Source organism: Ochotona curzoniae, unplaced genomic scaffold (genome assembly GCF_017591425.1).
Source record: "Ochotona curzoniae isolate NIBS_2020 unplaced genomic scaffold, NIBS_Ocur_1.0 contig_3190, whole genome shotgun sequence".
NCBI lineage: Eukaryota > Metazoa > Chordata > Mammalia > Lagomorpha > Ochotonidae > Ochotona > Ochotona curzoniae.
Genome location: NW_024465751.1, coordinates 10443395 through 10587573, shown reverse-complemented (window position 1 = coordinate 10587573; position 144179 = coordinate 10443395).

The window sequence follows — 144179 nt, the reverse complement described above, 5'->3', positions numbered from 1 at the left end:
GAAGGAAAGGTGTGTGCTGAGTTAATGTATCTGAGACACAGTTAACTTTCACGCACTTTTCCACACTCTGCTCTTCTGTAAGTGCCCGTTGTGAAAAGAAAACCTGAGAAACCAAAGAAGACATGAAGTACGAGCCCATCTGCCATCTCGTTTATGCCGCTGACCCTGTGCATACATTTTGTTTGTAATTTTGAGGGCTTTGTAAATCTAAGGATTTCACAAGAAATGAAAAATCGAATCGAAAATCCAGGCCAGCTGCATGGGACGAATACTGCTGTCTCTTGGCCCAAAGAATTGCAAGCACGCTGTCAAGGATCTTTGGCCCAGTTCTGTCAACTCAGAGAACACGACTATCATAGACAAAAAGTGCATCATCATGTATTTTTCCTAACTACCCAAATATACTCCGTATTACCTTATGGCTACAGGATCCTTGGTGCTCTACTGCACTGCTGATTTTATTGTTACCAGATACTTGGCCATGTGCCTTGGGTTATTCAGGTTCACTGGCCCAACAAACAAAACAAAATTGAAATCATATTGAATACATACGTTTGATGAAATAATGATATGTAAGAAAAAGACGAAAGACAGCACCAAGGTGGGGGCAGGGGAATGGAACTGCTGTCTTGTGAGGTAGAAACACAGATGCCCAGAAACATTAAAAACGTTTTTTTAAAAAAAGATTTAGAATTTTTAAGAAAGATTTAGAATGTGGCTTAATTACAAAGCTATCAGAACCAACTTAACTGATAACATGCTTTACAAAATTGTATTTAAGGGGCTATGAAAAAGGACTGACAAGATAAGCAATGATAGAAACTTTCCCCTGATATCCAAACCTCATTGCAGTGGTATTTATCAAAGCTCATTTGCATGAAGTTGGATTTTCAATAATTTTCATATTTGTGCTAGGTTAACTCTGGCAGATATATTTTAGTGAATTCTTGTATTTAGTCCATCACGCTGAGCAAGTTTTTGGGTCATCCTCCACTACTTTCCCAGGTCATAATCATGGAGCTGGATGGGAAGCAGGGCAGCTGGATGAGAACTGGGGCCCATAGGGGATGCCGGTGTTCAAGGCTAGGACTTTAGCCACTAGGCTACCATGCTGGGTCCAAATTTTTTATTCTTTTAAATGTTTTTAAATGCTTATAAATAAGGCGAGGTCTAATCTGAGGTGTACATTCCATATTTCCTGTTTTCTAGCTCATTCTACAAAAGTTGAATTCATTCTATGACAATTTATTGTGCTTCTATTATATTTGATGTTGAATGAAAGTTGCTAAGAGTACAAGGGTAAATAAACTCTTCATTGGTATCCATAGAATTTGTATCCATTTATCTTTTATGTTTTGTCTTTCCTCTGTGTCACAGATTTTTCATGAACATCTTGTTACAAATCTCTTGCTTCACATAATACTCCTCTTACTATAAATACATTTGATATTTTGCACTTGTTGGATCCCTCTGCATGTGAGGCATCAATCTACGAAAGAAAGGATTATGAAGACAAGGAGGATGCCATTCTTCCCTTTAAAACAAGAAGAAATCATGCAAGCTTATATGAGTTATGATAGTGATACAAACAGCACGCCTAGCTTCAATGCTTCATCACTTTATATAAGGAATTCTGGAATGATCACAGCAATTTCATTGTACCTTAGTTTCTCACCTTCAGGATGTAATAATTATCTGCTCATTGGCTAGCCATTGGGTTGGTTTTATTGTATCCACCTTTGGCCTTAATTTGTTGCAGTTTGGTGTAAGGAGCATCATGTCGCAATGAGAACTTGTCCTTCCAGAGATACAACTGTAGGAGATAATAAGAATTGCTGAAGCCCAAGAGTTTGACAGTGCTCACCACACGCATCAAAGATGTGACAATCTTTTCCACTCTGCTCTGGCCTAGTTGCAACTAGAGAACAATGATGTTCTAAACATTTTTCATTTTAAGAGACTAAAACAGAGCTGAAGCTTCTTCATAGATTATTGGGTTATTAGCTAACTAATCATATGGGTGTGGTATGAGTCCCATTGCTAGAAGTGAGCAAAAATGAAGCTGGAAGATGGAACCTATTAGTTGGATAAGTTGAATATAGTGGAGTAATTATGACTACCTTCAGATACCTAAAGCTTTACTCTATCAGATATGAGACTCTTTATTCATCCATGGAAAGGACCTGCAGATGGAAGTTAGAAAGAGATACATGAGTTCAGCACAAACTCAGAGTTGGAGTATCTTAAAGGGGACTAGACAGTCTCAAAAGAGGATGACACTTCCAGAAGCATTCAAACAGACAAGAGTGTCTCTGTAGCGACTACATACTTTTTATTGTTTCCTTCATGGATAATTTCATTTCTGGTCAGAGAATCAAATGCTGAGAGGGGAAGCAAATCTTCCCTCATCTACATCCAGCAACTTAAGAGATAAAAGGAACAAGGGGCTGTCACGGTGGTAGAGCAAGCTAATCCTCCACCCCGTGCACCGGCATCCTGTAAAAGTGCTGGTTCGTGTTCTAGCTCCTTCCAAACTATGCCTCTCCTTATGGCCCGGGTAGGTGACAGAAGATGGCTCAAGGCCTTGGGACCCTGCAACCACATGGGAGACAAGGAAGAAGCTCCTGGAACCAAGTTTTGTATTAGCTCAGTTCTGACTGTTGTGACCATTTGGGGAGTAAACAAGCAGATAGAACTTCTCTTTCTATCTCTCCTTTTATCTCTGTAAAAATGTACCTTTCAAATAAATACATGCTTTTTAAAGAACAGTTAAAATAAACGAAAAATAAAAGGTGAAAATTTTATAAATCACATTCTTTTTTTGAATTTTAAGAAAAGTATGGTTCCTTTTTTAAAAAATGACAAAAATACTGTACAACACTGGAAATAAAGTAACTTCTGGTATAAACCTGTCTACTTTATGCCTCAGTGCCCTCTGCACCTAACTCCCATTCCCATGTAAAGTGTGGGCTCTGCTGTATATCTAGAATATTAAATTTTGAGTACTACAAATTTATTGAATATAGCATTGCAGTAGCAGAGCATTTAGAATCTTTCAATCCTGGCACAGAGTCAATGTTTTCTATTGGTTAAAGAACTTGTGTCCTGGATTGACCTATAATATGAATGAAATACATAACAATTATTGTTAGGTAGTACTGTTTTGACTGCATTTATCTATCATTTTTAATATCTTCTAGAATGTTTTCTTTCAGTTAAAAAAATGGGACCTTGCACTCTCCTTGCTTGTAGTATGTCATTCACTTATAGCTTTCTGGGCTGCAGGGAAACATTCCGGAATTCTTCTTTAAGCAACAGAGTGAATTGTGTGTCCATATCTCCAACTCAGAGGTTAGCTCCTACCTGACAAGGTGACTGTAAATGAAGATGGGACTTTAAGGATATCATAATAGACAAGTTCATGAGGATGGGAGTTTCTGGAAGAGGTTGGTGCCTTAAGGAAGAGGTGCCAGAGAACCAGAGAACTTGCTTCCTCTTTTTTTTCTGCCGTACGAGGACCACAGCAAGAAGACAGTTGTCTACAAGCCAAGAAGTGGATCCTAGCTTGAATTGAATCTGCCAGCACCATGAGCTTGTTAACATTCAGAATGGTGGGAAATAAAATTTAAGCTGCCCCATCTGTGGCATTTTGTTATGACAGCCCAAACCAACTAGCATCCTACTTGCTGGTTACCAAGTAATTCAGTTAGGCTCATGAGTTTATTTTCCAATGCATCAATATTTAATGTTTTTTTTTTTTTATCAGCCATAATCTAGGCTCGCCTACACTTGATCAGTCAGAACCCACACTAGTTGAAATAAACCACAGAAATTTCCAGCCTAAGGAAAACCCAGTTTCATCAATTCAGTTACAATTATTTATGGTTATTTGCTTAACCATAAATAATTGTATCTCACTGATCACAGACATGGATTCCAAAGTATCTAATGCTGATTCTAATCACTTTCACTGAAGTATTAAGTGAAATGAAAGTCTATAAGCAAGGTTACATACACTTATTAGCACTGAATATTTATTGACATTTATCATGCTATATGCATTACAAGGAACCAGAATCTCTACAAGGCTTATACATTTATAAGGTCAAATTTTACTTATTTTTGCATGTTTTTGTAAATTCAAGCTCCGTAATTTCAGAGCTAATAGACTTTGTGTGATTCATTGAAATCACCTGCCTTTTAGTTTTCTTATTATTTGAAAGGAAAAGTGTTGGAAAGGAAGGGGGATGGGAGGAAGACAGGAAGAAGGAGGGAACAATAGAGCGGTCATCTTCTTCAAATCGTGTACACAAATCACAGTGAACGTGCTAAAAACTAAAAACTTTAAAAAGAAGAAAAAACATTTAACGAGTGTTGGGAACCTGCGTTGTGAACCACTGCCTGCATCTCTGGCATCCCATATTTGAGTGCCAATTTGAGTCTTCTCTACTCCACATACAATCTAATTTCTCCCCATTACAACAGGGAAGAGAGCAGATTTTGCCCCCTGGTACCCTTGTCAAAGACTTGGATGGACTTCCTCTCTCCCATCTTCAGGCTGGGCCTGATGAGGAGTGAACCAGTGTGTGGAAGAACCTCTCTGTGTGTGTTTAAAATAACTATTTTTTTTTTTACAAAAGTAAAAAGTTGGTATTGGACTAGAACAGAAATCTTTAAAGTTTCCACGAAATTGTGGTACAAATGTCAATTTATTACAGATGGCCATTTAAACCGGAATAACTGGACATATATTCAATTTAAGAATCATTTAAAGTCATAGCGCTAAGATTCCCTTTCACTCATGTTTTAGCAGTTTCATTTAATTGGGATAAAGTAGGAATGACACCTTCCTAAAAACATGTGACCCTAGAGGGGACATTAATTCAAGCAATGCATGTGAGCATATCTTGGAATTAAGCAGACATTGTGCTGTGGAAGTTTAAAGGAAGGTTATTACAGGCCATTGACATGGAAAAAGTTGTTTCAGGGGCAGCATTGAAGCAGAAAACCAGCTCAAGCAGACCACACAAACTTCAAAAATAGTATTTTCTGTCACCAGAAAGAAGTGAAAGCTATAGGCCTTATTCCCCCAAGTGCTCTGCGATGCACAAGCTGCAGCACGGATATGTTCTGCAGATCATATGGTTTGATTCTCTAGTGCAAAGTTGTAACACACTTTTCTGCCAGTCTTGAAAAACGTTTATTTTGATAAGTCAAAATACTTTTAAGTATCTGAGAATCATATCCATCTCATTTAACCACCCAAGGACTCTAAGAAAATACCCTGCCAGTGTCTCATTGTAGAGCATGAATTGCTTTGATTCACATATCTGTTCTTTATTGTGGTGATGGGCTAGATGACTGGAAATGAAACTAATAGCATCAAATGTTCTTTCCCAAAGCACTAAAAACAGAGACTCAATAAATTGAAACCATGTTGAGTGTAGGGTCATGCTGAATTAGAATGAGGAAGCCTTGGAGGATGGGCATGAACCCTCTACACTGAGCAACTCAGAAATTAAATGGCCATATACAAGCAAATCCACATCATCACCAGCATGTGGTTAAGTTGTGTTTGGAAGACTTTACTAGCTAGCAAGACAAAGAAACCTAAAGACGATGTGGTATACTTTGAGCATGTACAAATCAAGGCCGTGTTGACATTGCCAACATGTCAAAATGTGGCATGAGCTTGGATTCCCAACTATTAGTTATGCATTATTAGCAAATCAGCTTACATTTTGTTCTTAATTAAAATTAGTTCAGTAATTGTCAATTGGGAAAGATTACCATAAGAATTAACTGAAATATTAATGTATTAGAACCTTTGATTCAGTATAGATCACATTTTGGTAAGTCAGTTGGTTCAATTCAGTAGAGATAATTCAAGCTAGGAGTTTATATATTTTTTTAAATCGGTCAAACATATGGTGGTTTGGTGTTACTCAGACATACTGGATTGACTCTTACTTTCAACCAGATGTAAAATCTTTTAGTATCCATCCAGATGTCTAATTCTGTGCAGACACACTGGGACTCTAAACTAAGGAGAGCCAGCTCCATATTTTCCAAATAGACATGCATGCAAACACAAGAATCACAAACTGAACTGAAAACATTTTAGAAGTTCCTTCTCTCTTTCTGTATAAATTGTATTAAGTATTCCAGGAAATTTGATTTATGGAGGGGATGAAGGGCATTAAATTCATTTTTAGAAAGTCAGCATGGTGTAATACAAGCAATGACACAGAGTGAATTACCCACAGCAAGCCAAGGTGGAATTAGTAATGCTTTGTGTATATTATGGACTAGAGATTTGAAAGAAAAAGCAATATAAGCAAACATTTTCTCAGCTATTAAAATAAGTGTTCACAAAAACTAACTAAATAATAATATGATAAATATATTTGTGTTGTTACATTTGACTGGAACTGAAGGCTACTGTTTTCACTAGGATTTGATCTCTCTCTCTCTCTTTTTTTTCTTTTCCTTTTTTTTTTTTGTTGTTGTTTTTTGGCTTTGAGAAAACGGCAACCAGAAATTATTCTGATTCAACCTTCAGTGACTTAAATATGTCAGCAGAAAAAAGACAGATGCCATATCTTAGCACTTTCAACAAAATTCCTGGAATCCAGCCCAATTATCCATGCATAGTCATACCCCCATTCCTCTAGAAGATGAGGTTCTCCACTTGATCTTATTCACACTAGGTGAAAAAATTCTGGATGGAAGTACATTATACCCACTTGTACCAAAGGAAAGCTGCGTCAGGAAAGAAGATTTTATAAAGAAAGTGGTAATCAAAGCCAAAAAATACATGGCATAGCAGGCAAAACCCCAGCTGTGATGCTGGCATCCTATTTGACTCAGCTGGTGCAGTTCTGCTTCAACTTCCTGCCAATATCCTAGGAAGGCAGCAGAGGATAATTCAAGAGCTTCGGCCGCTGCACTTACCTGGAATACCTGGAAGAAGCTTCTGGCTTTTGGCTTCAGCCCAGCCCTTCTCTGGTTTTTGCAGCCACTGGGGAATAAGCCAGAGGAGGTCTCGGTATGTCTCTCTCTCTTTTTTTAACTGGCAATCTTTCAAATAAATAAATATTTTTAAAATGGGAAAGTAATAAGCATGGTGTTGTTACCATAAAGTCTCTCACATTTTAAAAAGGAGTTCTTAATCATGCATGCAGAAAATTTCCAAGAGGCAGCCCAAAGATTTTCCTTAAAACACCAACATCCACCTTGATTAGAAATGTTTACACATGCATATCACCTGCAAATTCATTGAGGAAATTGGTATTTCTGGAGATGATTTTGCAACCAGATAGAGTTTGCTCTCCTTCCTTTGGGTCAGGGAATAGACAGGATTAATCCCCTCAACAAAGAGTGAAGGAGAGTTGAGTTGATCCACTTGTAGACAGAGCAACATGTTAGAGCATCTTCCACTTTCACAGAGTGCCTGATATTTTCTTTTCACCACTAAAGATTAGATTCATTACGTGCATCACCTTTAGTTTCGATTCTTTTACTCACAGTCCTCTGTTAATATTATCTCTTCGTCTCACTTCCGGTGTTGTGGACAAGAAACTGGGTCGTAACCTAAAGTGGCTTTAGTGTGGCTTTACCTGTCATTGAACTTATGTAGGTTCACGACAGGATGAGGCTACATGACATGACACAGGTTAAGTCAGGAAGCAAAGTAATCATTGCATTGTTTTGTTAGAATAGGATAACACTGTATCATCGTAAGTTATGCAAATTGAGTTTGCTGTATTTTCCTACTGACTTTAAAAGATGAGGAAATTAAGGCTTTCAAAAATGAGTCATTTAAGGCTGCATGTTGATTCTGGGCTTGGCCCAGGCCAAGGTTAAGCTTTCTGATTCCATTTTATCGTGCTGGAATGTTCAGACTCCTCTGTTTAAACCGAAGTGACATTTTTGGCTATTTTCTCATTACATATTGAACATCCATATTATTAAAACAAGTAGATGGACTGACAAAGAGAAATTAGGCCATTATAATATCCAATGACTAACCACTAAAATAGATTCAAGAAAAACAATGTAAAATACCCAGGAATATATAATTTGGACCAAAACATACAGACATATTTTGGGCACATCTCAGAGAACCAAATGGGCAGATCACCCAAATCATGCTTGTTCAGCCTCCAGACACTTAGAAAAGAAGGCCCTCACCCTAAGCACAAACTAGTTCCTTTTCTTTGTTTCAAACTCTCTGCCTCCTGGGTAGCCTGCATCAGAGCAACTTCAGAGGTAAAGTGAGCCTTACACATTACGTCTTGTAAAAAACTTAGTCAATGGTAATTTGGAAACTTCTTGGAGACTTCAACAATGATAGATAATATGTACTCTTCACATTGATTTGTGCCGGTTTCAAAAAGTATAGAAAATATTGCATAAGTTTGTTTCTTTGTTTCCCAAGGTTGAAGTTTCCACTTTAGTAACCTCTAGTAAATATGTGATAGAACAAAAATGCCCACCTGAACTTTTTGAGCCATTTAGGGTCTATCAACTTTTAAAATGTTTGTTTCTCCAACTTTCATCTTTATTTTTCTTTTTGAGATAGCATGTTGTTAGTTTACATTGCAGTTAAAAGCTTAATGCTTCATTAAACAGTTCAACAAATAGGAAGTAAGATTATAGTTCATCAGGAATTAAAGTCAAAACTAAAAGTAATATTTAAATGAAAAGATGTTTATTTTACTTATGTAACATTGAAACCATGGTTGTATATCACCCTGTATTTGTAGAAGCACAATATACAATAGCTTAGACATGGAAATAACTCAGATGCCTGTCAAAAGAGGAGTGGATTAAAAAAAAAAAAACTGAAACTCATCTACTCCATGGAATACTACTCATTTAAAAGAATGAGATTCTACCATTTGCAGCCAAATGGTCCCAACTGAAGGCCATTGTGCTCAGTGAAATAAACCAATTCCAAAAGGACAAATATCATATGTTCTCTTTGATATACAGAAACCTTCATGCAAAATACAAGCTATATACACGCACACACACCTTCATGTATATATAGTCATCTAGAGGAACAGTATAAGAAACTATCATATCAATGATGTGAGGATACAATGCAGTACGCATCTCTACTTCCAAATCAAAGATGAACTCCCAATGAAACTGTTAAATGTATCTTGACAATAAGATGCTGGAGTCTCTGCCATTGTCCATACCTGCAATGTCAGGGTATGCTTAAGTAACAGAATCATGTACTTACTATTATTACTGAAGGACTACGCTACTGTAATAAAAGAGAGAAAATGATCTGGAGGAGATGTGGGGAAGGAGGGGAAATCCTAGAGCCTTTGGAACGGCATTATAAAATTAAATGATTATTTAATTTTTAAAAAAAGATAAATGATTTTTGTAAAATAGAAAATGTAAACCAAATTGGTAGTATATCATCTTTAACATCTTGCTTGACAAAGATTTCAAGCAAAGCTTAACAAATCACTGTATTTGCAGGAAAACTGATACACATAGGCACTGATTTTTTGTGTTTGCTTTTTAAAAAAATTTTAGCTCCCATACAACACATGGTATTTGTGTAAGGGTTTTTGATGGGTTTGGAACCAACAGAACAGGAAATAGGCATTAGAAGGGTCTCTTCACAGGTAAAGAGAACAAGTCACAAAGCCTACATGATAATCCTTGAAGGAGGTGCCTGCTCTCTTGATATGCCGAAGCACATTAAAGGAATAGGCCTCAGTAGGCAGGAATCAACACAGGTGCATTTTGACTCAACTGCATGTTTATTGGGAGCTCTGTTGTGAAATATATATATATAACTTCATGTCTCCCATCAAAAGAAAGAACCATGAACATAGTTTGAATAAAACAAGACCCAGGGACAACAGGAGTGGTTGGATTGTTAATGGCACACAGAAAGGCTCACTTATCTTGGCTCAAGAAAATCAGGGAACGTTTCCTTAGGAAACGCGGTATTAACAAGAGTCTGTTGCCTTACTCTCACATTGTTCTTCTGAAAATAATTTAAAGAAAGCCAGACTCAAATCACAGCATCAGGCGAGGGTTTACAGTAGGAAAAGATTTTGGCATTATACATTGTATACCCAGATGCAGGGAAATTGAATTCATAAGACAAAAAAAAAAAAATCAGTGACAATGGCCAAGACAAGCTTAGCCATTTTATGTGGTATCTAAGGTTCCAAGTGTGTTTTCACATCTCCTAGGGGCAATCCAGGCCAACCGTGTGGTACGATTTGTTTGGATTTCTTTAGCATTATTACAAAAAGCTAGTAAAGCTGATGGAGAGAAAACAAATTTTGCTCCCAAGAAGTAGGATTTTAAGGTAATGCACGGTACTTTGAGTGTTTCTAAAATGCAGAATTGTCTATTGCCTTAAGCATATTTTGATTTGCAGCTCCAAAAACTGACCACATTCAACTTTATTTGTTAGTTTGTTAAACTTTTCCAAGTCCATCAGCCAACAGCATCTCAAAATGTTCTTCAAACAACATTTTGTTTAAGTTGCAAGGAAAGGATCATACAAATCTGAGGATTAATTAAAAATAGATATGTGGGGCCCGGCGCGGTGGCTCAAGTGGTTAAGTCCTCACCTTGCACGCCCGGGATCCCATATAGACGCCGGTTCTAATCCCTGCAGCCCCGCTTCCCTTCCAGCTCCCTGCCTGTGGCCTGGGAAAGCAGTTGAGGACAGCCCAAAGGCTTTGGGACCCTGCACCCGCGTGGGAGACCCGGAAGAGGCTCCTGGCTTCGGATCTGCATGGCATCGACCGTTGCGCTCACTTGGGGAGTGAATCATCGGACGGAAGATCTTCCTCTCTGTCTCTCCTCTCTGTATATCCGCCTTTCCAATAAAAAAAATAATAAAAATAAATCTTTAAAAAAAATGAGGATACAGAAAAAGGTTCACGGAAAATAAAACTAAAACTAAAACAAAACAAAACAAAACAAACTAAAACAAATTTTTGGTGTCAGACAGTGTAGCTGGCCAGAAGATGCAAATTAAAATAAGTGGAGAGCCCACTTTGAGACATTTTCTTCCTTCCTTCCTTTCTTTTTTTTTTTTTTAATTTAGGAGGATGACTTTGAGAACAAGCAAAGAAACACCTGCTTGTATTACAACGTGTTATTTGCCTATTGCTGCCAAAATAAATGATGAAATGCTAGCATCCTAAATGGTTTAGTTACTAATACATATTTCTCTTATAGTTCTGAGAATCCCAACTAATGAGTTCTATAGGGCTAAAGTAAAAAAAAGTTCTCTAACATTTTAAAAATGAAACATTTATAAAATCAGGAAATGTGTTTCTTTTGGAAATTCTGATAATAAATTATTTTTTCTCACACAAAGAGACTCTTTACACTCCATTTTTCTCCCTCCCCCATAACTCATCCTCTGCCGCCATTGTGGTACCCTACCTCAGTTGACAGTTTAGAATGTGACAGTATTTAGGCATTCATTATTTTTATCACTACACACTACAGTAACTAACTATGAGAAGAAAATAATTATCAGAATAGGGGGAAGAAAAGCTTTGGACAAAACACCAGCTTTGAAAGCAATAGCTTGAAAGAATCATCTCTTTCTTCCTTTAAAAAAAAAACGAGATGGAAAAGCATAAAAATATAAAACATCTTTCTATCCAATGCAATATGAACATAATACAAAATAAAATGTAGGATTTTCAGCTTCATCCAGAAATTAAGTGAACTTTTGCCAAGCAAGTCAGTGTTTCTAATATCTGGTGTCATCAAGGACGAACAAATCTGGGTCCACTACATGCTGCAACTACCTAACGCACGCATGGAGAAGAGGTCATTCAGCAACATATCATCTGCCAACAAAAAATTACAATTTTAACCTATCTAATATTACACAGTACTTCAAATGCAATTTAGTATCATGAGCTGGGAGGAATTACTGGCAACATCATGTTCTAAATGTGCAAAACAGATGCTTATTTGTGCCAGAGGTCAGCACTGCATTATATTCTGTATGTCACCAGCTGGGATGCTATAAGAGAGAGAAGTGAAATGGAAGAGAAAGAAGTGATTTTTAAAATGTTAACAGAAAAGGAGACACAAACCAAATAAAATGATCTCTGAAAGAAGCCAAAGAAAAACAAGAAAAAAAAAAAGGATAAATTATCATCCATTGTACATAGGGATACACCTTAAACACAAGGGGAAAAAAAGGAAATCATGAACTTATTGAACATCCTACCATGTGTTTGGTACACATAATGGACTATTTAATTTGATTCTTTTGGAAATCATGTAAGGTAAACATACCTATACATATTTTATACATGAATACTGAAAACTGAAGATATTCACACAGCAAACCCAGAGCAAAGAACTCAGTTGAGTCTTGCTCCTCTTTCCTTATTTTTAGTACTTCACAAGGTATTAAATCCTTTGAAAAACATTTTATATTGTACTTCTTTTAAGTTAAAGGTCACAATCAAGACATAGTATATTTTCTGAAGGTAGTTATGCTGATTTTTCAGACTATTTTAGAGGCTGTAACATGTGAGAGAGAAGTGGTGCCAAATATATGCTCAGTTCTTTTGTCTAAACTTTTTCTCAAAAAAACCCAAAAACAAACAAAAACAAAAAACAAGCCAATTCATGGATGAAACAAAACAAATCCCTAGGAATTGGGAGGCACTACTCCAAGAATAACATATCAAATGGTTAATTAGGCACAGCTTCTCTTGGTGACCCACTGTTTAAGTGGGAGCAAAAGCAGACGATTATAGTAATCTGATGATCAAGAGAGATGATTCCTGGGGAAGACAAACTGGAGTTAGAGTGAGAATACAGAACATGGCAGCTCACTCGGGTTCTAGAGAATCAGAAATGGCTTCTTGGAAGTGTCACCAACAGCAAGATCTGGAGGACATTTAGGAATTAGCTCAGTAAAAGTAAAGGTAGGCTAGAAGCTATTATCAATTAATCTTGTATTTACATGTTTCTCATCCAGTGACTGATACAATTAGATTTGAAATGAGTGCTTGATTGATTCGTTTTAAGAAACTAACGGTAAGAAAGTGCTGGGGCATGGTTAGTTATCTTCATTTGTAATATTGCCTCCTCATATCAAAGTCTCAGTTTGTGTCTGGCCTTTGGCCTGGTTGCTTTGGGAACTTGGAAAGCAAATCTACAGATGAAAGAGTTTTCCCTCTACTTCTCTTCCTGTCACTCTGCCTTTCAAACACATACATTAAATCAATATTTACAAAGATAATTTAGATGATGTGAGTTTTGTTGGAGGAGGATATAGGAGTAGCAGCTATAAAGAATGGGAGGTTTGTAATAGGCAATCCGAACTACTTCCCTTAAGTTCTGGACAGCAGAACCAGCGAGTCTTCTATTGAAAACTGTTAGAAAAAAAAATCTTTTAAATATTTTAGTAATATAACACAACTTAGAAGTGTGATGTAATCTAGCCCCTAGGTTCAATAAAGGCACAATTGACTTCTTTACAAATTTCCAGTACATACACAGCACATATTCCAGTGGCTATCTAGTGCTGTGGCTCTATGCAGTGTCATTTAGTAGGATGTACTGCAATTATTGAAATATCCTATAAATCCACACTATTTAATGAGGCATCCATTAGTCACACGTGACTATTGAAGTTTGAAAATTGATATGACTGAGGAGTTATGTTCTAATTTTTATTTAACTTTAAAAATTTTAGGTACAAACATCTTGTTGAGCAATACAATTTGTAGTGTGAAGGAATGATAGGACATTCTATTTCTTATAAAAGACTTCATTAAAACATATGAAAAGGCACAAATAATGCATAGCTTTATTTGCAGCATAGTTCAAGTGAAAGTCAAACAGACTATTCTATTCTCCATTAGGAGAATTTAAAGTATTAGAGTCAAGAACAGAATATCTCTTAAGAGGCTAAATGTATTTGACCATCTTAAAGTTTATGAGATCCTATTCTCTTCCAAGAGACAGCCGTGAGGAGTCATTGCACTCCATAGTAGTTTTGCACACGGTACTTACAAATTTTTGAAAATGTTGCTTGATTATTAACATTTATTTATTGAAAAGCCAGAATTTTGAGAGAGAGGAAGCCAGGAGCCCCACCCTGGTCTTACATGGGGATGGCATCTGCTCTTTTTCCCAGGCCATTAGCGAGGTTGTTAGATCAGAAGCCAAACAGCTGGGACATAGTCAACAGCCATATGACATGGTGGATTAATTTGCTAGGCCACAATCCCAGTTCCAATTTTTTGGAAAATCTTTACACCTCTTTGAGTGGCAGCATCTGTACCAAAACATGGAAATTTTAAAACCCACAGAAAATAGCTTATGCTCTTTAATTAACAAGACTGTGGATTAATTCCCTCAGAATGGAGGCCAGTATTCTTTTCAAAAGTATCTGACTCACCTGGAAAATTAAGGACATGATCTTTAGACCTCACTAAACATGGAGCATCACTTACATGACTTTATGACCAGTGAGGGAAGCACCACTAATAACGCGTTTTAGATGTGAATGGTGAGAGCACTTCAGGAAGGATAAGATAGGTGGTGAATTTCACATCATCTGCAGAGCCAGAATGGAACAATCACTGCATTTATCTGCTACAAAACATGACTGAAGTTAAGCTGCTGCTAATCCTAGGAGCTATTCAGACTTTCCAAGGAGGGGAGGCGGTGGGTGGATAGAGACTCACATAGCTCTTAGGTAAATCTTTGTCATTGTTTACCAGACAAAAAGGAACTCTACAGAAACCAAGCATAAATATGTTCTTAAAACATGTGCAAGAATAAAAGAAAGTTGCATATATTTTATTAATATGATGGGATCTGAGTCGAGTTTTGTGAGAAGGTCAATAAGGCCTTGGTACCTTACAAAAATCATTAAAATATTCTCTCCCTTCTCTCCCATTCCCAGTGAAGAGCATTTTCTCCTCTAATGTGGGTGCTGGTCCATGGACTATATGACATTCCTAGAGTGCACATCCATTGGCATACTGTGGAACCAGCTACAGCCGCCTAATATCAGTTTGTTACTGGATAATGAAGCTTTTTCCTGTTGAATCGTTTGGAACAGATGGAGAGTGTTCCCCGAACTTCTATTTTTAAAGCTCATTTTATAGTCCCATTGCAGAACAGTGAGTGCCCATTATTTTAGAATCAATCTCCCTGAAAGTTGATTGCCCTCTCATATCACCTTTCTGTTGTTGTGCAACAATTGATTGCGTGCATCTTTATCAGTTCACAGCACTGAAGGTGAGCAGTCCGACACGCTTTGCTTCTTTTTCCCAGGTCCTGTAAGGTTGAAGTCAAGGGCTCCACTGATTGCATTCACATCTGGAACGTGGGATTCTCCTCCTTTCCTGTTGCTGGCAGAGTTCAGCTCCTTGCAGCTGTAAGACTGAAGCCTGTTTCCTCACTGGCCAACAACTAGGAGCCTTGACACAATAGTGAGTCAAGTCACTCTCAAGTGTGGAGTCTTTGTGACTTCCTCTTCTTACCCCTAGCCAGAGATTACTCAGGACTTGTGAGGTTGTTTACATCATCACAATAGATTCAACCTGTCTAAAGGTCAAGCGTGCCACATGTTACCACAGCATAACACAACATAACAAATATATAAGGTCATGACAAACACTGGAAGGTATCTCATTACATTTATTAGATCCAGGAGCCTGATTCTTGGGAATCAGTTACAGAATTTTGCCTCTCTTACTCTGCATGATACTCAAAGGATATTTTTACTGAATTTAAATGACATCAACAGCAATTGTTCTTTTATTTAAATTTGCATAACAAATATAATCATGTTTTCTACAACCAGAAAACTGAAGATTGGTGTCTAGGTTCTTTGCTTCTGCTTCGGAATCTACTCTTATCAAAATGTGTTGAATCAGCATGGGGCTAAAACAGGTACTACATTCCCTGGAGACCAGCTTAAGGAAACAACGTCCTCTTGTTCATAAGGAAGTAGCATTCTAGTGCAGAAAATGAGTACAGATGCCATTGGATGAAACAATCATGTGTTAAGTATTATGCTGGAGGATGGTACTAAGCACAACACCCCTTAGCCCAGCTTTGGTGTGTGAGTGATTGGAATTGATGCAAAGAAACAAAATATAACAGACCAAAAAGGGAAGTTAGAGATTGGTTTCAGCTACTTACTAGTTTTATAAACTTGGGTAACTTTCCTAATCTTTTCAAGTCTGAATTTATCAATTCATTTAGTAGAACTGCTGTTGTATACTCTATAGTTTATGGTTTAGCCATAAAACAGTGTATAAAAGCATACATGTACTTCTTAGAATATGCATAAATATAACTAAGTAGCTACTTACTTAGTACCTATATAGATTTTTTTTTTTCAGAGAAAGATTTTACCAGCTTACTGTCTATATTAACTGGAAAAATTCAAATGAGACATGAGCAAAAAGAACTGTATTTTATAGCTCACAACTATTTTGAAGATCTTTCCCTCCAAATGTCTTGCCAACTGTTCCCACAAATTCTACTTGTGGGGTTTGATCAATGTTTGTGAGTGGTATTTTACAGATTAGGACATAGATATGGAACAATGGATATTAGTGTAATTTACCTTTCAGACGCATTCAAATGATGTACTGGAGAATACATGCATATTCTCATCTGCTGAGTCCCTAATGCAATGACTATTACCCTCAAAGAGCAACAGGCCCCTTCACAACACAGATCCTAAAAAGGGTTAGCTCGCATGTTTGTATGTCAAATAACTCTCTGGAATTTACACTTTTTGTTCTCTTAGCTCATTTTTCCCATTTGGTAGATAAAAATCAACATTTAACATTTAATGTCTGAATGATTATTGGAACCTGAATTAGTAAGATGTTCATCAGTGTCCATGTTCTTACAGGTGCTTGTTTCTTGTTTTTCTTAGGATCTTCATGAGCTTGAAGAATTGATTCCTGAGAAGTGAGACTCCACGTTAGACTTAATTATGAGATCTCCTGTGGACTTCTTATGTTTATAAGTAAACATTGGAAAATTGAGATGACTTTTTTTTTTCAGGTCAATCTGCTGATGAAAAAGAGAATGGATTCAACTGGAAGATAAAGTCAGGAGAGTTGGACTGTGTATACAAGTTGCCTAAATTTTGAAAATAGTTGAGGTGTAACTAGTGAGATCACTTGCAGTGGAGTGAGGTATAGCAAATTCAAAATCACTGATCTTGCATTTGAAAAGAATTTGAATCTCTTTGAGGTGTAGGAGTTATGTTGCTGTGAGGACAACCGCATCTGTTGTTGGAGAGCCGGTTTGAATCCTGGCTGCTCCACCTCCAAGGAAAATTTCCACTGATGCGTCATGAAATATAAAGGTTGATGGCCTAAGCAATTAAACCCATAACACCAAAGTGAGAGACCACCATGCTTTTGTTGTTTCAGAAGCTAGGGGAATCAATTGAAATGATCTGTCCCCTGGTGTCAGTCTTTATTTGTCTCTTCCTCTCTCTCTCTCTCTGTTTTCTGGAATTTCAAACAAATAAAATAAATACATTTACAAAAAATTCATCAGGTTTTAATGCTTTCTCTTCCAATTTTTATGAGGCTAAAGAAAACAACGACATCCTAATATTCAGGACATATTGACAGTGACAACAATTTAACTGATCTCTTTGATTCTACTTAATATGCCCAAGCTCCTCCTTCAGAACCTCTCCCTATTCCAGGTCTTGAGCATACTGGTGGTTCCATGGGCTAGCCCTCATTGCTGGCCTTCAATCCATTTCAGTTCTTGATGTTTGCTGTTTCACCCCAGCCAAGGCTTGTCCATACCCAGACACTGCTCACACATGGCTCAGAGATTGAGCTTAGTCCGTCCTACACCTACCCAGGTTCTCCAGAGTGCCAGATGGTGAAGGTGTCTAGCCCAGCTTGGTGTGCCTAGCCGCAGTCCACATTTGTGCCTAGAGAGATTGCAGCCATATCCAGACCAGAACACAGCACCCACTCCAGCCCCTGTACTCTCCTGTGGGAATCCCAACCCAGCAAGAGTGTACTCTCACAGCTCCCCGACCAAGTCTATTCCAAGCCCTAGATTGTGTGCATGCCAGTGGGTGCTCTGACCCAGTTGGTTTAGCCCCTCACCTGTCTCAGCCTTTGCCTTTGATGCTGTGGAATCGTATTCCAGCCTCAGGCAGACCAGTTGGGTTAAGAGCCTAGATCAGAATGGCATGTGCTCCATCCTGATTTCTTTCCTTTTTTTGTGAATTAAAGTTTGCTTGACCCTATCTGGCCTGACCCTTTCCAGTTGCAGCTCGGCCCACCCCACATCCTATTTTCGGATGCACCTTCCGATGGTGCTGCCTTGACCTGCCCAGATTGCCATCAATATCTTTACCCGTAAGTCATGGCAGGTACCATAGTCACTCCTCACTAAGCCCATCACCATCCCAGCTCATGAGCTAACCTGCAGGACTTGTACAGGATTGGACCCACAATTCCCCCACAGAGTTTACCCCTGGACCAAGTTCTCTTGCGTGACGGTTAGTGTCTTGACCCTGCCAAATGTGACCAATCCCACTATTCCACCACCCAGTCAAGTAATGGTACCTATCCCTGCCAGACAGGCCCCCATCCATAGTTTTGGTGTGAACTGGTGTGTGACAGTCAGGATGCTCTATGCTAACAGCCCATCTGAGGATTCCTAATTTGGCTGGTGAATCAGTCTGGCCCAAGTAGATCTTATGGACACTGCCCTCCAAATCATCAGGTCTCAGTCCCCACGCTTGCCCAAAAGTTTCATGATCCTGTTACTGGGAATCACCCAGAATTCATCTCTCACCTACACTAAAGCTAGCCTTATTCATTGATGTCCCTAAGCAGCAATTTCATATCCTAAAAACCCCAGAGCTCGCCGCTGGGCAGCCAGCAGGCAGAGCCTGGCACCACTTGGTGCATTGGCCGGCCAAAGCCAAGGACTCAGTCACTGCCTTTTGGCAGTGGCTTTGACCTGAGTCCCCAGCCTTGGATCTGGCCCAGCAGGGGCACCCCCCACAGCCGCCACACAGTGGGTAGCTGCTAGCTGCTCCCAACCCCAAGGCCCAGACCCCTCCCAGGCTTGTCCTGCTGCAAGGTGTTGGCAGCATGGTGGAGCTAGGAATTTAATCCAGTTCCCAAGGTTCCCTCATGGTGTACTTACCCTGAGGGAAAATTTCTCTTGGCCTTGGAGAAAGCCAAGGACTCAGTCACTGCCTTTTGGCAGTGGCTTTGGCCTGAGTCCCCAGCCTTGGATCCAGCCCTGCAGGGGCACCCCCCACAACCACCACACTGTGGGGAGCTGCAAGCAGCCCCCAACCCCAAGGACCAGACCTCCTTCAGATTTCTTAATCTTTTGAGGATTAGCCAAGCATCCTGTTCTCTTGACTATGCATCTGTTTAGCCTTTTTGAGAGCATTATGTCTCTCAAGTTATTTTGAATTATTTGTTGGAGAATCTCTCAAGAATTTGATTAACTCATTAAGATGCTGTTAACTTTAGAATTCTGTCACAAATACCTTACCCAGATCTTGTGTAGTAAAATGCACACTGAACCAAAATCAAGGCCGAATCCTGAATTAATGCTGGTATCTAAGACAACCAGCCAATCAGTATACTTACTCTAATTAGCTTCTGCATTGCCTAGCTTACTGCTACATTTATAGCTTTCAAACACATGAAATATAGAAAATCTTTAAAAATATTTATATATTCATTTGAGAGGTGGAAAGATGGAGAGCTCTCATTTGCCTGTTCAGTTGCAAATACTCACAATGGCCATAATAAGGGTTGTGATTAAGTTGTGAACTGGGAACCCAGTTCAGATCTCTAACATAGATGACAACAAGACTGTTACACAGGTCTTCAATACTGTGCCCCAGCTCACATCAACAGAAACCTAAGGCTGGGGTTGCAGTCAGGAATCAAGCTTGGGCATTTCCATGCAGGACAGAGCATCTTAACAACTAGGCAAAATACTCGACTCAGAAATGTTTATTTTTATTTTAAGACTACAGAGTATACCCCTTGCCTTGAGGTCTATATTTCTTTATTAAAATGCTTCATATTTGGCAGCAGAATTGTGTGACAACCATCAGTAGCAGCTAAAATAGTCATTATTGATTTATATAAGCTGAAAGCTTTCTTTTTTCAATGTCATAGTTTATAGCCATTTCACTTGTAAGCTACAGAGATATTTAAAAATATAGATCAACATTACCAAGAGTAAAAACATTGAGTTGAAAATATGCATTATTCCTTGAAACAAAATTTTAAAAATTATGTCTTCATCAAAATTTCTTGCTGTTATAATGTTTGGGGCTTTTAACTTTTTTAAAAAATTATTTGTTTATGTTTACTATTCAAAACAGTAATTTAATCTTGAACTTTCAAGGATGTATGGAAGTGTCATTATTGACTTAAAAAAAGATTTACTGATTTTTATTGGACAGTCAGATTTGCAGAGAGGAGAGATAGAGAAAGATTTTTCATCTGCTAGTTCACAATAGCCAGAGCTGAGCCAATGAAAAGCCAGGAGCCAGGAGCTTCTTCCAGGACCCCCATGAAGGTGCAGGATGCCAATGACTTGAGCCAGCCTCTCTGATGCTTTCCCAGGCCACAAGCAGGGAGCTGGAAAGAAAGTAAAGCAGCTGTGACATCAACTGGCACACATATGCCTGCAGTTGCAATGCAAGGATTTATCCACTGAGCCATTGTGCTGGGTACCATTTCTGACTTTTGAAAGGGAATGATCATGGTAGGTAAAGAAATGCTTCATGAGCCCAGCACAATAGCTTAACAGTTAAAGTCCTCCCCTTGTAAGCGCCAGGATCTCATTTGGGCCCTGGTTCTAATCCCAGCAGCCCAGCTTCCCATCCAACTCCATACTTGTGGCCTGGGAAAGCAGTCAGGCATGGACCAAAGCCTTGGGACCTGTACCCATATGGGAGACCCATAAGAGGCTCTGGGCTCCTGGCACTGGATTGGCTCAGCTCCAACAGTTGCAGCCACTTGGGGAGTGATCATCAGATGGAAGATCTTCCTATCTGTCATTATTCCTCTCTATATATCACTTTCCAACAAAAAAAAATCTTTAAATGTGAAAAAAAAGAAATGCTTCATATTTAGGCTGCAAGTGTGTTGTCAAACCAGATTGGAATTAGATCATGAGCTTCAAATATGTGATCAGAAAGAAGTGGGCTTATTTTAAAATATATATATATAAATTTTTTTAATCTGATATACATATATATATATATATATATCTGTGTGAAATAACTACACGAAACTGTTAGGTGAAATTGTAGTTTGTTCCACAGACTTGGAAACTGGAGAATTTTATTTCAAAATGTATTGGTTTATAAAACAAACTACCATGTTTTAAATCATTTATAGAAGCTTGGTTGCACAGTTGTGACTGAAGGCTGTGGAGGAAAGGTTCTCATTTTCTTTTTCTCTTGACTCGGCCTGATTTCCCATTGCTTAATTTTGAAAGTGCCCTATGGACACCAGTCATCATATAGTTATTAAAATCCCATGTAAAATAACCAGAACATTTGTATTTCGTTTCCCTATGGATTATGCAAGAGTTTCAAAAACACATTTGGCAGAGCTTGGTTTGCACTTCCAGAGCTTAGCTTTAAACAAATCAACCACGATAAAACAATGACTTTAACAGGACATGAGGCTTGTACACAGTTGGCTTGGTCAAGCAAGAGATAAGAAACCAGCAGCCCAGGGAGAATGGAGCTTCTTTAACAACAAATAAACAGGATAACTGTCTGGCAAGAGCAAGCTGACAGTGAGCACAACGCTTGTGAAAGCACAGAATGTGAAAGGTGAGCTCTGTGATTACAGTCAGATGGACTGGGGCCGCAGTTTACCAGCCACGGGCTCTCTGTCAAATTATATGTCCCTTGTAAGCTCCACTGTTACCATTTCCAAATATGAAGCAGAAATAATGACTGTCTCCCTTCGGTCACATTCCGTTTATGTTGAATACCTGTGATATGCTACACACGTTTAGTGTTAGGCAAGTTGTAATGATAAAAGCAGAAAAGACTACGTCCTTGTGAAACTTATCTTTTGATGGGGATTAAAAAATAAATAATGTAGTTAAATACATGCATAGAATACTGAAAATTAAAAAAGAACAAGAATAAATATTGTCATAAGAGACAGTCTCTTACGACAGTTCCTTTAAAGTTTGGGAATAGATGTATTCCTTAACTAGTAGGAAAATTCCAGAGAAAGAGTTGCTATGCTGTGATTCTCCAAATTAAGAATGCGGTGCTCTCAGCTGTAGTGTTCCATTTGGATCAATCTGTGATAAGTCGTGATGAGACTGGATTCCAGGTTATCTCCCTAAGAGGAGAGAAAGACGGGGAGCTTTGTGACAAGGAACCAGGTTGGAGTTAGGAGGACCAATACTTGTCATCTATGTCAGGATAGATTCCTTTTCAGAAACATAGAAATAAAAGTTTGAAGTCTTACATTAATAAATTTACCCTGTGGAGATCTCAGCCATGAATACAGGAAAAAGAACGCAAAAACTTAGCAATGCCATTTGGAATGAATGTTATAAGCCGAATGGCGTCACAAGAAGCTCTGTCGATTATTTTTCCAGGTTTCTCCTTCATAAATAAGTTTTTTTTTTAATTCTTCAGAAAAAATAATGCTAAGAAAAGCTGTATTCCAGAAAACACAATTTATTATTATTAAGTTGCATATTATTAATCATTCTATATATAGATATAATCCAATCTTAATTTTTTTTAACTCTCATTTTTGACATACAGGAGAAGCATTGAAAATTTCCCTCAACTTACTATGGGTAACCAATAAATTGGCTATTTTTCTACTGGGTTTTTAAATGAAAACCTGCTATATGTCATCATAGAAAAGAAATAATTCCCATGTGTTATATATTTCTTTATTGGGATTTTTTTTTCAGTATGAGGAACACCTGCTTTTCAATAGACTTCAGTGCCACAGGAAAAGAAAGTGAGTCACTTGATTTCTGTTCTCTCCTGTCCAGACTGGATCTTGGGTGGCTTAGGGAGGAGCTAGCGTGCACTCAGGAGCAAAGAATGTTGCATCAACCACGAGGGCAGTGAGAGGCGATCTGCCACTGGCAGCATTCTCACAGCACCATCCCAGTGAGTGGAAAGGAGGGAAAGAAAAACTTGAGTTTTTCTTAATACCATAACCCTGGCCCCAGGCAGGAAGGCTCTTTCACTTATCTGCCCCAAACCAATCCAAATGTTTTTCTTTCTGATCTGCCTTCACTGTTTCATCAACCTGCCAGCAGGATGATACATTTTTCTCTCTCAAGCATGTAGTTGATGTTGTCCCTCTCCAGCTTAGCCAAACTCACTTTCCCTGTGTAGGCTAAATTTTAGGAGTTTTCTCCATTTGTGTGCAAGCACAATAGAAGCAGAAGCAGAGGCCATATTTAGTTTTGTACCTCTATTTGTTTTCTCACTCTCTGAATCATATACAAAGGAGCATCTGGCTACTGTAACCTAGTATGCACTAAAATCACCTGCCGGGCTGGGATACAGACATGTGGGAATCGTTATCTAGATGGTTGGACTAATATCACTTTCATCTCTCTGCCCATTCTCCCTCTGAGTTTGAAGCTAATCCTCAATTGAGGGGGGCATCATTGTGATGCAGCAGGCTAAGTCATTGCCTGTGACACTAGCATCCCATATGGGTATAGCTTAAAATCCTGGCTGCTCCGTTTTCCACTAAATCCTTCCTCTATTAATGTGCTAGGAAAAAGCACCAGCACACAGTCCAATTGATGGGTTATTTTCCACACACAATGGAAACTAAGATGAAATTCTTGACTTCCGGCTGTCATAACCATTTAGTAAGTTGATGGAAGATTCTGTGGGTGAGTTCATGTGAGTGTGTGCATGTGTGACTCAATAATTTTGCCTTTAAAATAAGTAAAATAGTAAAATAAGTATTTTTTTTAATAGAAGAGAGATACTTCCAAAATGTCACATTTTAGTCCCTGACCTCATCAGTAGCATGCTCCAGTTTGGTCATAAGGATTATATATAAATGAAAGTCTAATTTTTTTAGAGCCAAGTTTTTGAGGTTTTGCCAGTATTTTACTCTCCACAGCAATAACATAATATTGTTTATGCTTAAATTTCACTTGAAATCTTGCCTATAGAGAAGGTGTGGACATTTTAGAATAATGGTTAGGAATCCCATGAGCACAAATTTTCAGTCCTTGCACACAGGAGTTAACTGTTTAAAGAACATGTTAAATATTGTTAGCGTCTAGCAGAAAATGTTTTATAACACTAAATTAATAAATGTTATACCTTTTCATCAGCCATCCTGTGTTAAAATTTTGTAGAGCACTGTGCAAAGTATAGCAGTCAATTTTCTTTTTTTCACTTTTTAAAAGATTAATTAATGTAAAAGTCAGAGTCACAGGATGAAAGGGAAAGACAGAGAGATATCCTATAAATCGTCTTACACTCCTTATGGCCACAGTCATGAGTGCTGAGCTAGGCTGAAGCCAGGAGCCAGCAGCTTCATCTGTGTGCACCGCATAAGTAGCAGGGTTCCAGGCTCTTAGGCTATCTTCTGATCCATTTCTACTTAGCAGATTCTTCTCCTTTCGGCAGGTTTCTAAGCTGTGTCACCCACGGGTCTACTGTTTCATTTTACTTGTTGCAGTTAGTACATGGCTCTTTGTTTGCATTCACTTGTGCCACTCCCTCCAGTGAGTTCCAGGTCTGGGTTCTTATATTAGATTTCCACCATGGTCACTGTAGCCTAGCTACTGATTCACCACTCTCTCCCTCCTGTGACAAGTGCTGAGGTTGCACCATTGTCTGTACAACCTTTCTCCCACCTCTGGCTGGAGCAGGATTAGGGAAACACCAGGTGTCCTATATAGCTAGGTTGTTGTTGGTGGTGATTTTGCTGGAAACTGTTGGCCATTAGGTCTTAGGGGCAACATGACCCTATTTTGACCCATATGATGCTATAGTTGGTTTTATTTTCCTGTGGAACCAATGCAATGCAATTAGCTCACTGAGTTCTTGCCAAGCTCAGTACATGCACAGCTTACTGTTGTCCCTGTAATCTTAAAGCCTTTGCCACACTGTACAAAATGGTGCCAATGTGCTACTACTAGAATTCTTCATCTGCTGGCCATAAGTCTGAGGGTTACCCAGACCTATCTTGTGTGGAACCTGTATGATGCCACGTTGTTGTAGTTCACTGAGCCAGAAATGAATTCACTTCCAGCTCAGTGCATGTGCAGTACTGTACATAGACCTTGCCTCCTTAAACAAAATGGTGCCCGAAATGGCTTTGGGGGGCTGACTGTTCTGTGAAATCCACCCTGTTCCTGCACTGAGACCTGCCACTCTGACTCTGATCCTGGTCAAACCAATTAGACCACCAAGATGGGCAGTTCTTTGTCTGAGTTCACCTCCTGAGCTCCTGGTGAACATCCATTTCCATCTTGTTGCTGGCATAGTTCCTGCTGCTGGTGCAATTCAGATCACCACTCACTGAATGCTGCTGGCCTATCAGTCACTGCAATACCACACAGTTTTGCTTGTTGCTTTCCTGTGTCTTTCAGTCTCTGGGAATCCCTCTGGTATTGTTCTGTCTTCTCCTATTTCTTGGAATATGCCCTTTCTGCTTCACACTGTCTAATACATCTTTGTCTGTTTAAACGTGTCCTTACCCTATTCCAAGATCTTGATTCTCTCCTGATCCATTTCCCAGGCCATTTTCAGGGTATGGGCTCTGAAGTAGAATAGCCAGGATATGAACCATTCACAATATGGGATACAGGTGTCACAGGACGTGACTTTATCTGCCATGCCACAAAACCAGCCCAAGCTTACAGTTTATAGGAAAACAAGTAATTGTAACTAGAAATATGCTTACATCAATTGGCTATAGAGAAACATTTTTATTGGCTTGGCTTAATTTGCAATCAGTGTAATTCACCTTAGCATAGCATCTTTTCCTGCTTCTTCCATGTTTCAGGGACTAAGAACATCCAGCCCACAAGTCAATAAGAACCTCAAAATTATTTACTCTGACCCTGCCAAAGCACCTACCAGAAATACTTGAAATTCAGTAAATCCATATAAGCCTAATTTTAAAGGGATAATTTAGTTTGATTGACAAATGGTGAAATAAATACCCAAATGACCCTTGACAGAAAAGATTTCCCGCCCACAGTATAGTTAGTTGCTGGATTTTTCTATGAGTCAACTTTTGAGTATCTTCTCTACTTATATCGCCTGCTTTTCTACAATCTGTAGCCTGACTTTCGCTACTACTTTTCTCTTGACAACTTAGTATCTAAAGGCTCGACCTATTCCTCAAAATACAGATTCATATATCAAGCTATCAACTCAACATAAACAAAGTAATATGGAACAGAAATCTCAAAATCAGCATGTCATCAATGATCTCTGATCCTCCAGTACCAACCATCACTGTCTTTTTTTCTGTTTGGAAACTTAATGCCACTAGTTGTTCATTCCAATATTAGTTCAATTTTTTGGTGTGTTGGTGTGAAATTCATATCTAATCCATCGGTGTATATTGACAGCACTGCCGTTAGCATATAACCAGAGTCCAACCAATTCTTGTTATTCTTGTGTTACTGCTTTGACTAAAATCACAAGACTCTCCCACCTGGGTGCATCTCCAGTACAATAAAATAATAAAGTTCTTGCAAACATGTTATATTTTGTCATTTATCTGCCCAATATTACTGATGACTCCTTCTCTTAGGGTAGTATTCAAAATCCTTGTAAAAAATCCTACATAGTTTAGTCATGTTTAAGCTCTTTAACTTCATTTTAGGCTTTCAGCTATTTGAAATGTAGGGGTGTGTGTGTGTGTGTGTGTGTGTGTGTGTGTGTGTGTGTGTGTAACAGAGAGAGAGAGAGAGAGAGAGAGAGAGATCTTTCATCTGTGGTTCACCGCCCAAATGGCTGGAATAGTCAGAGGGGCAGTCTGAAGCTCTGAGCCAGGAGCTCCTTCCAGGTCTCACACCTGGGCACAGGAGCATAAGAACTTGAGCCATCTTTTGCTGCTTTCCCAGGCCATAAGCACGGAGCTGGATGGGAAACTGGAAAAGCAATGACATGAACATGGGATATGGCATCTCAACTCCAGATCAAATCAGTCTGAAACTAATTTTTTACTTAAACTGTTGATATATCATAATTTTATATTTCACTATATACTATCTTTGCACTATATGATGGTAACAATTTAAATATTTAATCTCCTCCCTAGATAAGGTTTCCTAGAGTGAAGAAACTGTTAACTAATATATACATTCTTAACATCTAGCATCAATTCTGGAAGGAAGAAGCTATTCAATAATACATCCCTTGACAGAATGATTATATTGTTTCTGAGCAGCTACCATATGACATGCACTGTGTTAATCAATTAAAAATCATGAATAAGGGATTTTTAATGAATTAAAAATCACGAATAGTAAACATCAATATAAATTAAGTGCTTATAAAACACTTAATTTTTCTAAACACTTAACAAATCTGACATTTTAAAACCACATATTAACTACTCATGTTAAATTCAATTATTATAATCATTTTAGAAGTGAGGAAACAGAATAAGGAAGATAATAAATTTGGGCACAAAGTGGCATAAATTGGCACTCTTGTCAACATATGATTCTTTGATTATTAAACAAAAACTTTTGTTCTAGCTTTTCTGACTTACTTTGTAGATAAGTCAAGAGTCAGAGCTGTGGGAGTGTTCAGCCACTAGCTTTCTCAGTGTAGAGGTACATTTGAGGTGTGCCGCCCATAGTGGAAGCTCAGAAGTCTCTAACTGTTATGGTGTTACCTACGTTGTGATCCCCGACCGCATCCCTCTGTGCTTGGTAATGTTCCCATCAGGGCTCAACACCATGCAGCTAACAGAAAGTAACAAGTGCTTCAAATCCCCAAAGGATACAGGAAAGAAAAAAGTTCCAGAAATTATACATTGCCAACTCCCAAATCATTTTGATTTGAAGCTCTCCTATTAGACCAATCCAAAGGTGTGATAGCTATAACAGTAATTTAAAAAAGTAAATTAGAAGCAAATAGAATAACAGAATTCTAACAGAAAATTGCAGATACTAAAACAGAGAGAGGGAAAGACAGAGAGAAATCTTCCATCCATTCTCTCATTCTCCAAACGGCTACAACAGCCACAGCTAAGCTGGCCGAATGCTGGGATCCAGGATCCTGCCCTGGGTGACCCATGTAGGTGCAGGGACCTATGGTCTCGAGTCATCCTCCTTTGCTTTTCCAGGCCATAGGCAGGGAGAAAATTGGAAGTGGAGCAGCTGGGACCTGAGCCAGTGGCCACACGGGATGTGGTGCTGCAGCCAGAGGACCATTTTGCAACTCCGCCATGAACTATGTTATTGCTACAGCCAGAATTTTCATTGTTGACCTTAAGTGAGCAAGTCAATCTCAATAAACACAATTACTGACTGAAAATCAACTGCATTAAAACCAGATTCTTAACTGTCCTTCTGGCATGTTTGAGACAGTTTTGGTTGCCACAAGTAGAGGGGCTGTGCAGCCAGGGACGAGGTCAAGAGTCAAGCACAACATTCGACAGTCCCTCCTACAGAAATTATCTAGGTCGAAGATTGTATGTCAATCACATAAAGGCTAAGAAATCCTGCATTGCTTAAACTATTTATCGGCATTAAGTTTTTTTTTTTTTCTCAAGGAAGTTTTACTTCCACAGATCACAAATATTTGTTGCACATCAGTAATTTCCCAAAGTGGTTAAAGTCTAAAATCTTGACACATCTGATAAAGCTCAGCGTTATCAGCACTGGCCTGCTTCTCTGGTCACATCTGGAGCTGTTCGCCGCTGCATGCACTGTGGCCTGCATGCTCACCTCCCTCCTGCTTCCTAAACACAGCTTATCTCCTTACATGCCATGCCGGCGTTGTGAAGCATCATTTCCCAGAATTCTACACAGATTTCTGCTTGTCTCACCCTCTCAAGTTGCTCATGTCTTTCTCGGAGTTACTTCGTCTGGAATATGTCATCAAACTATCTTTGAATCTCCACCACCCTTCATCTTTATTCCCCAAAAGCATTTCACTTTTTGGTCACTTCGTTTTTGTTCACGAATTCACACCTACTGGCAGTTACAGAGAAAGTTTTCACAAGTCGCCTATCAGGTGAGTAGGTAAGTTGCGGCCCTCTTCAGGTTTTTGATACAAAGCAAATTTAAATGAGAAAAATTACAAGGATTATGAAGATTATGAAGGGTTTTAAATTTTCTTCTTGTGGATGAAACAGCAGCTCTTTTTCACACAGCATCTTACTGGCAGAGGCAGTTTTTCGATCAGAGAGGCAGAAGCTTAAAGGAAACAGGGTCAAGGTTGTGTTTATTCAAGGATTGATGATTGACACAGTGATATTTTCTGTGTGTTTATTTTGTTTTGATTTGATTCAGTTTGTCTCAGGGTACAAGTCTCTCTCTCTCTCTTTCCCTCTCTCTCTGACATAATATGTGAACTACATCCCTAGTCTAGATATAAGGTATTAATTTCTGCTGTATGCAAATTATTATGCCAAAGGCTAGGATATAGTAACATTAGTTAAATTATAATTTTTTCTGAATCACTATGATTCTTCTTGCATAGGAGCAAGCATGGTTGAAGATTAATACAGAGAAAAATTCTTGGTGTGGCTCTCTAAAAAATAACTGAAATATAGTATACCTGGAAAACAAAAAGAATTTTCAACTGAAAATTTTCTATCACCACCACTGTGGTAATCATTTTAACTTGTGGGTGCCAGAAATATCTAATTATTGCTATCACTGTCTGTATGGGCACCAAGAATCAATAATTATCCAGATCAATTTTCTAGAGTTAGTTAAACATACTTGCATTTGAAAGAACATTCATTTTTTTTTTGTTGTTCTAAGATCTAACTCATCTCTGTTCCTGGCCTGCTTTAAGGAAACACATTTAATTATTATTTTTTAAGGCCAAGATTTTATCATCCATAAACCAGTACCATGCCAGGTACTAAGAAGGACTTTTGGTATCAATTCTCACTTTCAATTTATTAATGTAAGTTAAAATTTCTATATAAATATTTTCTCTGCATACAGAAAAAAGTACATATTTTTAAGTTTCAGAGAGGAGATGACATAGGGACTATATATAGAAACAAATGTGATATTTGTATTTAAGACAGGCAAGGAACTCAACAATAAAAATGAAAACTTCAATTAAAATGGCAATAAATTCAGCAGCCATGTATCATAGAGGAAACACATGTGATAAATTAGCATATGAAAAAATATTCAGCATCATTTGCTACTAGTGAATTAAAATTTAAACAGCAAGAGTATGGCAATGCAAGCTTATTGAAACGATCAGAAAACAACACACTGATGATACAAATACCTGGCCATGAGGTGAAGCAACTGGGACCCTCATTCATTGCTAGTTTGAATGAAAAGTGATATGACAACTTTGAAAAACAAATGTTGCAGCTGCTTATTAAACTAAATATAACTTGGGCCCGGCGCGGTGGCGCAAGTGGTTAAGGTCCTCACCTTGCACGCCCGGGATCCCATATGGGCGCCGGTTCTAATCCCGGCAGCCCCGCTTCCCTTCCAGCTCCCTGCCTGTGGCCTGGGAAAGCAGTCGAGGATGGCCCAAAGCTTTGGGACCCTGCACCCGCGTGGGAGACCCGGAAGAGGCTCCTGGCTTCGGATCGGCATAGTATCGGCTGTTGCAGCTCACTTGGGGAGTGAATCATCGGACGGAAGATCTTCCTCTCTGTCTCTCCTCTCTGTATATATCCGCCTTTCCAATAAAAAAAAATAATAAAAAAATAAATCTTTAAACTAAATATAACCTGAACACAAGATGCAGTAACTATGCTCTTTAGTATTTATCCAAGGTGCACAAAAAATGTATACACATAAATACTGGTATAACACCACTTATGCAAGTTTATTCATGATTGCTAAAATGTAGAGGTAATGCAGTTATGCTCCAATGGATGAAAGTATTTTTAAAATGGTGGTATGTTAAGACCATGGAATACCATTCAGAGGTAATCATGAGAAATGAGCTATTAAGTTGTGAGAAGATATGGGGGCGGGAGGCAATTTGAATAAAGATTGCCAAGTAAAATAAGCCATGATGAAAAAGCTGCACAGTGTAGGTTTCAAATCAGAGACATTGTGGAAAAAGCATCTTCATGGAAATTGTAAAATCAGCAAGAGTTGTTAGGAGGGAGAGATGAATAATCAGAGTCCATATGAATGTTTTCATAAATATCAAGCCAATATCCCAAGGTGCCTTCCGTTTTTCCTCCATCCTAATGCCAGCTGCATGGCTTTTGCTAATCGGGACAATGAGCTTTTTCCAGCATTCTGCTAAGTTAGAGGGCTTCTTGGATCATTTCTCCCATTTCATAAGGCTTAGAGTAATGTCCAGTATATAGTAGGAATTCAGTCACAAGTTTTTCATTCATGAACCTTTCGAGTTAATAAGCATTTCTATTTCCTGTATTATTGTCAGCTCTATAAGAAAGATATACGTTTTAGTTATCATTATAACATCAATAATAGGTATAATACTTGCAAATAACGGGTGTTCATTAAATATGTAGAAGAAAAAAATGAACAGTGGCCATGTTTCTAAAATGCTGTTTAAAATACTGCCATATAATCAACCATGAATTAGAAATCAAACTTTTGTGTTGAGGAATAATTATCCTTTTGCTAGCATACTGTCCTGCAATTTGAAAGTTCTGGGTACTATTTGGCTTATCTGAAGAATGAATAGAAACTCAGTTGAGAGCAGCTGTGAAGTTTCTTCAAGATGGACACACGGGAGGCTACTAAGATTTTAACCCCTGAGTGAACACATGATCAGATAGAATGCCATATTGACACTTGTGGATGAAAATAAAAATAAAGTGAAGAATGTCAGAGTACAAGGAACACATCATTTTTTGACAGCTTTGGCTTTTGCAGCCATTTGAGGAATGAGCCAGTGAACCCCTTCCTCTCTGCAATCCTGCCTTTCAGACAAATACATCAATAAGTATTTTTACAAAAGATTTTATTTGTTTATCTGAATGTCTGCATAACAGAGAGAGAGAAGAGACAGAGACATTTTGCCCACTGAAATATTCAAATCTGGGCCAGGCTGAAGCCAGGAGTTTCATTCTGGTCTCCCACATCAGCCCAGGGCCCCAGGCACTTGAGCCATCATGCACTGACTTCCCAGACAGGTTAGAAAGCTGGGCCAGAAGTGGAACAGCAAGGATTGGTGTCCATATGGGACCTGGCATTACAGATAACAACCTAATCTGCTGCTGTGAGCAAAGCAGAGGGCAGTGATTAGCCTGTGCATGGGCTATGCCTGAGGAAATGCAATGCCACGAATCCAGGTCATGGTCACCAAAAGCAGATTGTTTCATTTGCTCCTGAGACGCCAGGTTTCAAACAGTGATGACATCAGCAGTTACTCTCTCAAAAACATTCTATGTATGTCAAGTGGTAAAATTACACTCCTTGTTTTCTCTGAGTTCCGGCTTCTTGATACACGATTTCTTTGACAAAAGTCTCTGGGATCTATGTGATTCTACACATTGGTGAAGTTTCCTGACTCGCTTCTTCAATCCTGTGCCTCGCTTTGTGTCTTCAAACCTTTTGCCAAGAAATGTCCAGACTTTGATGACATGCTGCCTCACAGCATCTGCTCCATTACACCCTTAACACTGAAAATCACTAAGATCTTGCTAATGAAATATCAGAATCTTAGCTCACCTTACTTAAATATTACATCACTTATTTCCTTAATTAACCAAACATGAAGTAGATGCTAAGTCGTCCAAACATCTGGAGTTACACTGAGAATTACAGTAAATACAAGCAAACATTGCATGCATTGTGATCTCAAATGCTTAATTGTGGTATGAAAGAATGGCATACCATTAAAATAAAACATACAGTTTTTATAATAATTTCCCATAAAAACTGGTGAAACATGCATGTTTGTGGTCCTTTGTCACAAAGCGTTTATTTAACTGCATTCAAGTGACATTACTCTCATCTTAACACTTTTGTAAGAATACCTGAGAAGATTGGAGTAGACTGACTCTTACATTAACTCATCCATTCAGCAAAAATTAGCCAGTGTCCATCATGATGAGTCCTGGGGAGTAAAAACACAAATAACGCTGTCCCCCAAAGAATACCTTATTTGAAAGTCACTGAAAATTAAATTGAAGTGCAATGTTTAAATGTTCAATTATACAAATTAATCCACGTGACAAAGAATGTCTATAAGCTCTTGAAGGAGATTAAGTTTAATTGCACTTGGAGAAAGTATCCTGGAGAATGTTAAACTGAAGTTCCATTTGAAAAAAATACAGAGGTTGAAAGCTGCAATGGACATGTACCAAAAGACAGACTGCTAAGAAACATGCTCTGGGAAGCACAAACAATTCCTGGTCCCTGGAGCAAAACAGAAAAAAGGAAATCATGATAAAGATGTTCTCTGTTATTACCGACTTGAGCAGGAAAGCCACTCTCCTTGTGATCCACTAGTTCAAATTTCAAATTTCAAATAGTCTTCCCTCTGTCAGACTAGCCATCTTTGTGATCATGCAGTTCTGATTCAGTTGAAAACAACACAATCATCTCAAAAGTAAAACACAGCACACAACTTGGAAACACTAACATGACCAGGTGAATAGGAAGGAGGTCATAGTGAAATACTGTTTTATGACTATGCCAAGTTTCATCCATCCTCTTTTCCCCTTACAATCTCACACTACAGCATTCTTTCCTAAAGCTTTTCCATCTCTTCTATTTTTTTTTATGTATATGACTCTACACCAAATGTAGATTTCCATCTACCCAAATGTTTGAAAACTTCCTTGAGAGGAGGGATCACTGCCATGGTGTAATGGATAAAGCTGTTGCCTCTACTATTGGCATCCCATATGGGCATGAGTTTGTGACTCAGTTGTTCCACTTCTGACCCAGTTCTCTGCTAATTCCTTGGGAAGGAAATCACTTTCTGGAAAGATTTCTCACTTTTTCAGCTTATCTCTGGCAACTACATTACACACTTGTTACATAAATTGGTACTTAAATAAGATTTGTTTTTATGGAGAAGGAAATACAGAGAGAAAGATCTTCGATCCACTGGTTCACACCCTAAGTGACTGCAAAAGCCAGAGTAGAGCCTATCAAAACCCAAGAGCCAGGAGCTTCTTTTAAGTTTTCCACGTGGGTACAGGGCCCCAAGGCTTTGGGTCATCCTCTTCTGCTTACCCTGTCCATAAGCAGGGAGCTTGTTGGGAAGTGGAATAGCCAGGACATGAACCAGCAACCAAGTGGGATCCCAGCACATGCAAGGTAAGAATTTAGTCACTGAACCATTACACAGAGCCCTAAATTGGTATTTTTACAAGATATTTCATTAGAATATTTTTAGTTCTTTTGATTAGTTGTTATAAAACTACTCTTTCTGGTCTAATTAGCATCATTTAAGAATAAATGGAGATATCTAGAACTCAAATCAATATTGTATAACCACCTAGACTGAACTTTCAAACATATCTTTGATTTTCAGATGCTCAACCATTAGTTTATTCTAGATTAAGATTTTCATTTTCCCTCTTGCCAAAAGCAAAGGAAGAAATAGGCTGGGAATTATTTTATGAGTAAATGTGTTTCAACTACATCCTAACATTTTTCTTTTGCTTTTAATCTGTCCATAAATTGCTTTCTTCTTCTTTCATTAAAACTAGAAAATGTTAACTACACACTTAGACTGTTAACTCTTCCCAGCCTTAGAGACACAAAGTTCAAGACTACACTCCTATTCTCCTTCCACTACATTTGTCATCAACGTTTGTTGACAGATGACAGAGACCTACATATATCTGACTCTTTCAATGAAAGAAGAGCTGTATTAGACATGTTACTATGGATTGAACTGTATCTCTCCAAAAAATATGTTGAAACCCTAACCACAAGTAAGTCAAAAGGCAAACTTATTTGGAAACAGGGTTACTAGAGATGTGAATTGTTAGTTACACTGGAATGGGTTGTTGCCATAATTCAACAAAATCAATTGTTTATGACAAGATAACTAAGTGAAGACAGAGATACTGGGGAGAAAGCCACATGGAAATAGAGGTAGAGACTAGAGTGATACATTTAAAGTCCTTAGAGTGTCAAGGTTTGCTGGCCTTCTCCAGCAGCTTGGAGACAAGCATGGAGCAGATTGTTGGTCAAAGCTCTTCAAAGTATTTAAGCCTCAGAACACCCAGATTTCACTTATCTCACCTTCAGAACTGTGAAACAAGATACGTCTGTGATCTACAACCACCAGATCTGTTGCAATTTGTTCAGGCATTCCTAGAAAATTGATGTATGTGTACAAGGTTCACAGAGGAAGCTGTCATAATTAGCAACACAAGAAATCGGGGATCCCCACTGGGAGCAGGTGACATTTGAATTGGTTACAGAGGGGTGAATAGGCAAAAAGGCATCTCCAGTGGGAAAGAGAGACATATTCACAACAGAGAAAAAACAACATCATCAACAACAAAAAGGTGGAGCAGAGGACAGTATTTAGAAACATTTGTATTTTTTGAGCAATGCTGAGTAACTGTAGAACCACAGCATGGAACTAGAGAGCAGAATGCTGTGGGCAAAGCCTGTTGCAATATATTTTTGCAACAAGCAGGTTTATTTGTTAAAATAAAAATACAAAAAGGAAAGGACAGGAAAGAAAAGGAAAGGACCAGTGTGTGTGTGTGCCTGTGTTTAAATATGTATCTGTCCCCAGATGGTCCTTTCTTTATTTTAATTTATTTTTAATTATGGCAGCTATTCACCAAACATGTTTTTGTTTATCTCAAACCAAGTATACAGTTTCAACATATGGAGCATATTTTGTTCCCCTTCAGTTTATCTTAAGAAATCAGCTTTCCTAACTCTTCTTGGCAGTGGACCTAAATGATTTCTTATTTCTCTTGCTCCTTTCTTCTCTCTCTCTCTTTTTTTTTTTTTTTTTTTGCGCTTTGAGCTGTAATTTTCTACATCTCCTTGACTTCTGCTTCGTTTCCTCTTTTTCTTCCACTCTCTCTTCCTTCCATCTCTTCTTCCTTCCTCCCTTCCTTCCTTCCTCTCCTTCCATCTCTCCTTCCTTCTTCCCCTCCTTCCATCTCTTCTTCCTTCCTCCCTTCCTTCCTTTTCTCCTTCCTTCCTTCCTTCCTTCCTTCCTTCCTTCCTTCCTCCCTTTTCCACATCTAGCCATCTTAAATGCCTTGGAAGATTTCCCATGTCAGCAAGCTGTCTTATTTAGTGGCAGGAATCAATAGTTTTGGAAATTGCAGATTATTTAGTCAGCCTCAAATCCATGCAACTTGGAAGTGTTGTTAACAAATCAGCAATATTATTTGTCCTTTCATTTGTAGTATCATTTATCATAAAGTTTGTTTGCAATTCTGGGTAACAGCTTCTTTTGCATCCTGTATTTCAAACCTCAGAGCATATGACTGTTCTGTTCTTTTCCTGAAAAAGCTTGCTGTAATATTCTTTTTTTTTTTTTGGCACCAACACTATTCAAGAAAAAATTCAAATATTCCTCTTTTTTTAAGCAAAAATCTTGATGCTTCCAAGAAAACTGGCCATTTTTCTTGGATTTTCCCTTTAGAGCTTTGTGTATTCTTCCATTATCATTAGATTGTTATTGGCATATATTTTCTTATCTGTATCTCCAGATAATCTAAGACCACTTTTTCACTATCTCCACACTATTGGGGCCAACTGAGAAGATGGCTCAGTATGAACTCCAGGGGTTCTCACTGAGCTGATTTCAGAGAAAAAAGATTACGTTCTTCCATGAGAAGTGAAAAACTTGTCTTTCACAATTTTGTGGCTCCATCCTACAGCAATTTACAGAATCCTCAATTTGATATCTTTACTACTTTTAGAATCTGCACTTGCGCCAGGAAGACTGTCAGATCCGTAACAAAGGGCATTCCTTTGAACTGCATCTTCATTGCATAAAAACGAGGATATCCAATGGATATCCAGTACCTTGTAGATGTAGTCACTTATCTATGAAATTTCTGCAGTAACACTAGACAAAGTGTCAAAAGCTTGTAACTCTGGCCCTTGACCACACTAGGAGGAGTTCTTTAATAAAGGCAAAAGGGCAGTAAATGATTCATCAAGTCTGCTGGAAACATAAGATTAAGGGATAGGGCATGACATATATGTTATGAAATCAACATGTCTGTTCTGTCCTAAATCAGGGCCTGTGGTTTTGATCTGAAAACCCCCAGAACATCCCTTGACACGTTGTTTGTGAACAGTAAAATGTGAATGAATGAGAGAATGAGTTTATGACCATTGCTTCATCAGATAAATAGCCTAAATACAAATGCACTAGCTGCATAAGTACAATTCTGTAACTCCTGACCCTCGGCCACTGTTATGCTTTTTAAGAGACCACATTATATGAAAGCTTTAGAATTGTGTGCATAACTTATGATCTTAAGGATTGTCATGTTAAATGCTCTATTTAAAGCCTATGAGTTGCTCAAAGGAGACTCACCCTCAGTATTTTAAGTAGTAACAGATAGTATGTGGCTTACTATGACCGTAAGATGCTCCAATAAGAAGGCTTAGAAGTAGCAGAAATAAGGAAAGAGATGCAAAGGTGGAAACTAATTGATTCGTGGGCTCAGGTATGGCGATAGAAGGGAGAATGGACTGAGATGGTGGAGGTGTGTGTGAACAAGGAGAAGCAGCAGTGAAAGGCATCAGGGATGGGTGTCAGCACTGTGCCCTGAACTGCTTTATCATTTATTCTTCCACAGTAAGAGCCCTCTACACCCATAGGCTGCTTTTCATTCTAGGACCATGCTGCAGGACCCTGAGTGAGGCAGGACTTGGGAGCTTGGGAGAAATCCTGTCCTTTTTGTGCACTTTATTTGAAAGGTGGGTTGTGAAGAGACTGTGATTACAAATAAAGAAAGACTCTTCAGGAACTCCCAAACACGACAGAAACGTTTCTTCATTGTTATCTGCAAGTTGTCCTATTTGTTGAAAACATGTTTCTCTAGCAAGGAAATCCCGCCTTGGCGGAGTTAGACCGAGGGCGCAGAGTGCATCAGGAACAGAGTTCTAGAACTCCGCTTGGTGACCTTCATCCCTGCCTATTCAAATATCATTTCTTCCGTTCTCTTTCTCAGAAACCAGGTTTTGTCCAATGGAGAACACAAAATATCAACTTCAGTTAGGAAGTGTTACTCCCATCGCAAAAGGGTACCCTTGCTCACAAGGAATTAATTTTCTTGGTCAGATGGAATTTTCGAGAGAAACATCGTACTGCACTGGATCTTGAGGCTGTGTGTTGGATAAATGACTCATCTGTTGACAAAGGAAGGTCAGTGCCGTCACCTTCCCCGATGCATGCCACCAGGCCTCATGCTGCTGCTCTTTGGTCAGGGATCACATCAGCCAGATGATAACAATCCTTATACGTTAGTTTCATTCATCATTTGAAGCAGAACATGACAGGGATCTCTAAACCACCAAAATAGTGAAATTGAAAGCTTGCTAGCTTTCCCGTGTCTTCTTGGAAACTGTATACAGAAGGCAATTGATTGGAATCTTGAGTGAAAGAAAATAGTTTTGGTGAACAGATTGTTAAGAATGATATACTACTACTATAATTTTAATGATCTGTGACATCTTCAAAATGGACTGTATGTGAGTGACACAGACAGCTCTTCATGTGATTATCGCTTGTGTCTCTTACCTATATTCCTGCTGAACTATGGTCTTGGCATCTGTTGAACTCTGTTTTGTGGAGCATTAAGATTTTAACTGCAATATAAATTGAAAGTATGTCATTTAAGCATAAAAAATACATATAGTTTAGACAGGGCAGGAAATGGGCCCCATGCCTGCCAATTGCTTTAGTGAGATAGTGTGGTATCTCTACAACATCAGCATGAAGAAGGACAGACAGGGTTCCCCTGTGATGAGGGAATTCATTTTGATTTGCTTCAGGACCACTTGACTCAGTGGTCTGTAGGACTCCCTTCTTACCTCTTCCTCTTCCGGGAGCCACAGTTCTCCTCTTCCTCGTGCCACCCGTCCCCTCTCCGAAGACAACCTCATTTTCTTTGGATCTCGCCACTTTAGCCAAGAAACACACTTTGAAAATCCCTGGGACTAAGGCTTAGCCACTGCTGGGTGCCCCATCAGTCTGAGGGTGGTTTCTTCAGCAGCAGGGTCTGGGGAGGCATTGCCCGAAGCACATTTCACTCCAGAGTGAAGTTCATATTGTCTGTAATTGTCTGCAGCTCTGCTTGTTTTCACACAGAAGCCACCATCAACCTCAATTTTAAGCTGTGAAAAGACCTCACACTAAAGCTTTAACAAGAGTTTGGAGGAGATTTCAGCAATACTCCCACAAACCCTCACGTATATAGTGCACTTTTCACTTGCCTCTCTAAAACCACAGAGCAAGAGCATGGGTTAGGACTGGATGGTTGGGGACTCTAGCTGCTCCCAGCCACTGCTTCCCGTGGAATCACTCGGGACCTGAAAAGCTGTTTCCTCTGTGAGCATTTCCCAGCAGAGCCCACTTCTACCTCTAACCAGGTAACTTCACCTTACCTTGAAGGTGTGAGCTCAAAGCACTTATTTCAGACAAGTATATCCTGGCTATTCTCCACCACCCACCTATCCCCATCATTTCTTAATGTATAACCATAGAATCATAGATCTGCTTTCCAGACTCTTTGAAATCAATTTCTAATCAGCCATTTTCACTGAAATAACGTTGGCATTTGTCACTCAATTAGGGAGAAAGTGTTTCTGCATTTGGTTTGCTAATCTATCGATGGCACATATCTAGTATATACCAGCTCGGGATAGTAGAAACAGATGACCAGCACTGCATTCCTTTGTCTGGCTGAGACATTTAAAAGACATAACGACATGCCCAAGATCAGGTTACCAATGAAACAGGTTTTAGATTTTCCCTTGAATTCAAGTTTCAGCATTGTCATCTATCCACTTGTGTAATGTCCTTTGCATCTCTGGTTCTCTTTTGTTCAATTATTATTCTAGAAGGTAGCAAAAATTGTGGATGAAGTTCTTAAGAGGTAACATACTATCCATTTGGAAGATGAGACAGTCATGTTTTTGAACAACATAGAAGTCATTAGTTTCAAAGGCTTGAATCAGAAGTATAATATGAAGCAACAGTGAAGTCATTTATTGCTAAAACCTGTAATCTCTTCTCTTTTAACTCACAGTGGAGTGCTGTAGAGATTGCAAAACAAAATCTTGAAGGCAATAGAAATGGAAATGAAGTTACAATTAAGATGGTTAATGTCTCCTGAAAGATAAATATTTAGTGTGTAATGCATATTGCTTTTCATTTGTTCCAATTAATAGTGACTGGATGATAAGGTCCAACTTAAGAATGTAAATATCCTCGAGGAATGAAATTAAGAATTTCTCCTGGTGAAACTAGAGAATGAAGCTGCAATGTTTTTACTGTAAGACTCACTAAGGGGTGTAGCTAAGGAAATAACCACAGTGTAGTTAAAGACATTGCCAAAGGAAGGCTCATGTTGTTGACGAAAAGAGAGGAAAAGGAAAAACAAATAAAACAAAGAATAAGCATCACATTTCAAGGGAGTTTCAGCTCGGGTTTCTTGACACTTAATCTCGTGTTTGATGCAGTTGATTAACTGAGGCGTTCCATAATATTATTTCCAATCTATAACTTGTTTTTTTTTAAATTTTATTGTTTATAATGATTACATGGTTGATCAGGGTGGGAAGGATCAAGGTATAGGGAAAATTACATGAACTTATTGTTTTTAGATTTGCTATTTTTCTGGAGGAAAAATATTTGCCTTCCTTTCTGGAGGAAGGGAAGAAACAAAGGGGGAAGACACACATGACCTTCCAAACGTTCCAGAACCCAGGGATAAGGAACCGCCACCTCATGTCAACCCAGGGTCTCTGTGAGTGCCTATTCCAAGGGTTCTGCCCAAGTGGTTTGCATAATTCTGAAATGTTGTCAATTTCACTGATTCAAGGATGAAGCCACCCTCCCAATGTCCAATGGCTGACATAGTAGTCTTCAAGTTTCCACTCACTGAGAGTCCATAATATTATATCTAATATATAGGTTTATTTCCTCTGTGTCATATTGCTAAGATATTAAAGTCAGAGCAAGGGTATTAATAAAAATTATTGTACTTATAATAGCAAGGTCATGCAAAAATACTGTACTTACAGGTTTCTATTTCTGGCAAAAACCGAAAAAATGATAATGCAAAATCCATGATTTAATGTATGTATTATCTAATCTATTTGACTTCAAGCCACTTGAACACATTTATACACATTTATATTAGAAGCAGTGGTTACATATATTTAAAACTTCAAATAAAGAGAATTGATTGAAACCACCAGAAAGTGAGATGGTTGTATAAGAACAAGTTAGGGAATTAGAATCAAGAGAAGTTGTTAAATACAAGCTTCCTCTTCAACCTTGACCATTGTTATCTCTGGTTTGCACTTTCTAACCTCAACACCACATACAACTTAAGTGACAGAGAAACCTGGAAATGAACCAGTGCCCACAGGACATGCTGGCTCTTGAAGGTGGAAGATTAGCCTGTTGAGCTGCAGCACTAGCCCTAAGTTTGAGCATTCTTGCTAAGCAGGATTTAGTTTTCTTGGCTAATTATTTCAGTAGCTCACCTCAGCTTTGAACACTATTTCTCCCACAAATGCGGAGCAGGGTTCAGCTGAGCCCTCACAGGGAGACCATTTGGAGCTCAATCATTCTGTCTGTTGGGCTCTCTACCCTGCTATGCTGCTAGGTGCACTTCTGCCACGGCCACAGCTCCTGCTTCATATCAATCTCCACCTGCTGCTACTCCTTAACCTTCCTATTATCCTACAGACAACAATCCAAAAGAGAAGATTTACCACTTATGTCTCCTATTGTTTCTATCACTGTCCTTCAATATGTTAATAAGTCAATAATTGTGGTTTAAAAGATTTGTTTAGACATTTACTTTAAAGGCAGGTAGGGGAGAGAAAGGGAAAAGGGGGTGATTGGTTTCAGCCTCTGGGTTTACTACTCAAATGGTCACTCAGTTTAGGTGAACTGGAACTAGCACAGGCCAAAGCCAGGAGCCTAAAACTCCATCTGGCCTCTCATGTGTACAGCAGAGATTCCAACTCTTGCTATCTCCCACTGCTTTCCAGTGGGCATTGACAGGAAATTGGATCTAAAGCAGAGCTGCCAGACTCAAACATTTGGATGTAGGAGCGAGCTCCCTACAGTATTTTGGTATGAAAAAAAAAAAAATGATGCTGCTTTCACTCCATTTGGGAAGATACAAAAGCACGATGTCTCGTTGTCAGTTCCAGAAATTTCATCTACTGTATTTCAGATTAGATACATCATTCTTGTGAGTCATTCAACCCGTGGATGTTATATAATAACAATAATAAAATAATAATACAACTAATGTACTCTCTAACGAATCAATACATTTCATTCTTTTTCCATTTTTGAAAATTCAATCACAGGAAAATCATTTGGAAACTGAAAATAGATATAATGAAATTGTTTATTTAAAATTAAGTTTTAAGCATGTAATAATTGTTTCCCATGTTTATTTTTCTGAAGGAAAATGGCAGTAGCCTACAGTAGCAAGAAAGTAGCAAACTATATGCTGTGCAGTCTAAAATTGTTTTCCTCTATCATATCTTCCCTTCCCTATAATTTTAATTTTCCAGTGAAAATCATGGACATCCACCTAAAGTTTTTTTCTTACACAAAGAGATATATCAGAAAATGACACTTCATTGCTTAAGCTATCCTAAGTATATTGATCCTTTTTTTTTTTTTATTGTTGCTTACATTGTATTATGTAGTACAGTTTTATAGGCGCTGGGGATCCCCCCCACCCCTCCCATACCCCTCCCCCCATGGTGGATTCCTCCACCTTGTTGCATAACCATAGTTCAAGTTCAGTTGAGATTCATTGCTTGCAAACACATGCCTAGCATGAAGTTCAGCGTCTTATTGTCCAGATAAGTTCAGTGGCCTCTTGGGGAGACCTTCTATGGTCTGAAGATAGGTCTAACAGAGTAAAGATCCGGTCAGTTAAAAGCCCCAACAAGGCCTCAATATCAATATACAACATTATGGAATTAATTGACATAGTATTGGGTAAACAATATGTTAAAAATAATGCAAGTTCCATTCTTCGAAACCTCTGGGTTGAGACAGTATCAATGACAGGTTCAAAAAATAACAAACAACCATACAAAAATTACAGGTTAAATCAAGGCAAACATGTGGTATCTAATCTTTTGGGATTCACTCATTTCCCTTAGCATTATAGTTTCCAGTTGTGCCCATTTAGCCACAAAGAACTGCATTTTGTTTTTTTTAATAGCTGAGTAGTATTCCATGGAGTAGATGAACCAAAGCTTTCTTATCCAATCTTCTGCTGATGGGCATTTCGGTTGCTTCCATGTTTTTGCAATTACTGATTGTGCTGCAATGAACATAGGGATGCATGTTGGTTTGTCGTAAAACAGGTGTTTTGGATATATTCCTAGGAGTGCTATTGCTGGGTCATATGGTATGCAGATTTTGAGTTGTTTGAGTGTTCTCCAGACTGATTTCCATAGAGGCTGTACCAATTTGCAGCTCCACCAGCAGTGGAGTAGGGTTCCCTTTTCCCCGCATCCTCGCCAGCAAGCGTCGTTGGTGTTCTTGTTTATGTGGGCCAATCTTGCTGGTGTTAGGTGGTACCTCATCGATGTTTTAATTTGGATTTCCCTTATTGCTAGGGAGCTGGAACATTTTTTCATATGTTTGTTTGCCATTTGGACTTGTTCCTTTGTGAAATGTTTGCCCATTTCCCGTGCCCATTTCTTGAGTGGCTTGTTCGTTTTGGTTTTTTGGTTGTTTTGAAGTTCTTTGTATATCCTGGAAATTAGCCCCCTATCGCCTATATCGTGTGCAAAGATCTTCTCCCACTCTGTGGGTTGCTTTTTTACTTTGTTGATTGTTTCCCTTGCTGTACAGAAGCTTCTTAGTTTGATGAGGTCCCATTTGTTTATTCTGTTCTCAACTGCTATTGCTTTTGGTGTCCTTCTTAGAAAGTCGGAACCTACTCCTAGGTCTTGCAGGGTATTTCCTACATTTTCCTGCAAGAGTTTGAAGGTTTCTGGATGTAGGTTTAGGTCTTTTATCCATGTAGATTGGATCTTGGTGTATGGTGATAGATGTGGGTCTATCTTTTTGTTTCTACAGGCTATCAGCCAGTTGTCCCAACAACATTTACTAAAGAGGCCTTCCCACTTGCTTGAGTTGTCATTGGTCTTTTTGTCAAAGATTAATTGGCTGTATTTGTGTGGGTTCCCTTTTGGTGCTTCTATTCTATTCCATTGATCTTCCCTTCTGTCTTTGTGCCAGTACCAGGCTGTTTTGATAACCACTGCTCTATAGTATGTCCAGAGGTCCGGGATTGTGATTCCCCCTGCTAACTTCTTATTTTTCAGGATGGTTCTAGCTATTCGTGGTTTTTTGTGTTTCCAGATGAACTCTTGAATCATTGTATCCAGTTCCGTGAAGAATGTTTTGGGCAATTTGATTGGAATTGCATTGAAAATGTATATTGCTTGTGGTAGTATAGACATTTTAATGATATTGATTTTGCCTATCCAGGAGCACGGGATGTTATTCCATCTTTTGAGGTTTTGTTCAATTTCCTTTTTAAATAGTTTGTAGTTTTCTTCGAATAGGTCTCCTACGCTTTTGGTTAAATTTATTCCCAAATACTTCATACTTCTCTCTGCTATTTTGAATGGTATCCTGTTGGTTAGATCTTCTTCCATCTTGGTGTTATTTGCGTACACTATGGCTGTTGATTTTCGTTCGTTAATTTTGTACCCCGCCACTCTGCCAAACTCTCGTATAAGTTCTAGCAGTTTCTGTATTGAGTCTCCTGGTTTTTCTATGTATAGGATTATGTCATCTGCATATAGTGAAAGCTTGACTTCTTCGTTTCCTATACGTATGCCTTTGATTTCTTTTTCTTGTCTTATGGCCTCTGCAAGTACCTCTAGGACTATGTTGAATAGCAGTGGTGATAGCGGGCACCCTTGTCTTGTTCCAGATCGCAGTGGGAAGGGTTCTAGCTTTTCTCCATTCAGTATGATACTGGCATTGGGTTTTTCATAAATTGCTTTGATTATGTTGTGGATTTTCCCATCTATGCCTACTTTGGCTAGAGTTTTTAGCATGAAGAGGTGTTGGATTTTGTCGAAAGCTTTTTCTGCATCTATTGAAACTATTATGTGGTTCTTGTTTTGCAGTTTTTGGATATGGTTTATAACATTTATGGATTTCCGAATGTTGAACCATCCCTGCATTCCAGGGATGAATCCTACTTGATCCGGATGAATGATCTGTCTGATGATTTTTTGAATTCTATTGGCTAGGATTTTGTTGAGAATTTTAGCATCAATGTTCATCAGAGAAATAGGTCTGTAGTTTTCCTTCTCTGATGGTTCTCTGTCCGGTTTTGGGATTAAGGTGATGTTGGCTTCATAGAATGAGTTTGGGAGGGTTGCTTCCTCCTCTATTGTTTTGAAGAGCTTGTAGAGGATTGGGGTTAGTTCTGTTCGGAATGTTTTGTAGAATTCTGTAGTGAAGCCGTCTGGGCCTGGGCTTTTTTTCGTTGGGAGATCTTTGATGACTGTTTCAATCTCTACCTCGGTTATGGGTTTATTTAATTCTGCAGTTGCCTCCGGACTGAGTTTTGGTAAGTGGTGGGAGTCCAAGAACTTTTCTATTTCTTGGTGGTCCTCAAATTTGTGGGAGTACAGTTCTTTGTAGTAATTTCTAATTATTTTCTTAATGATTGCAGTGTCTGTTGTTATGTTGCCTTTTTCATCTTTAATGCTATTGATTCTCACTTTCTCTTGTTTTTTTTTTGGTCAATCGGGCCAGTGGAGTGTCTATTTTGTTTATTTTCTCAAAAAACCAACTTTTTGATTTGTTGATTTTATGTATAGTTTTTTTGATTTCTATTTGGTTTATCTCCTCCCTTGTTTTGATGATTTCTTGTTTCCTATTGTGCGTGGGACTCTTCTGCTGCTGTTTTTCCAGATCCTGGAGGTGTGAGGTTAGTTCCTGTATTTGGCGTCTTTCTTGGGCCTTGACATGTGCTCCGATTGCGATGAATCTACCTCGTAGCACTGCTTTGGCGGTGTCCCACAAGTTTTGGAATGTTGTATCAGAGTTTTCATTGGTTTCCATAAATTTTTTGATCTCATCTTTAATTTCTTCTCTGACCCATTGTTCGTTTAATAGCATATTGTTCAATTTCCAAGAGTGCCTATACTTCCTGGGGAGTTTTGAGTTGTTGATTTCCAGTTTCATCCCATGGTGGTCTGAGAGGGTACATGGTATGATACTAATGTTTTGGAAGTTGTTTAGATTCGCTTTATGTCCTATCATGTGGTCGATTCTGGAGAAGGTGCCATGCACCGCTGAGAAGAATGTATAGTCTGTGGCCTTAGGATAAAAAGTTCTATATATGTCTACTAAGTCCAGTTGTTCTATTGTTTGTGTGAGCTCTGTTGTTTCTTTGTTGAGTTTTTGTTTCGTAGACCGGTCCATTGTTGTTAGAGGTGTGTTGAGATCGCCTACAAGAATTGTGCGGGTGTCTATGTCTTCCCTTAAGTCTGTAAGTAATTGCTTTACGTAAGTAGGTGCATTAAGATTCGGTGCATAAACATTAATGATGGTGATTGCTTCTTGATGGATCATTCCTTTCACCAGTATAAAATGGCCTTCCCTGTCTCTTTTGATGTTAGTTAGAATGAAATCTATCTCGTCTGAAATTAGGATAGCTACCCCAGCTTTTTTTTCTCGTCTATTGGCGTGAAATATCTTTTTCCATCCCTTCACTTTCAGTTTCTTTGCATCCTTTCTGGTTAGATGCGTTTCTTGTAGGCAACAGATGGTTGGGTCTTGTTTGATGATCCATTCTATTAATCTCTGTCGTTTGATTGGTGAATTTAGACCATTTGTGTTGAGAGTTAAAATTGAGAGGTTGCAATTTTGCCCTGCCATGTGATTGTGTTGTGTGTGTGTTGTTGCCTAAGTAATTGTCTTGTTTGTGCGGCCTTTAGTTTGGAGACCTTCTTATTTGCCAACTTTGTTTGTGATTTGCCTCCTTTTTGTCCGGGACTAGCGCATTTCTAAGGAGACTTTGCAGAGCTGGTTTTGTGTAGACATATTCTTCTAGTTTTTCTTTGCTATTGAAGTATCTGATTTCGTTCTCATATACAAATGAGATCTTTGCTGGGTAGATTATTTTTGGTTGACAGTTGTTTTGTTTCAGGACTTGGAAGATCTTTGTCCATTCTCTCCTTGCTTGTAGGGTCTCTTCGGAGAAGTCAGCAGTGATTCTGATGGGTTTTCCCCTGTATGTGATCTTTTCTCTACTTCGTACTTGTCTCAGGATTCCTTCTTTGTCTTCATTGGAGTAGAACTTGAGCACCGTGTGTCTGGGTGAAGATCTCTTTGGATCATGTCTGTTGGGAGTTCTCTGTCCATCCTGTATGCGGGGTGGATTCGTGTTCCAGGTGTTTTGGAAGTTTTCCTGTATAATTTCATCGAGCACTGCTTGCATCCCAGATTCTCTTTCTACTCCCTCGGGGAGGCCGATGATCCGAATATTCAATTTTCTAAGGTAATCCTTCATCTCTTGCATCATTTTATTAGTTTTGCTGAGGTTTGTCTCCAGCTGTTTAATTCGCTGGGCACCTTCATTTTGTGTGTCTTCTGTTTCAGAGATCCTTTCCTCTGCCGCATTTATTCTGTTGATGAGGCTTTCAATCTTATTATCTTGGGCATCCAGTTTGGTTTTGATTTGTTGTATTTCGGTGATTATGCGGTTCTGGAGGTCTTCCAGCTTTGTGTCCACGTCTCTGAGAAATTTTAGCATTATTTTCATCAATTCCTTTGCTGGTAACACTTCCATGTCTTCATCTCGTATCGCCGATATTGATAATGGCTTTTGGCCCTTGTTTGGTGGGGTGCTGGCTCTTTCATCTGGAGCACAACTCTTTCTGGTGGTTTTTCCCATTGCGTTGGTGTATTCTGGTGAGGCAAATGGACCCGTGTGTTGAGGGGCTGTCAGGTGCTTTCCTGTAGAGATTGGAGCCTGCAGGCGTGGTGTTGCCGGGCGTGGTAATTTTCAAGGCACCGTTGGTGCGTTCTCAGGGCCCGGGGCTGTAGAGCACCACCTTGGGGGCCCAGTGGATTCCAGGAACACTCTGGGCACCTCTTCTACAGGTGTGACACCCCAGGGCGTGGAGGGATGGAGGCGCTCTCTGGGTGTGCCCCCTTCACGGGAATCCGCAGGGCGTAGAAGGTTTTATGTGCTTTCTCCCTGCGTTCTCCGTGTCAGGGACTGCAGGGTTTTTCAGAGCCCACCTGGTGCGTCTCCCACACACGGGACTGTGGGTGAGGCACTTTCCAGGCGTGGCTCTTGTGCAGTGAATCCACCACTCGTGGTGTGTGGGTGTTCAGAGCCCCTGCTCCCGTGTGGCTCCCCCACACAGGCCCTTAGCGGAGGAGTGGCCCAGGCGCCCTGTTATAATGACTTCACGGCAGGTTCGCACCGTGTCAGTTTGGTGCAGGAGTTTTCAGAGCTCTCCTGGTGGGTCGCCCACACTCAGAACTGCAGGGTGGGAGGCGAGAAGTGAGCAGTTCACTCTATGGGAGTGGTACCTGCGTGTCAGGGACACACAGCGCTACACTTCCCAAATCTCAGAGCTCTCCTGACACCTGACACCTGCGCTGCGGAGGTGCTGCTGCTGCAGGCGGGGCCGCCAAGCCCGCTCGGTGCGGCGTTCAGAGTCCTCCTGGTGGTTTCGCGCACTCACCAGGCAGGATGTGGGGGACTCCAGACCCTCGCCAGCTGCCTCTGCGCACCGAGACGCACTGGCCCCCGGGGCCCCCTCAGCCACCAACACCACTGTGCGTAGTTCCACACAGACCCAACAGTTTCGGCCGCCTGCTCCGCGTTCTCAGAGGCTGGAACCTCAGCAGGGGGCGAGAAATGCGGAGGCTGCCACGTCAACCCCCAGCTCACCAAACGTCCGGCCGCTGCAGTCTGCCTCCACCGCTGCCGAAGGCCTCCCGCCGGCGACGATCCCCCTGATCTCCCCGCCTCCGAGCTGGCCGCGTCTCCCGTCAGGCCGTTTTCAAAAGTGACTCAGCAGGTCTGGAGTGGGATGTCGGTTTCTCTGCCTTTGCCCTGCTCCGTTCTCGTTGTTCTTCCGAGTTGTGTGGATCTTTTTGGCTCCACACTGTCCCAGGGAACTTCACGGACCTCTCCCTGCAGTTCCCTGCTGTTCCTCTTTGCTGCTTCTGTAGCTTTCTATCCTTCTCTTACTGGACGCTCCCTCATAGCCTTCCTCCTACGTCGGCCATCTTCTTCCTCCAGTAGTATATTGATCCTTAAATTTAAATTCCACAAGACTCATAGAATATCGCCGTATTATTTACCATTTAATTTAAACTCCACATGCTCTTCAAGATCTTCCATGATCAAGCACTTCCTGTCCAACCTCAGATAATCTTGCTTTTCTTGGTAACTTAAGCATAAGATAACTGTCACAGACGCTTTTGCTCAAGTTGTGTCTTCTGCTAGAATGTTTTCCTCATAGTTATTATATAACTGACTGCTCCTCAAATTTTAATTCTCTTGGAACTGTGTGCCAAACCACAGTGATGGTCAGGATTGAAAGATGATCTGTAATGACACATACTCTGTATAATGACCTTCTTTTGAATGTGAACAGGACCTATGCATACGATGGGCTTTTAATGACAGAAATGCCCTACATGTCACAAGGAGGAGTATACAAATACAAGTTAAGTTTCTAATCACTTATCATAGATTAAACCAAGGGGCAAGTATTCTAATTGGCCCTGACCCAGGAGTCAAGCCTTTAAAACTGGAAAACGTCCTTCTGTTTCCATGGAAGAAATAAATGATCATGCATTGTGAGAGAGTCTATAGAGGGACTTGGGGGCCGTTTCAAGGTATTGAGTTGGCTTTTGACCAATAAGCAATATGGAAAACAAGATGTCAGCCTTGTAAGTTGAATTCTACCATGGCTGTGTAGGAACTTGTAGGAAGATCCTGAGCTTGGAGAGAGCTCTTGGATGGTAACGTAGAGTTCCAGTTTGCTGAGACTATGAGCAAACAACCTAACCCAAAGTCCTTTGAAATGATCTGAGTGTATTTTCTTGTGTACTTCTGTATTCAAGCTGAAATATATATATTCCACTAGAAAAGTAATTTAGAAAAGTAATTTAAATGTCATTCTCCAGAGTTGAGTGTGGCCATTCTAACCCTTCTAAAGGTATATTGGAACGAGAACTAAATTTGCTTCCATTATTCTATTTCAAAGAAGAGCTTATAAAATGTTATATTGATATTTTTCAGTAGGACAAGGTATCATTTTCAGCTTTGCTTAACTTACAAAATAATTCAATCTGAGAGACTCAAAATTCTTGAAAAATGAAAGAAAAACCAAGTAAATTTTCAATTTTCATGTCTATCAAAAAAATTACTCTGTTATTTTTCAAACAATACAACTGTTTATGGGAGGCACACAACATTTCAGCACAGACTTATTTTGTATAATGAATATTTTTTCTCAATTTTGGATTTCACCCATTGTAGTTATTGTGACCACATGTGGCAGTAGGGCCAAAGCATTCCTCTCTTGTTTGCTTCAGGCCCAAAGCGCTCCTCAAAAACAGGCTCCCAGCAGTTCCTTCACTACTGTTACATGGAAAAAGCAATCCACAGTTTTCTGTGACAAGAGGGTTAACACCATCATCCGTCTAGGTCGTAGATTCTTCCAGGTAAAAATATGTCGGATACAAATCTCTGTGATCCCTACCATTCATGTTTTGCATTACAGAATTAAGCAATAAAAATGTTATGTTAAATAACCCTTTAAGTGAAAATCTTCTGCTACTTGCACTCTTGTCAACCTCTTAATTTTTGTAGGCTGGTGGCTGTGACTTTGCATATGAAATGTCATCTTTTATTTCTACATCCAAACTGCTTGGAAAGTCCTAAACCCAAATTATTAATAAATTAAAATTAATTATTAATATTAGTTATTGCATTGTTACATTATCATATATAACATATTGTGTATTATTATATTTATATGTTATGTTTATGCATATATTATGATTTATTGATAATAAAATTAATAACCCATCCCATGATTTCAGACATAGCAATCAACATCAGATATCTGGGTTGCATCATTAGTGTTGCCAGCCATATCTGTATGTACCGGCTACATGCCGTACCCAAAATGGCGCCGGCCAGAGAGGCTAGATCTTGGTGCCTGGTGGAAAGTCACGTAGCTTTCACAGTACTGCGCACGTGCCTAGCGCATGCGCAGTGAGCTGCGGCGCGGCAGGCACGTAAACACTGGGACTGACGAATCCAGTCGCCCAGAACCCTGCGTAATCATGACGCCGACCTATCATCGGCAGAGGCGGGGCCAGACAGCACATAAGAGCAGAAGCCTGCTGGGATTCCGCCCCTTTTTCCGCTTCATGTTGTGTGCACAATAAATTTTACCGCAGGAGGCTTCACTCGCGTCTGCGTCTTATTGCTGGGTGGTAAGACACGTGGGCGCGACAACTGGTGCCGGGAACCCGGGACTTGGAGGGGGCCTCCCGTTCAAAACGGGTGGAAGTCAGAACTGCGGCCAAAAGACAGGTAAGGAGCTCTGAGAGGGAGAACTTTCGGGTGACTAGGAGCATAAATCGGAGGTATATGAGCCACAGCTTCTGGTTATAGACATGGGCGCACAAGTCTCTCTGGTGAAATTTTTGCAGATGGTTTATGCCCCCCATAAGGGAGCGGTCAGAGAGAGTGACGAAGCCCTTCAGTCTGCCCAGGATAGTCTCTCAGAAACAGAGCGGGAGAGGAGAACCGGTTTGAAGCAAAAAATAAAGGTGAAACTTAAAGCAGTATCTTCCTCATCAAGTTCGGAGACTTCCGACGCTGAGGAAGGGTATAAGTGGGATAGGCGCTTAGAACGTAAACCTGCAGGAAATAGACAAGGATTAGAAAAGGAGAAGAAAGATAATGACGGTGCTACTGCGCCGGCCACGCGTGGCCCATGGCCTCAGGACTCTGGAGCCATTTCATCAATGGCTCCTCCTCCTGTGACGCCATCTGCCCCGCCCATGAATTATGGCGCCGGCTCTTCCTTCATCGATGCAGCCGTGCGCCGGGAACTTCAAGATATGTTCCCCGTCTTAGAAGAAGAAAGAGAAAGAGTTTACAGACAGGTAGATACAGCATTAGTGCGAGAATTGGCCATGTCTGTAAAGCAATATGGTCTTCACGCCAATTATATTTTGTCCCTGTTAGAACGTATGGGGGGAATGAATATGACTCCCTCTGATTGGCAATTTGTGGTGAAGGCTGTTCTCCCTAATATCGGATCATATCTAAATTGGAAGAGCCTATGGCAAGAGCTTTTGGCTGAGACCGCCCGGGCAAACCAACAGCGCGGCGGTGATGCTTTGACCTGGACTTATAATATGCTTTCCGGACAAGGCCAATACTCTGATGATCAAAATAGCTATCCATGGCCAGTGTATACCCAGATCTCTACTGCAGCTATAAAGGCATGGAAGGCCCTTTCACTTAAAGGGCAAGAGAAACTGGGCATTACACAGGTTAAGCAGGAGCCGGATGAGCCCTTTGCTGATTTTGTGCACGTGCAATGCAGAAAATGAGTGTCAAATTAGTGACTGGCATCCCTTATAATCCACAAGGTCAGGGGATAATCGAACGTGCTCATCGCTCTATTAAGGAATTGTTACAAAAGCAAAAAACCACCTGGGAATCACTTGGCCTCGCCAGTCAGAGCCCTCGGGCCACTCTAGCCCTGGCTCTCTTCACCATCAATTTTTTACAGCTGGATGAGAAAGGCCTCAGTGCTGCAGATCGTCATTCCCTCAAGACGGCGCAAGAGCAATCTTGGGTCAAGTGGAAGGATGTTCTGGAGTCCAAATGGAAGGGCCCAGACCCAGTTATTAGGCAGGCTCGAGGAGCCATTTGTGTGTTTCCACAGGACGCCCCAGTTCCGGTTTGGGTTCCAGCTCGATTGACTCGTTCCTGTCCATCACCGCCTTCTGACGTTTCTGCAACCGCTGGAGCGCTTGCACGAGGATCTGACTTGGGGAAGATTCATGCAGACCCGCAATCAGAAACTCCTCCTACAATCCCACAGGACAATGGTGCCCCGCCCAGTGCAAACACGGCTGATGGTGCAACTAATGGTCTGTATGGCGCTTGTGAGGATCGTGATTGCTGAGCCACGATGAGGAGTTTTGAGTGTTTTTCCACGACCCTTACCGGTCGCCCACTCAGCCCGAGTGTTTCCTTGATTTTTTCTTCTTTGGATTTGCCTTTTCTCCCTTATGATGATATTAAGGAGAATATGAGTAATTTTTTATTCTCCCTACAGGACACGCTTTGTTTTCAAGCGTCTCCTGAGAATTTTAGTGTCAAGGTTTATGTGTTACTTATATTCCTTTTCAAAATGTTTCAATGGCTGCTAATCTTTCTTGCCAGCTTTCTTCCTATCTTTTAGGAAATTGGACGAGAGAATTTGATATTTTACAGTCGGAGTTGAGAATTGCCATTGTCCAGATTAATTCTACACGGGTGGATCATGTTGTTGCTGAAACCCTAGCCACTTGGATTTGGAACATCACTTCCCATATTAAGGAATGGGTGGGAGTGGTTGTGCTGATTCTGCTCTTATGTGCAGGCTGTGCCTTATGCCTTTTTTGCCTGTGTCGTCTGAGACACCGCGCTCAGCGAGATTGTGTGACAATACATCAAGCCCTACTAGCCATGCAGTATGGTGACTCCCCCATGGTATGGTTGAGCATGCTTCAACAGGCTTAGTTAAGAGCATGGACATCATGGCTCCTGCACCTCAGGTCATTATGGCATTGCACTGAGTTCGAGCATGATGCATAATGCACCTGACTAGCCCTTGCACCTCGCAGGATTTATCCATTGCACGCGAGAGGGTAGTCAATCTTATAACTAACTTGTCGAGACATTGCTCTTTACAACCACCGCAGTTGTAGCCCATGACGGGTAAGATAGACCCAGACAATTATCGGTCTAAGACAGGGACTACGTCAAGCCACGCAGCCTCCCTATGACGGATCGTGCGCCTTGAGTCTACAACCTAAGACAGGCCCATACCAGCTTATTTTTCTATTGTATAAGAAGGAGGGAGATGTTGCCAGTCATATCTGTATGTACTGGCTACATGCCGTACCCAAAATGGCGCCGGCCAGAGAGGCTAGATCTTGGTGCCTGGTGGAAAGTCACGTAGCTTTCACAGTACTGCACACGTGCCTAGCGCATGCGCAGTGAGCTGCGGCGCGGCAGGCACATAAACACTGGGACTGAAGAATCCAGTCGCCCAGAACCCTGCGTAATCATGACGCCGACCTATCATCGGCAGAGGTGGAGCCAGACAGCACATAAGAGCAGAAGCCTGCTGGGATTCCGCCCCTTTTTTCTGCTTCATGTTGTGTGCACAATAAATTTTACCGCAGGAGGCTTCACTCGCGTCTGCATCTTATTGCTGGGTGGTAAGACACGTGGGCGCGACACATTAGTCACTATTTTCTTCCACATTAGTAAAAAATTCTAGATACCACTCCAGTCAAATAAATACACCTTCCATTGACAGATATAATTATATTACTACATAAAGTATTTTTAACACATTCTCTTGGTTCACTAAAGATTTGCTAATGTGCTGTTATCAAAATTACGGAGGCAAGATGCCAAGCTTCTCACATCTTTTGATTGTATTCCCCAAAAAGTGGAACTGATATGAGCTCAAGGACAGAAAAATGATACAGAAGAGAAAATACTGAGTTCATGAAAGAATAATCATCAAAACAGAGTATCCTTATGTGTCAAATTCAATTATTTATATCATAAAAACTACCAAACTTTGATGAAAAAAATCAAGGCAGAATCAAATAAGTGGATAGGTATCTTATGTTCATGGACAAAAAGATTGCAATGATTTCAGTTCTTCTCTAGTTGATATGTAGATTCCATACAATCCCAAACAAAATCAAATCAAGCTATTTGTGAATCTCGATAATCTGATCCTTGAATTTAAATCTGGAGGAAAAAGGCCCAGAATAACCTAGGCAGTAGTGAAGGGGAACAAAGTAGTAACACTGAAATTTTCCCAAAGGGGTTAAAAATTTATGACTATACAAAACCCAGACAACAAATGTCTATAATGCTTCATTTAGTCATAATGAAGTTTTATAATGCTTCATTTGATGTTGTTGGTGTGAAAGAAATCACGAATGGTTAAATAAATTAACATGACTCAATAAATTAAATTTATTTATCTTTGAACAATTTTCTTCATCTGCCTTCTTACTTACCCATCTCTTATCTATCAACCAGCAAAAATCATCATGGGGACCAAAAATGCCTAAATAAATATTAAAGTCTGGAGATGAAACACTCTGCAGCAAGTGCTTGCTTAATTCTTGGTCAAACTGTCTCAACGGGAGCCAAGATATCATTCCTTGAAAGTGTTTCTTTACTTCTTAGTCTCAATTCTGTCTGTATCTTTTAGGAAACTGTTCAGTTTATTCAATGTGCATAAACTATTTGGTTCACACACACACACACACACACACACACACACACACGCACTCAAAAAAAAAAAAACCCACACACAAAAAAATAACAAGAAAAAAACACCCAGCCCATCTTACTCTAATCTTTAAATTTAAATTTAGAAACCTCAATTAAATTTAGCCAGAATAGAATAAGAAAACTAATATCATGATGAGATCCGAATTCCATAAGAGAAGCTATGTTCATTTGTTCTTTACACAATTCCGACATTGTAATTTCAGATCAAATGAATCTATGCAGGTATACAGAGCCTTCTGATATTTCTTTTCTGAAAACTACTTTTCAATAGAGAGGAAACTGAAAATCTCTGGTGGAAAGGTAAGTACAAATTTACTCTAAGAAGGAAGTTAGCACTTTCAGATCATAGATAAGTGTTACCAACAACAATTTGCTGGAAAAGAAGATATTTAAATCAAAGCTGTCAGTTCACTTTCAGGATTCACTAGTATTTAAACAGTTGATTGTTAGCATTACTTTGGGTTTGATCTTAATTTATCAAGATGAAAATTTGCACAGCTTTTAAAAAAGTAACAGTAATAAATATTGAGTTGTAGGAAGCAAATGAAATGTTGCATGAAAAATTATTTCTGTAAAATATATTTATCCTGCTTTATCCAAGATTATCTACTCTCATCTCGGTTCTGCCAAAGACTCCAATTTTTTTGTTTGGTCTTAAATCCTTTTTAACATGTAATTCATTTAATTGTACTATAGTTTTACATTTCAAAGATCTATCATATTTCATACTTTTGTATTGCAAGCTTTATACTTGCGTGTCATCATTCCATTACTAAACAATTATTGAATCTTCTATTAAGCATTTTGCTGCTGTAGGTAAGTTTAGCATGTAGGAAAATTTATTAAACATAATGCCTTTGAAAGTATATTTTAGTTTTATGGTGCAATATTAATAATTATTGAATAATTCCATTATAGGTTACATTTGTTATTTAATGAAAAATTAATCTAACCTCTGTTGTTGCAGTGCGACTTATTTGCACATGATCCTTAAACTTCATCAAGTAGTGACATTTTAGACTGAAAATCTGAGAGACACGAGGAAAGGTTTTATGTGACCCTAAAATTTATAGGTGAAGAAAGCCAATGCTGTATTTATAAAAGTTGTGCATGCTGTTGTCTTGGTCTAGCCATTGCATGTAAATACTGTTAGGCTATACATTGAGAAATGCATAGTGTGGATGTAGATTAACGTTAATGAAACAAAACTTTACTCCAAAAAACAAAGTCCATTTTACAGTAAAACCTATATATTAGGGTGTATAGTTAGCTCTAATGTAGAAGACAGCAAGTAGTTCCTTGGTTCATCAGAAGACTGGTAACTGGAATTCCTCTCCCTACTTCTCCCTTGAATTCTTTAACTAGGGAAATGAACATACATCTCTTTGTTCTCTGTCTCAATGTTTGTCCTTCAGAAAAGTTGTCCCAGAATCTCCAATCTCCTTCTGATATCTGCCTTACACGTCATGATGGAATGGCTTACAAACAGCATCTCTCTAGTGTCCTGTTTTACATTGATAATCACACTTTTCACACACTATTAACTTACATTTCTATCTTGCCAAAAATCTTGCACTGTTGATTCTTTGGTTCTTTGAATCAGGTCTGTCTTAATTTTATTCTTAGCTAGAAATAATTCTGTCCTTATTCTGCCAGTATCACAATGTAATAGAGACAGAGAGAGAGAAAGGGAGGAAGGGAGAGAGAGTATTAACTCATGGACAAAAAGGAAAGGAATTCATACAAAAGAGAGAAAAAAAACCCCAACATCTCTATGGATAATCTAATTTAAATATATTAAATCATAAAATATGAGGAATATGTGGACAAGAGTAATTTTATCACATAATATATCCTTCATGAGGGAATTTTACAATGTTCACAGAAAATGAAATTAAAGCATAAATTTATTTTGGTGCAAAACATGTTGACGTTCATATATTAATATTTCTATAATTTTTTAAGATCCCTTGTATGAACAAAGATGTGTTCACACAAAAAAATACAACGCTCACAAGTACTAAAAATTGTATTGCTTATTACCTGAATTATTTCAATACTTATGGTATTCTGATTTGAACTTCCCCACATGTAAAGAAACCCTAGGATTATTTTTAAAATTTAACACTAAAGTTAATAATAATGACTGCTGTAGTGCTTAACCATCCAGCAAGCTACTCTTACTTAAATGTAATCAAAAGAATTACCAAAATTTCATAAAAAAATGAAGTTAATGTAATTAGAACACAATTTTATTTTGTAAAAAATTGAAATGCGTGTACAGCTTTTTCATGATACAATTCTCCATGGAATATCAGAAGATCACTTGTGTTGTATTATGATTTTAAGGTTCCTTTCACCAAAACAAATTTAACTTTTGACTCCATTTTCCACAAATTTTTGAGGTACTTTATATTTATTCACTGATTTAATTCTCACAAAAATATTATGGGATAAATATGTTCCCTGCAAAGTGCAAATTGATCTTAGCTAAACTTAACTAATGTCATACAATTACTTTGCTTCTTACACTTAATTTTCTCTCTCTTCCCCACCTATGCCATTTATTCATTTTGAATAAATAGTAATTGTGGAAAAAGCTTTCATGAATCCATAAATGCAAACTACACTGAAAATGGCAAAGGAACTACAGAAATCAGGATCTTTGCATTGACTTGCAGAACAGAAAAAAAAATCTACTTCCTAAGCAATATTTTAAAAATCATTTAAATGCTACAGAACAGTACCCTGTCTTCCTCCATACCACTTATTAACTGCCCTAAACTTTGGAGTGCTTAAAACGTTCTGGGATAGGTAGAACTAGAATAATGTTCAGATGAAAGAAAATTCTCACAAGTGACGCAATGGTGTCATTGATCATTTCACACATATTATCCAAGTAAGCGTATCATGCCTCAATAGCTTAGTTCCAGGCTATTGTGACTAATCTTCTCATTACTCAAGAGTAGATTCAACTATTGGGGAGATTACAATGGACCCCAGTCATGACACCATTGTATACAAATGTCAATTTTTTATTTTACAATAAAGAATCATGGCCACACAATCAAGGGTTCTTGAGTCTCTGTAACCACTTTATTTTCCTTGTGTTGTCAAGATAAACAGGATGCCAAATTGTAATCAAATCAGCTGCAAAGTTCTGTACTCAAAGTCCATAAAATCAGTGTTGAATCCCGGAAGACACATAGAAATGGGAAGCCAAACTTAATCAAGAGATTACTTTACAAACGTGGAACCACATGTAGGGAGGTTGGTGATTCATAGAAAATGATTCATCTCACTCTAGTTCATCTCACACTTTTGGCAATGGGAATGGATTCACTACAGTGCAGCCTTACTGAAGACCACGTGTCTATGTAAGTTATATGCATTGCCCAATTTAAGGTGGCTTTTTCACAAGGTTCAGAAAAGCTTCAAATCTAGATAAAGGTTAAGGATTCAACTCTGCTTCTATGTACACAGCATTTTTCTTGTACTGAGTATTTTTGCTTCTTCTATGATTCTTTGTGAACTTTTTTCTTTTTTAAAAATAGTTTTTTAAAACTTTTTAGTTACCATTCAATACTTATCATATTTAACATATTTATACAACAAAAATCATATTAAGCAATTAGCATGTTCATTTCCTGATCTTTTACTTACATTTGGAGCCTACTAACTCCTCTCTTCCAGCTCATTATATAGACCACAATAGCTCCTCACATGTTTATGTAAGTTGTATTGAATTGTCTTTCAAGAAATTGTATTTTTATCAGTGCTGTTTTTTAATTAAAAAAGCATCATTGCAAATGTTTATAGGATACATTGTGATATTTTGCTATTTGCATACAATATAGAATGACTAAATCATGTTGATTTGGCATATCCATTACCTTGCTTATTTTTGTAAAGATTTATTTATTTTTATTGGAAAGACATATTTATGGATACATAAATACCTTCTGTCTGCTGGCTCACTCCCAACGTGGCTGCAACAGCTGGAGCTGAGCCAATCCCAACAGGAGCAGGAGCATCTTCCAGGTCTCCCAAGCGGGTGCAGGGTTCCAAGGCTTTGGGCCATCCCTGACTGCTTTCCCAGGCCACAAGCAGGGAGCTAGAAGGAAAGTGGAGCAGCTGGTACATGAAGTGGCACTCTTAAGGGATCCCAGCAGTGAAGGTAAGGATTTGGCTATTGAGCCACCATATTGGGCCCATTAGTAGGTTTATTCAGCCTTTATTACTCTTTTTGTCCTGAGGAATTTCCCAAATTCAGGTATTTGCTTACTTAATGGTGTACCCCCCAAAAATCTCAGAAATAGTCTTCTCTTTGTTTGTTTGTTTGTTTCTCCCTCTTTTCCTACTGGGCTGTTTCAAGATACCTGTCTTCCACTTGATATTCCTTCTGATTGTTCCAGACTCTCAGAGATCTTTGTTGCTGTTCTATTTCTTCTAAGATTTTATAAATGATAGAGAAAAGCTTCAAGAGGAATTCAGTGAGCACACATAAATTTACGAATGTAAATATATATGTGCATTTGTACATAGGTACAGGCATATTCTTTTTGACAGCAAAAATATATATTAATATTATGGAAAGTGGAATTCATAACAAATGTAAAATGGGTAAAGAAGATGGTATATTTTGTATTTTATGTTAACTACTTATGCAAGAATATGTGAGATTTTTGTTATTGTTTCAAGCCTATTACACTTACGATGATGATTTCTAATTTCATCCATTTTATTGCAAATGTTGAGATTTCATTCATTTTTATATCTGTACAATATTCAAATTTATTTTATCTGAATTCTTCAGTTTCAAGATTTGTGTTGAGTCCTTTTTAATACTTTTTTATAAACTTCTCCTTCATATAACATATTTTTTCCTGACTTTGTTCAATTATTCATATTCCCTTATATCTGTCTGAGCAACCTTATAATCTTACCCAATGTTTTTTCAAGCATTTCACCAATCTCCTTTTCCTTTGAGTCTATTTATAAGCATTATTATGTACCTTTAGATTTCACTTCCAAAACAGTCCCTGTTTTGCAAATCTGGTGGATTAGTTGTTTTGATAGTTTTCATTAGATAGTAATGAAGGACTCTTGTAGTGAAGGACTCTTTCCTGAAGTGTTTTCGGGTGTAAATTTAATAGGACATTTTTGGATATCTAACTTTCACTTGGATGCAAGGATGTAGTTTCCCTGTTTGTTCTTCCACTGCAGTTGAGGGCAGAGGCAATTGGGAGTAGGTTGTGCTGGCCTCAGACCTAGGATATGTGTGTGGGTTTTAGTAGTAGCACCCATTGAGGCAGAATCCAGGGCGAGCAGGATATCCACCCTCCATATATAGTGACCTGAATTGTGACAGTATTAGCTTCAGAGTGGCTGCTTGAGTATCCATGTGTGTGTGGGGAAGGTGGGGGAGGGTGGAAGGGGGTGACCTTCATCCAATGTTAACTGTGGTGGATAACCCCTACAGTATCAGCCCTAAGTTTGATGCAGTGTTTTAGCATCCACCTAACATTTTGTTCCCCTTAATCAGAACTATGTGTTATGCCATATGGAATTGGTGGATAAATGAAGAACAGTTGCTGAAAACCTGTTAACTATTTTTTATTACTTACAAAAAAGTAGATAGAGCACTATATGCATAACTGCCATCAGATCATAAAGAACAATAAAATATCAATTTTACACGTTTGAAAAATGTGTGATGTCTGAATAGCTTTCATAATAAAGGAAAACATGGGCACTTAAAAACAAAAACAAACAAACAAAAAAACCTATGTCGTCATGCTAACCCACAACCAGGATCTACAATCACCCAACACCAGCCCGATAAAAGGTAGGACCCAGCCCCACTTTGCTTTGTCTTACATGCTGCTTATGTGTGTTCCCAACCTGAGACTACTGTAACCAACCCACATGTGATGCTGGCCTTAAAACAAGTCTAATTAGCACTGAGCCTCGGGCCTAACACCTGATTTATTAGTATGGGCTATTAGTATCGGCTCAACAATGGTTTTATCAGACCCGAGATGCAATCCTTGCTCACTTTGGTTCCATTCTTCTCAGTGGCAGATGTTGAGCCCTTTGCTGTCTTCCCTGATTGGATGTAAGGTTGCAGCAGCAGGACTTGACCAGGCAGGGTGACAACAGTTGGCATTACCCCTGAATCCTATGGCTCCGGGATCTTACAGTTTTTTAAGGATGCACCAAGACCCCAAAAGATGGGGGAGGGGCAGTGACCCAGACTAAAGTAATCTTCCATTCCACCAGGCTGCAAGTCTTTACCTGGTGCCACATGGGCAGCAGGAGACCAACCGTTTAAACAGGCATCTGCTGCCTCCAGGGTTCCATCAGCAGAAAGATCCATCAGAAGCAGGGATGGCATTATTTAAACCAGTGGCCTACCTCAGTGCCACAGTGTCTTCCCCAAGATGATGGTTACGGTTTGTACAGGCATGATCTGATGAAAATGTCGAATATGTTTATGTGTAGTTTGAGATTATCACAGATAATTGGAAATTGCTTTTGAATCCTTATGTCATATCCTCCTTCCTTAGCTCTGTCTTCTCTGCTTATATTCATTTTTCTTCTACATTTTTGTTCTCCTCTTCTTTATTGTAAAATGTTAGCATCTCTCAAGGTCCCAAATGATCAAACATCCTGCCAAAAATATAATCTCGCCTTGCCTAACTCTTCTGTCTCAGCCGATAACAATTCTTTCTCTGTTTCGCCACTTTTGGAAGAATTTTGTTCATTGCTACACACACACACACACACACACACACACACACACATACACACTACCTCAGTCTACTTTCTGCCTTGGTTATCAACTAGTATCACTTCAATAAATTCTTTTTGGTCTGTTTTCTTCATTTCTTGCTTTTTTGACCAGTGTTTCTTCAAAATAGTCGGCATTAGAAATATTGAATACAGCAATGCCAAAAAAATTTTGGGGTCCCATCCTCAAATCAAGTATTTGAGAGTGGGATATATGCATTCTCTTCTTAAGAATCCACCAAGACTATTTTAATATATAACCAGCCTTACAGATCATCCAGCACATTCATCATATTATTCTAAGGTGTGTTTTTTCATACTAAAAGAAGTTGCTGAAATGCTTCTGTAAGTGAACGTGTGTCCTTTCATATAAACAATCCTTTCTGGCTTTAATAGAACATCATTTTCACAATATTGGTTGGATTTGTTGTTTTCTGTTTCCTTTGCTACACTCCAAACTTCATGAGGGCAATGTTAAGGCTTTTTTCTTATTCATTATTGTCTCCCAGAGAAGAAATAAAAAGCACCAAACTTTCTCAGGCATCTGAGTCAGTCAGCAAGCCTTGGCTTAGTGAGTCAGTGACTGCAGAGTTACACAAGATCTTGTAATAATACAAAATATGCGATCTATTTATAAATGGATATAAAGAGAACAAAGGTATAGCCCAATTTTATATTAATACTTCATATCTTCATTAAGTGTATACCCATAGTTGTTGGAGTACAAATTTGAAAATGAATGAACTTGTTTTTTGTTGTTTTTTTTTTTCTAAACTACCACATTAGATTTCACTTGTTTACAGGCAAACTGTTTGAGAAAAAATAAGTTGTCATTAATTTGTCAAGCTCCAACTGCCAGAGGAGTTGGTGTGAGAGAAAGAATGTCAGACCATAGGGTATATTAGCATGTATATTTTCCCGGCAGGAAACAGGGAAACACATTTTGGAACTTCAGCAGGAAGCCTTTAGTAAAGATTTGTTGCCGTGTGGGAACTGGGCAAAAGGACAGAGGCTAAGCCTTGCCTGATGGTTACGTGGGTGTCCTGCCAGGGGGAGGGCACAGGCTTTTCCCACAGCTGAGATCCAGATGCAGCCAGTGGAACACTGTTGGCTGTGGGTGATAGCTGTCTCCTGACTCCTTCCACTAACAACTGCAGAGTGGGCATTGCAAACTCACATGACTTCAGGCAATGGCTCTTAGAGATCGATTTTGTGTGAAATCTCTGATTTCTAGAAAACAGCAACTATCATGTAATTAATGTATGCCTTCTGTTTGGCAAGTCTTTCTATACCTGTCACCTATTGTAATAATCATAGCAAAACTAAGGATAGTTACTAGTCTCTATATTTTGCATGAGAAAAAGAACAAAACTGCCAACCCTAACCTTCCAGATGTTTAGATTTTGAGACAGACAATGCTAATTGCCAGTTACAGTGCAGTTGGATTTGGGGAAGAATACATTCCACCATGAGACTTCAACATGACATCACATTAGCCTGCAGGACAAGAACTGTGATGGAAATATAATCTCAAAAGGCTAAAACTATTTCTCCCGAAAGAGGGATGTGGTATGGCAAAGGCTTGATTTTCTAAGGAAAATCACTTGGAAAGATTAATCAGTGAGGTAACAAAAATCCTTTTATGGTGCTGATTTTCTAGACATTGGTAGACAGTTGTTCTTTCATAACTACAAAATGCACAATGTAAGCTATGTATCTACCCGGCTGCTAGTGCACTTTTGCTTTTGTAAACCAGAGCAGATATTGCTTAATTTTAAAGCTTGACCTGGTTCCAGCCCTTAAAAATGTTTCCTAACTTAACAGAAAGGAGATGTAACTAATGTAGTCTATCCAGAGGTTCAACTGTATTCCCAGTTGCACCTATTTCTGAGAGGAGATTATATCCCTAAACTGGAGATCAACTTTGTTACAATCAAGCCAGTTGTCTGAAGCTCAAGTCCTGGTCTGGATATTCCGCCTTGCCAAGCAAAAGTTCCCCTTGATGCCCTCCAGCTGCCCAGATCTCTGACTGTTTGGATACCCATTCTCTTGCCCTCTATATCTGCTTCCTCCATCTCTCTAGTACTGTTTTATTATTTATCCTTGTCATGTGGCTTTCTGAAAGATGAAATGAACTTCCTTCTGGTACCTGTGGTTTTTTCTTTCCTGAACTCATCTTTCCCAGGGTCTTTCTGTCTACTCCACCCTATTGCGTCACTAAACCCCTGACGAGACATATGACACACAGGACCCCATAAATTCTGACCACTGAGTTATGCAGACAAATACTTCATTCTGGTCAGTGTTTGAGGGTTGCGTAATACCATATGCCATATAGCACTACTAGCACATTCTCTTGTAGGAATAATTTCTCTTCTTGGAAATAATCATAACCAGAAACATGAAATTTTGCAACACCCTGGGAGACCTCTTGAATCATTCTGTATGAGAATGAGGGAGATATCAAATGTCAGCAATGGAATAAGTTTTATTGGAATAAGAAACTGTATTTTCTGTCTCTTGATTGTAGAAATTTCTCCATATCTTGACAGAATATAAATGCTTAGACTGCTTTATGTAACAAGGTATATGAGGTATCTAGATTGCTTAATGTAACGAAGTATATAAGGTCTAAATTTTCCTTATTCAAATGTAAATACAACTGATCAGTGAAAGTTTCCACTTCTCCAGAAGTCTTTCAAAGGGATTCTGACTTAGTTAAAATGTATCCGAAAGGTAAAATTTTACCCAAATGTTCAGTTTCCATATCAAATTGTGTTTCTCTGAGTTGCAATGCTGGCGCTCACTTTGAAAAGTCACAAATCAACAAATACTTGTAAACTATTCAAATAGAAGCATGTGTAATTATAAGACATTTTACAAAGAGCAATTGCAAATAATATTGTCACTGAAAGTGCTCAGATACACTGCTAATTGATTAGTATCTTAACTTTTTCTCATTTTTAATGTTTTTATGATATAGCTTCACAGTTTCAGGGACTTCCCCTCTGCTCTGCCATTTCCCCTCTCCCCACGTGGTTTTCCCATATATGATTACAATATTATCGCCCTTCAACAACAGTCACAAGTCCATCATTCTGCTATTAAAGTGTATCCTGACATTATGTTACAGTATGTTATTTTTAGCTGAGAAAGAATGGAAATGTCAAGATACTTGACTGAATCATCCCACAAAACAGGGAGGTGCATTTAAAGCCTGTAGTTACACAGCTGCTATTTCAGTGCATCTTCACTAACCCAACTGTCTCAGTGACCACGTTACTTACATGTCCAGAAGTATGTTATGTTTGCAATGTGTAACATAAATCATGCAATGATCCATGATTTCCACATAGCTTCTGACCTGATGAACTTTTATTTTGATGTGACATCATCCCTGAGAATAAATCTGAACTTTCCACGTAACTTGTACGTAGGAATCTGTTATTTCTGCTTATCCAGAATGAGAGAGGAAGGTAGCCGAATCATAAAATTTCTGATCCTGAACTTTCAACACATATATTTTACTTCTTTATTCATTCAGCTACTATAATGAACCCAACATTTCCCAGCATTATTTGATTATTTCTTAAGTATAGGGCATGTTGACAAAACACTGAGAACGCAGAGAAGGTGATTTCTCTGAAGTCACCTGATTGTGCAAATTGTAACCACTTTTAAAAGAGACATCGGTAAAATGCAATGGAACAGTTAAGAGGGAGAATCTCAGGGCGTTACCAGAAACATAAGAACATTTAAACAAAGGTCTCCCAAGGAATTTCTAGCAAAATATATACATTTGCTAAGTGGAAGTTAATGTTGAAACAAGTCTCTGTATAACAGCTAACAAAGTAAATTATAAAGAATATGCTAAAACTAACACGATCTGAGCAATGAAGATTATACCTGAATCTGGAAGATATCTGAAGGCCAGGATGAAAACAAAAGAGATCACAAATGTTGCTGCAAGATTTTTTTTTCCTACTTCTTTTCAACAGAGAATAAGTGGAGTAATGGGAGTAATAAAGGACATCCTGAAATATGCCAGCCAATTCCTTCAGTCTGTTTCCTTGAAGATACAGCCCAAAGCAAAGCTCTTAATTCAGGTCCTATATTTGGGATGCAATCCCGGGAATCAAGTTAAACAAGTAGAGAAGGCAGATAGGAAAATAAAGGAGCTCATCAGCAGATTCCAAAAACTGGTTTCACACTGTCACATCCCAAGTGCAATCTTAATGCAACTCACTGGTTGACGCAGCACATGGCAGAGCTGGCTCTCCCAAGGTAGAGGAAGTGAAGGCCCTCATACACATCTTACTCTTCATCTGCCAGGTACTCATCAGAGATCATTTAATTCCCCAGAACCTCGAGTTCCAGCTCTGCTCTCATCACATCCCTCTCATCAGACAAATCCTTCAGACAAGGAGCAAATTCCAACTCACAAGTAACATCTTTGTTGGTCCAATTAGAGTGGGTCCACTTTTATTCCAATTATGTGTGAAAAAAAACTGTTTTTGGATTGTTTGCTTGTTTGTTGGTTGGTTGGCTGGTTGGTTTTCGATGGGAAGCATCAGTAGAGATCCTGTTGATGAGGTTGTGAATCTTGAGTCATTAAGATTTTTCTCATTGTTCTCCCCTTCAATGAGAATGTCTACATGGCAAATCCAACATGCCAAAATTACAGGGCCCATGATGGAGACTTATTGTCTGTTGAGAGAGCTGGCTTTGAAAAGCTGGGACATCTGAACTGCAGTCAGCAGGCTTCCTATGGGGCTTAAGAAATGAAATATATGATTGTTATTTGTCCTTTCTGGAACATGAAATATCAAGAAAAAACAAGACCTACCTTCCAAGACTTACATCTCTTTTGTTGCCTCTGATTGCAGATGGCAGGCCAGTGTGGGATATATTGAAAGTCTTTGTATTCTACTGTCACCCAGAGGCCTGAACATTGTACACTGTGGCAGCTCTCATTTTTAGAAATAATGGGCAACACATTTCCTTAAGATGTGCTATCTTTTCTCAATCCACTCCAATCAACGTACCTGCAGAGCATTTTGGGAGAGCTGCATCTGTGATGGGATCCCAGATGTGAGCCTGACACCTGCTGAGTATGCTGTAACTTCTTTGGACATAATTAAATACAATCACCATTCATCCCACCACCTCCTACCATGGACTCCATCAGAGAAAGTACAGGCTTTGACATTAAATCTGTGTGGAAAAGTGCTGGCAGTTGGACTAATTCAACTTCAATTCATTCTCAATTTCTTCTGAATAAATTTGAGGGTTTTTTCCCCTAAAATAACAGGAGTTTTTTTCTTTGCTTCCTTTTTCACCTTTCCTCTCTTCTTCCTTCCTGTCCCTCTTTTTTCACAGATGTATGTAGTACATACATATATAGTACATTTCAGTACTCATGCTATCAAGCAGATAAGACAGATTTTTGCGTTATGAATTTAAGCATGTGTAAAACAACCTCAGGAATGTAGTAATGTGTTTGATAGGAAAAGAACTAGTTTTTGCATCAGTTGTGCCTAAGTAAGGCTTTTCCATTTTTCTGATTATTTCATTCTCTGAGTTCCTTTTCCACACTTTTAAAATTGACAATATAATTTTTTAGCATCATAAGGTTGTTTTGATGCAGAAACTAACTGATTAATCCTCACAACCAACTCAACCCTACATAGCCATGTATTATTCTATTTTGCCTTAAAGAGTGAGTGGCAAGGGCCCAGCGCAGTGGCGCAGTGGTTAAGGTCCTCACCTTGCATGCCCGGGATCCCATATGGGCGCCAGTTCTATCCCGGCAGCCCTGCTTCCCTTCCAGCTCCCTGCCTGTGGCCCGGGAAGGCAGTCGAGGAAGGCCCAAAGCTTTGGGACCCTGCACCCGCGTGGGAGACCTGGAAGAGTCTCCTGGCTTCGGATCGGCCGTTGTGCTCACTTGGGGAGTGAATCATTGGACAGAAGATCTTCCTCTCTGTCTCTCCTCTCTGTATATCCACCTTTCCAATAAAAAAATAAATAAATAAAAATAAATCTTTAAAAAAACAAGAGTGAGTGGCAAAACTTCCAAGTTTTGTGAATAAATACAATTTGAGAGATTGTATGACTAACCAAACGTGGAAAACCTCTGTGATAAAAACTATAAAAAAAACATCAAGACATTCTGCTACTAGATGCATTTTCTTTCCAAAAAATGTTTGCTACACTGTCTTTACATTTTGGAGGCTAACATCACTTGGCTACTTGGACAGTAGTCATTTTCCACATCTTCTTTTCTGGAAAAGACAATTCCACATGAAAGCAAAAGCTGATGGCTGCCTCCTTTCCCGGCCTCTCCTGATCCAAGGACACTAGGATGCAGACATGTAATCAATATCATCTGATGGCCCATGAGAGGACGTGCCCTACAACTTGAAATGCACTTTTCAACCACAAACAAGAACAGAAAGCAATCTGTGATCATATCTTGTTATATTTGTTATACACACATCTATATGAGGTCACTTGTGAGTAGGACATGCACTCATGTTAAATTAGTTTCTTAAACTTCAATACCTGAATATTTCTTACCTCTTCATCTTCCAAATTCTCTTCCTGTCTTCTCTGTGTTTCGTGCATTTGCTTGCTTTGACAAAGAAAGGCAATATCTCTTCATTTGGACTGCTTTCAATTCGCTGGAAAGTGTTAAATAATATTGATATCTTGTGAGAAATGCAACCATGAGAGCATAAACAGGTAGCTCTCAATTCATTCAAAATGCTACAAAAACTTTCCTAAAAAGATAAGTAGACATCTATTCTCTATCAAACTCACAACTGTAACAGAAGTTCCTTCTAATTAAGGATAGCTTCATGTTTGTACTCCATTGTAAATGCAATACTAGATTTGAACAAGGCAAGATTCATCCTGTGTTTGTTCATCAACTGCTACCCACACTCTTGCTTCCTTGATCATTCCAATCCTCAACCACCCTATGCATAATAGTTTGACTTAGGAGCTCTCACAGCTTGATTACATAATCTCCCCAAATTCTACTTTTCTAAACCCTGGTGGAACCCAATTCAAGATTTATGTTTCTCATGAAACCAGGATTAGTTTATTTAGGTGTTTCTGGAACATGCGATTCTCATGGATTGCTTGAGAGGATTGTGATCTTCATTCCATAAAATTTCTCAGAGAAAGATAACAATAAAACAGTACTCTGTGTGATAACATCAGTTATTTTGCCTTGAACCAGCGTACAGGGATATTTAAGACATAGTCATTGTTAAGAGAAGGTCACCAACGTTAGAGATAGAGTGGGAAGCTAAGCTTCTTGAGGTTCTAGCTCTGCTGGTAACCCTATTTCCCTTGTATATTTCAATCTTTGAACCTTTTTATGTCATGTGAGTACTATGTGATCATGGTCTTGCAGTTGAATTTTGTATTCTTGTGAAAAACTCAGAATGAGTTCACAACGAGGAAGAAATTTTCAAAAGTTTAAAAAGATGCCATTGAGAGAAGAGAATGAACAAAGCTACGAAATGAAAGAACGTCCTTCAGACACGCTACAAAGAGACATCCCCTGCATACAGACGATGGATGAACCGGTCCAGTACAGGGATTTTGTTTTGGGAAGGCACTTACCCTAGATGACCCAGGATTTCTCATAACTGCGAACCCTATCACCATTGAAAATTATGTTTTACTTCATGGTAATAGAAACATATTTACTTTCATAAATAGTTAACATTAGTTACCATCTCCATAACAAATTATCACAACCCTAGAGAAGTAAGATAATAAATACTAATTTTCTTATCTTTCTTCCTTGAAGTAGGAGTGTGGGGACATCTTACCTGAAACATGCCTGGAGGCTGGCACTGTAGGACAGTGTGTTAGGCCTCTGCCTGCAACACTAGCAAACCATATGGATGCTGAGTCCCACTTGCTCTACTTTTGCTCCAGCTCCCTGCTAATAGCTAGGAAACCAGCTGGAACATGGCCCACTCTCATTGACCCCTGCATCCACACGGAAGATCCAGATGGCCTAGCGGCCTAGCCCAGTCCCAGTCATTGCAGCCTAATGGGAAATTGACCAGTGGATGCAATACATTCTTTCTCTCTCACACTTGCTCTCTGCCACTCTATGTCTTTCAAATAAATACATATTTTTTTTAAATAAGGGTTTTCTGAGAACTTTCAATCAAGGTGCAGCTGGACTGCATTCTCCTTTAGGGAACTGATCAGAAAAAACAACTTCCTGGTTAATACAGATTGTTTTATAATTTTTAAACTCCTTTAATAAGCGTAAAATTATACATGTTCATGTAATACTACATGATATTTCAATACATATATACTTTTTGCAATGTCTGATCAGGATAAATGAATTATTCCTCCAAATATTTAATATTTCTTTATATATCAAACCCTACTTCTAGATTGACAATACATTAACATTATCTGTGGTCATGCTAATGCACAGTAGAATCCTGGAACCTCTTAGCCTAAATTGGTGCACCCCAGCATCCATCAGTCTCTCCATGTTCCCTCTTCATTTCCCTTCCCAGACTCTGTAACCATTTCATTTTTACTTTATGTAAGATAACCTATTTTTTAGACATTCACATGAGATCAGTTGATACATTCCTTTCCATGTCTTCTTTATTTTGATTAACATAATTACCTCCAATGCTATACATGTTGTTTCAAATGAAAATATTTCATAGTTTGTTGGCTGCATGGTATTCCATTATGCTCATGTATAAACCATATTTTCTTTACTCATTGACTGGTCAATGAACTCATTTTTCCACTTCCTGGTTATTGTAAATAGCATTGCCTTAAATATTGCAGTGTACATGTCTTTAAAAGTTGGTTTTTACTTCTATTGCTTATATACCCAGAAGTGGAATTGCTAGACCATATGATAGTTACATCTATTAATTTTAAAGAATCCTACATACTGTTTTCCATAAGGGATGCTCTAATTTACCTTACTACCAACGTTTTTCTCCACATTCCTGCCAGTGTTTGCTCGTTATGTTTTTTGATAATGGACAATCTTATCGGAGTGAGGTAACAGCTCATTGTGGTATTGATTTTTATTTTTGTGATGGGTAGTGTTGTTAATTTTTCATATGCCTGCTGTCTATTTGTGTAACTCTTTGGAGAAATGTCTTTCCATATCTAGATTTATTGCCCCTTTTAAATTGAATGGTTTAGGTTCTTTTTGTTTGTTTGTTTGTTTGTTGCTACTGAGTTGTCTGAGTGCCTTATATATTCTGAGTATTAACCTCATGTCCAATTCTACAAGCACAGTTCTCCGCCCAATGCAGAATGAGTAAAAGGCCCAGTCTTTGAGCCCTGTCTGGGTAGAGAGAGGCCTTTAAGCTTTATCAGCATTCAACATCCGAAGGGTAGTTCCAGTTCTGAACTCCGAGGCTTGTTCCTAAGCATCCTGCCCTGGCCTATCCACACAGCAGGAAGTTAGATTTTTCCTGATGGCCTTAAGGCAGGCATGACATTGGCCACCTCAAATACTCAGTCGACAGTAACGAGCTGGTGACAGGGGTGGAAGGTTGAAGGAAAGGATTCAGTCTAACTTTTCTTTTCCTTTTTTTTTTTTTAATTTATTTGAAAGGCAGATTTATGGAGAAGAAGTAGTAGAGATGGAGAGGAAGAGAGTGAGTGAGTGACCAATCTGATGATTGAAATGGCAGATACGGCCAGGGCTATGCCATGTCAGAGCCAGGAGTCAGAAGTTTCATCCAGGTGTTCCACACAGTTGCAGGGTCCAAAATCCTTGAATCATCCTCTGTTGCTTTCCACGTTCTATCATCAAAAAGCTGGATAGGAAGTTGAGCACCCAGGACTAGAACTGAAGCCCATAAGAGATGTCACAACTGCAGGCAGGATTTTAATCCTCTGCACCAAATCACCAACCCCTGACTGTATTTTTCCATCGGACTCCATTTTCTAATTTGGTTCTTTCTCCCTCTTCCAAGTGTCAGACATCTTTGTCCAGAGTACACTGAAGCAGAGGAAAGTTTGTGACAAGCATTCATTCATGCTTGCTTTTTTGAAGTGACTTTTCTTATTGTTACAATCAGCTAAATTACTGTTCACTTCCACCTTATTTATGTAGCTCTCATGGAAGAAACTTGGTATAGGAATATGTCTGTGTGAAAAAGTGATAGCTGGAGCATCTAAGTTGTGATCTCGGTTCCAACTCTACACATATTTTTCATAGCATCTCTGTGCTAGTTTTTTTTAAAAGATTTATTCATTTTTATTGGAATGTCAGATATACAGAGAGGAGGAGAGACAGAGGGGAAGATCTTCCATCCGATGATTCACTCCCCAAGTGACCGCAATGTCTGGAGCTGAGCCAATCTGAAGCCAGGGACCAGGCAGGAGCTTCTTCCTCTGAGTCTCCCACATGAGTGCAGGAGCACATGTCCACAGGAAAGTTGTAATCATAATCTTTTTTCTTATCTCTCCATCTTATGTTTTTATATATGTAATATACTGAGTATATTTCATGTGTTGTTTTCCATACTATATGTTATTTCTCTCCACACCTTTGGTACTTGGTTATTGTTCTCATGCTTGATGACAACCTTTCCTTTGGAAAATTCTAACAGGCTCAGGATGAGTAGAATCAAAATATATCAGACACCTTGGACCATGCGTGAAGCCTAGAAAATATTTTTAATTTTCTGAAAATGGTTTTCCTTCACCCCAGAATGTGAACCAATGGGGGCAGATGTGCAGTAGCAGCAATGTATATAACACATAGTTCTCTTCCCCTGGCTGAATTTGTTTAGAACAAAGCAAGTTAATCAGATTCCTTGCCACAGAAATCCATAATGAAGTTTGTGAAGTCTTTGTTAAGATCTGTTATTGGTAGTGGCACTCAGGACTCAGAATCATATAATGTTGACAATACAGGGGTAGAAATTGTAGTGACAAGAAAATTAAGTCAAACTAGGGAAAGACATACAGAGAAAGGGAAGGAAGAATGGACATGATGGATAGATGACAGGTGCACAGATGATAGATGCATAGATACACATAGATGACATGCTAATGATATGTGGATGATACAGATACATAGATAATGCATGATATCATTAGGTAGCTAGGCAGTATAGATAGATAGGTAATAGGAAGATCATTAGATAATAGGTGAGAGCTGGCAAGAGAGCCATTGAGAGAGAAAAAAAAAGGTCTGCAGGAAGGGAAAAGAACCGTTTGGAATTCAAAATTCAGGTGCCAGTTTGGGTCTCAAAAAAGTTAGCAACCTGCCTTGCCTTCCAGTTTCATAATCTATTATTTTTTGCCTGATAATAAATCCCTTTGTAGTGTGTTATTTCTTCTTTTTAGATGCCTCAACCAAAACATTGGCTTAGATGCCATAAAAAATATTTTGCTAAACTACATCTGAGCACCAAAATAAACATGCCTTTTCAATGCCAATTGTTTCTATAAATCCATTTGTGAAATGTATATGAGCTCCATTTCTCAGCAGCCTATTGATACATAACAAACCTTTCCATGTGTGTGGTTTAGAGTAACAGTTTACAACATGTCTGCTATTCAGTGGGTTGCACTTAGTTAGCTGGGCCGTTTTCCTGATGGAGCTCCCTGGGTTCATGCGTGTGACTTTAGTCAGCTAGCTGTTTAACTGACACTCGGCCATCCAAGAAGATTTCATTCCTTTGTACAGCGATAGGCACCAGATACTTATTTGGCCACTCCTTCATGAGAGCTCAGCGATCCAAGAGCGAAGAAGCTACACAAAGTTACATGAAATGACTACCTCCGTGTGATGCTGGTCAAGGATAGCACAAGGCCAGCCCAAGGTCATGGGCTGGGGACATCACCGTTCTGACAGAAGGAACTGAAAAGAAATTGAGAGCAGTTTTAGCTCAAATTCTTATACCTGGAATTAAGATGCAGTCTTATTGATCTTCATTCAGGTATTTGAAGAGGAATAAAAAGAAATGTACACACACACAGTGTGTGAGTGCGCACGCGCATGTGTGTATAAAGATATATTTTGTGAACATATATATACCTATTATGGGATACACACAAACACATATATATGCATTTCTTGGTATAAATGTTATGAACACATATATATGTATTAAGGGATTCAAAGAAATTTCAAAAGAGACCAAAGAGAGCATTGGCTTGTTCATCAATCATCATGAAAATATTTTGCTTTGTTAGATACAGTTTCAAAAAAAACAGGAGGACACTTGGAAATCTCTTTTTCATACTGCACGAACTTAATTATCTTTTAATCTACTAACTTCAGTTGGTATGAAGGCATGTATGTTCATAGACACAGAAATACATAAGCATATGTGTTATTTATAGACAAACATGTCATTTTGGCAGAGTTTATAAATATAAACGTTTTTACACAATAAAAATATCTCAGATTTTAATCTGGCTCTTTCTTGTGATTACCTACCAGAAGAAGGTAATTTGGTCATAAAAAGCTTGTAAAAACCCCAATAGCACAATTTTTGGCTTATCTAATCCTTTCTTGATATGGTAAGTGTGATAAGGACCTCACAAGATTACTTTCAATGTTATTTTTTTTTAAGTAACACAAACAGTAAAAGATAACTTTAGAGATATATTTTAAATATTATTTATTGTAACTTTTGATCAGAAAATACATCAGCAAAATCACAAAAGTACACTGTTACATAACACATCACTGACTGGCATGGGGAGATTTCGGGGATTATTATAGTTTAATAACCATTCACTGCTATTGGCTCACTGATCCTGACTCACTGGTCTATAAATGTCATATCTAGTTCCTGTTTTCCCAGCCACAAAGTATTTTGATCTGCAGACACTTTACTGTTTAAGAGCAGATTAAGAAAGAACAGATACTATAGTCTATGGTGCAACCATAAACTCTGATTTCCCGTTAGCTAACTGTGCAACTCCAGACAAGCTACTCAACTTGAGTTCAATTTCCAAAATCTCTACTTTCTTCTCTAACATCAGGGCAAAGATTACTAAATACTCTTTAACAACTTTGTGAACCATAAAGATGCAATACCTATGTGCATGAGTGCTAATTTTAGCAATCATTTGGTGCTGTTGTATTAAGGATCTTTCACACTGTCACATCCAGAGCACATGTTTCAAGTTTTCCTAGAACCTGCATTGAGAGCAACTGTCGTGTAATATGGGATGAACATGCTTAAATTCACCGATAATTCCAATTTCACCTGAAGTGTTTGTACAAATATTGCTACTGGCAATGAACAAAAGTCCTCTCACCCACATCCTCATCAATGTTTCTATCATCATTGTACCAAACTTATCTCTGCGGAATGCTGACTCAGTGGACTCAGCTGTCAAAACCTGGTCCTCTGTCTGTTTTGTGGGCATCTTATACAACATCACATAGCTGCTGGCCTCAATGTCCATCTCTACAATACTGCTTTCAGTATAAGTTATCCTTTGCTATAAGTTTTTATACAAAACTTTCAGTTTCAAGTCTATGGAAGAAAGTATATTTAAGAAAATAATTTTGGGGTCTGGCGCAGTGGCTAAAGTCCTCGCCTTGAATGTGCCTGGATCCCATATGGGCGCTGGTTCTAATCCCGGCAGCTCCACTTCCCATTCAGCTCCCTGCTTGTGGCCTGGGAAAGCAGTCGAGGACGGCCCAAAGCCTTGGGAACCTGCACCGGCATGAGAGACCTGGGGGACGTTCCTGGCTTCTGGCTTCGGATGGACACAGCACCGGCTGTTGCGCTCTCTTGGGAGTGAATCGTTTCACAGAAGATCTTCCTCTCTGTCGCTCCTCCTCTCTGTATATCTGACCTTCCAATAAAAGTAAATAAATCTTTTAAAAAAAAAAGGAAACAATTTTGAATTTATATGCTTTTACCTAACCTTCTTTCCCATTTACCTCCACACAGTATATAAAACAAATTCCAAAGTAAAAGAGAAAATAAATTTTAAAAGACTTATTTTCTACTTAGTTTTTAAAAGGGAGATGGAGAAGGAGAGCGATCTTTCATCTGCTTATGTACTTTCCAAATCGCCTCCACAGCCAGGGAGCCAGATGCTGCAACCTGGTTTTCCAGGTGGACAGCAGAGGCCCAAGTGTGTCCCCAAACACAGCAGCAGGAAGCAGCCAGCAGGTGAACATGTGCACTAAGATTGGTTGACCACTGGACCCCAAATACAGTCCCAAGAATGACAATTCTTAATTGTGCTTATATGTACTAGGGTGTATTGTGGATTTTTATATGAATACTCACAATGGGATAACAACTTCAACCTTTGCTTGAATAGTTCACTGACAGTAATATTTATTAAATAGTATTTTATGCGAAAAGCCTCGGGTTTTTTGATTTGCTATCATGAAAGTATCATTCTGCTCTTAAATTCATTCACATAAAATGTGTTTACCTAATATAAATATAGTTTCAAAAAAAACAGAAAAAAATTAAAATAGTGCTGGTAGTCGTATATTTTAGTCTTGAAGAATTCAAGAAATAGAACTTTCATCTCTATAATTTAATATTTGTTTCTAAGTTCCCAATTTTGCAGCAATAAAATGCCCTTGCTTCTTGATTTCTGGCACTAATCTTGAATAAGGGTAGCAAAGCTGCTTCTGTCACAGTATGGGTCGTCCCTGAATTGACATATTCTGGTCTTATTGGCCCCTTTAATAGTTCTATCTTTCTTTGTGATCTTTGTACAAAATTATGGGGGAAAATCTTGTATTTGCCCCCTCCCTATCCAAACATTTTTTCTATTGGGTCTTTCCTGGGCCCTCAGAAGAGCTGTCACAAAGTGTTCCTTGGTCATCCACTCTGACAGAGCTTTTCATCACTACTTTCTGATTAGAATCCCAGAATATTTTTTCTCGTCCTGGGGAAATTTTTCTACTTCTGGATTCATCCAGGTCACCTCTTAGAAGAAACCATACTTGAATTTAAAACAACAAAAAGATCTGATCATGTGTGGAGAGAATAACATTTTAAGGAGATTTAGTATGTCTCAGTTGTATTTGGACAGACCATTCTAAATATATTACTTCAACTCTTTCTTCCAACGACCTCATGAAATAATGCACTTCTGATATTACTGATAAAATTATAAGGTAAAAAATTATATGCGTAATGCCAGATGTTCTCAGATAACATGTAACAAAACAATAATTTGTTCATTTGTGGTGTTTGATAAGAACACATACACACGCACGAGATATGTTATTTTATTGTATCTTATCTTAGGAGAGAAACTGATTCCCTACAAAATTAATGCATGAGTGAATCATCAATAATAATTAGAAATAGAAAAACTTCTGGAAAAGAGGATGTTGTGTAAATAAACCCTTGCTTGTATAATAACAAAAGTGAAATTTTTCAGGAATCACATGTTCAAAATATAGATTTTAAGATGAGAGTGCCACAAATCAGTCTAAATAATGAAGGACTGGGACCATTGTGGTGTAACAGGTTAAACAGCTGCTTGCAATGCCCATGTCCCATATGGGTGGCAGTTCTAATCTCAGCTGTTCCACACCCAAATCATCTTCCCTGCTGATATGCCTGAGCAAGCAGCAGAAGCTTGGCCAAGTCCTTGGGCCCCTGCCACCCATCTGGGAGATCCAGAATAAGCTGCTACCCTGTCCTTGGCCTGCCTATTGTTGCCACTTAGGAGATGCCGAAGGATGGACGATCACTCGCTCAGTCTCGCTCTCATACTCTTTGCTTTTCCCTGTAACTGCCTTTCAAGTAAATAAAATCCATCATAAAAATAATGAAGGATCTGAGATGCTGCCTGGCATCCAGTGTCAAGGTGAGTATTTGAAACTGCAGATGCATTTAAGATTATCTCAATACTATCATAATTGTACCAGGAAGAAGAGGAAGGGAAGGGGAAGATGGTTTATATGAGTTTTGGTTTTTCATTAATGTGTGATAAAATATCACAAATTTAGCAATATAAAAGCACAAAGTCTTGGTTTCATTATATGTATATTCTTTTGTCAGCTTCTTTTCTTGCAAGAAGTTTCTTTTTCCAAGATGACATTCACACAGCAGGATTGTAACACAGAGTATTGGAAGGCTGTATATTGGAAGTAACACGGGGATTGGAAGGCCACTAGCCTGCATACTACAAGTCTTTAAACAACTACAAGATGTTGGAAAGGAAAACCAATTAGGGAGTAAACCCATCACACTCCTTATAGCAGCAACTATATTGTATTATGTTGGTAGGACATTAACTGATCAACGACTCTTGAGATTCAAACTTCTTGCTAAGAAAAATGACCTTGCAGAGAACCTTGACAGCAGACTTGGAAGATATTCCCTTGGGCCACCCCACTAGGATAAATTTTAATGTGTCCAAATAATGTGGCTTGACTGGGGTTTGAGTGACTGCTGGGCTTTGAGTAGGGAAATTATATCACCTCTTGCTTCTCCTCCTCCCCTACAGAGCTCCAGCCTGCTGTGAAGTTACACAGCTGCTCTCTGTACTACCTCTAACAGAATCAACCAGTCACAGTCAAGAAAATTGGTCTGGCAGAGGATGATCCCTTGACTCTGGTATTATGGGATTTTGGGGGCATACACCATGGACCAGTGCTGCTTCACTTTACATGACCCAAGGTGCTTCTCCTGACTTTCTTGATGTTAATACTGCAGCAACCCAAAAGTAAAGCTGCTCCCACCTTTGGCAATGAGCCCACCGGTTCCTGTAACACTAGGAGTGTAACAACCAGTTCTAACTTCCTCAGTTCTGCCAAATGAACCCTGTGGAAATAAGGAAGAATTTATCTGCATGGCATCTCTCCAAATCCAGACTGTCCAAAGCAAAATCTCCTGTATGCCCTGATCTCACTAAGGAGACTAGAGCAAAGTTCAACTCACATCCTCCAGTCCCAATACTAGGACTGTTGTAGTTAGAAACGCAGCGTCAGTTGCATTCTCCTTGCAGGAGATTATTTCATGCACAGAAAGTAGGTCTTGACATAGTTCAACAAAGACTTATTTGTTGCCAAAGCCAAAACATTTCCCTTTGGTCTAGACCTGGGCAGTAAATAGGAAAAGATTAGGAAAGAATTGCTGAACATTGAGAAATGCAGGATTTCCTCTCTTTGATGAATAACAATGACACTTAGGAGAGAAGGAAAATACATCTTAAGGAGACATTGACTAAGCCCTTCCACATCACACCAACCTAGAGTCATGACAATTGACTACAAGACTCAGCATCATACAGGCTTGCCAGTGGAACAAGTTAGCAGCCACCTAGTGCTACTGACCCTGAGTTCTGTGGACTGAAACTCCGTATCCTGGGTGCAAGGTTGTGGTACAGCAAATCATTCTATCACCTGAGACACCAGTATTGCTTGGGTTATTGATTTTTATTTAGATTCCTCCACCTTTCATCCAGCAACGTGCTAATTGCCTAAGGAAGCAATGGGCGATGGGCACCCGCCAGCCATGAAGGACACCCAGATGAAGCTCCTGGTTCCTGGCTTAGGCCTAGACTTGAGATTGGTTTTTTTTTTTTTTTTAAAGATTTATTTTTATTATTTTTTCATTGGAAAGGCGGATATACAGAGAGGAGAGACAGAGAGGAAGATCTTCCGTCTGATGATTCACTCCCCAAGTGAGCGCAAAGGGCCGATACTATGCCGATCCGAAGCCAGGAGCCTCCTCCGGGTCTCCCACGCGGGTGCAGGGTCCCAAAGCTTTGGGCCGTCCTCGACTGCCTTCCCAGGCCACAGGCAGGGAGCTGGAAGGGAAGCGGGGCTGCCGGGATTAGAACCGGCGCCCATATGGGATTCCGGGCGTGCAAGGTGAGGACCTTTAACCATTTGTGCCACCGCGCCGGGCCCTAGACTTGAGATTGTTGTTGTGACCACAAGGGGAGTGTCCCAGCTGGTGATGATCTCTCTCTCTCTCTCTCTCTCTCTCTCTACTTCTATCTCTCTAAAATTCTGATTTTCAAAAAAAATTAAGTGAATCTTTGTTTAAAAAAAAAAGGTACACACCCTAAGAAACCCACAATCACCTCAATGTCACACTCCTGTCTCTAAGAACTATGAAAGACTAAATCATTCTGCCACAGACACAGATGAGACTGATTTAAGCAAAGGGAATTTCTCCCAGGCTATGGGGAAGCCTGGATCACCTAGATCTAGGTTTGGCTCTGCGGTCACCTACAACCAAAGACAGAGCAACGGGCCGAGCGATGGCTTACAGTCTGAGCCATAAACTCTTTTCCTGCTAGATAGGCTCCAAAGAGAAGGAACTCGCATCAGCCGGGCAGACAGCAACACAGAGACACAAGAAACAAACGAGCAAAGTAGTGTGACCGTGTATCAGAGGCACAAAATCATTCACCGTTACTGGTAAATTGAAATTGTAAGTTAGTGTGTGTACACAGGTGCTGAGATTCTGCATTTCCAAAACAGAACAAAACAAAACGAAACGAAAAATCCAAAAAACAGCTCAGGATAAGCTGCAGGATTTTATTCAATGTATTCTTGCAGTGGTTTGCAACAATCTAGGCAAAGTTGAGAATTAAGTAATATTTTGAGACTCCTAAAGTCTTATGAACTAAGATAGTGTTATTTTTTTTTTTTGTGGAAATTGGATAAATCACAAATACACATCATGAGTTTTAAAGCTGGTGGGAATCTTTTGTTTCATAGGCTAAATGGAATTAAGAAATGAGACTTAGTCAATCAGAAACAAGTCTCAGATATGTCATGTATTTACATTCTACAGTATGACCACAGGCCGTAGATGGTTAAACACACTGGAAGTGAATGACCAAACCGCGTGAGCTAGGACAAAAGCAGTGATGACACTTTCCCCTAGAGTCGGTCATAAATCCAAGGACAAAAATGTGAACTCACTACAACGGAATGACTAAAACCTTCTGACACATTTCACTCCAATAACAAAGAGTGCATTGATGTAATTTTTAAGATTAAAATTTCAGTGCAGAAAAGAAATACCACATACTCTTGTTTTGGCAAGCCGCTTGGACTGCACTTGCTAGAGAAGGAAGTCAAGCGAGAGGTAACAAGTCTCCACCTAGCCATGCGTGTCTGTCTCAGTCTTTCTTATACACACCCTTTGTGGTAAATGGAGCTTAATAGCACCTCCAGCTAGCTATCACTCCACTCCATAATTAGACGGGGATCTTGCATTTTATCTAAGACATGGCACAGGAATTTACGATGTGTTTGTGTTGAGGGGTGGGTGTGGATTTTTTTCTTTTAAGAAGACTCTGAAATGTGAATTAGACCACAATAAACCTAGAGGGGAGGTGCTGCGGAGATTTTTTTTCAGGACTGGCCTAGGAGAAAGAAAATAGCTTCTGGAGAAAATTCTGTAGGAAAATCAGCCATCTGGCTGAGTGTATGTTTGCCACCGAGGGAGGTTGGATAAAGCCTTTAGCCACTGAAATATATCCAGAACAATCTTCAGCTTTGGCTACTTGAAAAGGATCTGCTGTTAGGACTACGATTTCAAAGTGCAGGAAAAGGAACTTGCTTGCAACCGCTTCCTCTCCTATTGCTTGTACTAACCTTTCATCTCATATTAAGAAGTCAAGTGCCTATGCCAACACCTCTGGAAATAGTTGATTCATTCAAAAGTTTGATTTAACTGGGAGTTTCCAAATTTGAGGAGTACAATGCACACCTTCTCATACCAGGGAGTCGACGTAACGAGGACATGTCCTTATCCTATAGTCTCTGAAAGTAAAGCTCAGAAAAGAGTAAAAAAAAAAAATGCTAAAATTGTTCTCAGGAGTAACATACAAACTTTACCATGTGCCTGATGAAGTGAAACAAAAAGTAATTTTCAGCCATTTCTCTACTATATGTCCCAAAGAAAAGCCACGGGATGCTTGTCAAGGATATCTTCTGATTTACACCACTGCATCTAGAGGGACTATATAACTATAACTGCATCTCACACTTGTCCACAGGACGGGACTCAGCAGGATTGCTCACTGCCTCCTGACTGTGGCCTGACTGCTGTGGAAATTTGTGTTGTAAGTCATTGGATGGGAGGTGTTCACTTTCTCTCTCTCTTTCTCTCTCTTTTCAACTCTTTCAAATAAGCAATAAAGGGATATTGAACATGCTTTCAAATAAAAAGTGTACAGAATACAAGAAGATTGCACACCTACTCTGGCTGTAAGTTGGCAATGAGGTTCTATGAACCTCACATTATTATCAATATGGGGAGACAGCTGGTCCCAGCTACATCTTTGTCTCAGGATGATTCATGATTTGTTCAATGAGGCCAGTACTTGGGATAAGAGGCAATCATTTAAGACTGATTCAGTAATACCTTTACTTTTCGTGCCACATTACTTTAGCTATACAATTGACACCCATATTAAGTCATTTGTGCCTTGGATACTCTAGGTAGAGCTAGTGCTCAAATAAAATACTAACTTTACTGTAATGCTAATCTACTCATAGGCCACAAACCAGAACAAACTAAGATGTTTCAAAGTTCAGGAATGCAGTTTCTGCCCCACGGAATTAGCTTCTGCCATTCGGAAGGTGACCACAACCTACAACACATCGATAGAACCAGATGGCAAATGATATGCTAGAGGCTGAAACCAATACTTGGTGTTCATAACACTCTTTAAAATTTTTTTGCATACTTACCTTCTCTCCCAAAGATCTCCTCAAAATAATAGACAAGTTCTGCTTTCCCAAAAAATGGCCTACATAGACATGAAGACAATCTGTAGAAATGTGGATACAATTTAGTGCTCTGAACACCTTCCCTGATTTTCTCCACTAAGAACAAGCTGACCTCTTAAAGATATACTTTACTAAAGGGATGAGTAAACCTACTCATCTGTAAGGCAGTGAGAATGAGAAACCAATGCAAAGATCTTTCTGTAAATTTCTGCATAGAAAGTTACCTCTCGGGCCCTGCATGGTAGCATAGTGGGTAAAGACCTTGCCTTGCACATGCAAGGATCCCATGTGGGCACTGGTTTGTGTCCCAGCTGCTTCACCTTGCATCCAGTTCCTTTCTTGTGGCCTGGGAAAGTAGTGGAGGATGGCCCAAATCTTGGGTGTGTCTCCCTATTTTGAATCAGCTCAGCTCTGGCCACTCTGACCACTTGGAGAGGGAAACAGCAGATGGAAGATCTTTCTCTCTGCCTCTCCTTCTTTCTGCACATCTGCCTTTCCAATAAAATTAGAAAAAAAAAAAGAAAGTTATCTCTCATGGTGTCAACTCTAGCCTTTTATAACAGTTTGTATCAAGAGAAAAACAAACATTTGATTTGGGTTCTAGTCATTGACTAAAAACAAAACCACTGTACCCGACGCACCATGCTATGTTTGCCAGGGAACCATAAGGACAACAGTCAATGAATAATTGAAGATGTATGTTATGTATAGCATATTTACAAAGATGCCTTCTTAAGGGGTTCAAAGTTTACAACGCCTTGGCAAGAGCAACGTGATGTAGAATTGTAAAGTCAAGAGTCCACATGCATGTTACAATAAAAACTAAAAGAAAACAAAACAACAGCAAAAAAAAAAAAAAAAAAAAAACCAGAACACATCTAATAACCTTTGCCAGAGTTCAGCATAACTTGCCTTTAATTCATTTATTGGAAGTGGGTGACTGACTGGCCAAACTCACCTTCCTCTTTCAAATGCAGTGAATACAACAGCCTAAACCTTTTCCTTCTGGATTCTGTGGCTATTAAACCTGTGACAGCTACTTCCACATTAACGGATAGGTGGAGAATGAGAGATGAGGCTCGAATGGCAAGTGCTTAGGAAACACCTTTTGCTTATGTGCTTTCTACGAACCACAGAGGTACATGCTCCAAGAAATCATTCCCTCTTGGTAGAGACCAATATGATCTCCATGTATAAAATAATAGTGTGCGTACACACACACACACACAGCTGTGCCAGCAACCCAAGCAGCCTGCCATGAACTCAGAACCCTGAGGACACACAGGAGAAATGCTATGCTAAAACAAGTTAGATTGTTCCTTAATATTCTCTTCTTTTTCTTGTCCACTATGTGCAAACATAAACACACAGAGTAAGTTGAGGGTGGGGGAACATGGCCTGCCTTTAGACTCCCTTTACAATCTGAGATGAACAATGTACAAGTCTGTACTGGAGGAGCTGTGAGGGGTAGGGTGGGAACTGACAAAGGCGGAGTGTTCCTGTGCTGCCACAACTAGCTTACCTATTTATTTTTTTCCTTCCTCTTGGGGCCCCAGAGCAGCCCTGTTGACATCATGGCTGCCAATGAAGCTTTCTGCTACACCTGGATAGAAGAGAAATCTGTTTGGGGAATAAGTTTGAGACTGTGTATGAGTGTGGCAACATTTCATCCAAAAGAACTCGATGGCATGCAGAAGACACTTTAATAGCCCCCTTTTCCAGTTCTGAAACAAGCAGCAAGAAGATGCTTTATTAATTAGGATGTATGCTAATTTTCAGGTAGGAAATAAACGCCCTTGACTGGGACAGCCTCCTCAAACTGTCAGAGAATGCAGTGCTGTTAGGTAGCCAAGTCTGAAACAGACTGTAGGTGTGGTAAGAACCAGCATCTTTCACATCTTATTCCACCACATCAAGTTCCTTATCTGTCTCTGCAGAGCGAATTTACTGGACCTATATGGTTTTATTTTCATTTAGCTTTAATGTCAATTCCATTTGCAAGCTATCATGAAGTTGTAAGAAAAACAACCCAACTCCTAAGTTTTTAAATAAGGCCCTTGCAGCTCACAGATGTGAAGGACTATTCCTGAGGTCATCTGGAGCAGCGGTTACAGAAGGAATAACAAGAGCTCCATTTATCAGGTAGTTATTAAAGCAGCAAGCACTGCAAAGTACTTCACTCAATGTTCTCTTCAAATTTCACTACAACCCATCTTCCACAAATTAAGAATACAAGAATTTGAGAAGTTACTTGACTAAACAACAGTCAGTTGCAGAGACGGAGTAATATGAGCCACCCATATATGACTGAGTTCATCTTGTAGCATATATTTCAGATCATCTTATTTGCTCACCACTTTTTAAGAGAGAAATAAGCTGGATATTCGTTGTCACTCTTTGTACTAATTTAACTCTTTTAGCTTTCTCTCTCTCTCTCTCCCCACCCATCTCCTCCTCTCCTTTCTCTTTCCCCTTTCTCTTTCCTTTCCTCCTCTTCATCTTCTTCATCTATTCTTTGTCTTCACTCTGTCCTCTACCTAAAATCCACAAGCCAGATGGTCTCAATACTAACTTTCTTACAAAAGTGTTAGGATCAGTGTTGTGATAGATACGATGGACCAGCCCCACTTGTGACACTGACAGATTGGGTTTCTAGCTACTCCATTTCCGATCCAGCTTCATGCAAGTGCAGCTGGAAGGCTGCATCAGATGTTGAGAATTGCTTGGCCCTCTTCAACTATGTGGGAGGTTTGATTGCCCTGAGCCTGACGTGGTAGTTCCAAAAGGGACTTCAAAATCATTATGGGAAAATAAATCAAAAGATGTTCATTTTGTTACATATTTTTGAGTTTATACACAGGTTTTTCAAAACACACATTCCCTATTAATTACTTGAAATACACTCTATGCACTGTCCTGTTTCATTTCTCATTTTGTGAGATCCGATAACATTACTTTGGTTCTCGATTCAGCAGCTACAAGTAAGGATTGCGGAAAAGCACACTGTGACATGAAGGTCTACATTCAGAATTTTGATGGGGAGTTCTCTATAGCGACCAACAGGTCTCGGAAGGAAAGGAAGCAACGCTGGGTCCTGGTGGTGGTGGTTGGGGTACTGGTGCAGAGTTGCCTCTACAAGAGACTCTGAAGCTGTAATGGGCCATCACAGATTCCCTGGATTGCTGCAGGTGCGCCTTGGCCTATTCAGAGTCCAGTCACTGGCCAGGAGAATCTTGGGCAAATGCCTGCCTTCCTCCCAGGAGCATTGTGTGAGGAAGCGGATTCAGCTGCGCATGGTCAGCGGCCAGCATTCCCTGCTTCCACAGAATGAGTGAAGGAAGGGGTGGGTGTGGAAATCCCTCAGTACCCACCACAGTCACATCTGTGGAATTCTGTACTCTTCCATACAGGTCCTTGCAACAGTATCTTGGAAGGTAGAAATACCAGCCTTAAATATTGTTTGAATTTATTTTGCTTTTTTAAAAGATTTTATTTATTTTCATTGGAAAGTCAAATACACAGAGAGGAAGTAAGATAAAGAGAAAGATCTTTCATTCTTTATTTATTTCCCAAGGACCCGCAACGGCCAGAGTTAGCTGATCCACCAAGCCAGGAGCCAGGAGCTTCTTCTGGGTCTCCCTCGCAGTGCAGTGTTCCAAGGCCTTGGACTGTTCTCAATTTCTTTCCCAGGCCACAAGCAGGGAGCTGGAGAGAAAGCAGGGCTGCCGGGATTAGAACCGGCGCCCGTATGAGATCCCGGCGTCTAGGCTACCACACCACGCCAGCTTGCAATTCTTCACAGCTGTTAGTACATGAACAGCACTTAATGTTCGACTAAAATGAATCTATATCATGTGCTTATTTTCAGAACTTTAACAGCAAAGACTTAGATGTCTTATCTCATTTTAAAAAGGAGAAAATAAAGGCATAAAGTAATAAATACTATTGCTCAGTTAGACAAAAATCAAAGCTTTTGATGGAAAAAAAATCTAGATTTCAGATCTCCTAAGCCAATTATTCTCTTTTTAAAAAGTCCCCAACTAACCAAATACAAAGAGCAGCTCTAAAAGGCTTTCAGTTAGGAGTTAGACCAAGGGTTAATAAACTTTTCCCTAAAGTCTTTCTCCAAAATTCCCACTTTTGGTGCTCCCTGAGGTGCCTCAACTTGATAAGTTATTAGACTTCCTTTTGGCACATATTCACATGCAAAGAGCCAGAACTTTCAACTGAGATTTAAGACAACATTGGCCCACTGCCCAGGGCTCATACTGCAGAGAGAGCAGGAAGCATCCACCAGGAGTCTTGCTTTTTTTTTTTTTAATAACCACTGTGAAGAAGACGACAAGCTAAATTGCCATTCCTAAAATCTCATTTCAAGAAACTACTCTGAGTCATCAAATCAAGTGAAGTCTTAACGAAGCTGTTTGTCAAACACAAATGTCTCCCTCCATCTATGATATTCTCCTTTACTCTGTTCCCTACTCCATGCCAACATTGTCCCTTCTCCTCAGCACCCCATGAGAGCCTCAACAGAGAAAGCCACCTGTGGTGCAGTCTATTTCCAGGAAAACATCAGCACCCCCCCTGCTGCTTGACCCAAGCCACGTACTTGAATCTGTTTATGGCGCACAGATGTGCTTTATAACTTAGCAAAGTTCTTCATTCACTGCCATGCCCACGGACTCCCAAATACTGAAGCAGAGAGCAGGCTGGGGTCTCGGACCATTACTATCTTCTCTTAGATTCTTGATGCGAAGGAGGCAGGCAAATTGGATTTATAAATAATCAAATGCACCTGGCCTGATTTGCCGAGCTATTAAAAAAGAGATGTACCTTTCAGTTCAATGTCGGATCGATAGCCTTTAAATGTAGCTGTTCCTATGTTACAATACTGCTCAAAAGCTGCAAGACGCTTCTGATCATCACTGTAGTATCAAATGTTTGCTCCAGACTTCCTGATCCTTCCTGAACTAATTCCAGGTGCTATTTCAAGGTCAGTTGCCTATTTCTTCTTGGAACAAGTTCTCTATTGTGACTAAATTGTTCCATACATTCTTATATAATAAGTGTTTATCTGACAAGTTGGGTAATTTAGAAAATCTGCTTCTCTCAAAACACTCTAATTCCTGACTAGCACTTCACGGTACCCAAATTGGAAATTGGAAGCAACAAAATCAAAGTCTGTATTCTGACAATAGAATTCATTCAACAGATTCCCAACTGTTTATAAAAAGAATGTTTGAGGGGTTTGCGTGATGGCATAGGAGGGGAATCCTCTGCCTGCTAGCATCTACATTCCATCCAGGCACAGATTCCTGTTCTGGTTGCTCAGTTTCTGAGCCATCTGTCTGCTCGTGGCCTGGGAAAGCAGGGAGGATGCCTCTGCACTCACTTGCAAGACCCAGCAAGAAGCTCCTGGCTCCTGGTTCCTGACTTTGGGTCAGCTCAGTTCTAGCATCGCTGTCATCTGGGGGTAAACCAGCAGGCAGAAGAACTCTGTCTTTCCTTCTCTCTGTAAACTCTGTCAAATAAAAATAAGTAGATCTTTAAAAAAACATTTGAAAGGAAGAAACATATAGAAATGATAGACTGGAGAAACATGTAGACAGAGAGATAGAGAATGAAAGAGAGAGACAGGGAGAAAGAGAAAAGGAGAAAGAGAGAGAGAAAGATACTCTCCATCCGTTTGTTCATTCCCCAAATGCAGGCAACGGGCAGGGCTGGGCCAGGTGACAGTCACAATCCGGAACTCAAGAGGGCTGTGTCACTTGAGTGGCAGAGCTCTAACTACCTGAACTGCCACCTACTGCCTCTTGTGGTGCCCATCGGCAGGAAGCTGGAATCAAAAGTAATGCCAGGACTCCAACTCAGACACTCCAAAAGGAAACGAGGCATCTCGAGTGGTGTCAGAATTGCTGCGCCAAATGCCTGCCCCATATTTCTAGCTTTTGATGTTTAATGTACTTCGTTACAATTTACACACATGCTCCGCTGGAGAGACTAGTCATAAATTTTCATGTAGTCTGTATATTCTTAATCTACGTGTTCACATAAACAATGCACACACACACACACACACACACACACACGCATTTCTTGTCTACATTGGTTGAAACACTCTAACTTTAAGGTTCTGCAAGATATGACCTGTGTTAGTCCATTTTCTGTTGATAATAACACAATATCAGGGAGTGGGTATATTAAAATTGAAAAGATGTTAATTTTAGTTTCAGCTATTGTCCAAAGTTAAAGGATTGTATTTGACGAAGTCCTTTTTTTGCAATCATAGTCCTAATGTAGTGCTTAGTATTGCCTGCTAAAACAGAAGGGGTGTGTGTGTGTGTGTGTGTGTGTGTGTGTGTGTCCAACTACCATTCAGTCGTCATGGCTCCAGCATAAAAACTTCTCGAATCCTAATTGTTTCCCAGGACCTCACCTGTAAACAACATAAGTGCATAAGTGGAATATGTTTCAAACCTATATTTCTTATGAAAAAACAGTTTAAAAAAAATTCTGGGTCCAGCGTGGTAGCCTAGAGGCTCAAGTCCTTGCCTTGCAAGCACAGGGATCACATATAGGTGCTGGTTCCAATCCCAGTGCCCCCACTTAGCATCCAGCTTCTTACTTGTAGCGTGGTAAAGCAGTAGAGGTGTTTCCAAAGCCTTGGAACCCTGGACCCACATTGGAGACCCAGAAGAGACTCTGGGCTCCTGACTTTGGAGCCGCTGAGCTCCAGCAATTGCAGCTGCTTGGGGAGTGAATCATCAGATGGAAAGATCTTCCTCTCTGTCTCTCCTATTATCTATACATCTGATTTTACAAAAACATATATATATATATATTTAAAAATTCTGAGAGTCAGAACTACTCGGAGAGACAGAGCACAAGAGAGATCTCCCATCCAATGATTCACTCCTCTCGTGGCTGTCACAGCCAGAGCTGGACCATGTGAAGTCAAGAGCCAAAAGCTTCCTCCGTATCTCCACGTGGAAGTGCAGAGGGCCAAGGACTTGGGTCAGCATCTGCTGCTTTCTCAGGCCTCCAGTCCAGTTCCAATAACAGGAAATCAGACTGGAAGTGGCACCGCCAGGATACAAAACGATATCCGTATTTGATGCAAGTGTCACAGACAGAGGATTATCTGTCACACTCCTCAGTTTGCAATCCGGTAATGACTCACAGTGGGCGTAAACCCCAGCCTGAGTCCTGAGGCGGGCAAACTGTATTCACATCCTAGCACCGCCCCTTTTGAACACGTGATGCCCCACAGTATCATCGACATCGCGGCTCGTAGCACTTTCTGCTGTTCTGTTTCTGTTCATTCTTATCTGGTCTCTATTAGCAGCAGTGAGGTGGACAATGACAGAAGCCACTTGCCAGTCATCTCCTGTTCCTGTAGTGTCCGGCCCAGCGTGATGTACAGTTTGCAGTGAAGAACTGAAATATGTTGTGCATACATTTGGTATTTGTTGATGTACATGATAAAATGGGTTTTGACTACTAAATATTTTCATGAGCTACAACTGAGGCATATCATATGCAATATGTACAACTATGGCATATATAGCGGATTATATTAAACATTCTAATGAAAATCTGCTAAAGAGCTTGTAAAAGGTGACTACAGAGATGTAATCACCCCATGAATACTATATAGAAAAAAATGTTTCCTCCAAAAATAATGATTTCCCCAAATGATATTCCCTGCGCACAAGGAATCCTAGTCTAGTTTCCAAGTTGTATTTCTAATTTCTTAGTAAGGCTACCTCCTGCAATACCAGCATCCCCCTGGGGCTCAAGTTCCTACCCTGGCTGCTCCATTTTCCAGCTAGCTCCAGGCTAATGATCTGGGAAAAACAGTGGAAACCAGCCCAATTGCTTGCCCCGTGCCACCGCAACTTGTGGGAGACCCAGATGATGTTCCTGGCTCCTGGCTTCAGCATGAGCCAGAACTGGCTATTATGCTCTTTCTGCTCTCTTTCTTTCTTTCTCTCTCTCTCCCTCTCTCTCTTTCTCTGTTTTCCTCTCCTGTTTAAGACTAGACTTGATCTGTAATACTGCAATAAGGTGGAGCAATCCACCATCGGGGGAGGGCAAGAAGAGGGGAAGGGGGAACATTAGAACCTATGAAACGTTGTTATAAAATTAAATGCAATAAAAAAACAGAAGTCTCTTATCAAGGGCCTTGATAACATTCTCTTTTTTAAAAAAGATGCATTTTTTTTTAACTGAAACTCAGATTTACCAGAGAGGAGGAGAGACAAAGATCTTCCATCTACTATTTCACTGCCCAAGTGGCAGCAACAGCTAGAGCTGAGCCTATCTGAAGCCAGGAGCCAGAGCCTCTCCCAGTTCTCCCATGCAGGTTCAGGCCCCACAGCTTTGAGTTGTCCTCACCTGCTTTCCCAGGCCACAAGCAGGGAGCTGAATGGAAAATTGAGCAACTGAGATACGAACTGATACCCATACAGGATCCCGGCGCATGCAAAGCAAGGACTTTAGCCACTAGGCTATCATGCTGGGCCCGATGATATTCTCTCATGCTTTCTTTCAGGAACTTTGTTAATAGCTTAGGTCTAAGGTATATATCATGTGCCTTTTAAGGTGTGTGGTACAAGAAAAGTGTCAATTCCGTTTTTTAAATAGTATATGAGAATACACTCAGTGCTAAGCCTGTTATCAAAGGGATCATTACTTTTATTACTCGCTAGGGTACTTTGTTATAAAGCAATGGCAATATATGAGTCTATGAGTATTTTATTATCTTCCATTTCTCTACTTACGTTTGTGTTAAAATTGTCACTTTTAATTCATTTTAAGTTGTTAAGGCTAGAGCTTTAGAGTTGCTGCTTTATGTTTTCAACATTGTTTTCCAGATATTTTTGGCCTTTTTGGACCTTTGGATTTCTATGTATTTAAAATTAACCTGTAGACTTCCACAAAAACAGCCATAATGATTTTAAAATTATAGTTGTATTGATTCTATAAATCAAATTAGAAATAACAGAGTTTTTAAAAAATATTAAGTCCTTCAACAATTTGTACTGGTATATACTTTAAGCAATTTATAGCTTTAGATTTTTTCTTATAATATTTTTCAATGCAGTTTTCTGAATTTAGACTGAAGCATTTCACATTTTGACATGATATACGTAATGTATGTTAATACTTCCTATCAACGTTTCTGTTATCAGCACACAGACATGAAATTGACATCTATCTATCATCTGAATCCAACAATGTTCTATTCATTTATTGATTTTGGCCTGTTAATCTACAGAATTTCTTTGGATATTCAGTTCCCACAATGAAGCTGTTTATGTACAATGAAAATCATATTTTGCTTCCTATCTTATATCCCTTATATATCTATAATATATAAACATATTTTGCTTTTATTGAATGAGTAATGATGTTAAAAAAAGTGATCATGGATGATATTACCAAGCATCCATTTCTCATAGCACACTTTTGGGGAAATACTAATTATCTTATCATTAAATAGACTCAAGGTTTTTTGTAGACTACATCGGATTATTAGGCTATTTTCTGGTTTTATTTTTTCTGTCATGGATTTTATCATTGGCAATCAACCAAATTAAATGGTGTTTAGGTATCTATTATGGCCTTCATGTGGTTTTTATATTTTGTTTGTTAACTTTTATTTCCACATGATCCAATATTTTATTTTTGAAATAAACTGTGTGTGATCATTGTATAGTATTATCTGGGTCAGTTTCTGGGTTTAGTTTTCTAATGCACTGTTCAGGTTTCCCTGTGTGTGATCGTGAGAGATGCTGTAATTCTTCATCTTCCTTGAATTGCTGCTGTCAGGTTTGTATTAACGTCAATTTGGATCTGTGAAACAAGTTGCCAAGAATTTCTTATTTGTCTAATATCTGCAAGAGTTTGTGTAACATTACTGCTACCTCTGCTTTAAAAGTTTGGTAGAATTCACTAGCCAAAACATTTGAACTTTAACATTTTTTTGTAGAAGAATTTTAATTATGGATTCAATGAAATCACTCTTTCTCACTATTGCTTTGTTAAATTCAGTGAGATGTTTTAATCAAAATGATCAAATGTATTGCGGTGTAGACTTCCCTAATATGTTCTTATTTCATTTAAACCTGGAGTATACATGTTTGTTTTCATCTTTGATAGTGATATTTGTGACTTTGTCTGTTATCAATTGTTTTTTTTTTTTAATTGCCTGCTGGTTTCATGGCCAAAACCAGTTTTGGTAATTAGTTTCTGTTTCAGTTATTTCTTGGTACACAATGAAAAGCTCAAAATTTCGTATCTCCAAACAACAATTACTATTTTGTTGTTCCTCTCTCATATTTCTGGTAATGAAATTGGCTAATTACTTCTTGCCGGAGGGCTCTTGTGAGTGTGGGTAGCAACCACACAACAGCAGAAGTTGGAATGAACGTTAAGCCGTGGAAACAGTGTTTTTCCACCCTGACAGCACCATCAACTTATCTGCTATATAGACTTATTTTCCTGCTCTTTGTTTTGGGGAAAACACAGCTTAGCCTCCTTCACTCAAGCTGGTCATCCGTAGCAATGAGAATGCCCTTGACATCCTCTCCAATCCTCAGGTTCCTCATCAAACTCCAGATAAAGCAGGTTTCCTCTGTTACCCTGGAGGAGCCAGAAACATGCATTTCCCAAGATTCAACAGTTCATCCCTGCTGTACTGCTATTCAGTTTCAGAGTCCAGAAAAAAGGGAGACTTGTTAGTCAACAACTCAATCTTTGTTCAATTTGTCCAGCCCTAGTACGAAGTTCTTTCTTCTCTGTGTGCATGCAGCCAATCTCTTGTCTATAGGCATCTGAGAGAGCATCACTTCACAATAGGAACACTTCAAACAGCTCTGAACTTATTATACAAAATAACAGGTGAAATACTTGAAGTGCCTTACTATACTTTTTCCATTGAAGAATTCATTGTATTTTTTCCCATGTCACAGATAAAGGAAATGGGGAATCAATCATTGAGAAAATGTTCAAAATTGTGTATCTTATAAGTATTGACAATGATTTGAACTCAAAATAGAAATTGCCGCTCCATGTGCTGTAAGATGTTAAAACTAGAAATATGTTTCTACAACTAGATTATCAAAGAGCCACTTGTAATAGTTCGTAGATTTAGGCTGTATTTTATACTGTCCAAGGTACTTTTGTGTGTATTTCATCATCTGATACTGACCACAGTCCTGTGACGGAGGAGGCATGGCAACCACTGTCTCCATTTTTACATGTGGACCTTTGAGGATGAAGTAAAAGGTTGACTCAAGGGGCTAGCATGGCGGCACAGCAAGCTAATCATCTGTGCAGCCAACATCCCATAATGACGCCTATTCATGTAAAATTTTACCTTGGATCAAAATCGGGTTTAAGGGAAAATATGCCACATAATAAACATGGTCTTTTTAAGGAGTATAAACCTATGCTGTAGCACAAGTTTTGTCACCAGCCAATTAACTATCTCAAACATTTTATTTTGTCCACTAGGCAAAACATGAGAATTGATTATCAAATAAACACTGAGATAAAACAGGAGAATAAAAAGACAGAGTATGGAAATCACTGTTTTCAAAGACTTACTCGTCCATTGTGATGAATCACGTAGGCTTTATGAATCACACACTTCTTCAGGAATCTACTGAAACTAGGTTCTGACCAAGAAAACGCAGTGTGTATACACTTCTGTTCACATTTTCCAGGGTTGGCAGATTACACCCTCCTCTCAAATGAAGGGCCCCCACAGAAACTGTAGAGAGCCATTAGCCTTCCCCCAGGTAAAGAACATCAGCCTGACGCAACAGATGAGAAATGCTCATGCCAAATAGTAATATCAAAGATACGCAGAGACTGATGGTGAACTTTGCCAACAAGAGGGTGGGAGCAGGTTTCAAAAGGAGGAGATGTTTGGGCTGCATCCTGGCAAATGAGCTCAGAGGCCAAGAAGTCCCTGGGGGACTTCGGTTTGAGAAGTTAAAACTGAGGGTTAGAAGAACTAAGAGTCTTGTAGACATTATCTTTTACTACTTCTATGCAACTTGAAAGATTTACATGAGCTGTGACCTCCCACCAGTTGGCACCTCTTGATTCCAACCTGTCACCATTCTGCTATGAATCTTCTCCCAAGTGGACTTAAGCAGAACTACCTCAGTAGAAAGAAGTGCCCTGGATGCTGATTGCACTGCCTGACATGACAGAGCTCATTATTCAAGGAGTCTCTTGTTGAAACAGAGAAAACAGAAGGAAAAGGGGAAAAAAAAAAAGCCCTTTTTCTCTACCAGTTCTGTTTTCGGGTGCTGCTGAAACTATGGGCAGGGTCACCCAACAGTGACACACAGGGCAGGAACACACGAAAACATTTCTCAGAAAACAGTGTTTCTCTCATTTCAACTGCAACAAAGTTTTGTTTTTGTTTAGAAATCATAGAAACTGAAAATGAACAAGTCGGATTGGGTCATGGAGCCTCCCCTCCAGGGAGCTGGTACGTTACCCCAGCATATTCATTCAGTTTTTTCCCAGCGTCTTCGGGAGACTCCAGTGGAGGTTGTCACCACACTCTGCTGACAATTGCTCCATGTCAGCATTGTGCCAATGTGACTGTGACATAGGAGGCAAAAGGAGAAGGGACCTCAGGCAGAAACATCTTCTGGGAAGGGTGGGTAAGAGAGACCAGCTCTATACACAGATGTGAACACTGAATAAGCATAAGGAGCATTCCATTTCTCTAAGTGGAAACAAGTAACGTTTCTTGATGTTGATTTGAGAAAAAGTTATTATCTTTCATCTTCTGTTTTAAACACTGTACATGAGACTTGTTGAAGGCTATGAGATTGTTTGATTTTGTAATTTTCTTGATTAAAAGTGATTTTAACATATTGAATATTATTCCAAATATTTTAAGCTTGCAAGAAATTTAATATTATGTTTATGTTTTAGTAGAATGTGAGTTTGTTTATATAAATGCATGTATAGATATATAAAATCAAAATTTTGTTTAAAATTCTACTGTATGCCAAATCATTATGTTAAATCATATTTTACACGTATTTTCTCTGTCACTTCTAATAACATTTCTTAGAAAGAAGGAAGAAATAAAGAAAACTAACCACCTTGCTCTATCTCATAATTTCATAGGGCAAAGGAAAGTCTTGAGGCTAGCTCTTTCCGAATCTAAAGCTCACAACCACTATCTATTTTCTTCTTATCTCTCTTTTTGTTTGTTTGAAAGACAGAAAGAGACAGAAGTGGAGAAATAAAGAACTCCAATCCTTTAGTGTACTCCTGAGATACCTTCCTTGACCAAGACTGAGTCCAGGCCAGTGCTGGGAGCTAGGGACTCACACAAAAAACAGGATCCTGTGATCTGACCTACCATGGCTGCATCCCTGAGTCCACGTTAGCAAGAAGCTGAAATAGAGTCAGGATTTGACTTTCAGCACTCCACATGAGCCAACCAGTGCTTCGGATGGAGCCTTCACTGCTAGGTCAAACTCCTGCCCTGCAATGTGCTAAACAATGATTAGGCTATTCAAGGAATATTTTTCAAACTACTGATCTTTTCTAATTGAGAGGGAAGTATTTTCATTGAATTAGAAGTGCATATGAATGTTGCTTCTGTCATGAGAGAAATGGACATTGGAGATGGTAAATTTCAGAACATAAGTTAGGTCATAGTCTGTTCTGCTTATCTAAATCTGTGTTTGCCTCTTTTTCCTATCTCTAAAATACACAATTTCAAGGCATGTCACTCTTTTTTTTTTGAAGAATTTTTTTTTTTAATTGCAAAGTCAGATACAGAGAGGAGGAGAGAAAGAGAGAAAGATCTTTCATTCAATGATTTACTCCCCAAGTGACCACAACAGCTGGAGCTGAGCCAATCTGAGGCCAGGAGTCTGGAGCCTCTACCGGGTCTCCCACACGGGTGCAGGATCCCAAAGCTTTGTGCCGTCCTCGACTGCTTTCCTAGGCCACAAGCAGGGAGCTGGATAGGAAGTGAGGATGCTGGGACACCAACAGGCACCTGCATGGGATCCCAGCGCTCATAGGGTGAGGACCTATGCCAGTAGGCTACTGCTTTCATAGGTCATAGTAGGGAGCTGTATGGAAATGAACCATCGGGACTAGAACCTGCGCCCATATGGAATCCTGGTGTGCCCAAAATAAGAATTCTAGCCACTAGACCACCGCGCCAGGCCCAAGGCATGTTACTTTTAATCTACTGTTTATTAAGCGAATATATGAAAGACAGTTACAGTACTTTCTGCAACATAAATCAATTATACTGCACCATTATTTAACTGTGATAATGTGTTAATTCATCTCATAGTGCAATATATGTTCCTTATTTATGTGAGGCTACATTTATATATTAGCTTATTAGAGTTAATAACTAAACTTCTGATGATTAAATTTGAAGCATCATTAAACATTCATTTCATTTAGATATTAACTCTCAGTTTTCTATGTTCTGTCCCTTCAGTGGAAATAAATCTCAGAAAATGTCAGCCTTTCCATGCAGTATCATTGTGTCTTTCCATGTAGACCCTAGAAAGGGCTTCCACATGAATGAGTGTAACAAATACACAGTGGGTACATAGAACAGAAGAAGAAGCAGCAGACTGTAGATAGGAGCACGAATACAAAGCAGTCTGGCCTTCCTCACACTTGGATTTGCGTATTTGCATTAGCTGGTATAGCTACCCCTCACATACAGAACCTGGCTTCCGTTCATCCTGTTCAAGCACATGATACGCAGGAATTTTTAGGAACTCAAAGACTGTAGTCTATACCAAGGAGATGACACTAAAATGTTATTAGTGGAATTATGCCATCACATATTAGGCACTGTTTCAATATCTATTACTTAATAAAATGCATGCCCATGAGAGAATCTTGGGAAAATGTGTAAAGTATAAGTAAGAGAAAATGAAATAACTGATAGTGCCAATATTCAATGGCAAGTATGCTTCACATCTTTTCTCTGCGTTTCATACTGTTTCTTTCTTTCTGCCCTGTTCTTCTTCTCTGATATTTTACACGTATACAACCTTTAATTCTTTTTCACGAAATCATACATCACATGTGTTTCTTACTGTCAAAGAGTGTATAATTCCAATTTACTAAGTGTTTTTGAACTCAATTTTGGCACTTTCAAAAGAATGGATATCAAGTTAAGGAAGGGGTTTTAAAATGATACAGGAGAGAGTTTAACAAAAAAGAATAGAATCTACAAAGCTTGGATTGGCCAAAGATGTCTAAAATCATTCCCTTACAGGCATTCCCACAGTAGAGATGTTGATTTGTAGGATATGAATATATACGAAGCTTGTATTTTTCTCTATTGATTTTTACATGTTTCTGTTTAAGCTATGTTTTTTTCTTTTCCTCAGCAAAATCTTTTATAATCATCTTTGTGATGCTGGGCCTGGTTCTCGGTAAGTCATATTTCTCCTTTGCCAGTTGGATTGCTACTAGATGAATTTGGCAGGAATATGTAGTTCCAGTTCTCAGCACTGTTTTGTGTCACTCCCAGACCCAAGCTCTACACACTCAGAAGATCGAGTTCTGAGAGAGTCCCTCTGCTCCTTGGGTCTCCCTGACAGCTCTGTAGGGTCTCCCATCCCAGTTTCCAGATTCTCAGTTCTCTGACCTTCCCCACCGTCAACTCTAAAAGCGCAGTAATGTCTTGGTTGTTATTTCTGTGTTACCACCATGGCCTCCCTTTTAGCATACTAAGCAACCAATTTTAGAAATTAATTCACTGTCTTAATTTATTCGTGTTTCAAATTATTTGCAAACAATGGTTATTTGGTTTGGAATCTCAAATAATAAATCTGGGTTTGGAGAAACTTCAAAGGATACAAATATCATTCCAAATATCCCTCTAGCCCATCAATTTCAATTAATTTCAATAGTTACCCAATAGAGGCAGTTCAGATACATATAATAACTCTTTGTTACTTTTTTTTTTGAAACGTAAGTACATTTATTTATGCACTTTGAAAGAGTTACATAGAGACTTGTGGGAGAGAAGGAGAGAGTCTTCCACTCATTGGTTCACTCACCAGATGGCCACAATGGTTACCACTGAGTCAGGTCTCCCATGGAGATGGCAATGATCTAAACACTTGGGCCAAGTTCTGCTGATTTTCCAAGATCAAACGTGGAGTGGCTAGAACATGAGCAAGCATATTTTGCAGATAGTGACTTCATTCACTATGCCACCATGCTAGCCCCTACTTCTCCATTTTTGCAGAAATTTCATAAGACTTTTCATAATGGCTGAATTTACTTACAAATATTTCCTACCTCCTTGGCTCATTTTAAACATGGGTCATGGTGGGTATTGTGGCACACAGCTAGTTAACCTGTATCCTGTATTGGAGTGCCTGGCTTGAATATCAACTACCCTGTTCTAATCCAGTTTCTTGTAATGTGCCTAAGAAGCAGTGCAATAACCAGTCAATCACTTGTGCTCCTTTACTTACATGGGAGACTGATGGAATATTCCTGGTTCCCTGTTTTGAAATGGCCCAGCTCCGATTGTTGTGTCTAGTGATTAAAACAAAATGTGGAAGACCCTGTCACTCAATCTGTCTCTGTCCTTCTCAAATGCATGAATGAATGAATGAATGAGCCAGTAAACAAATACATCATTCAAATTTTTTGGTACCTGTTATAAGACAAAATTCCTTTTTGATGGCTATACTTTATAACATTATTTCAGTTTCAGCCTAGTCTCATGGTCAGGATCAAGGCCATGATGCCAATGGAGGACATGCCTAAAGTTTCAAAAATAAGTCTGACTCTTGCAGGGAGAGTGAATGGGGAAAATTGGAGGGACCATTGCGGCAATTCAACAAATTAACCCTCCACCTTATAGTGCTAGCATCCCATGTGGCTACTGGTTCGCCAGTCTTGCCTGCTCCACTCCCGATCCTGTTTTCTGCTTTTGAGGATGGTTCAAGTCCTTATGCCTCTGCAATCACATGAAAGACTCAGAGAAAGCTTCTCTCTCCTGGCTTCAGATCAGCCAAACTCCAGCAAGTGCTGCCAGCAGGAAATGAACTAACAAATGGAAGATCTCTCTCTCTATGTTTCTCTGTCTCTCTGTAAATCTGTCTTCTAATAAAAATACATTTTAAGAAAATGAAATGGAAGAGTTCACGTGGCTCGGATGAACTGGAGTCGGTATTGTACAACCAGTTAAGCTGCATTCTATGTTATTTTCTTTAAAAATTATTTATTTGTTTTTGAGAAGCAGAGAGCCAGAACATTTTACATTCTGGTGATTCGCTCTTCAAAATGTCCAAAACAATCAGGACTAGATCAGGCTGAATCCAGGAGCCTGGAACTACATCTTGGTCTCCTACCTGTGTGGCAGAGCAGAGGCCCCAATAAGGGGATCAGACTTCACCACTGCTACAAGCACATTGGCAGGTGCAAGCTGCACAGCCAGGACTTGCACTGGCACTCTAACAGGGCAGCCCAGTGTCATAGGCAGCAGCTTAACCAAGCCACCACAACATTGGCCCTATAGATATTTTTGTGAGAATCCTTAATTGATTATGAAGCATTTTGGTTAAGGAACTGCTTTATGCTGAAACACTATAAAATGTCTTCCTCACGTAAACACCCTTATTTTTCCATGTTCATTTTACTCAACCATGGTGGTTTGCTCACCCTCATCAACTTCAACTTGTAATTAGAAGCCGATTCCATGGAACGAAAGCCTCAGCAGCTCATGTTCAATGTGCGAATAGAGGGAGATATGCAGGTTTGCATTGATCTAAAGCAGGGTAATAACTACATATTAGCTTCTAAGTAATTTGCAAATTGAAATAGGAAATATGCTTTGGAGTTGTGAAAACTTCTATACAAAGTTACCACCCTCGGTTGTTAAGCCTGCCACTCAGAGCTCGTCTGCCCAGCTTTTCTCACTTGCCACCATCCCTTTAGTGCTAATGAGAACCTCATGCCTTCCACTCTAAGAACAGGATTTAGAAATCTTTCTCCCTTGTCAGTGTAAAGTACATCATTCTGGGCCCTAGCAGTATTATTAGCTTTTTTACTGATGAATCTGGCTTGTAGTAGACTTGTATCTGAGTCTCCATATCATAGAATCGTATCAATTCTTAATTCCCTAGTCCCAGACTGCAGTTGGATGCATTTGATTCACTAGGAAACTAAGTGTCTTATCATTTCCTGGGGAGATCTGTAAGAGATGAAGGTAAGATCTGCGAGAATGATGCCCTTTGTGGACATGTCTGCCTTTTCTGTAATCTTACAAATGATTCTATTTGGGAAGTGATTAAAGCCAGCCTGGACAGCCGGCAAACACACAGTAGATATATAGCTTCTACAAACAATACCTTCAAAGATTTCCTTCCAGAAAGCATGGCCTAGAGGCATTCCTTTGACTGATCTTAGTCCCTAAAGAGTTGCTTCAGCAGCAAACAAAGCCTTATTATGCTTCTTTCCTAAGAGACTTTGACATTTTATGACTTTGTACGAAAATATTGAGCACAAGTCAATAGGGATCCTTGTCTGGATTAAAGATAAGATTCATTCCTAGACAAAATCCATTACCTCACTCTCAAGACCTTACAAGCACGTTGCCTTCCTAGTTTACTGTGAAAACAGACATTACCCACGCATGCTTCATTACCAGTGAGAAAAAATGAATAAAATTATACATGCGTGCAACTTGGAGCTGACAACTTAGCAACAAGACAAACAGAGCCAGTTTTTTACTCTTTATCAAATCCCCCCAAATATAAAAACAACAATGGCATCACTGGGGGGAAGCTTTTTAAATCTTTAATATGTTAGGACTTCTTTCATTGCTACAACTAAATAAGACAAGTCACCTGTGAAGGATGGTGGAGTATTTTGTCTCACGATTCTGGAGAGTCACAGTCTGCCATTAGGTGTGTCCCGATGATCAGCTCTTCTGTGGAGGTAAGTGGAAGGCAAGAAGGAGCCATATGGAGGAAAGATCACTTGGCAAACCAGGAAGCACAGGAGAAGTGCAGGTTCATTGGCTGCATTTATAAGGTCTCTCTCTCTCTCTTTTTTTTTTTTTATTTTTTACTGCCATCATGATCCATTCATGGGCACCACCCCAAAAATTTTGTACTCTAATCACCTTCCAAAAGCCAAACCTTTGAAAAGCATAATTGGTTTACTTTTCACCACCGATACACTGACCATTAACCTAAGATTTTGAGGACCAAGCCTTTAACACCAAAACTATTAACTAAATCATAGCAGGTATATATGCAGTGATTTTCAATAGTTCTGTATGAAGTACAGAACCATCCTCCGCTGCTTTCCCAGTTATATTAGCAGGATTGGGGATCAAAAGTAGAGCAACTGGGATGAGAACCAGCAGCCAGAAGGGATGCTGGCAGTGTAGATGGCAGTTTTGCTCACCATACCATGCTAGCCCAGCCATTTTATTTACTTAGTACTATCTATGGCAGATATTGTCACAGATGCACGAGATAAATACCATTGCAGCCTCTATTTTGAAAATAAAATACAACAATAGCTTGGGTAATTAAGTATATTGCTCATTTTATAGCCCCCACCCAATATCAGAATTGAAATATTTGTAATTTTCTGTCTTTATAGTGAAAGCTCCTGGGTACTGTGTCATATGGTCACTTATGGCTCCACAGAAATGATTCTATTCTTAGACAAGAGCCCAATGCTTCGTGGTTGCTCAATTAAGGATCTCTTGTGTGGTGCAGGCTATTTCCAGATGCAGTTCTTGAAACTAAACTGAATAATTATTTAGGAACATGCTGGAGAGGAGACTATGGGATAAGATTAAGTTAAAAAGGCTGTATTTTCCAAGTCTGTGATCTAATTATTACATGACATTTTAGAAAGAAAATGGAGAGGGGAAAAAGTAAGGAGGGGACAAAGAGGCATAAAGGACAGGCACAGAGAAATTTAGTTAAGAATTGTAGTACATAGGCACTTCACATTTTTCAAACCTCACCTCCAGAAAAATGTTGAACATTATAATTTATGGCAATATAGGTATGCGTTATAATGTAATCTGGGATGGATTCTTTTTTATTAATAATTACTGTATTTGTTTATTCTTTGGATTAAAAAAAAATAAATAAAATGCATTTTCTTAAGTCCTTAGAAAAAAAAAAAAAAGAATTGTAGTACATCATGTTCCATCGCTTCCAAAACTTGTTTCATGAGGACCATACCAACTTCAGAAGGAGAAGCTGAAGCAGCTGTATGAATGATCCAACCTCCTGAGATCACCCTCAATGGACCATAGCAAGCTTCGTTGCAAATTTCCCCTGTGACACACCCAATGCAATGAACCCGAGGACATAGCCTTCTCACCTCCTAGTGTCAGATTTCCCCATCATCACATAAGAGGATCTCCCCATAGAGTTTTCTAGAAGTTTTAGTTTAGAAACCAAGTCAACTCTCAGAAACTTTGCTCAAATAGGATTGAGATGGTAGCTGACAGATAAAACATTTGGACTACTGAGAATCAGCGCTCATTTCACTATTCCTTTGCCTACTTATGCCCTGACCAAGGCTGAGAGTTATCCGGTTCCTCAATTCTCTTCCAGTAGTAGAGGGCTAGATTTTCGAGTAGACCACATTTCTTATCAGGCAATTCAGATTACTTTCCTCATTTTATTTAATTTTGCTTGGCTTAAGTTGTCTTTACCGAAGAAAAGTCCTCTATGATTTAGATTTTGGAAAGAATTACCATTGCCTCCAACATGGGCTTAACTCCAATTCATTAACATGAAATGCTATTTCTATGGGACCATGACTTAAGGTTAAAATTCCAATTGGTGAATTACATACATGGGATCCCTGACCATGGACCACGGGAAAGCATGATATGGGTATAAATCTTTTTCTAACCCTGGAATTGAGTTCTTTCAATTAGAAATATCAAAAGAGTTCAGAGGACCCATTTGTGGTAGCCTAGCAGCTGAAGTCCTCACCTTGAACGTGCCCGGATCCCATATGGGCACCAGTTCTAATCCCTGTGGCCCTGCCTCTCATCACTGCTTGTGGCCTGGTAAAGCAGTCAAGGATGGCCTGAAGCCTTGGGACCCTGAACCTGTGTGATATACTCAGAAGAGGTGCTTGTATTCAAATCAGTGCAGCTCCAGGCATTGCGGCCGCTTGGGGAGTGAATCATTGGATGGAAGATCTTTCTCTCTGTCTCTCCTTCTCTCTGTACATATGACTTCCCAATTTAAAAAAAAAATTAAAAAAAAGAGTTCAGAGAAAAAGTGAAATCAGTAACAAAGCAGCCACTTCTCAGGAAGCAGTAAGCATGCCAGTATTGAACACTGACACTATAGAAAAGGCAGCATTAATTAAACAGAACTTCTACCCCAAAGTAGGTATGCCTGTTGTTTCGGTGGTGCTGTACAGATGCTCTGATGTGAAACCCAGAACTCCCCTGAATACTAAGTGTTCATTCCCCCCTGCTGAGAATGCAGACTGCTAATACGCACACATGACTACCATGGAAACTGCTTCCATGGGCAAATGTTTGCTTCCCATGTGTGCTGTGTGCCCATACCCGATGCACCAGTCCACATCCAGTGAACGCCCTGTGAGGCTGATGCCCGTGGTCTCAAAGGGCCACCTCTGAAGACTGGATATGTTCTCGAATTTGATAAAGATTACTATTAATTCAGATTAAAATTCTAATCATCTATAGGAAATGGGGGGTGGGTCCAAGAAAATAGAAAGGGCGAGGAGAACTTTCTGGTGTTAAACCCTTTAAGAGAGGATTGAAAATAGAAGATACTTGAATTTGTAGACAGTTCATTACCTCAGTGAAATAGGACTTTTTCCTGTCACAATAGAAATGAAATAGGAAAGTAACAGGAAAAGAGATGACCGAACACGAATCTCTGCTCCCAGTCACAGTTTCAGCCTCTTGTTAACTGTATATGTCAAAGCAAATCTATATATTAAAAACCATTTGTAGAGTATTCAATAGCTTTTTCAAATGTTGTCAATACCTTCCACTTAAGCTTTTCAAAATTAAATATTGTAACAGAAACAAAATAAAAATTTGCTCAAAGAGCATCTATCATAACTTCCCACACTACAGATCTTTCTGAAATACCACAAAGGGGCAGCTTAAGAACCAATACAATCTGGGTTCAAAATCCTAAGCCCATTCCTAGTTCACTTTAAACTGGAAGAAGCTCTTGACTCCTCACTCTTGTCTTCAGATCAGCTCAGCTGTGGCTGTTGCAGCCATTTGGGGAGTGAACCAGCGGATGGAAGATTTCTCTTTCTGTCTTTGTAAAATCTGCCATTCACATAAAAATAAATAAATTTGTTTTATAAAAATATTAGCATTAGGTTTGAGCACAGTGCTTAAGATAGTATCTGGATTCAAGTCATGGTTGTGATTCCAATCCCAGGTTCCTGCTAATGTACCCCCTAGGAGACAACAACTAACTGCCTAAATGTCCAAGTCCCCGCCACCCAGGTATAAGACAAGACTGAATTCCCAGCTCCTGCCTTTGTCTTGGCCCAGCCCAGCTACTGCAGGTAGTAACCAAATCGGTGGAAGATATCTGTCTCTCCACTTAAAATGCATGAAAATATAATAAAATAAAATAAATTGTTTATTCCCCCTGCATTTTCAGTGTAATCTTATGTAAGCTCTCCATCTCTTTCAAGTGAATATACTCTTTTTGTGAAGGAAACTTCCAGATAAATGGATCCTGACTGACTTGAAGAATGTCTCTTCTTGACAGTGGCTCTAGACAGCTCCCAGTGATTGACCAGCAGTGGTTCAGGTTCGCTGCCCAATCCATCACCCCTGCAGCAGCAGACTTCAAGCCAAGCCTGCAGGAACAGAAGGTCTGGGGTCAAACATTCCTACATACTAATTGTAAACACTCACTTTGGCACTTCCTCATATAAAAGACAACAGTTGTATCTAGATGCTACCTATACACGTGTGAATTGTCTTCTCACAGAAAACCAAGTTCTCTGTGGGCACAGAATCTTCCCCACTCCTCCATCTGAAACAACACTTAGCACATCACCGACCTAAATCACATGTCCATCAGATACACACTGTGTCACACGCACTTGTAATGCCTTGGGTTAAAGAACCACTCGCTACTTGATTGATTTGATATAGAAGGTATGTATCCATTCTACTTTAACACCTGCTAAAGTTTCCTAGTCCCTCATATGCTTTTACCATGAACATAAACTTCCGTAGATTTTATAGAATCTGCGTTAGGGGATTCCACCATGTATAAGTAGTTGAGTGTAACAAGAATTACCATTAACTGATTATGTATAAGGTGCTGAATACTTTTTCAAGATTTGTTAAGGAAATTTGCCCCAATTATTTTATTTACCACACATCCCAGTGAGCTAGTTAGTATTGTTACCCTTGTTGTGCAGGTAAGAATGAGGCACAGAATTTTAAAGACACATATCCAGTTTAGCAAGTAGTACCAAACTCCCTGTTCCTGAAAGATGAACATTGTCCACCCAATGCATAGCCAATCCAGTGTATTTCCAAAATGTATCATTTCCACTCTTTTCCCAACATTACTGTTTTTTAAAATACTAATTTCAATCACTTATGTGAAATGTGGAGTGACAGAAAGAGTGAAAAACCCATCTGTCCATTATTCCTCAGTCAAACAGTTACGTCTGAACCAGGAACTCTGCAGTCTCCCAAACTGTGGCATTGACCCAAGTGCTTAGGCCATCCTCCATTGGCTCTTAGATGTATTAGCAGGAACCTGGATCTGAAATGCAGCAGCTTGGGCTCTAACAGACTTCCAATATGGGATCCTGACATTACAAGCAGGGGTTAGGACACAGTGCAATGGCTAAATTGGTTAATTCCCCACTTCAAGTGCCAGGATCCCCTGTGGACTCTGGTTCATGCCCAGCTGTTCCCCTCCCATCCAGCTCCCTGCTTGTGGCCTGGGAAAGTGGTGGAGGATGAACCAAAGCTTTGGGATCCTGCACCCATGTGGGAAAACCAGAAAAGGCTTCTGGTTCCCAGCTTTGGATTGGATCAGCTCCAGGCATTGTTACACTTCTGGAGTGAACAACAACAACAAAAAACATCAGAAAGATGAAAGATCTTTCTCTGAATCTCTTCTCTCTGTAAGTCTACCTTTTCCAATTGTAGAATAAATAAATCTTTAAAAAAAGGTAGTAGCTAGAATGTTGTACCACTATCCAGTCACTCTTTGCTTAAATTTCATTCTCATTGCTTCCATTAGGATTTCTTATGCTTCTCTCTTGCCTTGAGCTACTAAGAATTTTCCCAATATCCAAGTCGTATGGGTTTTCACAAGATTGGAAAACTTCAGAATATCTCATATATTATTAAATGCTCTTGTATATAGTTCATGTATGTTATAATTTTATAGTGTGATAGCCTTCTGTTTATTAAATAAGAACCTGTTCTAAACTCATATTCAATACTTAACACAGATTTAAGAATTAGTGACTTGCCAGAATGTAATTGTAAGCACAGTAATGCCAAAACCCCATAATTAAATAGGAGCATGTTAGCATCCTTACAGTAGTTTATGCTAGAACCCTAACACACTGAACCTTCTTAGCCTTTGCATCACAAGTGCCCTGGTAGCAACTGATGGCAAAAGCTGATCATGGAGTTCAGGCAACTGACGGTTTAAATCAAGTGCTTGGATGTGGTAGAATCCAGCTGGGCAGATACTGGAAAGTCTGCCATAGTTTCTCTGTGTGGACAAAGCACAAGGAGGTTTGAGGAAGGTTAAAAAAGGATTTGCAAGAAGTCACATCCACATGAGGAATTTGTCATGATTACATACTAATTGCAATACAGTGGCATGTTTCCATGGGTGTATCTGTCGAAGGGAAGGCAGGTATTTTTTCAAAGTCCAGCCTGACCCGGAGTGTAGGTGGGTTAGGGGTGATATAACATAGAGTGAGGTGTCACAGTGAACAAGGCATGCCCACTGACTTTCTGAAATCAGTCGCCAAAAGTTATTTAGCAACCTTTTCTCAAGTGTTTGCTTTCCTTCCGTGCTCTGGTGGTAAAGGTCTGAATTTCATAACTGCAACACCCCTGCTTGCTGTGTGCCGGTCAGAATTCCCTTTAGCAACAGTTACCCCTGAGTTTACAATCCGTTTTTCTCTCAGGGCACAGCATTGGCAGTAATAAACCATGAAAGTGACCAGGGCAAAAATAACTGGACTCAAGGTTAAACAAATAATTAAAATCTAAGAAAAACTATAAAACAGATTAATTCATGGAAGATACGTGTCTCCAGAAGTTTCAGTTACTGTTAGATAGACTGCTTTGTATCTAGATTCAGGGCTGGGTGGAAGGAGAAGGGAATCTACTACCACAATCCATGGATTACTCTACATGAAGTCAAAAACCAGACAAAACAAAAAAATCAAGAATGTACTCTTGCAAGGCTAATGTGTGGATAATACAATTTAGTATGGGTTTTAGAAAAGCACATACAGCCTACTGAGAAAGAATAAAAATGTGTCAAAAATCATTCAAAAAACCAGAATTTCGAAGCAAAGGATGTTAGCTTCTCTTGTAAGTATATTTATGACAGAGAGGATTTGGTTAGAAAACCAGCAGACTGGTAGGTTTTCAGCTGAATTGTAGCTAACCCACAGCCACACACACCCCTCTGTACTCAGGTCTGTCGGTGACCTTATGACTCGCTCGCCAGCAGGAGGGTATCCTGGGCCATAGATTTATCCAAGAATGAGAGGTTGATGTTTGCGGTTAGAATCCCCTGGGGTGTTGAACTGGAGTGTAGATGCGCAGGGGATTTATAGCATGGCCTGTGGGCTCTGCCACTCGACATCATGTCTTGATTTAATCATTTCCAGTAGCCACCCCTGGGTCCCACTTCCCAACGTTCTTCCACTTCCCTGCAATCTATGTTCCCAATGTTTGCTACATCGTTGATTTCAAATAGCAACCAAATAATGAGGAGGATGCCAAAAGCCCCCTTCCTTCCTTCCTTCCTTTCTGAAAAAGGTATATTGACATGAATAAAACACAGCCCCAAATTCAAGAACACAACTCCGAAACATTGAATCTGATTCTTGCAGGATGGATAGAGCTTCCTGGGAAAAGCATTTTTGAAGCTTTGGAAGTTGCTGTCAATTCCATCTGCTATTAGAATTGGTCTGTGTCCTCAAATACAAGTCATATAATCCTTTGTTTGAGCCATTTCCCTTTATGTTATACCTCAGTCAGCCCGTGTTGATTTCTAGATTCCACTTCTAAACCAGAGCTCTTAGGTTATTGAAGTCTTCCTCTGGGAAGCTCTGTCCCCTCTAGTTCTGACAGTGTCTCGCTCCTCTGAATTTTCAAAACATAAGATCTTGTGTGAAAGTTATTTAATTATTTTCTGCTGTGCATATAGTTGACATCATAATACAACCTAAGAGCCTTTTCATTAAACAATACATTTATATCATTTAATATAATAGATTAATGTTAAATATAGTAAATAATATATTTTAACATGCATCAAATATGATATGTTTAATATATATTAAATACACATTATAACATACAAATTATATGATGATCAAATATATGATTATAACAGACTCATTGCATGGGCAAAGAATTATCAAAATATTAAATAAGTTTGTGACATAGTGTATAAACTTTTTCATTTATTAGAAACAAAATTTAATATCAAGTCTAACTGTTATCAATTTAAAAGTAGTGGTGAACTTAAATAGTAATTTCAAATATCTACAACACTTTAGAGGAAGATGAAAAATAAAATCCAGTGGCAATTCACAGGCATTACTAAATGTGTATGTGTGTGCGTGTATGTTTATGTTCAGACAGAGAGAGAAAGCTGTGTGCTATATGTTCTTAAATTTATACCAGACAATTTCAAGGTGGTGATTTCAGGTAGAGGGTAAGAAAATTCTTGAATTCTATCTGTTGGAGTATTCTTGACTTACACCGCAGAGTCTTATCATCTATCTTATCAGAAAAACTCTCTGGTAAAATCAGGCCAAAGACCCTGAGCTTATTCATCCTTAAATTTCCCTCAGAGAACTAACTAGTTCTCAGAGCCATGTAGGAAAAAGCGAATCATGAAATTAAATAAAAACCAACTTATGCATAACTGGGGTATGCCAAGCCAGCCACAAGCATTACCAGCACTAGTTATTTATACTTTTATTTGACATTATGTTGGATTCTGCCACACGCTGCATTTGATTTTTGTATTCCTGTCTTTTTTAATAAGTTGCATTTTCTGAAGGGTGAACAAACTCCCCACCTAATTATCTTTGTTCAGGTAATGGGAGCTTACATTAAAGTGGCAGTTACGGTACATATGTGAAATAGGTTAATTTAGTGCAGTGGGAAAGAGCTGACATGTTTCTCAAGAGAGAAAAGTCAGCCAAGCCTTAATGCAAAAGTTTGGACTTGAGATTCTTGAAAATTAATATAAATAGAAAAGTTAAGGCGCCGTGAATGTGGTTGGGGGCTCACAATAACATCGTGTTCTTCCATTCCTTTCTGTGTCGCCATTATTACATGTTCCCCCTTTAGAATGAAATGTCATCTGTAATTGTCTGAAATATGATAGACACAGAAATCAGCCTTGAGAATTACAAAGTATTAATCACATTTCCATATACTCTGAAGTAACCACATGTGCCCCCCACCCCCAGCCCACTCCCAACTTGAACCTTCAGTCAGAAAGTAAAACTGAAATCAACCAAGAACACTGTCCTTATGGTGAGATGTTTGTTCAAACAATGGTGTTTTCTATCCTTATTTCTGAGAAATAGCAGATGAGACTGAAAAACACTAAAAAAAAAAAATGGGACTGGGTACTTTCTCTACATGTTACACAGTGAGAATGAAAGACACACCCATGTGTGTTGAGCTACGATGAAGGCACACTCAAATCATCAGTAGTTACAAGTGTCTGAAATGAGGACTATCACTCAGTAGCTTCCTCACTCAAGGGTTTGAATGTCTTAGATTGGCCATACTGTATTTAGCTCAATATATATTATGCATATTATTGAAGTTCCTATCATATAGTTATTGAGAATGTAGACTCTGGAAATAAAGAGTCTGAGTTTATATTTCAACTAATTATATTCTGAAACAGATACTATGCTTGGCATAACATTAGATTATAAGAAGTATTCAGTTACTATGAATGTGTTATTACTAAGTGGTTGAATGAGGTCATAGGTTGTGATAACATTTTGAAAATCTTCTTTTCAAAGTACGGATGACTTCCACTATGACATTTTAAAGAATCTAATAAATTTTCTAAGGATGTTGAAAAAAGGAATGTGACAGACTAGATAAATTATACTTGGGTAAGTATCAAAGCTGAAGAGCAGGGAGAGCAGAAGAGGAGTTGTAGCAGGAGCTTTTAGAGAACAACACTGAAAATCACAACATTCAAGTCTTCTAATAAAATTTTAAGGAAAATGAAAAATTGACAAATGTTATCTTATTGAACAACTTAAAAATTATTGACAGAAGTGAAGCTGTATGAAAGTTCTGGGAATATCACATAGGAACACACAGAAAATAGAAACAATAGACGTGGAAGAACTTTTTTGGCAGTCCCTGGCAGCAGAAGAGTCAAAGAATGTATGTTGGGTGTAGGCATGTCATAAAAGTTTTTGTTGCCTATTTTGATTCTGAAGCATAGCAAAGGCTAGACAAACCTTTGCAGCAAGGGTGGAGATAGCTGAAGACGCTAACCAAAATGAGCTAATTGATGAAGCCAAGTCCCAAAGGAATGTGAAGAAAGTGAAGCTAGAGTCCAACTGAGGGATACAATTTAAGAGGAGGAACTATGAGTCAATTACGACTGAAAAATGGGTGTGGTTAGAAATAATGAAAGGTCTTGTGTTGGAAACTGAAGAAGCTCAGACCACAGGGTCTGGATCTACTCATGAAATAATAGAGTATTGTGGTGCAATGAAAAGAATATGGTCACCCTCCTTGGCCCTAGAATCAACACAAGTGTCAACTTTTCCCACAGAAATCCCCGAGACCAAAGCTTCTGGATTGATGTACAGCTCTCAAGCTGAGGACTGGAGGTATGGATGATAACGGGTGACTGTCTGTGAGGCAGAACTTCAGAAACAGAATACAGTCTGAGTGATCAGCAATTGGCACATGCTCGTTGGTCAATTAAATCAGATCTACCTACTGTACAGCTGAATATGTTCTAAGAGTTAATGGATATGAGCTTTTAGTGGAGGTAAAGGGATTTGAAAGTTAATTCCATTGAACCAACTCAGGAAATAGTGTGATGGAAAAGTTACTTTAACTTTGTATTTTGGCCAGAAGAAACCAAGATATGCAAATGGCCTATATGAAATTCATCCTTGAAAAATGCTGAGACCCATTGGACTTCAATAGCTCTGACACAAACGCATAGAACAATCCCAATCCCACCCGATCGCTCACTCCTTCTCCTTCATTATGCAGTGCTGACAGAGCAGCCACATTTCCCAGGGCTCAATTTTCCTCAACACAGATGTTTTTCCAATTGTGATTTTTTAAAAGTAGACATTTTGAATTTACCCATGATATGCTTTCTCTGCTGTGACAAATTCAAACGATGGTGGAAGTTTGCCCTGAGGTCTGAGAGTAGCATAGCTGCCTCATTCTTTGCTTCACAGTGAACTTCTCAGAAACTTGGGAGAGACTCCTAGAAATAACTGCACAGACCGAGTGCCAACTGGGATACATGTTTTGAAAACCAGCCTATTTTGTTCCTCATTATTCCTGATCTATACATAATTCTTTTACCTTAGAGGAAAATTCACCCCGTTGTCTCCATCATCTATAACAATGTGTACCTTTTTGTTTTACAAAGACTTTTTCTTGTTAGATTGAAGGATGATTTTGACTATCTTTGCAAATACGTTTTGTAACAATCTTTTCCAGAGAGCAAAATTTTATTTCTGGCACATCTCTGAATTAATCATGTGGACCTCTGATGTCTTCCGTTTGTGCCCTGAAGGTCTAAATGTAAAATGTTTAGAGATATTAGCATTCATTCATAATTACTGCTTTTAGGAAAAAAACGCAGGTGACAGAATAGATAAGAGAGGAAAGAGATAAAAAGAAAAAAGTAACAGAGTAATATTGAGTAGCAAAGTTTTACTCTGTAAATAATAAATGTAGACACTTGTGTGAGCAGATGAAGCTAAGATCACAGATACAAAAATAATTTAATAACAATTAGATGCTCTCTGGGGAGAAAGGCAGTGCTATGAGAGACAAATAATGATTATAAGAATTGAGTTTTCTTCCCAACCTCTGTATCCCATTTTTATCTAAAAAAAGAGCAAAAATTATATGTCCTTAGACATGAGCAGGAATCACAATCACTCAAACATGCCTGAAGTTTAAACATCTAAAGACCAAATAATAATGTTGCAATATTCCTGTCCTGACACTTCCTGGGGGCTTCTTACAAAGGGTATTGTGTGGCTCAAGAACACCAGAAGCTGGGAAGACACTGGAACGGAGTCAGAAGCTTTGTACCAGGTAGAATACTTATTCTATCCAGGCTCTTCGGAACAAGATGGTATGTTCTCAGCAAGTGCTTCACTCGAGCACAGGGAGGCCCGCGAAAGTGGTTATTATTAGTTGAGATTCCAGGAAGGAAGGAAGAGTTAAGTGCAGATGTGCTATTGATGGGATAGTGGCCATAGTTCTAAGTGGCAAATGGAGATAATGGTCCTCAGCCCTTATACTAGAGCCAGTGCTTATCCATCCCTCTTTCTGCCACATGGGCAGCTGAGGAGGATAGTACTAACAACCTAGCACCTTCAACACATATTTGTAAGAGTTCTTTGCATGAAAAGCCTAACACATAAACTAAAATGAAGGCGTCAGCAATGCTACCTTCATTAATGGAAACTCCAGGAGACGATCCATTTCCTAGTGTTATATTTTCCTGTTTGGGGTCACATATATCCATTGGCACATGGCCACTGTCCTCATTCTTCAAATCAACAATGTTTATTTCTATAAACTTTCTTTTTTCATTGAATTTCCTTCTACCACTAATAGTTTGACCCTTATTTACCTTTTATACATCATTGTTACGCATTAGCTTTGGATAGAGAAGCAAAGAAAGAGATAAAGAATGTATTGCCAACCCGATTCACTCTCTAAATCTCCACAATGACAGACGGTACGGCTGCCTGAAGCAGGGGGCCAGAACCTCAGTCCAGATCTCCCTTGATGGTGTCAGAAACCCTAGCACCTGAGTTTTCGTTGTTGCCTCCCAAGAGCTCCATTAGCAGAACGTTGCAATCAGATGCTAGATTGGAATCGACTGCGAAAGCTCTAACATAGGACTTGGATTTCTTTAGCACCAAGTCAAATGCTCACCCTTCTGGTCCATTTTAAGAGCTCATGTGACGTCACCAGATTCATCTGAGTTTTGCAGGATAATTTCCCCATCCCAAAAAATTTTGGCAACAGAATGAACTTACCTTTTAGTTCCATTTCACCAGAACTTTGGAAGTAGCTTCATGTCTGAACAAACCTTTGACCATTAAAGGGTGCAGACAAGGACTCATGCGCTTCTGGAGCCATTAGCCCGCCTCCAGCTCCTCTAATGAAGACTGCCCACCACCTGTGTGTGAGACCAGCGCTCCAGCAACTCACCTGGTATTCTTGTTTGTAGTTGTTTCTTGTTGTTGTTTTGGGTTTTTTTGCCTATTTTTTTTTTACTTCTTCCCACTGAATGTTAATTAATGAGTAATTTTCTGATTGGTTCTCTTTATAGTCTGTGAAACTGAATATAATGTAGTTAAAAGAAAGTGACACAAAGTTATCATTTTTCTTTTCTTTGGGTGACTCAGAATACAGGGAAAATGGATGGGAGATATTGCTGACCTCTGGAATGGTGGACTCTGAGACAGAAGTACAAGGAGTCACCAAGGGGCAGCAAACAGCATCTAAGGAAGGGAAAGGGAGAGGTGGGCAGAAGGAGAGATTCAGCTGGTCCAGAAACTGCTTTTGGCAATCCACGGTGAGTGTTGGAGGGAACATGATTCCAGAGGGACACCCTGAGTTAGACTGGAAAGCCAGGCTCGTTAATTGTTCACTAATACATCTTTGTATAAACATCCTTTCTGCAAATGGTAAAGTATGTGAAAAGGCTGGCGGCTATGGGTTGCAAGTAACGGTAATGGTGACCGCAGCAGCTGAGACACATTCTTTCTTGCAGGGGGCCTGGATGGCCATCACAGTGCTACTACGTGGCCTGCTTTCTTCTCTCATTTTTAAAAATTTGTTTTTTTCTTTTACTTCTCCCTTGACGGCCCCTCCAAAATTGAACAACCCAGCATCCAATACGATGATATTAGAAAGTGTAATTTTTAATTAAGAAATTATGGCAGGAGGTGTAGTTCTCCTTAGTGGTATTTCAAAAATGAATTTGTTTATTTGGAAGGCATCATTACAAAGAGAAGGGCTTTCATCCACTTGTTTATCAGCCAAACTGTCCACAATGGCAGGACTGAGTCCTGACAAATCCTGGCTCCTGGAATTTATTCCGTTTTACATGTGGGTGGCAGGGGCCCAGTCCGGCCATTGTGGACTTCTGTCAAAAATAATCATTTCAGCTTGTGTGGAAAGAACACCTGTGTGGGATTTCAGCGTTGGATCTGAAGTGTATGTTTATCTTGATCACTGCTGTTACTGCCTTTCCCTGCTAAGTACAACATGAGCCCTCCCCGGTGCCACCACGCTTTCCTAAATCCCAGCATCAGCGTTTAACTGTGCCAAATGAGGAACCAAGCATTTCATAATAAAATTTGAAAAGACACTATATTTTTAGGAAAACTGATTCACATAGGGATTTCTTTCTTCTTTTGCTTTTGTTTCATTCTTTTGCTTTATGTCTCACCTATAAGTGAGAACAAGCTGAATTTTTCTTTTTGAAGGCAGCTTCTTTCATTCAACTTATGTCCTCCAATTTGAGGAAACAGACCGAATTTCCTTTTTTATAACTGAATACTCTGCTATGTTTGTGTGTATATGCATGTGCTTCATGCACTCACCCAGTGACGGACTCCTTAACTGAACAGCTTTTACTTCATAGCCCATGCGTGTTTTCTACTCAGCCATGATGCTTTTGCTTTTTATTTGTTCAACATTTTATTTCGTGGCACATTAAACTTTTGTTTGTAGCTTAGATTTTAAACATGTATTTCCAAAATGTAAAAGATTACAATACTTGGCACAGAAGTTTTATGCCCCCTTAATAACATCCTGCTTTAATTTGTGAATTCTTAATGCTTCATAATGCAGAAGCCTCCTCCCAGCTCCAGTCTCACTCCACAGACTTCCTCCAGTATTTTCACTCTGAAGGCTGCCACAAGCCAAATCAACCTGTTGCACATAGCTCAGTCTGTTCAAAACTTCTTATATCATTGTTGGCTGTTTCGTTTACCTGAACTTCCGAGGTTTTATTTTTTCCAAATGTGTCCCCAGAAGTGTCTTGTGTCCATGACTCAGCCTGTGTCATCATCTGAGCTTGTTGTGTCCTCCCAACTCTCCCTGGTGTGACCCCCTCTATCATCTATTCCTTCATATTTTTCTTCAGAATCCTTCCTACTTCTTCCTGTTATCTTTCCCAGATTCTCTTTCCCTCCGCCTCCATCTCCCTGTCTCTACTCATCTCCCTCTCCCTCTTTCTCTTTCCAATTTACAGTGATTGATTTTGCTCTTAGGTAATCAAAAAATCTATTAACATATTGGGCAATCCAATGGGAATAGAAACTCCTTTAGGGCAAAGACTCATTTCCTTATATGATATTTTCTCCATAGTTTTTTACATAGGGCTCTGGGAACAGAAGATTTGAGTTAAATTATCACTGAACCGCATTTAAACTATGAACTAAGCTTAAAGAAAATTAAAAATTATAAAAATACTCAAAAACTTACTGGAGAAAATCCTATAGTCATAATATCCGTGCTCGGAAGCTATATCCAGGAATAACTGGGTTCTTTTGGAAGACACACTCATTATTTTTACAGCTGGAAGAGCCTGAGAAAAATTTTCTAGCTTAAGAGATCACCTTTTTCACAGATTGGTGCCAAGCTAAAATAAATTCCATGAAAAAAGAAATATCCCAAAGCAGACTAGGAAATAACAAACACGAGGTCCCCTTTTCTTTATTCTTGTGAGTTTATTTTCTTAGCATTGATCTTTTCCCTTTCCTCTGGTTTGGTTTCTCTTGATGCTTGAAAAAACAGACATAAATCATATGATTCCTTGTCATCAAATGACAGTTTTTCTTCCATCACAGACTCTAGGACAGATATTTTGCAAACACTTAGCTACCAGTGTTTCCCTGTTTCCATTTCTATTTATGTCCAAATGCACATTTTCCTTGTTGTTTTTCACACAACCAAATGCAACTGGTTATCCAGTAGTATTATCGGGAATGCCATCACAAACAGGGCAATATTTGGTGATGTAAGTCACATTTAGGATGATGGTTATGAAAAACATAATTGAATCTGTGTAAATTACTCTAAGGTAATTTTTCAGGATTTTATTCCATAAAATATTCATCCATGACATAATGAAGACCTGCAACACTATGTTGACTATGTTGCTGTTCGAGAGATTCGACATTTTCCACTTCTACGTAATGGGACAAGAAAGTAACTTGTAAAATTGCTTTATTAGCCAGTTTTTTTTTTTTTGCTTTATTTGTCTCTCTGTATTATTTTGATGATCTTTACATAGTTGATCAGGGATCAAAGGGTCAAGGGTTCCAGGAAAGTGGGTTACACTTAATTTAAATGGTGGAAGAAAATAGCTTTTAAGCAAGATGAGTGTATCCTCGGCTAAAAGCCAAAACATCTGGGGATGTGCTTTTCAGCCAGTTAGGATGCCAACGTTTTATATTGGAGTACTTGGGATTATAGTGTCTCCTTCAAATTCTGGTTTACCTCTAAGGTGCATCCTCAAATGCAACAGTTGATAGCCCAAGAACTATCAACTGGTTCAGGAAATAACTGTCAATTGTTTCCTGTCATCCAGGTGAAAAACCAGGATTGAGTTCTTAGGATTGATGCTTTGGCTGTAGGTTCCAGCATTAAGCATATTTTAGAAGTGAACTGTCAAAGCTCTCTCTGTGCCTTTCTCTCTGCCTCTAAACTGAAAACAAAAATCTGCTGCTAAAAAGAAAAAAACATTCAATATTTTACTGGGAACACATAATATTTTTAACAATACTGTGAACATAAAGCGCTGAATTAAATGATCAACATGTTGATTGCCCCTAATATACCAAACTTGCTTTATTCATCACTTCTGATACTTTCTTTCCAGTACTCCAAGCGGTACTGTGCAGTTTGGCCAGTGGGATAATTACAATTGTTCCACAGTAAGAATTTACAAAGGGCTCATTTGTGTATGCTTTGTGTTTCCAACTCCTTAGCATCAGGAAGCCACACCCAAATCCACTTCTTGGGAAAATGGAGACGAAGTAGTACAAGCTTTATCATTCCAGTAAAGAACACTTTTACAAGAGCGAGTCATCATCAAAAACATGTGGATCTATGATGAATCTCAGCTGACATCAAGTCAATCTGCCCTGAATGGGCAGGATGACTCAGGAGAAATCATAGGTATTTGTTCTAAGCTAAAGTGTTATAGAGTTGTCTCTTAAATGGTGCATCTAACTGTAGCTACATGATATGAAACAACTGCATACATTAATGTTATTCACCGAAAACAGTGCCCAAGGCATGGCAAGACAAACAATTAAAATAATCACCTACCTGGGATGCACTTGAATAGTCAAGGAACTTGAAAGCAAGAACAGGTTTAAGATATACATTTTCTGTCAATCTTCACCCAATGCCTTCTCATTTCCCTCTTTCAGTTGAATGTTCCTTTATCCCCACTGCTTTACGCTGTTAAGTTAAACCCTATATCCTCTGGTAGTCTACAAATCTATGCCCCATTCTAAAATATTTACTTTGATTTTGTCTAAAATTTGCTGGTTCAACTTATATGTGAAATAAAATACTCTTTGGTATAATGTTACTGATGGAATACTTATCTACATATAATTTTAAGTTTGGGGAACTCACGCATACAATTTTCTTCAGAATTGTCTATGTAATTAATCTTCATGATAATTCATTCTTAAATATTAATATATTGGAACATTTTTAGATATTTACATTTGCAAAATATCTACATGAAGTTATGAAAGATACATAAGTTTGTTAATTTTTGCTGATATTTTCATTGTGAAATGATCAAAATTGGAAGGAGAGACACTGTTACATTTCATTCATTACAAAATATATCTATTGAACACTTGTATCATGCCTTGATAATTAAACACTGATAAATGATTATCCAAAGTTTATTCATGCGAGTTAAGATGATTCATTCAATAGGACAGACTTTTATCTTCACAATTTGTTGATGTCAGAGTACTTTCATTTCAAGAACATCCTTTTATTTTAGACAAATTGTGTTTAGCTTTTATTTTTTCTCCATATAAAAAAGGAGAATTTGGCCCAGTGCTTTAACTAAACTAGCTAATCCTCCATCTCCAAACACAAGGGACCCCATACGGGCTTTGGCTCAGGTCCCACTGCTCCACTTCGCATCCAGCTTGCTGTTTGTGGCCTGGAAATGCAGTGAATTGCCTAAGATCTTAGCACCCTGCACTTACTCGGGGGGCCCAGAAAAATCCCTGGCTCCTATCTTCAATCAGCACAGCTCCAGCCTTTGTAGCCACATGGGGAGTGAATCAACTGAAGCAAAATCTTTGTCTCTGCTTCTTTATGTCATTCTGCACCACCCCCGCAACCCCCCAAAAAAGTTTTTTTTAAAAAAAAGGAGAATAAGGAGTTTGAAGACAAATAGCATTTGGCATTGGGTCAACAGCTTAACAAAACTAGGACCTTTTCTAGCTCTTTATTCATGATAATAAATCATTATTAAAAAGTAGATATTCTATCCATGATTTTTTTTTTTTTAATTTGAAAGCATTTTGGTGAAGAAAGACACTGTATGGGAGAGACCTTCTGAAAACTGAAAGATCTTCACCCATTACTCCTTCCCTGAGCATCCACTACAGCCAGGGTTAGCACATTTCAAGACGGAAACCACAAAATCCATGCAGGTTTAGCACATGGTAAGAATCACCCGAGTATATGAGCTCTTATCTTCTGTCTCCAATCACATTCATTAGGGAAAAAAAAAAAAAACTGGAAATGGAATCAGATCTAGGAGCAAAATCCTAACACTCCAATGTGGATTTGAGCATCTCAAACGATGGATCAGATTCTGTGCCATAATGTCCTCCCCAGATATGTCTACGAAACGTAAGGTAGAAGGAAAAGAACTCCAACATGTTTTGTAAAGAGGTACTTTCCAAAAAGACACTGCTTATTCTATATTTGTCCACTACTGTGTACAGAGCAATCCTTGGATAAACGGAAAGTGCAGGGTATACTGTAGCACTCCATGGTTGTTTCAAAGATTGGAATATTTAAATGAATTAGAACACTCAGAAGATCGATGGATGCATAGAAACCTTACAGTCATGGAACTGAAAACAAAGCTATGCTGACTTTCAGAATTTTCACTTGAACCAATAATATCTTTCATTGCATTATATGAAAACTAGATAAAACAATTTTAGAGAGACAGTCACTGAGTTACTGTTTAACAGCTGTTCTTAGATCTGGGGACAGGCGAAATATGGTGACATGTTTTTTTTTCCTATTTATAGAGATACTTCCAGTAAGGTTAACAGGCAATAGATGAACCAACAAGCTTCAGGGAATGATAAAAGCCATTTAAAAAATAAGTAGGTTAAGTGATTTTTAGAAAATGATTTGTGATGGCCACAGGAGATGAGAGACACTGCTTCAGCAAACACTCAAAGGAAGATCTCTCTGGGGCAGAGATGCCTAAGAGTGATAAGAAAGAGAGCATTACAAATGACACATTTTGCTAGGAAAAGGGTCTGGAGAAGAAACGACTTTTGGGTGTCAAAACACATTTTTTTTATCTGAAAATCAGTAACTAGAATAAAGGATGAAAAATGATCAGATAAGCCTCTTAGTAAGGATCCTATTTCTTTAAAGGCCTTATATCAGCTATGTATAATAAAAAAACAACGAGTGATAAATCCAGTTCAAGAGAAGATTCAGATTTGATGTGCAAATCAAGTATCACAATCTTTCATGCAATATTTGATAATAATTTAATTTGTAATTGAAAAAGATACTGCATTTCATCAACTTTGACAGAGGAAATTTAATAGAATTTGTCAAAAAAAAAAAAGAGGGGGTGGGATGAGCCACAGTCTACTTTTGAGATCACGTGTAAGTCCACAAAAGAGTAAAAAGATATGTGTTTGAAATGAAATAGGGACTACAGAATTGCAGGTAAAGATTTCATAATTACTGATTATGTTCTTCTTGTATTATGTATTGTGGTACTGAATGTGAAGACATGAAGAAAGTCAACCAATGAATCCCCAAAATGTAAAATGAAAAATAAAGAACATTTCATTTTGTGTTTACTCTCAGAAAACACATAAAAAGAAGTGACTGGTGTGCTTTTCCACGGAATGTGATACACTCCATACTTAAGTTATCTGTAAAGTCAGTGACTTTTTATGAGTTGCTTTAGAGTTATCCTAGCCCTCTCTTCAACTTAAAAATGGAAGAACAGCTAATTCCCTGTCTACATCGTGCTATGGAAGAACACCATTTAAATTGTGGCATATCTATATCACCAAAAGAACTAAGTACGGGACAGAATGTATCTGTGATGCTGTGCAAATGGTCCTACAGTTTCTAGTAAAAATTATTTCAGCACGTAAGTCTCTAGGTTACTAAAAATATTTGGGAAAGATGTGAACATTTTCAAACTTCTATTCAACAAATTTGCATGATGATATTCCCAAGTCCTCAGAATCTTAGGAAAGTATTTTTGTGTGATGTCCACGTACCTTACAAGAACAGTTGCAAGAACTGTCAAGTGCTTACTAATCTCAATGCCTTCTCAAAGTACTCTCACATGCGGACTGGTTTCAGATGCAGGACATGACAGGGACATACATAAGATGTTCTGTTTTCTGGATTGTGCAAGTCAGAAGCTCCTCCAGAATGGGAAAGACTTAAAATCTTATAACCAAAGGGGGGGAAAAAGCATCTAAAATTCACCTTCCAGAGACCTGTTGTTGAAATCAGTTGGGGAATTATCTGTAACCCGACATATCCAAACTATTTTTAAGGCACATTTTTTTGGGGGAAAAATTGCTTAAAATTATAATAATCAGAAATTCAGCCAAACATACTTATAGATTCAGATACATGGAATTGAAAGGACTATATCAGAAAGGGAAAATATATATCCATGAAACCACAAAATGATGTGTGAGTCATACAGGGCTGCACGTTTGACGAAAGGGGAAAAGGAGATAGCAATTATTTTAAAATGTCAAAGATCACAATTTATTAGGACTAATTGGATTTCTAAATTTTCAAATTTATTTCTCTTACACAACAATTAAAAGTTGCTGTTGTTTCTCAAAAATAATCAAAGAACACACAAAGAACTAAGTTGAGAGAGTCTGCCTTCATTTATGCATATTTAAAGTATCAATTTGCTGAATTTTTGTGATAGTCATAAATAAAATAAAAATTATATTTTCCCATGTCTTAATTCTCCCCTTACTTATAAATAGTGATGCTTTCCTTTACCTTTTATTTGACTAGAGGGGGAATGATGGGATTACAATACAGTGTTACCAAACAGATGTCTGCTGCTTGCATGTTGTTAAAAGTCAGTGTTTCAGCAACTTGGCCTGTGTTTAAATAGCTCAAAAAATTCTCAGATTTTTTTTTTAATTTAAAGATTTTGTCTACTTTAGCCTCAAGGACTGAAAGATCAGAAGCAAAATGAAAAGTTCACACTTTGCAATTTAAGAAGCTTTTCCTAAAAGAAAGTAATTGCTGCCTTTCCCATCACTCCGTGTGTGTGTGTGTGTGAGTGTGTGTGTGTGTGTGTGTGTGTGTTTCATATACAACTCAATAGAGGGATCATATTGTTTCCTTTCAGTTTCTCACTGCCTGAAAGTAGCTACAATGTTGTAAGCCAGTAATTTTCTGCTGTTGCGTCTGAAGCCTGGTGTCACAGTAAAGAATCCTTTGATTCTCCTTTGTAATTCCTTCTGTAACTCCAGAGTCTCACTGTACTTTGTCTTGACATTGAGTACTACTTAATTGTCTAAAACAAAAGCCCTGTTGCCCAGAAATACTCCATTTGTCAGTGTAGCTGTAATTCTACTATTTCTGGTAAGTAGTGGCCATTGGAGCAGTATGAGAACTGAATATGATTGGCAGCTGTTACCATGTTTCTCCATAGCATCACCACTGGAGCCGTCTGGATGTGGATTGCTGTGGAAGAGTCAAGAGTGCCAAAGTCCTGTGTGATGTGGGTTGGCTAACTTACACTGTTTCACACTGTATAAAACTGTGTCATTTCAAGAGGCTGTTGTAATATTTTCACAATCACTCTGGATGTAAAGAAATAATAAAATTGATATCATCAAGGTCAGGTGCAAAAATCTAGTGGCTAGATCCTCGCCTTCCATAAGCTGGGATCCCATAGAAGTGCTGGTTCGTATCCCAGGTGCTCCAATTCCCATGCAGCTCCCTACTTGTGGCAGAAGATGACCTTAGCCTTGGAACCTTGTGCCACATGGTTTCTGAAGGAAGCTACCAGCTTCAGATCAGCTCAACTATTGACATTGTTTCCAATGTCCTCACCTTGCATGCACAGGGATGCCATGTGTGTATGTCCTAGCCACCCTGCTTCTCCTCCAGCTCCCTGCTTGTGGCCTGGGAAGCAGTCAAGGACAGCCCACAGCTTTGGGACCCTCCACCCACGTGGGAGCCCCAGAAGAATCTCTTTCCTTCGGTCTGGCTCAGCTCTTACTGTTGTGGCCCCTTGGGGAGTGAATCAGCAGATGGAAGATCTTCTTTTCTGTTTCTCCTCCTCCTGTATATCAGACTTTTCAATGAAATAAATAAATCTTTAAAAAGAGAAAAAGAGCCACGTCATGTATACTTATACTCGCCCTTCTCCTTTGAACTGATCCCAATCACAAACACGGTGAATTTGGTTGCTGATCCTTCTGTGTGTGAAGCATTTCCTTGCCTCTTGGCTCTGAGATCAGCTTCCAACTTCATGCAAGTCTAATCATTGCAAATTACATTGACCTGACTCCTCAAGAGCTGTAACTGATGCATCGGAAGTGTTAGCATCAGACTGGACACTGCGAGAAGGCACAGTCCAGGCAGCCACTCCCTGTCATTGCTCAGTTCTAACAGTGGCTGTGTGAATTGCAGAAGTCCTGTGTTTACTACGTGTAGTGGTTCCTGGCCTGTGTCACTTCCTCTCCCTTTAAATGTCTACCTTTATTCTCATGTCACCGTTGCTGGCTTTTGGAATGTGTGTCATCCTAGGGCTTCTCAACTTTCCTAATAAGCCTGTAGCTATTTGGTGCACTAAGACAATATGGTCAAATTGTCAGATAAGATAGAGTGTTTATATTTCCTGACTGCTCTCGGATTTATACGTCCTCTGATAACATCTAACTGCACTTGAATCCTGCAGCTGAGTTTAAAGTGAATATGAAAGTGAAAGCCATGGTCTAATGATTAAAGTGTTTTCCTCATGATCTCACCTGGATTTTGTCTTCTTCTTCCCCACACCCCACACTCACCTTGACTGTGTTAAACATCTTTTTTTTTTTTTTTTTACATTTTTCTCTTCCTGAGTACTTTCTTGGGTGTGTCATGCTTCCTCAGTTTGCATTGTCATTTTCATTTTCTTTCTTTCTTTCTTTCTTTCTTTCTTTCTTTCTTTCTTTCTTTCTTTCTTTCTTTCTTTCTTTCTTTCTTTCTTTCTATCTTTCTCTTTCTTTCTCTCTTCCTTCCTTCCTTCCTTCTTTATTTCCTTTTTTCCAAGATTTATTTTATTTTTACTGTAAAGTCATATACAGAGAGGGGGAGAGACAGAGAGGAAGATCTTCCATCCAATGATTCACTCCCCAAGCAATGGCTGGAGCTGAGCCAATCCAAAGCCAGGAGCTAGGAACTTCCTCCGAGTCTCCCACGCGGGTGCAGGGTCCCAAAGCTTTGGGCTGTCCTCGACTGCTTTCCCAAGCCACAGGCAGGGAGCTGGAAGGGAAGCGGGGCTGCCAGGATTAGAACCGATCCCATATGAAATCCAGGTGCCTTCAAAGCAAGGACTTTAGCTGCTAGGCAACTGTGCTGGGCCCTCTTTCTCTCTCTTTCTTTCTTTCTTTCTTTTTCTTTCTTTCTTTCTTTCTTTCTCTCTTTCTTTCTTTCCTTCTTTCTGTTTTCTTTCTTTCTTTCTTTCTTTCTTTCTTTCTTTCCTTCTTTTCTTGCTTTCTTGCTTTCTTTCCTTCTTTCTTGAATTGTTTGAAGCATATGACAAAAGTGTTAGAAGGCGATTTTTGAGGTGAAGTTGAAGTTTCTATCACATCATAACATTTGTCAGTATATCTCATGTGCTCTTTAAGATGAATTTTCGCACTTTCCATAGTAGATTTAAATTTTAGGTTGAGTTTAAACTAATTTAATATGGAACATGCAACCTTTATTTGCTTTCATATATATATATATATATATATATATATACATAAGTTTCAGGTTTAGCTTTGTGCAATTACTCAAGAGTTCAGCTATGTCCCTTGGATTTTTAAAACAGTATGGGCGAATAGCCTTTTTATGGTAAAGTGGGAGTGCCAGGCAGTCAGTCTAATCATAAACACATTCACACACTGCAAAACAACCAAACAATATTTTCCTCTATCTACACTTTGTTTTGCATCATGAATCACTGCCTGAGGCTCACATTTTTACTATTTCAGCAATTTATGTGTATATGGTTGTAAGACACCTATCATATTTTATGTTTGATAAATTTTTGTCCTCCTCTTTAATTAGTGCTGCTTTTTTTATATCCCCTATCTTAAACACTGCATTTGAATGTTTTACAGTCCTTCCACGAGAGTTTGAGCATAGTAGAAGCTACAATTATGAGTTACATTGAAGTAATTATAGAATATTTAACATATAAACATTTTAAAACAAACATTAATTTCTTCTCAACCCATTTTAAAAAGTGGATTTTGATGTCAGCGCCATGGCATAGCACATTATGCCTCCACTGAAGGCATCAGCATCCCATATGGCTGCTGGTTTGAGGTCTGCCTGCTCCGTTTCCTATCCAGCTCCCTGATAATGGCCTGGAGAAGCAACAGAGGATGGCCCAAGTGCCTGAATCCCTGTGCCGATGGGAGACACAAGCTTAGTTCCTGTGATTATAATGTGATTATAATCATTTGTGGAATGATCCAGCAGATGAAGGACCTCTCTTTCTCTTCCCTCTGTAACCCCACCTTTCAAACAGGAGAATAAATAATTCCCTTTTACTTAAAGCAAATTTTGCCTTGTTTTTTAAATTTGTTGCAAGTGAGTGACGCATAGAAAAAGATCTTTCATCTGCTCGTTCACTCTCGAATGTACCCAATAACCAATATTAGGCTGAGCCTAGGAGGCAAGGGCTGAAGCCAGGTAGCTAAAATCTGTTCTGGTCTTCCCAGTGGCTGTCTGGGAGTCCTGCACTTGGGTTGCCACCTGCGGTTTCCCTGCTTTTGCAGGAAACTGGATCAGAAGCAGAGCTCATTTCACTGGAGTGAAAGAGTCCCTGGTGGTATTTCCACTGCCACACAAAGGGTTGGTGTACCACAACTTAGACTACTGTTAGAGCCATAGGAATGACAGTATTCTCTCTAAAAGTAAATTAGGAGTGAATTTCCATGAAATTCTGCCTGGACAGTGTGATCCAGATTCCATAACATTATGAGGGAGATAGTTTTTTATAAAACTTAACTAAAGGAAAGAGATTAAAAATGAAGGTGTCTTAAATTGCACTGAAATTTTGTTTATCCTTTAACTCCTATTTTACTCATATTTATGATCATTACAATTCCCAAGTATTTTTCTTTTTTGAAAAATTATTTTGTGGTAAATATTTATGATATATACCATGATATTTTTCTGATCAAAGCTTTTATAAAACTGAGTAATAATTTTAGAAACTGATTTTACCCTTTCTATTTTGGAGAGATATAATACTAAGAATGATGGTGAAAGAATGGAAAGTACTTAACTTTTTTAGGAAGTATTTGGGGACACTTACCTTGGGAATGTATGTTTTTCAGCAGCATTTTTTAGCATGCTATTAACACATGGTTCATAGTCTAGTCCTCATCCTACCGGTAAAAGTAAAATCACAGCAATTTCAACAATTTTCTTATGTAAAAGATGTATTTATTTTTATTGCAAAGTCAGATATATAGAGAGAGAACAGGAGAGACAAAGAGGGACATCTTTTGTCTGATGATTCACTCCCTTAGTGGCCACAATATCCATAGCTGAGCTGATCTGAAGCCAGGAGCCAGGAACCTCCTCCAGGTTTCCCACGAGAATGCAGGGTTCCAAGGCTTTGGGCCGTCCTTGACTGCTTTCCCAGGCCATAAGCAAGAAGCTGAATGAGAAACAGAGCTGCTGGGATTAGAACTGGTGCCCATATGGGATCTTGATGTGTTCAAGGTGAGAACTTCAGCCACTAGGCCACCATGCTGGGCCTTCAACAAGTTTTCATTTTTATGCAAATTTGTTGTAAACATTAAAGGCAGAAATGCCACCTTAGAGTTTCAAATCTCATCTATTGCACAAATGGGTTCTTGTCTCTCAAAAAGTACCACATTGTCACAATTGCAATTGTTCTTCAGTAAATGTTTGATAAATTAGTGAGTTAATACAGAACAAATCCATACAATTGTCCTGAAAAACAGGGAAATGAAGCAGCCTGCACTACTTCCAGGAAGTAACTGAGAAACCCTTTGGCAATCACCATCAAATTATCTGAGCATTAGTGTGTGAGCTTAGGAAATAAAATTCAGGGCCAACAAAGCACAGCTCAAGCCAGCCACTGCTTTATTCCCCAAGCAACCGATTGCCTCACTAAATCTCTCACTTTGCTGAATATGTGAAAGCAATCATTATTACAAGATGCAAGAAAAACAACATTTTGGAAAATTGTTGTGATTATTCATAAAATAGTACAATTTCCAGGCATAAATTAGTACCATAAAGACCTATATTTTTGCATAATTTTAGTTAAGCCAAACATGGTCATAAATAGATTTGACAAACTGTGTTTCTATCTGCATGGCTCATGTCTCTCATAGTCATTCACAGTGAACTCTATCTGCACCTGAACTACTTCAATGTCTTTTACAGTTAGTTTCTCACAAGAGTGCAACCCTAACAGGGATGCCAACAGTGATCTGACTTGAAGAGCCATTTGCGTGCAGCTCTGAGATCACTCCAGATTTCATGTACACCTCACCTTTGTAAAATTCACCACCATTTTATTTCTCTGATTACTCTCTGATTTCTCATTTTTTGATTCTTGTCCATAAGATCAGAATATGTTGGTGCTTTTCCCAATCAGTCAGCCCTTGGCTGTGTCCCAATCCTGTACACCGCCTTTAATATTTACCTAATAGCTTGATTCCAGCTTAGAGTTGAGTGAGTTGTACTTTTATTGATGTGTTCATTCTTGGCTTTAAGAATCTTAAACCTCAACCAAGAAAAGCTCTGTTTCTTTCCCAAGAGGAATGCTCAAATCATCTCATTTTTACGTCAATAGTGATGTACATCGTTTTCATTATATTTTTCTCCCACACAAAGTCTCTGTATACTTCACTCTGCCTGTTCTTAAAGCTTATCTCAAGTTTTAGCTCAGTTAGATGGCTGCACCTATTAGCACTTTCTGTGATTTTCATTGTCCCCTTGTCTCAAATTTTAATAAAATCATAATGTATAAATATATGCTAAGTTTATAAAAAGTCTGTGAATGATCACTTTGGAGGAGTTTTTAGGGAGCTATATTTTATAATCATTTTATTGCTCACCCATGCAAACTACTTAGCATGTGAGTAAACTATAAAACCCTGCACAAATGGATGTTTAAAAGTATAGTTAATTGCATCCCAATATTCTAAGTTAAAAAGAGACCTGGACTGTTTATGTGATACAATATAATGTTGATATTTAATAAATAACTTGAAAAAATGAACAGATGCATATAATCACCATGAAAAAACAGGTGGGATTAAAAAAGCCAGTACTGATATGGCAACCTCAATTTCTTCCCAAACATAAGTGAGGACAGTATCAAGCGTCTCAGAGGATTCAGTGAATGTTAATAAAATAGGCCGAGTGCTTTCCTTGCTTATGATTTGGTTGAAATTTCAAACTCCTGTGTCAATTTCAATGCTCAAATTCATTTTAAGGTTAGATATGAATGATCATGCACTAACTTAGAAAATTATCTTTATGAGCCAGGTTAATAAACTGCATGCTAACTGTTAGTTAAAAGCAGCAGTTCTGTAAGATCAGATGCCCACGGTTCAATTCACATCCAGATGATCCAGCCTTACTTTTTCTAATCAATTTTGTTTTCATGGTTCCTTAGCACTCTTTTTCACTGTTCTGGGATTATCACATCTTTTCTTCTCCTTGTTTTGTTATAGGATGTCTTAGGGTTTTTTTTTTTTTTTTCTATCACAAAAAAACAAACTCTTCCTCTCTCTAAAGCTAAATCTTAAATGTTGTCTGCCTACTCTGTACTTGGGAGTCTTGGCATGTTATTTGATCACTTGGCTACTCATTTTGAAGTCCTCTTGCACTTATTAGTACAAAGTACGTGTTTTCTTCCTTTCCTTACATTTTTTGAGGAGTAAGTTGTGAACAATACAATTCTTTTGAATGTGCCATTTGTAAATTCTACACAAACGGTTTCTAACCTTTAACCCACATTACTATCAAGATATGGAATATGAAACATTTAGAGCAAAACAAAAAGTTTCTTCCAGGCTCCTCGGAGTTAGTGGTATCCAGGCCTTCTTCCAGATGAATGGTGCACTTTAGTCTATTTTCTCTCTCCGTAGTCTTGGCTTTTAGAGATGTCACTTAATGCTATGTATGTTGTCTGGTGTTTATGCCCTTTGACATTTATACACGTTGCAATAGCTAAGCGGTGTTGTATTGTACACATAGAGTGCAGTGTGTTATACAACCACCATGATAGGGATGTTTGCTTACACTCCAGCTTTTGCCCCTTTACAAATATATTGTTTATATTCACATTGAGACTTTTTAAGGAAAGTATTCATCTCTTCAGTAATAATATGAGTGAGAGTATAGGTTAGTAAGTGGAAGTACATTTGATGTCATGTGGAAATGCCAGCTATTTTTGCAAAGTGCTTGCACCATTTCATGTATATAAAAATTGTGTGTGTATGTGTGTATATATAGAACCTTAGATCTCTACTCACATAGAGTGGCATGCCACTGTAGCTTTCATTTATGCACCCCTAATGAGTAATGACATTGAGCATCATTTTGTGAAGTTTATCTTTACTAGTGTCCATTCAAATATTGTATTCATAATAAAAATTGAGTTTGTATTACTGACTCCTTAAAGTATTTATGTTCTCTGTGTCTTCATCTGCTAAGGAATTGATCTCATTTCATCTAGTCTGTAGCTTGTAGTTCACTTCTGATAACATCATTTAGGTAGCAGGAATTTATATTGCAGGTGAAATATGGCTTATAAATTCTTTTTTGAATTATGGTTTTTTTGTCCTATTTAGGAAACTTTGCCTAATCAAAAGTTAGAAAAGTTTTCTTTCACATTTTCTTTTAGAAGTATTGTAGACTTAGCTCATATGCTTTTAGTTCTGTGATTCATTTGTAGCTACTTCTTGTTTAAGGTACAGTATGAGAACTGAGAGTCATTTTTTGCATGTGATGTCTCATTATTTCAGCACCATTTCTTGAAAACATCTTTTTCCTCTCTGAACCACCAACGAACCTTCTGGGTAATCAATAGACTGTGTAAATACTGAGCTTTATTTTCATTTTGAGTTAGTAGAAAGATCATTCCTTTAGAATTGCACAACGACTTAAATATTGTTTAAGGTCATTTTTCATTCACTGGGATCCCAACCCAGAATAAAAACTATTACAATAAGTAATTTTTGAGATTTCTTTAAGAATTATATTAAATAAGAAGGATCCATTGAATTATTCATATATTAATAGACAATTGAAAGTGATACTTCGTTTGTTTTAAAAAGTTGGCTAAACTTCTCTTAACAGTTAGGTTCCTATTGGGTTGGGTTGCTTTTCAATCTTCTCATCTTACAAGTTGCTCTTCACGGATCAGACACTGAGCACGATTTGAGTTCTTAAAGAAAGAAATGAAAAGTGTCATCGCTGATTATGCAAACAAATTCTTAAATTAATCCAGGATCAGGGGAGGTGAGGAAGGTTGGAATATAATCACATTCTTGAGTCATGTCCTTAGGGCTTTAGGGTACTCTCACCTCTTCTTTGCTCACTAGGAGAAGAAATCAAACAGGAACCCTCCTAGTGTAGCTCCAGTCTGAAGGTGCTTTGTCCTTTAGGACCAGTTTGCAATTTTGCATTTCTGTTATCACCATCGCCACACCCGGCAATTAAATGTTTCTTCAAAATGCATAGCATTCCCATCTATAAACCATACAAACTTGCTAAGCGCTTTGCTAAGGGTTTTATGTAAAAGGAGACAAAGTTACATTGCTGTCAAGCAAGCTGTCATTTAAAATATATGCAACTGTGATTCAAGGATGGATTGTTGAACTGAGTGAAATTTCAGCTCAAATTCCATTTCTGGCTTTGAGTAGAAAGTAAATTGCTAAATAATCTTAGCTGCCAATGTTATTATCCACAAATTGGAGCCAGTTCACCTCATAAGGCCTCTGAAACTTTGAATGGGATAATAAATGTGAAAACATTTTATAATCATTAATATCCTATACAAATATAAGTCATTGTTATTACTAAGCCTCAGAGCCAACTTTTAAAAAGCATGCACTATTTGTTGATCAATGAAAATGACCCCTGAAGACTTCCTTCCCAAAATGAACCCACATTCTCTGAAGATGTAATGATCCCTGTCCTTTTCCAATGTGTGACACTTTGCCTTATGTTAAACAGGCCTTCTTCAATTTCCATTAGCTTAGCTCAAATGGATCTCAAGGACTTAATTTTCTTTTTTTAAACACTTATTTATTTTTATTAGAAAGGCAGATATATAGAGAGGAGAGACAGAGAAGAAGACCATCTGTCCGATGGTTCACTCCCCAAGTGAGCGCAACGGCTAGAGCTGAGCCAATCCGAAGCCAGGAGCCAGAAGCTCTTCTGGGTGTCCCACACGGGTGCAGGGTCCCAAGAATTTGGGCTGTCCTCAACTGCAGTCCCAGGCCACAAGCAGGTAGCTGGATGAGAAGCGGGGCTGCCAGGAATAGAACCGGTGCCCATATGGGATCCTGGCACTTGCTAGGCGAGGACTTTAACCACTATGCTATCACTCCAGGCCCAGGAATTAATTTTCAATGCTGGCACCTAGGCAACCTTTGCATGTGTCATTCCCTCTACTTTTCTGAATAGACAATATAATTGGGACCTGGGAAATTTTCAAAGAGTAAAAGGAATGGGGACATCTTGACAATGAAGATGAATATGTTGGAAAGAAGTTTTTTTGGTTTTGGGTTTTTTTTTTTTTTAAGATTTATTTACTTTTATTGGAAAGGCAGATACACAGAGTGGAGAAGAGACAGAGAGGAAGATCTTCTGTCCGATGATTCCCTCCTTATGTGGCTGCAATGGCTGGAGCTGAGCTAATCCGAAACCAGGAGACCAGAGCTCTTCCGGGTCTCCCACGTGGGTGCAGGGTCCCAGGGCTTTGGGCCGTCCTCAACTGCTGTCCCAGGCCACAAGCAGGGAGCTGGATGGGAAGTGGAGCTGCTGGGATTAGAACCGATGCCCATATGGGATCCTGGCGCATGCAAGGCAAGGACTTTAACCACTATGCTATCGTGCCGGGCCCCGAAAGAAGTTTTTAAAAATCAAATTTTTCCATTTGGTATAGAATAAACCCTAAAAAATCACAGACGTCAGTGGTATTCTCGTATTGTACAGAATTAACATGAAGAACTGATTCTATTTAAGTAAAGAATTTGAGGAGCTTTGGTATATTTACATTCTCATGAAAACATCACATTAATGTGAAAAAATGAACAATTTCAACCACTGTGTTGCTTCTGTCAGTCTGCATTACCTCATCTTCTCTAGAATTTTATGTAAATGGAATAATACAGTACTTAACTTTCCAATATAAATACAAATTTTTAATCTGGCTCTATTTACTTCACTATTTTGAGATTGATACGGTTATAGTGCAGATTGATGATTAATTCATCTTCATTACTGAACCATATTTCTTTGTATGGAAGCCATAGTTTGTGCCTTCATGTTTTATTTTTAAATTGTTTGTTTTATGTCGCAGTTGAACAGGCGTTGGGGTTTCCCTTCCTCCCCCGCCCACCTTGTTCTCCAGTCTTTGAACAGGTGTCTTCCGAGTGCGCTCAGAAGCCCATCATACACCTTTCCACCGCTCATGGACCCTGGATGACTCAATCATAGCCACTATGAGTAAAGCCACTGTGAACACACATATGTGAGTTCTTTCATGGACGCCTACTTTCAATGATCAAGGAATTATTCAGGAAATAAATGGCTGACTCACGTCTGACATGTATTTAATTTTTATGAAACGGCCCCAGCATTAAAAAGATGAGAATTAGTAGATGCTCTTTCCTTTTTGAATTAATAAGCTCATCCTTTGCCTTCACATTTTAATCTTCTGCTCTCACATTTCAATGTCTTTCAGCATATCTATGATTTTTTAAATATTTGTCCTTTAAAAAGTGGTTATGAAACTGCCAGTACCTCCCGACTCTCTCAAATGCTCGATTTGCTTTACTCATTCTACTGGCTATACCGAGGCATCAATGACCGGTGATATCAAGAAAAATGACGTCATATAAGACTTCTTTGGTGAGGTGCCTGCTCACAAATTTCCCCCATTGTTATTTTCTTTGATTTTTTTCATTGAGTTTTCAAAGTTTTTCTATTTAGTCTGTTCTCACAAACTGTTATTCTGCTTGTTTGTTCACAGATCATTCCTGTTCAGTGATTGATATCAAATGTTCCATAAACCAGTGTTTCATATATACGTAACATATGTGTATTTGTATGTATATATGTATGGATATAAGGGACAAATTCACTTGCTATTGCTTCATCTGGCTACTAAGCCAAAATCTACACACCATTCGATTAGCTAACTCTGATTGCAGTGAAAAAACTCTAATATCTCCTTAAAAGTCATTTGCTTTTTTTATTAGTCCTCCAATGCGGTTATTGTTACAACAGTCTATGCTTCTTGCGGTGGTAATTAAGTATTGAGGGACCTGAGTTCTTTCCAAAGGATGGGTCTACAATGATCAAGGAACCAAGAGTGAACTTAGACAGTCAGACAAAATGAGTACAAGCAAGGTGTTTGAACCTGGCAGTGGCATTACTTGCACATATTTATTTTCATAAAGACCATAAAGCCCTTTTTGGATAAAATAGGAGCAAGGTAATATGGTCTCTGGCTATTCTGACAGCGCCCAGAAGCAAAACTGAATTAGGAGCTGAATTTCAGATTCAATATTATCTATTTTTTTAAATTTTCCAAAACAGTAACATGAAAATTTCACAGGGATGATTTCCTGAATGTGTTGTTAGATACCTATTACAAATGTCTTCATCCTGTACTGTACTGACATAAGAGTAAGACTCTGAACAGCCTTCCTAAGTTCACTTTGCTAGAGTGTCTTAATGAAATTAATGCCATCTAATTCCTGTTCAAGCATTGTCCTACTGTTTTACGCTATTTTCAGTGGGTCCTGGGAAATACAATCATATTGTATTATTTATGCCAAAGTCCATATCATCCCCATTGCCAAACACGTTGAAGAGGCATGAAGGCCTCAAGAAAAACTAATCATATAATTATCATATATTTCATTTCTACATCTTTTTTTTTAACCGATCTAAAGGGTAAACTAACAGAATAAACATATATTTTTTATATAAACATTTCATTCTATGTAAATATATATATAAATATTTTAAATATTTTAAGTGATTAAATACAAGGATAATATCCTCTTTTTTAACACTTAACAAAGTTCTTAAGACATAATAGATCTTTTTGTTTGAAAAAGCGTTTTGGGGCCCTGTGCGGTAGCACAGTGGTGCAGTGGTTAAAGGTCCTCGCCTTGCACGCCCGGGATCCCATATGGGCCCAGGTTCTAATCCCTGCAGCCCCGCTTCCCTTCCAGCTCCCTGCCTGTGGCCTGGGAAGGCAGTCGAGGACGGCCCAAAGCTTTGGGACCCTGCACCAGCGTGGGAGACCCAGAAGAGGCTCCTGGCTTGGGACCGGCATAGCATTGGCCGTTGCGCTCACTTGGGGAGTGAATCATCGGACGGAAGATCTTCCTCTCTGTCTCTCCTCTCTGTATATCTGCCTTTCCAATAAAAAAAATAATAAAAATAAAAAAAAAAGAGAAAAAGCATTGGGAGTAATAGCACTGAGCTCAGGTGAAAGAAAGGCAAAGGCAGAATTCTGTAGTTGAATGGAGAAAAGCTGCCTTTTTTCTTTGGTGTGTTCTGAGCAAAGTTGGTATTAATCACATGACGTGGTTCTACACGCAGACGCAGGGCGGACACAGGCACGGAAGACGTCTGTGCTGGACGCCAGTGACGTCTGCGAGGAGCTGAGCCGCTCTGCAGGATGCCGCATGGGGACTGTGCCTGAGACACTGTGTCTGTGCTGGGTCAGCTCTTGGGGCTGTAATCACTTGGCAAGCAGGTCACTTGAGCAGTCAACGTTCCTCTGCTTTGGCTGACTTCTTATTTTAATAGCAGAGTTCCTGCTTCACTGGAGGAAAACTCAACTCAACAACAACTCTGTAACCACAGAAACAGCATGATGCCCATCCAAATCCTCAAGTGAGACTAACATGTACCAGCATGTCACCAAGTGAGATTTAAGGACAGTTGCATAATATGGTTCCTAACAGCCAGCAGACCAAATAATGCCAAAATAATTTAATTGTTAAAGATGTCAAAACACATTAGATTGAATTTTATGCCACCTAAATATTATGCTCTTTTAACAGCTCGAACGGCAACAAGAAAATGTCATGAGCTGTTAGGCTATACAGAAGCCCAGCTGATTCTCTACTCTTTTGTGATATTTTTTTAAAGGTATACACATTTTCAGTAACTAATACATTATGTGTCTATTTTAAAATATAATTTGGTCTGGTTTTTAAAATTATGGTTATTGATTGCTTCTGATCATATAGGAAATGAGGCTCAGGAGGCCAACTTGGTTTCTAAATGGAGAAGCAGGTCATGTCTAAACCGTAACAGTATGGAAGCAGTCCTCACAGACATCTAAAACACAGTTTCACTTATCCAGACTAGAAAAACTCACCTATGTTAGCAGCTGAATGGACAAAATGGCATATCCCCACAATGGACACTGATTAATGATCAATGATAGCAAGGGATGAACTGGCTTGTATGAAGATTGATGAATATCCAAATTATTACGCAATGGTAAAGAAATGCAAGGGGGTAGTGTATTCTGTGTAATTATGTTATAAAAAGCCTAAATAATGCAAAATAATATATATTGACACAAAGCCAATCAAAACTTCTTTTAGAATGGCTACTAGAGATAAGGATTGTAAAGACAGAAACATTACAAAAAAAGCATAAAATATTTTGTAAGGTGATGGTGATATTCTTGACTGTGGGTAGAGTTTCACAATGATAAAAACTTCAACACTGAAGAAATCGTTAGTTTCATTTATATTTAAGAAAGCTGTTTTGGGGCCCGGCATGGTAGCCTAGTGACTAAAGTCCTTGCCTTGTACACACAGAGATCCCATATGGGCACTGGTTCTAATCCCAATTGCCCCATTTCTCACTGCATTTGGCCTGAGATAGCAGTCAAGGATGGCCCAAAGTCTGGGACCCTGCACCTGCATGGGAGACAATCAGAAAAGGCTCTGGGCTCCTGGCTTTGGATTAGCTCAGCTCCAGCCATTGCAGCCACATAAGGAGTGAATCATTGGATGGAAGATTTTCCTCTCTGTGTATCTGACTTAGCAATAAAAATAAAATAAATCTTTAAGGAAAGCTGTCTTGGAATGTCCATGTTTCTCATTCAATAGCAAAAATTGTCTCAGCATCAATTACAATCTATTCAAGGTGCTGGTGAAAGTCCAGTGAATAGAAAGAAGTACTCCAGATAAAGTCTTGTGGATATAAAAACAAAACAAAAAAAATGTTATTTTGCAATAAAATAACAAGTTACTTTAGGAACATAGCATAATTTATTAAAAACAATATTGCAAATGCCCAATACTTTCTGAAGAATTCTTTATTTATTTAGAATTGAGAGGAGAGACTAGGCAAGAAAGAAATGGCTCTTCTGTTCACATTTCATTCCCCAGTGAGCCACAGTGGCCAGTTCTGAACCAGGCTAAATGCAGGAGCAACAATCTTCATCCAGCTTTCCCACATGGATAAAAAGGAGGCCAAGCACGTGGACCCATCTTCTGCTGCTTTGCCAAGGCCATTATAAGGGATGGGAAATGGAGCAGCTGGGACATGAACCTGGGCTCATAGGGGATGATAGCATCACAGGGAGTGGTTTTACCTGCCATGACACAGAGGCAGTCTAGATAAGCAGTTCCAGGGTACAGGGGAGCTCATGTTTTAGGCCACCTGAAGATTTCTTAGGTCCTGTAGTGTTGGGTGTATTTTCAACTTTGGCTATCGGTGTGCTTCCACCTGAAGGTTTTCCTTGGCTGCAACATCTTACTCAAGTCAGACCTGAAATGGCAGGAGTGAACACCCCAGGAAGGCTTTCAAACAAATAATCGTAAGAACTTCTATACAAACCATCCAGATTTCTTACTGTTCTTTGGGACAATCCTAAGCTGTTTCTTATACCTGGCCCAGAAGTTGTGTCCCAGTTGCTCACAGTGGGAAACTGACCATTCATACAGCACATACTTTCCTTGTGTTTTCAATGGATTTAGAAAAGAGTGGGAGGTGAGCATCTGGGCACACTGCAATTAATTCTTTGAAGGAATTTCATGTTAAACAAAACAGTAGACAAGGGTATGTCAGAAGTGAAATCAACAGAAATCTCCTAATAAGAAAATTGGAGAAAGAATAGAGTTCATGATCGTGGCATTAATCCAAGAGATAGAAAACTGATGATACAAAGATGAAGAAAACTTGGACAAATTAAAAGTGAATAGTATTTAGCTTAGCAAGTGCAAGGTAAGGCTTAGCTTAGACTATAGAGAACTCGCTGGCTTTAGAATGAGAGCAGAGCATATAAACCTTGATACTACAAAGTGGGTGAATGTGATCATAGGAGTTCGGTATTTTGTAGTTGTGTTTGTCCTGCAAAGGCAGGGTTGAACAGGTGTGTCAGAAACACTGTGTCCTATCAAGGCCAAAATACTCATTATCCAATCATTCAAAAAATGCCAGTCTGTTAAAATAGATTTAATCACACATTCCACAAATTTTTATTAAGCGGCCATTATGATATACCTGCATCTTTCCAAATCAGAAAACCAAAAACCACTGCTTAGATTGATAGCTTTCCTCCCTTTTTTTCTTACTCATCCTGTATGATGGATCGCCTCCTTGCACAACTGAAGCACTCCCGCAAAATCATTGATGACAACTTAAATGCCCCATACACAGGACAGTTTTATTTTGGTTCTCTCGGGACCTTCTGGTTATTAACATACAGACTCATTGAACCCACAGTCTTTACATTATGAAGCCATTCTTCCAGCACTCATTGAACAATGTACCTCAACTGTCAAGAAACCAGGGAAAACCTTAGATTGTTTGTAAACCACTCAGAGTTTGGCATACATTAGTGAAGATGAAATAATGAAAGAGGTGTTGGAGAGAGAGGTGTTAAGGGAGGGAAGAAGGGAATATTGTATTCTGAGAATTATGTCTCTATTGAACTACTAAAGACATAATGTCTCCTTAAAGAAAAAAATTCATGAGCAGAAGTCTGCTGCAGGAGTGAATTTGCCTCTGAGGAGGCCGATCCTTATATCAAAGCAACTGGGTGCGAGTCCTGGTTCTGTTTCCAATCAATTTTGTTCTAAAACATAGCCCAGAAGGCTGCATTGCCTGGATATCTAAAACCTGCATGAGAAATGAGGATTGATTCCCCAGTTCCTGGCTTGCCTGACTCAGCCACAGTTGATGCATGCATTTGGGGAGTGAACTAGTAGATGGGAAAGTCTCTCTTTCTGTCTATCTTCCCTTTTTGAATTAATAAACTCATCTTTTTAAAGGGCAAATATTTTGAAAAATCATAGATATGCTGATAGGAATTGAACCATGAGAGCAGAAAGTTAAAATGTAAAGGATTACCCAAGGAAATTAAAGACAGCAGGTCATAGTGAGACACAATTCAGTTAAGATCAACTGAATTTCCCTGAGTGCTCACTATTTATCAAGATAAATGTAGAATCCGAGCAAAGAGACATCATCAAAACTTAAGAAAGGAATAGGTGAAAAATCGATCATAACCTTCTGTATTACTTATGAAAAAATGTGTACCAGGAGACATAGCTGAGTGAATTACTTCTTCTTTTTTTTAAGATTTATTTATTTTTATTGGAAAGGCAGATATTCAGGAGGAGAAGACAGAAAGGAAGATCTTCCATCCAATGATTCATTCCCAAAGCGACTGTAACATCCAGAGCTGCGCGAATCTGAAGCCAGGATTCTGGAGGCTCTTCAGGGTCTCCCACACAAATGCAGGGTCCGAAGGCCTTGGATTGTCCTCTACTGCTTCCCCGGGCCACCAGCAGGAAGCTGGATGGGAAGCAGGTCTGCAGGGATTAGAACCGGCCCCCATATGGGATCCCGGCACATGTAGGGCGAGGACTTTAGCTGCTAAGCCATGGTGCTGGGCCCTGCTGGGTGAATTTCTAGTGTGCATTTAACTGGATTTTCAGTTCATTTATATGATAAATGATCTAAACATTGCCATTATGTTTACATAACCAAGGCTAGTATTTCAATGCATGATACCTTCAGATACCATATTTTTTTTGCCGGGAACCATTGCCATTGGGAAGTACCCCAAAGAACATTTTTGCTTTCCTTCATGCTTTATGTCTGACTCAGAATGTGTCAAGAATGGCTATATTTGTTAAATGAAGGCATGGCCTACTTTAAGTTTATAATTGTCCTGCTGATTCCTTACCCTTAAAATCTCATTTTCCCATGGTAACAGGATAAAAGCAACATTGTCTTGAAATAACCTCTCCATTCTCTTCTTCCAACCTACAATGAACCATAAAACTGTCGGTCTCTCCATTCCTCCTCCTCCCTCATTTCGAGTAAGGGGACAGTGTTCTCAGAGATATTAAGCTCATTAGATATAGCAGATTTGGGGTGGTTCCCTTTAACTTTCTTCTGCTTTTAAATAAGTATTTTAATTATGTCTAGTCTGATTGGGAAGTCCAACACCAAATGACATGCGTTTTGTTTATATAAATTATCCCAATACTGATTCTTATTTTTATTGATTTACAAGTGTTTGTCATATTATTGTCACATGTTACATGTTTTAATATTTTGACACATTCACTTCAAATGTAGATATTGTACATAAACACATAAATATTATTTTTTGAAAACAGAGGAGATTACTATACAAAGTGGGGGGAATGTGTGGTCATGTACATGGTCTGAATCAGTGAAGTAGCATTTGTAATTAAACATCCAGTGATTTGACATTCACACAATTTTCATACTCTCTCTATACTCCACTGCAGATAAGACAAAACAGTTTGTATCTGTCTACATTTGTCTTATTTCACTTTGCAAAATTATATCCAGTTTCAGCTATTTTGCCCCATATGTTAGGATTTCATTGTGGAGTTTTTGTTAATTAGTTTGTTTGTCTTATTTTGTTTGTAGCTCAGTCATATTCCATCATGTACATACACCACATTTTCATTAACCAGTCAGTACTTGTTGGAGATCTATGCTGATTTCACCTCTTCCCGGCTTTGTCAATTGAACTGCTAGAGCCATGTGGTGCAGGAATCTCTTCCATAGGTCAATTTCATTTTCTTTTGCGCTATCCCCAGGAACGGGATAGCAGTAGATTTGGTTTTACTTTTCTAAACAATCAATATTATCTTTTCCATAGTGATTGAACCAATTTTCATATCCATCTAGAGTGTGTTAAGATTTTTTTTTTCTCCACAACCTCACCAGCTTTTGCAAGTTTTTGATTTTTTGATTGTGGTTTTTATTTACAATTTACATTTATCTACATTTCTTCTAATGGTTAGTGATCTTGCCCTTTTTTTCATGTGCACTTGCCATTTGTATTTCATCCTTTGAAATATGCCAGTTTCTTAACTTTAAAAATTACATACTGTAAGAAATGTTTGTTTCACCAAATGTAATTGTTTAGTACATTTTAATAGTCACAAATACCTTCATAATTTGTTGTTTTAGTCTCATTTTCTTCATCCGTTGCATAAGAGGACAAGTACCCTTCTAATGAGTGCCATCCTACTCGGAAGTGATAGGAACGTGAGATACAATTTTCCTACATAGGAGCTATCTTCATTTTGGACCAAATAATTCTGATTTGAAGGATACTGACTTGTATATAGCATTCCTTCTAATGTTCCTTCCATCTTTCCCTCCTTCCTCCATTCCATTACTCTCTCTTTGCCTCAATATATAAACCTCTTTTCCATGAATGTTCTACATAGACACCCAACATGTACATGTATTCTTTGAATTTTAACTCACATTTATATATTTAATAGACATAAAGCCAGAGACAGAAAAGGATATATAGAGAGGTGGGGAAGAAATCTCATTTGTGACTCTCCAAATGTCTTCAATGACCAGGGCTGGGCTAAGTCCACGCCTCCAGGCAGAATCAGAATCCAAGATTCCTGCAGCAGGTAGTAACACAATTACTTACACCAACACCGTTGTCTCCCAGAGTCTGTGCTGCAAGAAACTGGGGTCAGGAGCCAGAGCTATGAGTTCAACACAGAGACCTAGAAGTGGACAAGATATCCTAACTGCTAGATCAAACACTTGCTTCCAACATGTAAAAGTTCACACAGTATGTCCCTGCATAAAGATGTAACACATTAGCTGCTTTCCTTGAGATGCTATGGTTCTGACATACTGTTTTCACTTTCTATATTTTGTGATGATTTTGAATTCTGCAAAAGCTTGCTAAGGAGCAAATGTACTTTAGGGCTCATTCACTTCTAGGGTTAGCTGAAGATTCGTCAGGAAGAACATCTCTTATATGCAAACCAAGCAAATCCTAGTCCATCGCTCTAGCTATCTCTTTATCTAACTCTCGTACATTAAATTCATCTTTTCTCTGTCATACATCATATCAAGGCCCCGTAATCAGACATGTTGAGAAAAACTCTCTAGCCCAAAGCTTGCAAGAATTATTCAAGCCATCTAGTCCTTTTCTGATAACTGTTCTGCATGTCTTTTCATGAAACTCCATTAAAGGTTGTGGCCTACCTTTACCCTTGATTCTCTCTTCTCACAATCTTTAATTCTCCTTTTGCTCTGCATAACGTTCAGTGACCCTGCCCCCAACAGCTCCATTCTAGGTGGACGGGGGGCGCTTTGAACACCAGAAATTTCCCTTCAGGCTTTACTAATATTTCTTCTGTGGTCACACAGAAGAAATACACAAACATACATTAAATATATATGTATATATGTGTATTTATATGTGTGTATACATATATAATTATATATGCATTATATGCTTATATATTAGATATTTATATAATGTTAACTATATTGTATACATTCTATATTCTATAATAATATAATACATTATGTATTTTCTATAATATATAATGTATATAATATACACATTGTGTACAATGCATATATATGATTAAATATGTGTGTATTCTATATAGATATATATTCTATATTTTTAAAGATTTTTTATTGAAAAGTCAGATTTACAAAGAGAAGGAGAGACAGAGAAAGATCTTCCATCTGCTGATTCAGTCCCTAAGAGGCCACAATAGCCAAAGCTGAGCTAAGCCAATCTGAAGCCAGGAGCCCAGAGCTTCTTCCAGGTCTCCAATCCAAGCACACAGTCCCAATGCTTTGGGCCATCCTTGACTGCTTCCCTAGGCCACAAGCGGCGAGCTGGAAGAGAAGTGGAACAACTAGGATATGAAGCAGTACTCACATGGGATCCCAGAGCATGCAAGGCAAGGACTTTAGCTACTAGGCTACCATGCCAGGCCCAATACTGATAATCTTATAACTCGTATTGCTC